The following is a 116,620-nucleotide window of genomic DNA, read 5'->3' as shown; positions in this document are numbered from 1 at the left end:
TTTAATAATTAACATAAAATTATTAACAAGACGGCGAAAGAAGCTGTAGATGTGCAGAGGGCGAGGCAGAACCAGCGAAGATGCCGAAAACGATGCCAAACGCATTAAGCACCCAGCTGAAAGAAAAAGGAAATAACCACAAAAGAATAAGCCAAGAAAGTGGTAAAATCCGCGGAGGGGAAAGGAGAGATCACCGAATTTCATAAAGTCTCGTAAAGAACAAGGGCTGCCAGCTGCCGCATGACTAACAACCCGAAAATATAAGCCAGAAGAATTTTAAGTGAAATGAGTTTGAGAAGCTTTTCCCGAAAGCGGCCAACGGCGACGGCGGCGGCGGCGACTGACCCAATTACCCATTTAGGCCCAAAGTCCAAATTGATGTGGTGGCGAAGAAATGGCCCAAAAGAACGAGAAGATGGAAATGGAAATGTGGGGAAACCGAGGCACAAGACGAGTAACAGTTATGTGACGGGCAGACAATCGAAAGTTTATGTCATGCTGACGGCAGAAAGGCGGCAGCAACAGCAGCAGCAGCAACAACAGCAACAACAGCAACACCAACAGCAGCAACATCTACAGCAGCAGCAGCAATGTGAAGTCGAAAAATCTTGGCTTGGCAGATGTTGCGTACCTTTAATTCTCAATCCAGATTGATTTTCCGTTACCTCTTTAATGAGTAAAAAATCTGAAAGTAATGTCTATCTGGGAAGTGAATTTTTCCCCCGCACGGCAACAGGCAGCAGTGAAGTAAAAAGCAATTTTTCGAAAGTCATGCCACGAAGTAAATGGTTCTTGTATCTACACACGTACGTACATATGTATCTTTCATAGGCCTACAAACGACCAGCAGCAGCAGCAGCAGCATGAACAATGAGAGCAGCAAGGCAGCAAAGCCGCAAAAGCAAGAAAAGAAAAAGTAACTCCAGCGCTGACCAGTAAATCGAAAAAGATACACGAAAGGAGAAACAGAAAATAAAATAATAAAATCGAAACATGAAACATTCTGATTGTATGGGGCCAAAAAGTGGGTCAAGCGGCGCGGCCGCTGCGCTGCCCGCAGCCTCAGTCGGCGTCATCGTCATCGCCAACGCGCTCGTGGCTCAGGTTTTGGTTTTAACTTTGCCTCCGGTGGTGATGGTGATGGTGGCGATGGCTATGATGGTTGGAGAGTGGAGTGGTGTGGAGTGGAGTGGCTGTGGGTCTGGGTCTCGGTCTCGGTCTTGGTCTGGGTATCCAGCGGAGCGCTCTGCCCGCGAAACCAACACAGGCGCGAAGAACAAAAAGTAAACTGCGAAGTAACAAAATAAAACCCGACTGCGCTGACGGAATACTTAAGCATCCGCTTCCACTTGCACTTTCTTTTTCCAGCTCGGCTTGGCTTTGGCTTTGGTTTTGCTTTTCTCATTCTGCTTCTACTTCTCCTTCTGCTTCTGCTGCTGCTTTTCACGTTCGGGTCTTAAGTCTTTCGTTTTGGCCGGGGAGCACGTTTCTGTCGCTGGCTTTCGCTTAGCGCTCTTTCACCAACGCGCGGCCGAGGTGCCAGCGGAAACGGGTTCTGTCGAGCTTTTAGGGGGCCTGTGCAGAAAGCCATTTAAAACATTAATAACATAAGAGTCCCCGGAAAATACTATTGCTTTTCATCTTTAAAATAAATTTGTAAGAAAATGCTTAAAATATATACAATTATAATAATTGATGGATGCTTAAGACGCCACCTTTAATTTGCCTTTGGACAGTTGCGGTAGTAGCTTTCACTTCAGCCGAAAAGTATGCTGTTATTTTTCTGAGCCCTTAGTGGTTGTTGTCTCGACTAGAAAATGTTAATACCCATTACTCGCGAAGTGAAAGGGTATGCCAGATGCATTGGGAAGTATATGAAACATATAGGACCTTATGAAGTACATACTTTAAATACATAAATATATATTCTTGTTCTGGATCAAATGTTGAGTCGTTTTAGCCATGCTCTTCTGTCCACATTTCTGTCTGTGTGTCTGTCTCTAACGCTAGTTACCATCTCCCCGCACTTTCCTAAGCTGAGTAATGGGTAGAGTAATAGTAGAGGCCGCCCTCTTTTGTTTATGACCAAAATATCAAGCTCTAAAATAAATATAACAATAAATAAATATAACATTTAAGTAATTGCATTTTTCTACAAAAGCCTTTCTCCAGTACATATAATATTTAAAAGCTAACCGAAATCCTTTCGGAATCATGAGAGCCAGCAAAAAATGAAGAAATTCAGCTACGGATTTCTTACTAAAAATTACCAAACCATTGAATATGCTTAAAATTTTGTTTAGAATATGGAAAATTTTACTTTTTTATATTTATTTTTTAATATTTTCTTTATGGTAAACTCAAAAATATTTTGTCAAATGAATGAGCTACATATAAAAATAGGCTTAAAAATGTAATGGCTATAATAGGAATTTCTACAACTCTGCCCATAGCCACTAACCTCTTGCTCAACACACGATGACACTCAGTGCAATTACCAAATAAAACACTCTGGGAATGCCACTAATTCACTTCCGAACAATCAGATCGTATTTTTAGCGACTATACATGTGGGCAAGCAATCAAAATGTAAATAGAAAGAGCCCAAAAAATAATGAAATCTGCATAAAAGGATAAATACATATCGATTGAGTAAGACAGAAATACCGCGATGCGAAAATGCATTTTCCCTCCGTCTGGCTGGCTTTGGTTAATTGCTCTGATAAATGATGGTCGGCACGGCGATTTCGCAACTTCGGGACGGCATCGGCGCCGCAATTGCAATTGCAATTGCAGATACAAATGCAGATGCAGATGTGAGTGTAAATGCAGCTTCCTCGAGCACCGCGCGCGGAGATCTCGATCAACCTTGATGTTGATTTATAGGTGTCGCTCTGCTTGGCGCGTCTATTTTGGTGTTGCCTCGCTGCGTGCCCGTTGAAATGTCCCATTCTCCCAGTCCCTCTGGTGGATGTGTGTGGACGCCAATTGTCTTGCGTCGGTCCTTCTAAGGTCCGTTGCTATTTTCTGAACTCTCGGCGCGGCAAGTGAGTCGTCGGCGCAGCAGCAGGATCGGGGAAGGGATCGGGCTAATTGCCCACTCGAGAGCACTGATTGCCGCCGAGGTGGCCCATGCTCCGACTGTCACGCACATCTGCTAATCAATCGTCCGATCAGCTCTCCTATCTTTCTCGAGCTTTCTCTCCTGGCGCTCCCTACAATGAATGATAAGTGTCCCAAGATTGACCACTAACTTCACCTTTGTGCTTTGGTTAACGAATTATCACAGGTCCTGGAGTTTGACCAATATGTTCAAAGGATTATTTATAGTGTCTGTTCTGAACATGGATGTATAATATTACATTATTATGGAAATATTAAATTTATTATAATGGTCTTAGGGTTATTTTGGATAGCTCAACTTTATACACATTCTGTGCTTACTTTAGGGTTAAGCATAAATTAATAAAATTACTTACGATTTCTACATTTAAAGACTACTCTGCCATATAGAAGATAAATTGGGATATATACTTACATGTTATTAGAACTTGCTTTAAAAGTTATAAAAGTTATGAGGATATAAAGTATCTTAAAGATATAATTACCAGAATCTGAAACGGCTAATCGATATTAAGGAAAATCATATTGTCATACAACCATGTATTTACATATTTATTTTCATGTCTCTATATTACAAACTGTTTACAATTTGTTGTTGTCTTTTTTAAGTTAATAAAATTGCTTTCTTTTTTAATCACATTGATGACTAATAAATGTACTATATTCCAACCTATTGGCGAAGCGCATTGATGTGTCGCATTCGTATAAATAAACACCCAAACTTCTATGCTCAATCGAAACAATGAAAACTGCTTATATGGATCGATTCGAGTTGTTTGCTTCGCAGCACTTTCGCTCAGATCTTTCTCTGAGCACCGCCCTGGCATCCAACTCAAATCCCCAGAAGTGAGAGCCCTGATATAAAGGCAGGACAGACCGCACGGCGTGCCATTTGTTGTTGAGTCTAGCCGTCAACAAGAATCGAACGTGCGACTTATCCATACTACCTCCTCTCGTTGACCTAAAAGGTGTGTGAGTGCGACCCCAATGTCGAAGGAACTAAGGATTATCACAGAGCAAAGCCATCAGGACTGAGGATATTAAATCAGCTTTCAAAACAATTCGAATTATTGTGCTAAAGGATTTTTCTGTAACCCAACCTCTTTCGAAAGTTCAGTTTCTATTTATAAAGTGAAGAGTAATCGAACCGAAAAGAATTTCCAATTAATTTGATCAGTTTAATTTGAGTTCTATGAACTGCTAAGATATTTTTAGAGTGCTGTTCCTAATTCAAGTGAATATTTAAGTAGCACAAGTCAATAGTAAATGTAACTAGGGATTAATAATGTCATGGTAGAAGAACAAACTAATAAAAAAAATATAATAAGAAGGCAGATTATATATAAAAACGATTTTTAAAAACACGATTTTCCGTAAAAATGTTTTTCTTGAATTCCTAATAAATTTTAACCTATTTCCAATACTTTATACATAAGATTTGTCAAGTACCGCAAAAAATTTAGCTTTAATAAAGGACTTCGCATATAACACAAAGGCTAGTCATTTTATTATAATTATACCTTCTTACTTGTTAGATACAATATATAAATTGATTCTCTAAGCATGTTAGGATGTTTAGGAAAGGTTTCAGAACAGGTCTTCACCAGAAGGATCTTTTTTCCAACAAAATGAACAGACCAAACTGACCGAGTGGTGTCCCATTCCCCTTCCAGATAATCAACTGCCAAGATGTGTGACGATGATGCGGGTGCATTAGTTATCGACAACGGATCGGGCATGTGCAAAGCCGGCTTTGCCGGTGATGACGCCCCCCGCGCTGTCTTCCCCTCGATTGTGGGCCGTCCCCGCCACCAGGGTGTGATGGTGGGCATGGGTCAGAAGGACTCCTACGTGGGTGACGAGGCCCAGAGCAAGCGTGGTATCCTCACCCTGAAGTACCCCATCGAGCACGGCATCATCACGAACTGGGACGACATGGAGAAGATCTGGCATCATACCTTCTACAACGAGCTGCGCGTGGCCCCCGAGGAGCATCCAGTATTATTGACCGAGGCCCCGCTGAACCCCAAGGCCAACCGTGAGAAGATGACCCAGATCATGTTCGAGACCTTCAACTCGCCGGCCATGTACGTGGCCATCCAGGCCGTGCTCTCCCTGTACGCCTCCGGTCGTACCACTGGTATTGTGCTGGACTCCGGAGATGGTGTCTCCCACACGGTGCCCATCTATGAGGGCTTCGCCCTGCCCCACGCCATCCTGCGTCTGGATCTGGCTGGTCGGGATCTGACCGACTACCTGATGAAGATCCTGACGGAGCGCGGCTACAGCTTCACCACCACCGCCGAGCGTGAGATTGTGCGCGACATCAAGGAGAAGCTGTGCTATGTGGCTCTGGACTTTGAGCAGGAAATGGCCACCGCCGCCGCCTCCACCTCGCTGGAGAAGTCGTACGAGCTGCCCGATGGCCAGGTGATCACCATTGGCAACGAGCGCTTCCGCTGCCCCGAGGCCCTGTTCCAGCCCTCGTTCCTGGGCATGGAGTCCTGCGGCATCCACGAGACGGTCTACAACTCGATCATGAAGTGCGACGTGGACATCCGCAAGGATCTGTACGCCAACTCTGTGCTGTCCGGCGGTACCACCATGTACCCAGGTGAGTTAGGGATAGATGCAAACTGGAAACCACGCTTAATCGTTGGGAAATCCCCTTTACCACAGGTATTGCTGATCGTATGCAGAAGGAGATCACTGCCCTGGCCCCATCGACCATCAAGATCAAGATCATTGCGCCACCCGAGAGGAAGTACTCCGTCTGGATCGGTGGCTCCATCCTGGCCTCGCTGTCCACCTTCCAGCAGATGTGGATCTCCAAGCAGGAGTACGACGAGTCCGGCCCCGGAATCGTCCACCGCAAGTGCTTTTAAGTCTTTCGCCCGTTGCGAAAGCTCTTCAAAGGCAACAACCAGCAGCGACCCACCAATGGACCAACCATCCATCCGGCCCATCGAGCTTTTCAACGACATCCGCCTCAGCTCGCACAGTGATAGACAAAAGCAGCGAACCACCCATCGCACAGTTATCATCCAACTCAGATTCAGACTCAGATTCACAAGCACACAGAGCTCATCCTTCATGGCCAACTCATCGGCAGCGGCACAGGGTAACCTTACCATCGAGAACTACTTTATGTAAGAGTCGTGGCTGTGCCCCATGTCGAATAGCAATAAAATGTATATGACGAGCTTTTAACCCCAGTCAGAGTGAATTGAAAGCCAAATATATCTTCCATTAAAACTATTAAATACTTTAAATAAATACACTTTTCTATTACCCCCTCCGTGTACTGAAAACCAAGGCCCTGGAGGTACGAACGAAGATTGCGTTGGTAACAGCATTAAATTCCTTTAATTGACATTAAATTAATTGTTAACATGGTGTTGGGCCTTAGCCTAGCTAGTTAAATGAAAATACAGCGAGGATACTTGGTACCGGGACTTAGGCGATTAGGTGTATGATGGATTAAACATTGAAAGACTGGCAGTGGTGGATAATGAACTCAAAATGTTTCTTCAGCAGTGTTAGATGAATAGTTTGGTTTTGGCTTGTGCGGTCGGGGTGTCCTAAATAATATGAGTATTCGTTTTAGCTACACATACAATTTCCCGCCTTTTCTCTCTCTTAACTAATTTATTGCGAAGCTAAGCTAATACAATTATTGTACAGACCGGCATTGCACTAGTTTAGTCGAGCACTTGATATTCGGGAATCTTCAGTGATGGAAAAGGCACTACACTATCCTAGATATAGGTCAAGGTGAAGGAGATTTGAGAGTAAGGTATGTTAACTTGGGAATTGTACATCTTTTTGGCGGCTTAAAAATCTGCCAATTTAGTAGATTTACTTTGCATGCAACGTTTATGACAAATGCATCACTTGAGTTCAGCTAGGTATAGTTAGCGAGCACCTTGGAACTTTCCATCACTGCATATCGTTGGCATAAATACGGGCTGGTTTGAGCCGCCTTACTTAGCTAACGGCTACCGCCCGACTTATGGATTGTATTTTGGTCAATCAAACTCAGGAGCTGTCCATACGTAAAGTGATCATTGATCGCCGTTCAATTCGACACCCCCGTATCCCAAAATGATTGGGTAATTCATGGACATGACCCCCTATTTGCTATGTTAAAGGCTCACGTCCTCTAGTATTTACAATACTTAATACATTACATGGCAATAATATCTAGTTTCTAATTTCGCAGGGAAATGTATGATTATATGTACAAACGTATTGCTTTTGTTCGGGCTACTTCGACGCGATTCCTAAGGTTGATATGTATATCCTAACTAATATTCGAGAATACTTGTAACCATCGACAGTGGTTATGGCGTTGCGCTCGGCTGTCGGACCCTTGGGGACTCTTGGTAATGGACTCGTGGTAATGCTTGGCTGGGGTAATCCTCGAATTTTCGGATTAACTTGACCCTTAGTCCTTCCCGGGACGTAGACCCGATTACCGTGGGAAGGTCAAAGAAACTTTCCCGCCGACTAGTCAGTGGCTTCAGTCATAACACGTCCAGGTAAAGGCCAGAATTGGGAGCAATGTAGCAGCCGCCGCAGTATCCTCCGCAGAATCCCCGCCGCATCACCGATGTGGTGTCGAACTGGAAGGGGTAACAAGTCAAGATCAAATGTTCACCAATTGGAAAAAGCCTTCTTAAGCAGGAAGGTTCTTGAAATCAAGAAGAAATTGCTCTCAAGATTTTTAAATATAGATGTAAGTATTCTTGATTTTCTTCGATAAGGTACTTTGTTAGACAGTTAACCCACCTCACTGATACGCTTCATGACAGAGTATTGACCATGGGTCTTCCACTGCGTTCCTGGGCGTATGGTGAAGTCCGTGTTCTTCATGTTGATGGAGAAGTCACCCTGCGGACACTGGCCAATGCGGTTGTAGCAATCACCCGCTGAGCCCAGCTTCTGGGGTAAACCCCTCGTTTCGGCGAACTGAAAGTCGTTGTCCACGATCCGCAGATCCGTGATGTTCAGTCGCAGCTTGCTGAAGTGCGTCCGTCCGGAGTTCTGGTCGTTGTAGTACTCGTGGGCACGTGACTCCGGCGGACAACTGGTGGTCTGCTTCGTTCGGTACTCGTAGAAGATGGAGTAGTTCTCCTGCGGATCCACGTTCAGGTACTCGACGGGTCTACTGGTGCCCATAGCGTGGCAGTAGACGTGCACCATACGCGATCTCACCTCCAGTTGGTAGTTGCCATCCTGGTTATAGCCGAAAAGATCCCTCAGCTCGGCACAGCTCCTTGCAGCTCTTCCCTGCTGCCTTTGATCGCCGAGGGCATTCAAGCTCCTGGTGCTGCTGTTAGACATGTCGCCACCACCGCTCCTGGGCCTGCTGCTGATGCTGCTGGTGGCGCTCCGCCTGCGGCAGTGGGCTGGCGGAGTGCACCGGTGCCTTTCCACCCTGGTGCGGGTGGGACAGGGAATGCGACCCTTGTGCGAGTTGTAGCAGATATCCCTTCTCCTCTCCACGCCCTCACAGTTGCACTACGAGATTGGAGTTTACAATAACAGTTTCTTTAGGTTTCCTTACCCATTTTAGCTTACCGGTGAGACAATCTTCGACTGCCTTCGCACGCAGTGGTGGCAGATGCGTCGCTTGGAGGGACGCTTCTTGGCATCGCAGTGCCTGTCCTCCACTCCATCGCCCTGCCACGTTTCACAACGCACATCCCTGGTTTGGTACTCCTCCGAGCAGTCCGCGGAGCACCTTCGCCAGTCCGAGGCATTCCACTTGCAGTTGATGCGGCAGGACTTGGTGGTGGTTCTCAGTTTGGGACGGTTCACCTTTCGGCTTATGCAAAAGGATTCGTCGATGTAAACTCTCCGCTTTCGAGTACCGGGAACCTCGGGCTTGTACACCCGCGTGCAGCTCTGCTTCTTCCGCTTGACGCCCTCGCCACATTGCACCGAGCACTGGAGGATAAACGGATATATTTTAAGATATATCTTTTGAATTAAATGGTAGCTCAGACTCCTCACCTCTGTCCAATCGCTGGTGTACTTGATGTGGCAGCACTTGCGGACGTCCTTGGGCCTGTTCCTTCCGCAGCCGATTCCATAGGGATGCGAGCAACTCACAGAGCGGGTCTTCTCACACCAGTCATTGCACTCGCCCCACTCGCCAATTACCCAGTTACTAACAGCCACGGCAGTCTGTTTGGGATAAAGGTTAGGCTTAGTATTACATAGAAATGGGTGTGTCCCAAAGAACTTACGTGTTCTTCGTAATATGAGGGGCAGGACTCAGGGTTGCAGACCCTGATGAGATTCGTAACCTGGGGCTTGGTTCGGGGATTACACAGATCGTCGCTGACGCGGGAGCCGTGCAGATAGCAGTGGGCCTCTCGTTTCTGAGAGCCCGTTCCACAGGACTTCGAGCACTTTTAAGGAAAAAAGATATATATAAGATCGTTGCAAAATAACAGTGCCTTCGAGACTCACCGTTGACCAGTCTGATAGGACCCAGCAACCCTCACGACACTCCTCGTGGTAGGCCACATCGAACTTCAGCTTGCAATAGGACATGTCCACAATATTCGAACGCTGCATATCTGTGAATGTCTGAACGCAGTGGAAGGTCTTCTCGCGGGTTCCCAACTCTCCACAGGCGGCGGAGCACTCCGAAATGCTCGTCACAGTGAGACTGAAATGGGATAAGGTATTATAGTTTCAGTTAAAAAATGCCTAAAACCCAAAATCAATTATTTTTAATTCAAGCCCTTTTCAAGCGATTCAAAAACTCTTGATTTTGTTTTTCAAGAAAGTATAGTTTTGAAGTATAGCCTATAGAAGACTTCTTTAGATTGAGATAACAGTTCCTTTTCTGAGCAAATTTGAACTCACTTAAGACGGCAGTCCGTGTTGCAGGGTCGATCTTCCACCTTGGGCATGGAGGACTTGTCACAGAACTGCGGGGCAACCTTCAGACCCTGGGTGATACTAATGCAGGCCGGCTGCCGATGGCTCCTGCCCTCGCAGAGCGAGTCGCAGGTACTGGGTGCCTGCATTTCCCAGCGATAGATCTCCACCTCCGCATCCATATCCGGGGTCTTGTCGATGGTGTAGGAGTACGACATCAGTACGGTATCAGGACGTTTGGCAGGACTCACGTCAAGGGAAATGATCTGTGCGTTAATATAATGGTTATTCTTTGCCATCGGTTAGGGATTTCCTCTAATAGTACCTGAACTATAAGATCACGAGACAATTTCCATGAGTAGGTCGTGTTCACCTGCTCCACCAAGCTGTTGGAGCCAGTGTACTGCATCGTAACACCAGCGTACACAAACTTCAGAGGATATGTTTTGATGCCTGCATGACCGTTGAGCAACTTGTTGTCCTTGTCATCACTCAGCACTATGTAGTTCTGGTCATGATAGTTTTCTTGAGTGATTAAGATGTTAGAGGCACCTGGAAATGAGTTCACACGTTTTTTCAATACTTTGTCATATCAAATGATATACAAATTGTTGCATAATTCAAATATTTGAAACATTTAATGTCGGTTTCTCGAGTGTCGGTTAACATATCCTTGTCTGCTGGCTTTAATCCTAACATTTTCTTAACCCTAACATAAACAGCTAACCAGTGTACAAAATTTATTTTTAGTCTGAGGAGCTTAATCTGTTCGTGTAAAGCGGTCTTAGATACATTTTAGTATTTTTCCGATAAAATCTATTCAGTATTTGTAGGTACTTTTTAGAGCGTTTTCGAAGTAGTGGCTATTTCCATCACTAAAAGTGAGTCATAAAACTTGTTCCTGCAAATAGTTCCCCTGTGAGAAATGTTTAATTGAAAAATTGCATTGAGATTTCTCAAGTACATTAAAAAGGCATTTAATTCAGCTGCAGATAAGGCATGGCAATGCCAAGTGATTAAGAAAAATGTTATTAATGCAAATTTAAATCAGTGATGATGCAGATGATTTCCAATGCCTTTACACAAGGCCTGGAATTTACAAGATTACCGGTGGCGCCAGAGGGAGATAAGAGACACCGATTCCGGGCAAAGTATAGTACAATTAATGGCAAATTTGGAACGGAGGCGACTACCGACGATAGCCCTAGAGTCGCAAAGAGTGCAATCTCGGCGAACGTGAGGCGGTGGGGTGCGTTCACCTGGCGCCGGCGTACCTGCTGATCCGGCGACAACTCTATCTATATTCCAATAATACTATTCGCAAGTCACGAGCTCAACGACCACACAACTAACACGTAGGTAAGCGATTTGCCCATTAAGCCGGCCCGAAAGGCACAAACAGATACCATTAGCATTCATTGAGGAAATTATTAGCCAAAAATTAATTGAAGGAATGTAGTTAGACAAGCACAAATAAGTACACACCTTTGGGTATTCTCGTCACATAGTAGAGTGTCTTGTTGGCTTCGTTCCCATCGTTCAGACCCAGGAGATTGGAGACGAGCAGGTTTCCGGTTACCTCGTGGCATGTGTCATTGCGACCCTCGCACACGCCGCACTTGTCTGCAAAGAAAAGAAGAACCGGAAATTGATTAAGTATGCAGATTCTATTTAGAAATTGTCAAGAGCCTCCTTACCCAACTTGGCAATGGAGTTCAGCTCGTTGTCGCAACCCGCTGGCCGGCAGATTCCATTGACGCACTTGTCGAAGCTGTCCACGGCGCAGGAGGTGCCATCGGTGACCATGCTCTTGAGCATGAAGTAGGTGACCCTCATGTCCATGCGGCAGAAGAGCTTGCAGGCATCCTCTGGAAGGGGAAGGATTAGCTCAGGCACTTAGAGAGCGTGCTCCACACACTTACTTTCGTATTTGGGCACCCACTTGGTGTCTGGGTTGACGCCCGGAATGTTGAGGTTCCGTCCGTTCATCGCATAGCACTGCTGCTCGCGGGGATCCATGCTGCCCGGCGGGCACTGGTGGGTGTTGCACGAGCGGTACTTCTTCCGGCTTCCCGTGCAGTACTTGCCACCATTCTCGGGCACCGGCACGTTGCACTCCCTTCGCGACTCCTGCACTCCGCCGCCGCAGGTGAGGCTGCAGGGTGTGAACTTGGTCCAGGGACCCCAACCCCCGTTCACCGGACGACCGTAACCATGCTTGTTGGACACACACTTGCCCCTCTGGCACCAGTGACCACCACTGCCGCAGGGCGTGCCATCGGCCCAGGGCAAGTTGCTGGACCGGCACTGGTCGCCCTTGGGCATGCGATTGCACCACAGCCGGCGGCACTCCTCCGTCTGGGGGCAGTGGGAGAAGTCGTTGCCGAAGCTTAGCTGGCACTGCTGGTCCAGCGAGTAGATCTCGCCGGGCAGCTTATTGTTGCCGTAGTCGATGTCCTCGCCCACAAAGGTCTCCAGGCAGGACTTGTCGGTTTTTCTAGGACGGAAAAAGCTGTTAAGTCCCTCCTTCCTAGGGGTAATTCGATTTCCACTTACTCGAGAAACTCGGAGACAAAGTGGCGGGAGCACTTCGACCATGACCACGGATGCATGTGGATGCCCATCACGGCGGACATGATGTGCAGCACCTTGTTGTTGTTGTTGTTCCTCGCCACATAGGGCATGCACTTGTCGTCGTCGTCGTGGTTCATGTTCAAGCTGAAGAATGTAGGGCGTTGGGAAAAGTATATATTAGAATTAATAAAATAAATATAGCCAAAAACGCGAGTTTTTCAGATACAGGAAGAAGGGGGTTACAACTAAGCACCGCAATGCACTACTTACATGTGTCCCAGTTCGTGGGCCATGGTGAAGGCGGTGGGCAGACCGGTGTCCTGGACAATGGAGCAGGAACTGGCACTGCAAACGGTGCCCAGCTCGGCCAGGCCCAGCATGTGGCAAATCTTGCCCGGCACGCTGCCGCAGATGGGTTCACTGGTTTACAAAAGTCAATGGTTAGGATGAGGAGTCACCTTAAAAATACCACCATCCTCATCCACTCACCGTGTGATCAGCATGGCTGTGTCCCTTCGGTAGCCATAGGTATTGATGAATTGGCAGAAGTGCTTCAGCATATCGTTACTGGAATTGGTATTGGTGTTGACAATGGGCAGGCGGATCAGCTTCACCAGGGATATGCGAATCGAGTTGCCGATGCTGGCATCTGCGAAGATACTCGAGACGATCGACATCAGGATGAAGATGTAGGGCTGAAGGTCCTGGCCATGGAACCGCTCCATGCTGGAGTCCACGGCTATCAGAACCTCCAGCGTATACACCTGGTTGTCCACGTCGGCGTAGTGTCGCTTTCGCCGCGTCAGCTTGGGGGATTTGGTGGTCTGCTCCTCCTGCAGCCTCTGCGCCTTCTCCATCTGGCTGATCATCGCGTCCAGGCCCAACTCGAACTGGGAGACAGCCTGTCTGGCGTTGCGGTGCGACTTCCTATAGACCCGGTGCAAAACCTCATCGCTGCTGGTCCGGTTCACCGGCTCGATGAGGAGCGCGCCGAAACTGGTTTTGATATAACCAGTCTGAGGGCGAGACGAGAACGGGGGCAAGGGGAATGGGAACGCTTATTAGTAGTCATATTCGGCGGCGTATTGATAAGCATAATTTGCAAAATGCGAAATGTAAATGAGATCCGAGCGAAGGTCAGGAGCTAGTTGTTGGCCTTACCATGCCGCCGCACAGCGAGACGGAGACCGCCGAGTGGGGATCGTCCTCCACGTAGCCGCTGTACATGCAACTCAGGTGCCTCTGGTCCGTCTCCTCCTCCGAGCCAGGGCTATCCTCCCCCTCGGCTAGTACCCGGATGCGGGGCATCGACTGGTTGTGGATGAAGGAGGCGTCCTGCCGCAACACCAAATGCAACTGGCGCCCAAACACATCGAGGTTGTACTGCGGATGTGGGTCCCAGATCTCATTGCTCATGTTGCGATAGGTTCCCGTCATGGTGAAGGCCGAGGCAGATTCTATGAATAGGAATATCCGGAAATTTAGTTAGTTAGTTAGTTTAGTTTAGGATGTCAAAATATCTTTATAACCTAAGTTATAAGGAAGTAAAGTTTTAACTTAAACCATGATATACCATCTATAAGCCATCAATCCCTCTCTAATCCTAAATTACTTCTTGAACAAATAGATATTATATTCCTAACTCTAGTTACTATACTATTAGTTACATAAGGTAATGGTAAATCAGTTTCATAACTTAAGGACCCGAACCCACCTTTAAGAAAACTGTTGATATCGCTATTTCGTTTCGACTCGTAGATCAGATCTCCTTCGCTTAGACTGTAGTTGTAGACTTTGGTGGGCGTCACGAAGGCGCTGTGGTCCTCCTCTTCCAGATCCTCGACTCTATCCGGCGGATTTGGGTACGGCAATGAATCATTATCGAATTTCGTGGGTGGAGCTGGAGGTATGCTAATCACATTGGGCAGGGCGAGCGAGTGGTTGCTGCCGGGCAGCTCTTCCAGGGTTGTGTAGGCACTTGGCATTCCGAAATAGAAGACTACCGACATGGCCAGCAGGAAGCCGAGGATGCAGGCATACAGACAGGCATGCTGCCTCCAGTGGGTGGACATCTTCTGGCTGCACTCGTACCTGTACAACCACCACTCACACCGCTTCTTCAGCACGAGCTGGAATAAAGAGAAAGGGGACGCGGTCAGTGGGCCGTATTCTATGGAAGATTATGGACTGCGGAGATATACTAGACTGTCCGGCATTCTCTCACACCTTGGGTGCGTAGAGTTCGATTAGTGGGCGGCTGGAAAGCTGCCGAGATAAGTGCTTGAGCACGTTCCACGTGCCCCCGATGTGAGCGATTGAGTTTTGAAAGAATTATTGATGGACTGCCGCCGGCGGGCAGATACCTTGACCACCTGTGAGCTGAGGAGGCGGCGGTTGGCCTTTGGCTGCATGCAGACCAAAGGCGAAGCCGTTGAAAACACTTCCTCGCACCGCGAATTTTTGCACATTTTGTTTAGAAATAAATGCTTAAACGCCGAGGTGTAAAGTGTGCCAACGGCAATTTGTGCTCGAGAGATAAAACAAAAGCCAAGCGATGCCGAAAAAATGCGAATAAAAAGTTTCAGTACCCCCCCAACAGACAGCCAAAAAATAAGAAAAAAAAGAATAAAGAGGTAAAATAAAATTTAAATTGCCTCTAATTTGTAAATTTATGTGAGAGCTCTTTGTTTGCACCTCATCCGCTGAAATTGTTTTAGCCAATTCATACATCAGCGCAGATAAATTAAAATTCCCCCGCGAAATTAGCAAGCTAATGCCGCTAAATGATGGGCTATTTTACATAATTTTATGGCAGCTCGGTGAACTCTGCAGCCGGCGACACATTCGTTATGCCCATTGTCGCCCGAGAGTGTCTGCATTTTTCTGATATTTCTGATATGGTTTTGGATCGAAAATCAGCATTTGGCGTGCCGTGTGATTCCGCGGGTGATCACATTTCCGGCGTATAATGAAGTGCTTTTGTGGTTTTCTCGCACTGATGGGAGACTTGGAAACCGCAGAATAGGGAAACTATTCTCGAATATATCGCATAACTGAGCAAAACTGAGCAAACGGGGCGTAAAACTTGTCCTTGAAACTCTTAATTGTTATTGACCTTTCACAGCGCCACCGAAAGTAACAAATTAATTGTGTTTTGCTGAGAACGTTGGGCCATAAAATTCTCATTAGGTTTAGTGTCGGCGCCCTGTGCCACATTTTTGGGCTTTTAAGGCCTTTTAACGATCAAAAAGATGATTATCACAAGTAGTGATGAAATGAGTTTTTGAAGACCACTCAGAGTTATTTACCTCCTAAAGGCGTTGCCTACTTTTAAGCGCAGTCCTTCCCTTATCCCTAAGATGTATGTTCATATAATGTGGGATCATATAACATAGGATCCTACAATATAGGTTAACCTGGTTCGTTAAACTCTTAATTTAAACACTTCTTGACGCTTCATTGAAATACAATCAACAACTTGATTAATGGCCCGGGTTATCGTCGAATTACCCGGCTTAACCATAATCACTTTTATCGGTCAATATGTTTTGCGGAAAGATCGACGACTCGGTCGACAAGAATCTGGATCTGTTGGTGTGAGGCTTATCGTAAATTTCATCCCATACTTAAGTGCGTGTGCGCAATTTGCAATGCAAATCGCGCATGCCGCGATGCCCCAAAGATACATCCATATCCACTGGCACTCCGGGTATTTATGCACTTAATTAAAGCCCCATTCCGGCGATCTCGGCCTTATCGCTCGCCTGGTTAGTTATGCATGCGCTGGGGAGTGCTGCTTATTAACTTGTTTCGAGAGCTGCCTTATGAATATTTAATCAGCGAAGCGTCGCCTGGCTAAGTAGCCCTGCAGATGTGCCGTTCTGTCTTTTAGGGCCTCCATTGTTCGGGGAATCTCTCGACTTCTTGGTATTTGCGGTTGGTTAATTTATTATTGCGCTCTGACTAATTGACCAATTCGCTGGCGCGGCCGAGGAATGGCCACAAGAAGCATCTTTGCTGCCGAAAAAACCTGTTTACACTTGACTGGAAACAAACAAGCGATTTGTGTGTCAGTCGATTGCTTTATATTTTGCCGATTGCCATAATTTATGCCAACGGCTCTGTGGCTATGTGGCCGACACTCAGTCTGCAGAGTCGTCTCGCCGCCGCTCAGTCTGTCCCCGTGAAGGCCGCAGCTTCGATCCCAAGCCCTCGTGTAAACCGCTGGCCAGCGGATCGCATGGCATTCGATGGTATCGGAGGTGCTAACCAACGAGTGCGTGGAACGTCTGACCAGACAACGCGGCGTATGCTTAATTACACGGCCAGGCGGCCACTGCTGGCCAGCAATTGTTGGCTGTTAATTGGTATTTAATGACTTAATTGCAGTGCTGGCCGACTAAACTGGCGCCCTGTGCCGCTTTCGGCCAACACGTCGTATACGCGATTTAAGTGGCATGCGCGCATGCGCAAATGGAAATGGTGGGGGAAATACAACTGAGAGTATAAATTATCACATTTGCAGCTTCAAATTCGGAATAAATCACATAGCCGGGCAGCCATCAATCGCTTTGAATTCCATTTTACCATTTAAGCAAGGCACAATTATTTCCATGCCGAGCATTCTGACCTTATATGCAATTTGCAACATGCATCTTGGGTTTTCTTACTTTGTATTGCCAAATACAAAACTTTTCCACTTTGTAGAATTTGGGGCGCGTGTGTTTACAGTGCCTCTGCTGGCGAATGATAAATAAACTTGTACACTTTATGGTCTTGCGATTTTTGGGGCCGTTCTGCATGCGCGATGCGTGACTGCCTCAAACAAAATCCAAATCGATATTGTGATCGAAATCGGAATAGCCGAAATCTATATAGGAGGAGTGGGCAACTTAAGCCCACGATGTTAGCTAATTACTTGCAAATTTCCTGGCAGATTAAAATATTCTGCAGAACAAATGAAGTCAGGCAATTAATGGAAAACCCAGGAATTACCATGAACTATTGTGCTCAGGACCGCCAAGAGTATTCGTAAATATTTTGAATGTGCAGCCGATCATTTTGAATTCCTGGAAATGTTTTTCCCATTTTCCTTTTCTGGATTGACAAGGGGGAAGCGCAATGCGCGTGGCCCTTGAAATTCGCCAAACAACAAATGGTAAAAGAAAAATACGAATAAAAACGCCGGTAAACAGCCGGCGAAAAACAGGGCCATTAAAATCATTTTCTGTGTGCTTCCCTGGAAAAAATCTGAGTCGTCTGTTTAACTCTGGTCATCCGGTGAATCCCCCACGCGCCAAGCTGAAACCATAGCCAAAATAGAAAAGAAAAACCACATCCAAAAGCGTCTATGACCGCATAGACGCAGTCTTTATAGTTCATGGAAATGCATTCGCGTATCTAAATTGAAATCAGCCTTTGGCTGAAGTGCATTTGCAACTTCAAATTCACAATTGAAAGCCATCATCGCAATTCGATCAATTAACCTTGGCCAGAGACGAAAAATGTGCAAAAATTTAATTGAAAATGGGCTACAAAATGCATTAGACAGAATCGACTTGGCCTGACGGGCAGCCGTCTGGCTGCTGGTCGCCTGACTGGCTGGCTGGACAACGCCTGTTATTTTGTTTTTTCCCAATTTTGTTGTTCACCACATGTTGGCCGTCTCAAGATCACTGGGGTATATGTATTCCTCGGGGAGATCTGTGGAGATCTGGAGGGCAGGAATGTTTGTTTACTGCCGCACCGGCCTCCTATGTTGCTTAAAAAGCACATTGCTGCCGGTCTAACCTTGAATTCGCCTGATATACACATATTCGATCGTTTCAAAACTATAAAATAATCAACTTTGTTTAGCTTTCGTTGCGTTATAAAAATTTCGCAAAAAAGCCAGGCGAAAAAAATGACCTGGGCAGGCGACCTCCCACCGTCTCTAAGACAATCGATTGATCGTACAGATTAGCTGAGATATATATCCACACTAAACTAATCCATATGCGGAATGGTGCACCTTCGATCTGTTTATCTTGGAACGTGGGAAGCATGGATGACTCAGATGCAGTGCAGCCTGCACTTGTCCCCAAAGCATCGTAAAGATTTTACTGCCCATTAAGTTGTAACCTGGCCATTGGGCTTGGGGTTTTCGTGTTCGAATTATTATTTTTAAATTTATTTTTGTTTTGTCATTCGATTAAAGCCCGTTTTGTTTGTTTACTCGGGTTTAATTTAATACGCGTTTTAATGGCTTTGCTTTTGATTTATTTGGCACACTTGCGCGAGTGGCGGGCCTTATGAAAAGCGCAGACAAGCCAATATATTTATCTACGGGCACACACTGCGTATGGGCAATGTGCGAACATTTGGCAATTTGTTATTATGCTCTGCTGCAGCACAAGCCCCTAATTAGTTGATACAGTGAGGCATTTTTTTAAATGTTGCCCATAAATTCCCCACTGTTTTGGGGTTCTCAGAAACCCGTTCGAGTGCATTTCCTGACTTGAACCTTGGTTCCATTCAGCCTTATGCCTTCGAAAATCACATTCTCACACCCGATTTATTTATTGTATCTGCTGTGTGTTGCCCACGCGGCCACAAAACATATAAATTACAAATATTTATTTGCTCTCCGACGCTTACAAAGTGTGTGCGTGTTTATTTGGACAGCTCGAGATGAAATCCCCGCGGCGAGGAGTGGGAAACAGGCTTCGGGCCTGCACCTGGCACACCTTCTTAAGTCCAAAAAATCGAAAAAAAATCATCGCGAAATCCGAGCCTCAATCACAAGACAATTAAAAGCCGTTTCGTTTTTGGAGCGAGCTGGCGAACGCACCCGTTTGAAATCGAAATGCTGGGCTGTAAATTAACCGAATTTACTCGCCTGGAGCCACTTCAAAGGCAGGCGGCTCTTCTGCGAAACCAGTGGGCGGTGGGTGGTGCACGGCACAGAACAGATGGCCAAGGTGTGGATGTGCCTAAATGGCCTGGCAACCGGCGGAATGCGAGTGGATTGGACAGACTGGATGTTTATTTTTTATGCGGTTCGCTCAGGTTGCAAATTAAAAAGCTCTTCTATTGGGTTAAATAATCGCCCCGGCGAGAGTGTGTAAACAAATGTTGGAATTCCGCACAAGTTCTTATTTCACTGGCGTTTACGATCTTTTCTCATCCGCCGAACCGCTGCAACTGAACCTCAAGCGGGGACGTCCTTGTCTTCGGAGGCGAGGCAGTGTCAATGACACCGTGACTATGTTGTTTATCCGTTTGCATTGTTGGGCATCTCATAAATATTTCAAAACTCAAAAATATCACAAAGGGAAGTGCGCACGCGGAATACCTGATGCAACGCCTGTGTGTATGCAGCACGGATAGGATGTATCTGATGGATACACATGGAGATACACTTGATATACTATCTTGGCCGGCCGGCTGACCATGTGTTATCCTCCGGCTCTCGCCGGCAGGCAAACAAACAAACAAGAAAACATTTAGGGGTAAATAAAACTTGGCCAGAAGGCAGAAGCCCAGCGTTTGTAATTGGTGTGTGCTTGCCAGGAAATGTGAATAAACTTGAAATGCCAACGATGCGCTGTTTGCTTTTGTTTGGCGGACGCTCCTCTGTTATTGTTCTTAAACCATCTTGTTGAGCTTGGCATTGGCCAATGCGGCTTTTAATTGTTTCTGATTATGCATTTGAGTAACGACAAGTCCCAGTCTGACATTTCAATTGAGCTGGCATTCCCAAAGCCATCCTTGTCGCCATCGCCATCGCCAATCGTCGGCATCATCATCGCCATGTAAACATTGTGTTGACGCGATCGTTAGTTTGATTGGATACATCGGAGGGGTCTTCCCCGCCTTGACATCGACAATGCGCTGGCAAATTACAGCCGAAGTCGTTGATTTTGAATGGCATCCCACAGCCAGTCGATCAGAAATACCAATTGAATGCCAAACGAGCAGTTTGATGAATTGCATTTGCAAGGCGCCAGTGGGGTGACCACCAAAAGGGGTGACAATTCAGGGGAATCGAGCTCCTACGCCCCTGAATGAGAGCTTCACGTGACGTGAATCCAGAACGGACCAGGGCGTAGTGCACATCCATTAATCGACTTGAGTCATTAGCACGGGGGGCTATTTTAATTCATCGAGTCAATAAATAGCCATAAAACTATTTTTACACGTTCGCGGTTATGATGAGTGAAATATTTGGGGTAATTAAACAAAAATAGTCAGACGTTTATGCGATTCTCCTTGGCCACACACGCAGACCCGGCCGAATACCTAGAGTTACTCACAGGTAAATGGCCAAGGTCTGACTCATTGACTCAGGAACACTCGGCCATTGAAGGTGGCCAAATTGGAAAATAGAAAATATGTATGCTAGAGTTATGAGTTCGGAAAATTCTCCTTGGCAATTAAGACTTGTGGCGGGCAAAAGAAAACATCGAATGCCCGCAGGTGAGATTCATTAATTTAATATGCTAGCCGAGAACTTTGGTTGCCTGGTGGGGATTCGTTCAAAGTGCGATCTCGAGAGCCAACTGGGAGCCAAGAAAAAAGGGGCAGGGAGAAGGAATGCTGATTGCCTTTTGAAAGCCAAACAAATCGAATGGGTTTCTGGAATTCCATATTGTTCTATAGGAATGCGGAGGATTGGGCAACTCGAAAGAAGATCACCATTCCGGGAACATAGGTCCGCCAATCTGTCTGTCACTCGAAGGCAAGTGGGGGCGCCTTCATCATTGTCACTGTCACAGTCACTTGTCATTTGGAACATATAAAAGGGAAGATCTGGCCCCCCGGTGCATTTCGCCGATGTGGAATGGCGCCACATCAATCACCGCATTATGAAAGATGGCAAGTAAGGAATTAAGAATATCAGTCCTGGGTAACCGTATCGATTTCCTCGATAAACTGGACCCAATGGCCGCAGTTCCCATTCCCTTCGAATTCCTCCTGACTAAGCATGTCTGTGGGAATCTCGCAAGACAAGCAGTCACGTCAAGAATTCACAGCCCGGGAAGTTCCAGGGAAATGGTGATCAGCAGTTCGGGCTTGTATTAAGTTCGGTTCCGGCGAAGCCCAGTAGCCAAGTGCTCAATGGGAGCCTTTTTGGGGAGCCAGACCCGGGCATCAGCAGATGTGAAATTTGAAGAACACGTGCTCCGGCGGTCCGTCTGGTCGGGCGACTTGCATTCCGCGAGCTATGCGGAAAAGCCTTGCGAAACCCTCCAGCGATCGCATTTATTCTAATTATTGTCATTTTTCGTTTCACTTTATGTGCAGTGTTAATTTGAGAGCACTGTAGTTGCCTCTTTGTATCTGTATCTGTGTATCTTTCTGTTTCTGTTTCTGTGTCTGGGCGGGTTTGTCTGGTTGTCTGTCAATTAACCTCAGCGCTTTGCGTTGATACAGTAAGTTATGGCTTTTTAATCGCTGAAAATTTGCATGAGCAACTGTGCTCGTGCTCGTATTTCACTCCCTCCGTCAGTCAGTCAGTTAGTCATTCTGTCAGTCTTTCCAGCAACTTCGCCTCATTAGCGGGCCCTGCAGTTCAGTCCCTGCCCATGACTCCAAGTGCATGCCAAAAGCAAGAGTTGGGTTCAGATTGGAGTCAGAACTTCACTGTGAGAAAATACTTCTAGGATTAGCTACCTATTCTTTAGTAACTTTTAAGTAATTTTCGATTTTAGACAAGAATATCAATAATATTTTAATATGATATTAGTATTGCCTATAATATCTAAAATGTTTTTGAATTATATTAAATTATTTAAACAATACTAAAATGTATTTCTTTATTTTGAAATATAATGTAAGTATATGTTTAAATAAATGAATATTAATGCTAAAAAATATTCATATTATTATTTGGTTAGCTATCATATAAAGTATTAATAGATGTACTAACTTGTTATCCTATAAAAAAGCTTGCTGTTTGTAAATAAAATATATATTTGAAATGTTAACTTAGTTAGAGTTTCTTTTAATGTATTTTTTTAAACTTAAAATCATGTTTGCCCGTTAATGTTTAAATGAACTGCAAGCCCGATTCTTTGTTTAGTGCATATGTAAACAATTGATATGGCTGCACGGCACTGACATCTTAACATTTGTTTTCCTGTGTGCCTTTGTGCATTCATTTCATTCAGATCTCGCAGGCAGTTCCTCTGCATTTCATAAATTATTCATTGCGAGTCCCTGCGAGCTGGACGTTTTGTATCTGGCAGATACGTCAGTGGACGGTGAACCGCGGACATTTGACGGCCGACGTTTGAGGCGCGTCACTGACCCCCGCGATTGCATTTATGAATTTGATTTTGGCGGCGATTCCCGTTTCACTTGTTCCCCGAATGCCGGGGGCCCACAAAAGCCAACAAAGCCAACGGGACATATGAATCAGCCACATATTACCCACATAAGCACTTCTACATGTGAGTACGTCTGCATGTCTGAGCATATCAAAATTTGGCCGGGGTCAGTGCACTTTTCAAAAGCGACATTATTTATTGTTCCGATCGAGATTGGGTGCCAGGCATTTGGGGCACTGGCGGAGGGGGAAAAACCCAGCTCATATATCAGTTATAATTAAACAGGCAATTATAGGCTTTCTAATCACATTTGCCACAGCTCATTTGGCTTGCCTTTTCGAACCCCTCGCTGATCTTGAATTTTGTTCGCTTTTTTTCGACCAACCCGCGATACACTCAAGTTCGGGTTCGAGTTCAGCCAAGTGCGCTACATATATTTGCATATTCGTTGGCATGGCCCACTATTGTTGCTGCCGTACACGAGATGTTGCTGCTGTGCCGGCGATATTGCTGCTGCGTGGTGTTGCTGTTGCCGTTGACCGGCATCATTAATCTTAATGATGCGAAAGTTGCGACTGATTAATTTGTTCGATAATTAAAATTGATGGCCCTGCCGCAGGGGGAGGATCTCCTTTTAATCGATCTTACAATAAACGGAAGCAAAGGAAGAGCTGCTTGATATATAAAAAACCATAACAAAAGGCCTTCCAAAGCTGGGAAACTGAGAAAAAATAAAACACGAACACGGGTCAAGTGAAGCAAGTAATCAGACAAATGTTATATTAATGTTCCACGAGAGTTATGAGAATTCAGCGTGTTTTGCTGTCGTGCAACTTCCGACACGTTTCTTTCTCCCACTGTGTTGACGGCTTTTGTTTTCCATATACATATGCGTAGTTGTCAGCAAAAACAACACTTCAGATGTGTCTATTAACGCTTTTCATTACGACTTTTCCGCGGGCAATCTATTGTGTCATACGGGCCGCCCCAAAAGTGCTTCCTAATCGCACACCAGTGCAGTATGCTAATGCAGATTTATATCATTTTAACACCCACCATTTAGCCCGAACATTTTTGTGTTATTTATTTACTGCTCAGCGAGGCTTGCAAAAAATTAACGCCTTTGGTTTTGGTTTATTGTCACATTTTTTGCCTCTCCAAAACATTTATTTATTTGTCGCCGGCTGTTCTACTAATTCCAAACGCTCAAAAAGAGTGTCAACCGAAGAGGAAGAGGAACATTCTTGAGAAATATCTTTAAGCAATTCTCGCATATATCCGAGATGTGTAAGTCAAACCGAAGATGTCTAGTCGCAGATAATAAATCCAAATGAAAATATTTCGCCAGACAGAGACACTCGGATGGGCCCACATGTGCCACAGTTATTATTTTAGTGTTGTCTGCTATTTATTTTTATTTTACATATTAATACATATTTTATTGTTCGCAGCTCTTTTTTTCTGTTGCCTTATTTATTGTCAAATTGCTGGTGTATTTTTATAATTTTCTGTTTATGCCTTGCATATATCACAATTTTTTATTGCAAGCTGCTGCTTTCATTCGGTTTCTTGTTACTTTTTTGGTAGGTTAATTAAGCAGTTTTACTGCTTCCTCGTCGCTGTATTCTTGCCATATTATATCATAGTTTTTACGATCGTTTTCGAGCCGACAAACGTTCAATTCGCTGCACACAAGAGTTCATTTCAAACAAATACATGCATCAAAATTCTGACACGCTTCTGTCTGTTTGGCGAAAAAAAATTAACAGAAAAGAAAGTACACAAAAAGTTAAAATAAACACTGGGAAAATAAATGGCAAATTTAAAAAAGAACTGACTATGCTATTTTTGGGGCCCGGCATCGGCGTCCTCGATCGCTCTCGTTTCCATGCCATGCATTTCTTTAGCTTTTTTTCCCCCAGCCAAGCATTTTCTATTGGAAATTTTATTTTCCCATAAATTTAACCTCAAAGCCTCTCGCACTCATCATTTGTCTAAATTTTTTTAGCACAGTTCTTGGGTTTTTTGTTTATTTTCCCAACATTTTCTTTACGCACATTTCTCTTCTGTTTTGTTTGCTTACGCCAATCGCTTGCAAAAAAAGTTAACAAATTAATTTTGCTCTTTTTCCTTTTGGCCAGCCCACATCCTACAGCGCCAGAAATTCGCTTGGTATCACTATTTTTAGTAAAGGGCATGTTTACTTAATTTTCGATTTTTATCGTATTTCGATTTCATTTTATTTCAGCAGTGGCGCTGAAACGTGTGAAAGTTTGGCATAAACATTGCTTCAATTTCAATTCGAATCTATTCACCGTGTAAAATATCTATTTAAAATAGATTTCTTCTGCCTGCCGGCATTTTGTAGAAAATATTTATAAAGTGTTTTACTCTCAGGAATCTGAACATTAATTTTAGTGGGCACTGTGTGTAAGCAAATGGCCTAAGTTGTTTCGTTCTCAGGTTGGAACTTATGGTATTCGAAATTGTAGTACTTTTTCCAGCCGATGAAAGATAGGTGGATAATAATAGCCGGTGCTAAAACTAATTTCCTGCTGGGTTATTAAATATTTGGTTAGCTCTTTTCGTAAGGGAATATCTTTAATTAACAGTGATAAGCTTTCAAAAATAATATTTGTAAATTGTTCTGATACTTGTACATACATTATGCTAACTAAATTTACCTATCAATTCCATATATTAAACACAACAAAGATTATATTCACCTCTGAGTCAAGAGCTCGGAAATGACAAATCTTCGAACTCTGATGATTATTCACTAAAACAATTCTAAATTTTATCAGTTTAATTTGGGAATTTTCGAAAAATTCGTCAGACTAAGTTAAGTAATAAACTATATTTTCCACATCAATCTTATGCAATTTTATCTGACTGTATACGTAAAATATATTTCTGCACTTCCGCTGCACAATTTCATTCATTCCACTGGAATTATGATATTTTTAATTTTCGCCTAGTTCTTGGCAAATATAAATTTCGGCGATTTTTCTGCAGCAGTTGTGCTGAGATCTTGGCGCGAAGTTCGAAATGAGACTGAGGGAACGTTTTCTGAAAACATACAAAGTGTATTCGCATTTTCCTGCTGATCGTTAGTTTCCCCGATTGGCCTGTGTAAACATTCTGGCGATAGAGCTATGCGTATCCACGAGTTCAGGAGAGCAGGTAACTCGTGGTGGGTGTGTATAGGAGCTCAGGTGGTATATGTAGGATCAGCAAGCCAGTAAATGCTATACTATGACTCAGGAACTCTTTCCTTAGAACAGAAGAGATCTATCTCGATCCGGTGAGCACGGTTCGAAGATGTTCTCTCTCTCGCAAATAATTTTAGAACACCACCTATACATACGCTTTCCAATATGCTTTCTATTTTTTCTACTAGTCTTAAGAAGACCGCACTGTGCCAACAAACTAATAATATCGCAGTTCTCGATTGCAACCATCTGCAACGGCTTTTGACAATCTGATAAATGCGATGCAAATTGCGAAAATACATATCTTTCGAGAGGAAGAATCCGAGCAATGCTGGCGCCCTGTGGCCACATCGCTCTGCACTTGACCTCAGTGCCGCCGGAAAGGCGGAAAAGTTTATTGTTTCAATTGGCAGTTGGCCGTTGGCCGTTGGCGGTGCTGCCAACCACAAACTAAATGAAAGACTGGGTTCCGAGAGGTATGAAATAGGGTTGGTAAAACCATCGACATTATCGATGGTTGAATATCAATCACCGATGGTTTTTTTCTTAGAATTTATGCTATTAGTTGATTATATCTAATGGAATACATTATATTAGTAGTATATAATTGTTTTTTACTTCATTGTTTAAAGGTGTATACAGTGTATACAGTGTATACAACACAAATTCTATACCATCGATAGTATCGATAGTGATTACCATCGATAGCCAAAAACTACGATAGTGTCCTATCGATGATTTCACAACTCTAGTATGTATATGATATACTTGGACATAATCCAGAGGCTCTGCATTCGGGGAGTGTCTTGGTTCGTTAGGCCAGCAGCAACACGCCCTATTCGTGCGAATTTATGACCAAATAAAATCGGAACGCCCCTGACAAATTCTGGGACTTTTCTGAAAATTGTCGTCGTCTGTTCCGCTTTTTGGCTCTAATTGCCAAATGTCTTTGACATACGCTCGTGCCTCGCCCCCAACGTCTGTGACATAAGGCAATAATTCTGAGATCCGCTGAAATCTGCTGAGATCCGACATGTGGGAGCGTTGATCTTTGCGGCTATTTTCGGAGCCCTGGTCTTCCAGGAAGTATGCAATTTATTATGCAAACCGCTTGGCTAGCTTCCACTGGGTTATTTGCACTCAAATTAACTCTAATTTATGGTATTGTCCCTGAATCGGTGACATTAATTCGATATAAGAAAAATAGATATAAACGAATAAACTTGCTGAACCAGCGTTGAATTTGCCAATTCGACTTTTTGAATTCTTATGTCTTGTTGCACCTTAAACAGAAATCTGTTTTTTGGTCGATGATCTGAGATCTAAGATCCTAGCCCACTAATTGGCAAACGCCCCAATAAAAAAGCTCTTAAATATGCCTTTGTTTGTTATGATTTCCTAATTAGCAGCATATCAAATCATAATTGGGCACTAAAAGTATATTTTATTGTTGCAACTACTTGTGCAGAATTTAGAAAACAAGGCAATAACTCTATGCTGGGCATAAATTCGGAGCATAAATTCCCTGGCAACTTTGCCAGCACACGCAGAGTATTAAAATTAAGACATTGTGTGGCGGAGAATTTTATGGCACACCAATTGAGGTCGCAACTTGGCCACCATAAAAAATAATTGAGAGTCGGCGGATAATAATAGGAAGCCAATTTACGACAACACTGGTTCACTGTGTAAGTAAATGGCCTTTGGCTGCCAGAGGATTTTCAATATTTGGGAGAAAAATAAGAACACCCAAGCAGTTTTGCCTACCATCAAGATATCCATGAAAGCTTTGGGCTGGCCAGCTTTCCGCTGCCTTCGTTGGTAAAAATCTCCACTTGAAGAGGTCTCCATCTTGTGGTACATCTTGTCTAATTGATGGCAACTATTTTTCACTGTTCATTATTTTTTCCCGTAGGAGTTATCCCAGGGCTTTCCCTGCTCAAGGTGCCCACTGATTTAGCACTGAAATGTCGCGCAGACGCAACGCCAACTTGCAATCACAATGCCACGATCTCCACGACAGAATTGCAGGCGACAACAGGCGCGATTTCGAGTTCACTAAACTGCGGCTGCGGCTGCGCCTGCGCAATTTGTAAGGCCTTTAAGCAGCCAAGCCCCGCGGCAAATTAGGAGGTCCTTGCTCTGCAGCCTGCAGCCTGTGCGCTGTGTGGTATTTTAATACGAGACTGCGAGTGGAACCGAATCCGCGTAGGAGGAGCAGGCAAATATGATCGGCTCTGCGTCACGCGAGCGACTGAAAGATCACTTGTGTTGGTGGCAGGCGGATGGCGCAGATGCTGGTTTCTGCCTCTGCGAGACAACAAGAGCAGCAGCAGCAGCAGCAAAAGCAGCAACATCAGCACCAGCAACAGCAGCAGCAGCAACACCACAGCAGCAACAGCAACACAGCAACAGCAGCAACACAGTGTAGCAGACAAGGAAGGGCGCCGTCTCTGTCATCTGCAATATCCCATCCTCGGATGGCGTACAACTTGTGTATTTAATACCCTAATGAATTATTACAGTTTAATGAAAAATGGGCTGAAATAATTACGGGGTCCGTGGCGTCTGATTGAAGAAGTTTTGTGCCTGAAAACAACACCATTTGCCGCTCTTAATTACAACAACTGAACAAACACTAATGGGAGGAGAACACTGGATGGATTTAACAACAATTTTCGCGGTCCCAGCATGGTCGGTTATAATAGGCCCTGGTGTTTGCATACCCCACATGGGTCGGCAACTTGGGACATGGTAAAAACGCACGTGGGACCCCAGGGAGTTGGCAACACACTTAGACACGCACAGCCTTTGTCGATCTGGTAGATGGGCATTTAAGACCCTTTTTCTGACTGGCCCGAAGGGCTCGTTTTGGGTACTTATTAACGCTTCATTAAATTTCCGTTTGCGCCCACAAAGCAAATGCGAACGGACAGCCACGAAGTTTTTTTCCTCTTCTTTTTTTTTGGCCAGCCCAAGAGGGCCATCGGAAGGTTAAGAACACTCGAGAGTAGAACTGGTTTTTCAGAACCCATCGATAAGGCGGATTCCTCAAGAGAGCTGCCAGCCGATAAGATCCAAGTTAATTGAGGCGCGCAAGTGCCCTGGTCAGAACTTTGAACCGGAACTGTTAGCTCAGAAAGAGCAAAACAAAAGCTAACGCTTAGGAATTTTTTAAATTTTGTATTTACCAGCGAAAGGATCAGATAAGACCAATTTATTTAGACCGCCCAAAATGCTAATTGTTGATAACCTGAAAAGCGAAACTGCGGCTGAGCTAATTAAGCCAAGACCTGAGAGAATTTCAGCAGATTAAACTGATAGATTCTGGTTTCTACAGGGTATCCGCAAGTGGGCGCTCACTTGTCTGGCGAAGTTTTGAGCAGCTGCGATGATTACCGCTGAGACACTTCTCGTACGCAACTGATTGCGGTCCCCGAAGAAATCAACAAAATATAAACCATAAAAATTAATAAATTTTTCGTATTACATTATTACGCACGAGAGAAACAAAAAGGCCACAACAAAGACAATGGGTTGAACCGAAAGCCAAACAGAGACCAAGTTCACGGTTGGCAGTTGTCAGTTGGCCATTGAAAGCCGCATTTGAGGCTCGGGGCTTTGGTTTTTTGGCTTTTTAGGTTTTTTTTTTCCAGCCTGCTTGGGCTGGGTTTTCGGGCGACTGTTCAATCCATCAAAAGAGATTATATTCATTAACTAGGCGAACGGCCGGCCACAAGAATTGGAACGTCGACGGTGCTGATGGCCACTGTACTGCTGGAATTTCTTAATTTTTTTGACAGTTCTCATCAAAATGTGTTGAAATTGCTATTATTATTTGTCTGGGTTACAAGAATCATCCAACAGGCGCGCATGACAAGCCAAAATTCTGCGTATTCAATAGCCGCCAGATCTGTGGACTCCATTAAAAGGCCGTTTTGATCTCTGACAATTAGACGCCATCAAAATTAATGCCCGTCCTCAGAAAATTCGCTCTAAGTGTGTTAGCAGCATCTGTTCGAGTAGTCAGCGCCTAACGCACTTGACACTCAAATCGGGAAAGTTTGGTCATCCCATCTTCGATGGACGGCTGGCCTTGGCGGGCCAATATAGATATTACATATATGTCTATTTGGCGGATCCGAACAGATTTAAATACAGATTCCCGCAGCTGTCGGATGTGCTCAGGCAATTAGTTTGTTTTCACTTTGACATGTTTACAAGAACCGAACGCTATTGGCCTAGTCTAGAGTCCGATAATTATGGGGAGCAGATGGTTTGCCTCAGCGACTTTTTGGGCGGGGAGGCGTAAAAAACGATTTGGAAAGGGCAGGGTGCTTGAAGGCTTCCGGGAGCAGACCCAAAGAGGCTACCCCGTGATCACGACCTCGGCGACAAATGAGGAAACGACTTCTCGAAACTCCACGAAAATGTATTATTAATGGCGATGCGACCAAAACTCACATTTAATTGCTTTAATTTTAATTGCACGCTGCTTAGCCCAGAAAAGGAGATGACCGCTTAAGATCTTCATGCAAATTTGGCAAATGGAACCACTTCGGCTTTATCCGACTCAATCGGAATCGGAATCTCCATCTGAATGTATCGATTCGTCTCGTCTGCGCTACCAATTTGGTAGCTTGCCCAGCAAGTGGGCTAACCAGTGCAGTCGAAGGCTTTGTTTCGCCGAGACTGTGACCCACAGCGAATAAGGCATTTCATAGAAGCGTATTAATATTTATGAATAATAATCATAATGGTAATAATTATTCAAGTGTATTCTATTTGGTAACCTAACCTAACCTAACGAGATCCACTCGAGGTTGATGTACTTGAAAAGCGGCGAATGTACACATGCTCTTGTTGAGCAAACAGACCCACATACTCGAACTTAGTCACATCCATGGCACAGACACAGTGTTTTCTTAGTGGGTAGTGCCAGTGCCGTAGTTTCACAAGTAACCAAGTAACCAAGTTGGCCACTCTTAATCGGAAGGTGTGCCGCACAGGCCGTACACATAGGCACTTTAGTATGTGCTTAGCTCTCGACAACGCACATCTGCTCGAAGACCGGATTATGGGACCCCAGCGATCCAGCGATCCAGCGATCCATCGATCGTATCGTTCGATCGATCGATCGATTTGCCAAGCCAGGGATTGCGACATCAGCGGGTCGCACTATCCATACAAATGCGGCTAACTGCCTGACATTTGTTTGCCGATTTGCATTGTCTCCGCCATTTAACGGCGTTCATTAACCGCAGGTATTTATGACCCCCAATTCCATTGACCAGCTACCAGCTAGCAGCCACCACGTTCTTATTCTAATTTAGCCCATTTGGCATAGGTCTGCCATCAATCTACTTAGCATGGCCATTGGCCGCCGATCGATTCGCTTGTCACGCTCGGCATGACAAATTGGACAAGAGTTCATTTGTGGGTGGATATTTTGGGCCAGACCAGGGTGAACCTTATATGCCTCAGATCCATTTAGCCGCCAGTCTTTTCACTCGGGCCCAAACGGGTTTGCGAGAAACAGAATTTCTGGTGCCCTGGGCCAGCAGACCGATCTGACCCAATTTCCTTGACACATGCCTGGCAGGTTTACAAACAAAAACTGTTACGGTTAACAATAATTAATTCTTTTTCTGCCCTCTCCGGCGGGGCGTTGGCAGTTCTCATTATTCCAACTGGGCCGCTGTCTCTTTTTCGCCAATTGCCGATTTCATTAGGCCATAATTGAGTTTAGTTGTCGGTTTGTCAGTTTGTCAGTGAGCCCATAAACACGGATAGGTGCCCTGGGGCCAAGAGCCGGGTAAACCACCTCGCCGCCACCGCTGGAGACCCGGGTTTTTGGCGCTAAAGAGCAACCCCAGCTTGCGGCCACGTTCATTGAGAATTGCGGATGGCGGATCGCGAATTGTTAATCGAGAACCCCGGCCACAAAGTTCCCACGCCTCGAATTGTTCACGCACGCTTTAGTATTATAAACAAGAAAAAGCTCTGTCTCCAAACTCGAATGTCTTATACCTTGTATTTAGGCTTATGGGCTTAGGATTTGCTTTATTGCATCTCGGTTGCAATATGTACATGAGCTTATGACTCCTTTTGCATATTTGTAGGGGCTGATTGGATGTAATTTAAAACACTCTGAATACTTCTAAATTGTATTGCAGAATTCTACCACAAACTCATGGAGGTTCAGTTTGGTTCCGCTACCGACCCCCCTAAAAATACCAAAAAATCGAACATGAAAATGGGCTAAAATTTCGACCATTGCTAAAATGAAATATTTCAATGTAGGTTATTAGAGAATTCTACCACAAACTTTTAGAGGTATCCCACGTCTAAATCGGGAAAAATTACCCAAGCTATCAAGATTAGAAGTGCAGTTTTGGGTTCCAGTACTAAAACCCACTGGAAATGCCAAAAAATATGACATGAAAATGGGCTAAAATTTCGACCATCGCTAAAATGAAATATTTGAATGCAGAATATTAGATAACTCCACCACAAATTCATAGAGGTATCCCACGTCTAAATCGGGATAAAATTACCCAAGTTATCAAGATTAGAAGTGCAGTTTTGGGTTCCAGTACTGAAACCCACTGGAAATGCCAAAAAATATGACATGAAAATGGGCTAAAATTTCGACCATCGCTAAAATGAAATATTTGAATGCAGAATATTAGATAACTCCACCACAAATTCATAGAGGTATCCCACGTCTAAATCGGGATAAAATTACCCAAGTTATCAAGATTAGAAGTGCAGTTTTGGGTTCCAGTACTAAAACCCACTGGAAATGCCAAAAAATATGTCATGAAAATGGGCTAAAATTTCGACCATCGCTAAAATGAAATATTTGAATGCAGAATATTAGATAACTCCACCACAAATTCATAGAGGTATCCCACGTCTAAATCGGGATAAAATTACCCAAGTTATCAAGATTAGAAGTGCAGTTTTGGGTTCCAGTACTGAAACCCACTGGAAATGCCAAAAAATCTGACTTGAGAATGGGCTACAATTTCGACCATCGCTAAAATGAAATATTTAAGTGCAGATTATTAGAGAATTCTACCACAAATTCGTAGAGGTATCCCACGTCTAAATCGGGATAAAATTACCCAAGTTATCAAGATTAGAAGTGCAGTTTTGGGTTCCAGTACTGAAACCCACTGGAAATGCCAAAAAATCTGACTTGAGAATGGCTACAATTTCGACCATCGCTAAAATGAAATATTTAAATGCAGATTATTAGAGAATTCTACCACAAATTCGTAGAGGTATCCCACGTCTAAATCGGGATAAAATTACCCAAGTTATCAAGATTAGAAGTGCAGTTTTGGGTTCCAGTACTGAAACCCACTGGAAATGCCAAAAAATCTGACTTGAGAATGGCTACAATTTCGACCATCGCTAAAATGAAATATTTAAATGCAGATTATTAGAGAATTCTACCACAAATTCGTAGAGGTATCCCACGTCTAAATCGGGATAAAATTACCCAAGTTATCAAGATTAGAAGTGCAGTTTTGGGTTCCAGTACTAAAACCCACTGGAAATGCCAAAAAATATGACATGAAAATGGGCTAAAATTTCGACCATCGCTAAAATGAAATATTTGAATGCAGAATATTAGATAACTCCACCACAAATTCATAGAGGTATCCCACGTCTAAATCGGGATAAAATTACCCAAGTTATCAAGATTAGAAGTGCAGTTTTGGGTTCCAGTACTGAAACCCACTGGAAATGCCAAAAAATCTGACATGAAAATGTGCTAAAATTTCGACCATCGCTAAAATGAAATATTTGAATGCAGATTATTAGAGAATTCCACCACAAATTCGTAGAGGTATCCCACGTCTAAATCGGGATAAAATTACCCAAGTTATCAAGATTAGAAGTGCAGTTTTGGGTTCCAGTACTGAAGAAGTGCAGTTTTGGGTTCCAGTACTAAAATCCACTGGAAATGCCAAAAAATATGTCATGAAAATGTGCTAAAATTTCGACCATCGCTAAAATGAAATATTTGAATGCAGAATATTAGATAACTCCACCACAAATTCATAGAGGTATCCCACGTCTAAATCGGGATAAAATTACCCAAGTTATCAAGATTAGAAGTGCAGTTTTGGGTTCCAGTACTGAAACCCACTGGAAATGCCAAAAAATCTGACTTGAGAATGGGCTACAATTTCGACCATCGCTAAAATGAAATATTTAAGTGCAGATTATTAGAGAATTCTACCACAAATTCGTAGAGGTATCCCACGTCTAAATCGGGATAAAATTACCCAAGTTATCAAGATTAGAAGTGCAGTTTTGGGTTCCAGTACTGAAACCCACTGGAAATGCCAAAAAATCTGACTTGAGAATGGCTACAATTTCGACCATCGCTAAAATGAAATATTTAAATGCAGATTATTAGAGAATTCTACCACAAATTCGTAGAGGTATCCCACGTCTAAATCGGGATAAAATTACCCAAGTTATCAAGATTAGAAGTGCAGTTTTGGGTTCCAGTACTAAAACCCACTGGAAATGCCAAAAAATATGACATGAAAATGGGCTAAAATTTCGACCATCGCTAAAATGAAATATTTGAATGCAGAATATTAGATAACTCCACCACAAATTCATAGAGGTATCCCACGTCTAAATCGGGATAAAATTACCCAAGTTATCAAGATTAGAAGTGCAGTTTTGGGTTCCAGTACTGAAACCCACTGGAAATGCCAAAAAATCTGACATGAAAATGTGCTAAAATTTCGACCATCGCTAAAATGAAATATTTGAATGCAGATTATTAGAGAATTCCACCACAAATTCGTAGAGGTATCCCACGTCTAAATCGGGATAAAATTACCCAAGTTATCAAGATTAGAAGTGCAGTTTTGGGTTCCAGTACTGAAGAAGTGCAGTTTTGGGTTCCAGTACTAAAATCCACTGGAAATGCCAAAAAATATGTCATGAAAATGTGCTAAAATTTCGACCATCGCTAAAATGAAATATTTGAATGCAGAATATTAGATAACTCCACCACAAATTCATAGAGGTATCCCACGTCTAAATCGGGATAAAATTACCCAAGTTATCAAGATTAGAAGTGCAGTTTTGGGTTCCAGTACTGAAACCCACTGGAAATGCCAAAAAATCTGACTTGAGAATGGGCTAAAATTTCGACCATCGCTAAAATGAAATATTTAAATGCAGATTATTAGAGAATTCTACCACAAATTCGTAGAGGTATCCCACGTCTAAATCGGGATAAAATTACCCAAGTTATCAAGATTAGAAGTGCAGTTTTGGGTTCCAGTACTGAAACCCACTGGAAATGCCAAAAAATCTGACTTGAGAATGGGCTAAAATTTCGACCATCGCTAAAATGAAATATTTAAATGCAGATTATTAGAGAATTCCACCGCAAATTCATAGAGGTATCCCACCTTTAAATCGGGATAAAATTACCCAAGTTATCAAGATTAGAAGTGCAGTTTTGGGTTCCAGTACTGAAACCCACTGGAAATGCCAAAAAATCTGACATGAAAATGGGCTAAAATATAATATTTAAATGTAAATTATTAGAGAATTCCACCGCAAATTCATAGAGGTATCCCACGTTTAAATCGGGATAAAATTACCCAAGTTATCAAGATTAGAAGTGCAGTTTTGGGTTCCAGTACTAAAACCCACTGGAAATGCCAAAAAATATGTCATGAAAATGGGCTAAAATTTCGACCATCGCTAAAATGAAATATTTGAATGCAGAATATTAGATAACTCCACCACAAATTCATAGAGGTATCCCACGTCTAAATCGGGATAAAATTACCCAAGTTATCAAGATTAGAAGTGCAGTTTTGGGTTCCAGTACTGAAACCCACTGGAAATGCCAAAAAATCTGACTTGAGAATGGGCTACAATTTCGACCATCGCTAAAATGAAATATTTAAGTGCAGATTATTAGAGAATTCTACCACAAATTCGTAGAGGTATCCCACGTCTAAATCGGGATAAAATTACCCAAGTTATCAAGATTAGAAGTGCAGTTTTGGGTTCCAGTACTGAAACCCACTGGAAATGCCAAAAAATCTGACTTGAGAATGGCTACAATTTCGACCATCGCTAAAATGAAATATTTAAATGCAGATTATTAGAGAATTCTACCACAAATTCGTAGAGGTATCCCACGTCTAAATCGGGATAAAATTACCCAAGTTATCAAGATTAGAAGTGCAGTTTTGGGTTCCAGTACTAAAACCCACTGGAAATGCCAAAAAATATGACATGAAAATGGGCTAAAATTTCGACCATCGCTAAAATGAAATATTTGAATGCAGAATATTAGATAACTCCACCACAAATTCATAGAGGTATCCCACGTCTAAATCGGGATAAAATTACCCAAGTTATCAAGATTAGAAGTGCAGTTTTGGGTTCCAGTACTGAAACCCACTGGAAATGCCAAAAAATCTGACATGAAAATGTGCTAAAATTTCGACCATCGCTAAAATGAAATATTTGAATGCAGATTATTAGAGAATTCCACCACAAATTCGTAGAGGTATCCCACGTCTAAATCGGGATAAAATTACCCAAGTTATCAAGATTAGAAGTGCAGTTTTGGGTTCCAGTACTGAAGAAGTGCAGTTTTGGGTTCCAGTACTAAAATCCACTGGAAATGCCAAAAAATATGTCATGAAAATGTGCTAAAATTTCGACCATCGCTAAAATGAAATATTTGAATGCAGAATATTAGATAACTCCACCACAAATTCATAGAGGTATCCCACGTCTAAATCGGGATAAAATTACCCAAGTTATCAAGATTAGAAGTGCAGTTTTGGGTTCCAGTACTGAAACCCACTGGAAATGCCAAAAAATCTGACTTGAGAATGGGCTAAAATTTCGACCATCGCTAAAATGAAATATTTAAATGCAGATTATTAGAGAATTCTACCACAAATTCGTAGAGGTATCCCACGTCTAAATCGGGATAAAATTACCCAAGTTATCAAGATTAGAAGTGCAGTTTTGGGTTCCAGTACTGAAACCCACTGGAAATGCCAAAAAATCTGACTTGAGAATGGGCTAAAATTTCGACCATCGCTAAAATGAAATATTTAAATGCAGATTATTAGAGAATTCCACCGCAAATTCATAGAGGTATCCCACCTTTAAATCGGGATAAAATTACCCAAGTTATCAAGATTAGAAGTGCAGTTTTGGGTTCCAGTACTGAAACCCACTGGAAATGCCAAAAAATCTGACATGAAAATGGGCTAAAATATAATATTTAAATGTAAATTATTAGAGAATTCCACCGCAAATTCATAGAGGTATCCCACGTTTAAATCGGGATAAAATTACCCAAGTTATCAAGATTAGAAGTGCAGTTTTGGGTTCCAGTACTAAAACCCACTGGAAATGCCAAAAAATATGTCATGAAAATGGGCTAAAATTTCGACCATCGCTAAAATGAAATATTTGAATGCAGAATATTAGATAACTCCACCACAAATTCATAGAGGTATCCCACGTCTAAATCGGGATAAAATTACCCAAGTTATCAAGATTAGAAGTGCAGTTTTGGGTTCCAGTACTGAAACCCACTGGAAATGCCAAAAAATCTGACTTGAGAATGGGCTACAATTTCGACCATCGCTAAAATGAAATATTTAAGTGCAGATTATTAGAGAATTCTACCACAAATTCGTAGAGGTATCCCACGTCTAAATCGGGATAAAATTACCCAAGTTATCAAGATTAGAAGTGCAGTTTTGGGTTCCAGTACTGAAACCCACTGGAAATGCCAAAAAATCTGACTTGAGAATGGCTACAATTTCGACCATCGCTAAAATGAAATATTTAAATGCAGATTATTAGAGAATTCTACCACAAATTCGTAGAGGTATCCCACGTCTAAATCGGGATAAAATTACCCAAGTTATCAAGATTAGAAGTGCAGTTTTGGGTTCCAGTACTAAAACCCACTGGAAATGCCAAAAAATATGACATGAAAATGGGCTAAAATTTCGACCATCGCTAAAATGAAATATTTGAATGCAGAATATTAGATAACTCCACCACAAATTCATAGAGGTATCCCACGTCTAAATCGGGATAAAATTACCCAAGTTATCAAGATTAGAAGTGCAGTTTTGGGTTCCAGTACTGAAACCCACTGGAAATGCCAAAAAATCTGACATGAAAATGTGCTAAAATTTCGACCATCGCTAAAATGAAATATTTGAATGCAGATTATTAGAGAATTCCACCACAAATTCGTAGAGGTATCCCACGTCTAAATCGGGATAAAATTACCCAAGTTATCAAGATTAGAAGTGCAGTTTTGGGTTCCAGTACTGAAGAAGTGCAGTTTTGGGTTCCAGTACTAAAATCCACTGGAAATGCCAAAAAATATGTCATGAAAATGTGCTAAAATTTCGACCATCGCTAAAATGAAATATTTGAATGCAGAATATTAGATAACTCCACCACAAATTCATAGAGGTATCCCACGTCTAAATCGGGATAAAATTACCCAAGTTATCAAGATTAGAAGTGCAGTTTTGGGTTCCAGTACTGAAACCCACTGGAAATGCCAAAAAATCTGACTTGAGAATGGGCTAAAATTTCGACCATCGCTAAAATGAAATATTTAAATGCAGATTATTAGAGAATTCTACCACAAATTCGTAGAGGTATCCCACGTCTAAATCGGGATAAAATTACCCAAGTTATCAAGATTAGAAGTGCAGTTTTGGGTTCCAGTACTGAAACCCACTGGAAATGCCAAAAAATCTGACTTGAGAATGGGCTAAAATTTCGACCATCGCTAAAATGAAATATTTAAATGCAGATTATTAGAGAATTCCACCGCAAATTCATAGAGGTATCCCACCTTTAAATCGGGATAAAATTACCCAAGTTATCAAGATTAGAAGTGCAGTTTTGGGTTCCAGTACTGAAACCCACTGGAAATGCCAAAAAATCTGACATGAAAATGGGCTAAAATATAATATTTAAATGTAAATTATTAGAGAATTCCACCGCAAATTCATAGAGGTATCCCACGTTTAAATCGGGATAAAATTACCCAAGTTATCAAGATTAGAAGTGCAGTTTTGGGTTCCAGTACTAAAACCCACTGGAAATGCCAAAAAATATGTCATGAAAATGGGCTAAAATTTCGACCATCGCTAAAATGAAATATTTGAATGCAGAATATTAGATAACTCCACCACAAATTCATAGAGGTATCCCACGTCTAAATCGGGATAAAATTACCCAAGTTATCAAGATTAGAAGTGCAGTTTTGGGTTCCAGTACTGAAACCCACTGGAAATGCCAAAAAATCTGACTTGAGAATGGGCTACAATTTCGACCATCGCTAAAATGAAATATTTAAGTGCAGATTATTAGAGAATTCTACCACAAATTCGTAGAGGTATCCCACGTCTAAATCGGGATAAAATTACCCAAGTTATCAAGATTAGAAGTGCAGTTTTGGGTTCCAGTACTGAAACCCACTGGAAATGCCAAAAAATCTGACTTGAGAATGGCTACAATTTCGACCATCGCTAAAATGAAATATTTAAATGCAGATTATTAGAGAATTCTACCACAAATTCGTAGAGGTATCCCACGTCTAAATCGGGATAAAATTACCCAAGTTATCAAGATTAGAAGTGCAGTTTTGGGTTCCAGTACTAAAACCCACTGGAAATGCCAAAAAATATGACATGAAAATGGGCTAAAATTTCGACCATCGCTAAAATGAAATATTTGAATGCAGAATATTAGATAACTCCACCACAAATTCATAGAGGTATCCCACGTCTAAATCGGGATAAAATTACCCAAGTTATCAAGATTAGAAGTGCAGTTTTGGGTTCCAGTACTGAAACCCACTGGAAATGCCAAAAAATCTGACATGAAAATGTGCTAAAATTTCGACCATCGCTAAAATGAAATATTTGAATGCAGATTATTAGAGAATTCCACCACAAATTCGTAGAGGTATCCCACGTCTAAATCGGGATAAAATTACCCAAGTTATCAAGATTAGAAGTGCAGTTTTGGGTTCCAGTACTGAAGAAGTGCAGTTTTGGGTTCCAGTACTAAAATCCACTGGAAATGCCAAAAAATATGTCATGAAAATGTGCTAAAATTTCGACCATCGCTAAAATGAAATATTTGAATGCAGAATATTAGATAACTCCACCACAAATTCATAGAGGTATCCCACGTCTAAATCGGGATAAAATTACCCAAGTTATCAAGATTAGAAGTGCAGTTTTGGGTTCCAGTACTGAAACCCACTGGAAATGCCAAAAAATCTGACTTGAGAATGGGCTAAAATTTCGACCATCGCTAAAATGAAATATTTAAATGCAGATTATTAGAGAATTCTACCACAAATTCGTAGAGGTATCCCACGTCTAAATCGGGATAAAATTACCCAAGTTATCAAGATTAGAAGTGCAGTTTTGGGTTCCAGTACTGAAACCCACTGGAAATGCCAAAAAATCTGACTTGAGAATGGGCTAAAATTTCGACCATCGCTAAAATGAAATATTTAAATGCAGATTATTAGAGAATTCCACCGCAAATTCATAGAGGTATCCCACCTTTAAATCGGGATAAAATTACCCAAGTTATCAAGATTAGAAGTGCAGTTTTGGGTTCCAGTACTGAAACCCACTGGAAATGCCAAAAAATCTGACATGAAAATGGGCTAAAATATAATATTTAAATGTAAATTATTAGAGAATTCCACCGCAAATTCATAGAGGTATCCCACGTTTAAATCGGGATAAAATTACCCAAGTTATCAAGATTAGAAGTGCAGTTTTGGGTTCCAGTACTAAAACCCACTGGAAATGCCAAAAAATATGTCATGAAAATGGGCTAAAATTTCGACCATCGCTAAAATGAAATATTTGAATGCAGAATATTAGATAACTCCACCACAAATTCATAGAGGTATCCCACGTCTAAATCGGGATAAAATTACCCAAGTTATCAAGATTAGAAGTGCAGTTTTGGGTTCCAGTACTGAAACCCACTGGAAATGCCAAAAAATCTGACTTGAGAATGGGCTACAATTTCGACCATCGCTAAAATGAAATATTTAAGTGCAGATTATTAGAGAATTCTACCACAAATTCGTAGAGGTATCCCACGTCTAAATCGGGATAAAATTACCCAAGTTATCAAGATTAGAAGTGCAGTTTTGGGTTCCAGTACTGAAACCCACTGGAAATGCCAAAAAATCTGACTTGAGAATGGCTACAATTTCGACCATCGCTAAAATGAAATATTTAAATGCAGATTATTAGAGAATTCTACCACAAATTCGTAGAGGTATCCCACGTCTAAATCGGGATAAAATTACCCAAGTTATCAAGATTAGAAGTGCAGTTTTGGGTTCCAGTACTAAAACCCACTGGAAATGCCAAAAAATATGACATGAAAATGGGCTAAAATTTCGACCATCGCTAAAATGAAATATTTGAATGCAGAATATTAGATAACTCCACCACAAATTCATAGAGGTATCCCACGTCTAAATCGGGATAAAATTACCCAAGTTATCAAGATTAGAAGTGCAGTTTTGGGTTCCAGTACTGAAACCCACTGGAAATGCCAAAAAATCTGACATGAAAATGTGCTAAAATTTCGACCATCGCTAAAATGAAATATTTGAATGCAGATTATTAGAGAATTCCACCACAAATTCGTAGAGGTATCCCACGTCTAAATCGGGATAAAATTACCCAAGTTATCAAGATTAGAAGTGCAGTTTTGGGTTCCAGTACTGAAGAAGTGCAGTTTTGGGTTCCAGTACTAAAATCCACTGGAAATGCCAAAAAATATGTCATGAAAATGTGCTAAAATTTCGACCATCGCTAAAATGAAATATTTGAATGCAGAATATTAGATAACTCCACCACAAATTCATAGAGGTATCCCACGTCTAAATCGGGATAAAATTACCCAAGTTATCAAGATTAGAAGTGCAGTTTTGGGTTCCAGTACTGAAACCCACTGGAAATGCCAAAAAATCTGACTTGAGAATGGGCTAAAATTTCGACCATCGCTAAAATGAAATATTTAAATGCAGATTATTAGAGAATTCTACCACAAATTCGTAGAGGTATCCCACGTCTAAATCGGGATAAAATTACCCAAGTTATCAAGATTAGAAGTGCAGTTTTGGGTTCCAGTACTGAAACCCACTGGAAATGCCAAAAAATCTGACTTGAGAATGGGCTAAAATTTCGACCATCGCTAAAATGAAATATTTAAATGCAGATTATTAGAGAATTCCACCGCAAATTCATAGAGGTATCCCACCTTTAAATCGGGATAAAATTACCCAAGTTATCAAGATTAGAAGTGCAGTTTTGGGTTCCAGTACTGAAACCCACTGGAAATGCCAAAAAATCTGACATGAAAATGGGCTAAAATATAATATTTAAATGTAAATTATTAGAGAATTCCACCGCAAATTCATAGAGGTATCCCACGTTTAAATCGGGATAAAATTACCCAAGTTATCAAGATTAGAAGTGCAGTTTTGGGTTCCAGTACTAAAACCCACTGGAAATGCCAAAAAATATGTCATGAAAATGGGCTAAAATTTCGACCATCGCTAAAATGAAATATTTGAATGCAGAATATTAGATAACTCCACCACAAATTCATAGAGGTATCCCACGTCTAAATCGGGATAAAATTACCCAAGTTATCAAGATTAGAAGTGCAGTTTTGGGTTCCAGTACTGAAACCCACTGGAAATGCCAAAAAATCTGACTTGAGAATGGGCTACAATTTCGACCATCGCTAAAATGAAATATTTAAGTGCAGATTATTAGAGAATTCTACCACAAATTCGTAGAGGTATCCCACGTCTAAATCGGGATAAAATTACCCAAGTTATCAAGATTAGAAGTGCAGTTTTGGGTTCCAGTACTGAAACCCACTGGAAATGCCAAAAAATCTGACTTGAGAATGGCTACAATTTCGACCATCGCTAAAATGAAATATTTAAATGCAGATTATTAGAGAATTCTACCACAAATTCGTAGAGGTATCCCACGTCTAAATCGGGATAAAATTACCCAAGTTATCAAGATTAGAAGTGCAGTTTTGGGTTCCAGTACTAAAACCCACTGGAAATGCCAAAAAATATGACATGAAAATGGGCTAAAATTTCGACCATCGCTAAAATGAAATATTTGAATGCAGAATATTAGATAACTCCACCACAAATTCATAGAGGTATCCCACGTCTAAATCGGGATAAAATTACCCAAGTTATCAAGATTAGAAGTGCAGTTTTGGGTTCCAGTACTGAAACCCACTGGAAATGCCAAAAAATCTGACATGAAAATGTGCTAAAATTTCGACCATCGCTAAAATGAAATATTTGAATGCAGATTATTAGAGAATTCCACCACAAATTCGTAGAGGTATCCCACGTCTAAATCGGGATAAAATTACCCAAGTTATCAAGATTAGAAGTGCAGTTTTGGGTTCCAGTACTGAAGAAGTGCAGTTTTGGGTTCCAGTACTAAAATCCACTGGAAATGCCAAAAAATATGTCATGAAAATGTGCTAAAATTTCGACCATCGCTAAAATGAAATATTTGAATGCAGAATATTAGATAACTCCACCACAAATTCATAGAGGTATCCCACGTCTAAATCGGGATAAAATTACCCAAGTTATCAAGATTAGAAGTGCAGTTTTGGGTTCCAGTACTGAAACCCACTGGAAATGCCAAAAAATCTGACTTGAGAATGGGCTAAAATTTCGACCATCGCTAAAATGAAATATTTAAATGCAGATTATTAGAGAATTCTACCACAAATTCGTAGAGGTATCCCACGTCTAAATCGGGATAAAATTACCCAAGTTATCAAGATTAGAAGTGCAGTTTTGGGTTCCAGTACTGAAACCCACTGGAAATGCCAAAAAATCTGACTTGAGAATGGGCTAAAATTTCGACCATCGCTAAAATGAAATATTTAAATGCAGATTATTAGAGAATTCCACCGCAAATTCATAGAGGTATCCCACCTTTAAATCGGGATAAAATTACCCAAGTTATCAAGATTAGAAGTGCAGTTTTGGGTTCCAGTACTGAAACCCACTGGAAATGCCAAAAAATCTGACATGAAAATGGGCTAAAATATAATATTTAAATGTAAATTATTAGAGAATTCCACCGCAAATTCATAGAGGTATCCCACGTTTAAATCGGGATAAAATTACCCAAGTTATCAAGATTAGAAGTGCAGTTTTGGGTTCCAGTACTAAAACCCACTGGAAATGCCAAAAAATATGTCATGAAAATGGGCTAAAATTTCGACCATCGCTAAAATGAAATATTTGAATGCAGAATATTAGATAACTCCACCACAAATTCATAGAGGTATCCCACGTCTAAATCGGGATAAAATTACCCAAGTTATCAAGATTAGAAGTGCAGTTTTGGGTTCCAGTACTGAAACCCACTGGAAATGCCAAAAAATCTGACTTGAGAATGGGCTACAATTTCGACCATCGCTAAAATGAAATATTTAAGTGCAGATTATTAGAGAATTCTACCACAAATTCGTAGAGGTATCCCACGTCTAAATCGGGATAAAATTACCCAAGTTATCAAGATTAGAAGTGCAGTTTTGGGTTCCAGTACTGAAACCCACTGGAAATGCCAAAAAATCTGACTTGAGAATGGCTACAATTTCGACCATCGCTAAAATGAAATATTTAAATGCAGATTATTAGAGAATTCTACCACAAATTCGTAGAGGTATCCCACGTCTAAATCGGGATAAAATTACCCAAGTTATCAAGATTAGAAGTGCAGTTTTGGGTTCCAGTACTAAAACCCACTGGAAATGCCAAAAAATATGACATGAAAATGGGCTAAAATTTCGACCATCGCTAAAATGAAATATTTGAATGCAGAATATTAGATAACTCCACCACAAATTCATAGAGGTATCCCACGTCTAAATCGGGATAAAATTACCCAAGTTATCAAGATTAGAAGTGCAGTTTTGGGTTCCAGTACTGAAACCCACTGGAAATGCCAAAAAATCTGACATGAAAATGTGCTAAAATTTCGACCATCGCTAAAATGAAATATTTGAATGCAGATTATTAGAGAATTCCACCACAAATTCGTAGAGGTATCCCACGTCTAAATCGGGATAAAATTACCCAAGTTATCAAGATTAGAAGTGCAGTTTTGGGTTCCAGTACTGAAGAAGTGCAGTTTTGGGTTCCAGTACTAAAATCCACTGGAAATGCCAAAAAATATGTCATGAAAATGTGCTAAAATTTCGACCATCGCTAAAATGAAATATTTGAATGCAGAATATTAGATAACTCCACCACAAATTCATAGAGGTATCCCACGTCTAAATCGGGATAAAATTACCCAAGTTATCAAGATTAGAAGTGCAGTTTTGGGTTCCAGTACTGAAACCCACTGGAAATGCCAAAAAATCTGACTTGAGAATGGGCTAAAATTTCGACCATCGCTAAAATGAAATATTTAAATGCAGATTATTAGAGAATTCTACCACAAATTCGTAGAGGTATCCCACGTCTAAATCGGGATAAAATTACCCAAGTTATCAAGATTAGAAGTGCAGTTTTGGGTTCCAGTACTGAAACCCACTGGAAATGCCAAAAAATCTGACTTGAGAATGGGCTAAAATTTCGACCATCGCTAAAATGAAATATTTAAATGCAGATTATTAGAGAATTCCACCGCAAATTCATAGAGGTATCCCACCTTTAAATCGGGATAAAATTACCCAAGTTATCAAGATTAGAAGTGCAGTTTTGGGTTCCAGTACTGAAACCCACTGGAAATGCCAAAAAATCTGACATGAAAATGGGCTAAAATATAATATTTAAATGTAAATTATTAGAGAATTCCACCGCAAATTCATAGAGGTATCCCACGTTTAAATCGGGATAAAATTACCCAAGTTATCAAGATTAGAAGTGCAGTTTTGGGTTCCAGTACTAAAACCCACTGGAAATGCCAAAAAATATGTCATGAAAATGGGCTAAAATTTCGACCATCGCTAAAATGAAATATTTGAATGCAGAATATTAGATAACTCCACCACAAATTCATAGAGGTATCCCACGTCTAAATCGGGATAAAATTACCCAAGTTATCAAGATTAGAAGTGCAGTTTTGGGTTCCAGTACTGAAACCCACTGGAAATGCCAAAAAATCTGACTTGAGAATGGGCTACAATTTCGACCATCGCTAAAATGAAATATTTAAGTGCAGATTATTAGAGAATTCTACCACAAATTCGTAGAGGTATCCCACGTCTAAATCGGGATAAAATTACCCAAGTTATCAAGATTAGAAGTGCAGTTTTGGGTTCCAGTACTGAAACCCACTGGAAATGCCAAAAAATCTGACTTGAGAATGGCTACAATTTCGACCATCGCTAAAATGAAATATTTAAATGCAGATTATTAGAGAATTCTACCACAAATTCGTAGAGGTATCCCACGTCTAAATCGGGATAAAATTACCCAAGTTATCAAGATTAGAAGTGCAGTTTTGGGTTCCAGTACTAAAACCCACTGGAAATGCCAAAAAATATGACATGAAAATGGGCTAAAATTTCGACCATCGCTAAAATGAAATATTTGAATGCAGAATATTAGATAACTCCACCACAAATTCATAGAGGTATCCCACGTCTAAATCGGGATAAAATTACCCAAGTTATCAAGATTAGAAGTGCAGTTTTGGGTTCCAGTACTGAAACCCACTGGAAATGCCAAAAAATCTGACATGAAAATGTGCTAAAATTTCGACCATCGCTAAAATGAAATATTTGAATGCAGATTATTAGAGAATTCCACCACAAATTCGTAGAGGTATCCCACGTCTAAATCGGGATAAAATTACCCAAGTTATCAAGATTAGAAGTGCAGTTTTGGGTTCCAGTACTGAAGAAGTGCAGTTTTGGGTTCCAGTACTAAAATCCACTGGAAATGCCAAAAAATATGTCATGAAAATGTGCTAAAATTTCGACCATCGCTAAAATGAAATATTTGAATGCAGAATATTAGATAACTCCACCACAAATTCATAGAGGTATCCCACGTCTAAATCGGGATAAAATTACCCAAGTTATCAAGATTAGAAGTGCAGTTTTGGGTTCCAGTACTGAAACCCACTGGAAATGCCAAAAAATCTGACTTGAGAATGGGCTAAAATTTCGACCATCGCTAAAATGAAATATTTAAATGCAGATTATTAGAGAATTCTACCACAAATTCGTAGAGGTATCCCACGTCTAAATCGGGATAAAATTACCCAAGTTATCAAGATTAGAAGTGCAGTTTTGGGTTCCAGTACTGAAACCCACTGGAAATGCCAAAAAATCTGACTTGAGAATGGGCTAAAATTTCGACCATCGCTAAAATGAAATATTTAAATGCAGATTATTAGAGAATTCCACCGCAAATTCATAGAGGTATCCCACCTTTAAATCGGGATAAAATTACCCAAGTTATCAAGATTAGAAGTGCAGTTTTGGGTTCCAGTACTGAAACCCACTGGAAATGCCAAAAAATCTGACATGAAAATGGGCTAAAATATAATATTTAAATGTAAATTATTAGAGAATTCCACCGCAAATTCATAGAGGTATCCCACGTTTAAATCGGGATAAAATTACCCAAGTTATCAAGATTAGAAGTGCAGTTTTGGGTTCCAGTACTAAAACCCACTGGAAATGCCAAAAAATATGTCATGAAAATGGGCTAAAATTTCGACCATCGCTAAAATGAAATATTTGAATGCAGAATATTAGATAACTCCACCACAAATTCATAGAGGTATCCCACGTCTAAATCGGGATAAAATTACCCAAGTTATCAAGATTAGAAGTGCAGTTTTGGGTTCCAGTACTGAAACCCACTGGAAATGCCAAAAAATCTGACTTGAGAATGGGCTACAATTTCGACCATCGCTAAAATGAAATATTTAAGTGCAGATTATTAGAGAATTCTACCACAAATTCGTAGAGGTATCCCACGTCTAAATCGGGATAAAATTACCCAAGTTATCAAGATTAGAAGTGCAGTTTTGGGTTCCAGTACTGAAACCCACTGGAAATGCCAAAAAATCTGACTTGAGAATGGCTACAATTTCGACCATCGCTAAAATGAAATATTTAAATGCAGATTATTAGAGAATTCTACCACAAATTCGTAGAGGTATCCCACGTCTAAATCGGGATAAAATTACCCAAGTTATCAAGATTAGAAGTGCAGTTTTGGGTTCCAGTACTAAAACCCACTGGAAATGCCAAAAAATATGACATGAAAATGGGCTAAAATTTCGACCATCGCTAAAATGAAATATTTGAATGCAGAATATTAGATAACTCCACCACAAATTCATAGAGGTATCCCACGTCTAAATCGGGATAAAATTACCCAAGTTATCAAGATTAGAAGTGCAGTTTTGGGTTCCAGTACTGAAACCCACTGGAAATGCCAAAAAATCTGACATGAAAATGTGCTAAAATTTCGACCATCGCTAAAATGAAATATTTGAATGCAGATTATTAGAGAATTCCACCACAAATTCGTAGAGGTATCCCACGTCTAAATCGGGATAAAATTACCCAAGTTATCAAGATTAGAAGTGCAGTTTTGGGTTCCAGTACTGAAGAAGTGCAGTTTTGGGTTCCAGTACTAAAATCCACTGGAAATGCCAAAAAATATGTCATGAAAATGTGCTAAAATTTCGACCATCGCTAAAATGAAATATTTGAATGCAGAATATTAGATAACTCCACCACAAATTCATAGAGGTATCCCACGTCTAAATCGGGATAAAATTACCCAAGTTATCAAGATTAGAAGTGCAGTTTTGGGTTCCAGTACTGAAACCCACTGGAAATGCCAAAAAATCTGACTTGAGAATGGGCTAAAATTTCGACCATCGCTAAAATGAAATATTTAAATGCAGATTATTAGAGAATTCTACCACAAATTCGTAGAGGTATCCCACGTCTAAATCGGGATAAAATTACCCAAGTTATCAAGATTAGAAGTGCAGTTTTGGGTTCCAGTACTGAAACCCACTGGAAATGCCAAAAAATCTGACTTGAGAATGGGCTAAAATTTCGACCATCGCTAAAATGAAATATTTAAATGCAGATTATTAGAGAATTCCACCGCAAATTCATAGAGGTATCCCACCTTTAAATCGGGATAAAATTACCCAAGTTATCAAGATTAGAAGTGCAGTTTTGGGTTCCAGTACTGAAACCCACTGGAAATGCCAAAAAATCTGACATGAAAATGGGCTAAAATATAATATTTAAATGTAAATTATTAGAGAATTCCACCGCAAATTCATAGAGGTATCCCACGTTTAAATCGGGATAAAATTACCCAAGTTATCAAGATTAGAAGTGCAGTTTTGGGTTCCAGTACTAAAACCCACTGGAAATGCCAAAAAATATGTCATGAAAATGGGCTAAAATTTCGACCATCGCTAAAATGAAATATTTGAATGCAGAATATTAGATAACTCCACCACAAATTCATAGAGGTATCCCACGTCTAAATCGGGATAAAATTACCCAAGTTATCAAGATTAGAAGTGCAGTTTTGGGTTCCAGTACTGAAACCCACTGGAAATGCCAAAAAATCTGACTTGAGAATGGGCTACAATTTCGACCATCGCTAAAATGAAATATTTAAGTGCAGATTATTAGAGAATTCTACCACAAATTCGTAGAGGTATCCCACGTCTAAATCGGGATAAAATTACCCAAGTTATCAAGATTAGAAGTGCAGTTTTGGGTTCCAGTACTGAAACCCACTGGAAATGCCAAAAAATCTGACATGAAAATGGGCTAAAATATAATATTTAAATGTAAATTATTAGAGAATTCCACCGCAAATTCATAGAGGTATCCCACGTTTAAATCGGGATAAAATTACCCAAGTTATCAAGATTAGAAGTGCAGTTTTGGGTTCCAGTACTAAAACCCACTGGAAATGCCAAAAAATATGTCATGAAAATGGGCTAAAATTTCGACCATCGCTAAAATGAAATATTTGAATGCAGAATATTAGATAACTCCACCACAAATTCATAGAGGTATCCCACGTCTAAATCGGGATAAAATTACCCAAGTTATCAAGATTAGAAGTGCAGTTTTGGGTTCCAGTACTGAAACCCACTGGAAATGCCAAAAAATCTGACTTGAGAATGGCTACAATTTCGACCATCGCTAAAATGAAATATTTAAATGCAGATTATTAGAGAATTCTACCACAAATTCGTAGAGGTATCCCACGTCTAAATCGGGATAAAATTACCCAAGTTATCAAGATTAGAAGTGCAGTTTTGGGTTCCAGTACTAAAACCCACTGGAAATGCCAAAAAATATGACATGAAAATGGGCTAAAATTTCGACCATCGCTAAAATGAAATATTTGAATGCAGAATATTAGATAACTCCACCACAAATTCATAGAGGTATCCCACGTCTAAATCGGGATAAAATTACCCAAGTTATCAAGATTAGAAGTGCAGTTTTGGGTTCCAGTACTGAAACCCACTGGAAATGCCAAAAAATCTGACTTGAGAATGGGCTAAAATTTCGACCATCGCTAAAATGAAATATTTAAAGGCAGATTATTAGAGAATTCCACCACAAATTCTTAGAGGTATCCCACGTCTAAATCGGGATAAAATTACCCAAGTTATCAAGATTAGAAGTGCAGTTTTGGGTTCCAGTACTGAAACGCACTGGAAATGCCAAAAAATCTGACATGAAAATGGGCTAAAATATAATATTTAAATGTAAATTATTAGAGAATTCCACCGCAAATTCATAGAGGTATCCCACGTTTAAATCGGGATAAAATTACCCAAGTTATCAATATTAGAAGTGCAGTTTTGGGTTCCAGTACTGAAACCCACTATAAATGCCAAAAAAATTGGCATGAAAATGGGCTAAAATTTCGACCATCGCTAAAAGGAAATATTTGAATGCAGAATATTAGAGAATTCTACCACAAACTCTTAGAGGTATCCCAGGTATAAATACAGTTTTGGCTACCCACTTTAAAAAATAATTGGAGAGACTTATAAATTGAACGTGAAAAGGAAAATTTTTGAATGTAGAATATTAGAAATCTTTACCACAAACTAAGTCGAAATCCAGTAACTCAACTTATAACACTTAGAAGTGCATTTTATTCTCCTTATCTGATTTTATTTTGTTTTATACATTTTTCTCCCGATTTATCTTGTTTTATTTTTTGCAGAGACGCGTTCCGAGGATAACCATCGATCGCTTTCGCCTTCAAACTCTATAATTATTATTGCTGCCAATTTTTGTTTGGCGGCCAGCAGGCGTTAAATTATGATTTCCATAATGTTTATGAAGACAAGATGCGTTTGGCCAGTGGGTGGCGGGCATGGTGGCCGGGAGCTGCAGGCGGATAGCCAAATCGGGCAGACAGGCCAGGCGTAATCACAATCATAATAATAATAAACACATCCGATCGACGGCCAGCACGTGTGTGGCTTTGCTCTGTCTTGGGCTGATTTCTTGCTTTGGTAATGACCCAAATTTCCGGAGCTGTGCGCTAAATACGCCTAATGGTCGTTTAATTATTGTATGACAGACAGCGACAGCCGTCGCCGCACATTGGGGAGCATAAATACAACTAATTGTACAACAGCAGGCGGGGGGAGCGGGCAATTGGCATTTGTAGTGCCCGAAATACAATCGTAATTATGTGGGCATTTACTAAATGCCTGTTCCCACACCATTGGCAGCGCCACCTAACGGCAGCCGGTGCGAACCAACAGCCACTGCTTTTTCGACCATCATCTTGGGTATTTTGTGACAAATTCACGCCTGCTGCCACTTCAAGTTGCTGCCGAACACAGTAATTTGTTTATATTGTACAGCAATTGACACGCCTGCTTGCCCAAATTTGTGGCAATTGTCTGGAGTGCTAAAACTAATAAGGGTGCTTAGGTTTCTCCGCTTTATTTTTACCTTTTTGGCACCTTTGCCGCGCTATCTTTATGGCTAAGGCTGAGTTTTGCCCCTGGCAAATAGAAGCGAGTGTTTGTGCCAGTGCATGATATTCATGATGCCATAGGGCGGTTGGGCAGGTTGTGGGATCGGGAGTGTGTATTTCAATCGAAATTCGATTTCCGCTTACACACGCCTCTGTATTAATTGCCGAGAGGCTGGTTGGCAGCAGGAATCCGAGCATCCCACTGCTCATGTTCCTATTTGCGTAAATAGAATTTGATGTTTCGTTAAAATATGCATTTTGTATAAAAACAAAATGGGCACACAGACGTGTTAAAAATATATTCTCTTCAACATGTGGCTAAGTGCACTTGCGTAAATAATAAACAGAACGGGCCAAGTTCGCCCAGTACATGCTAAGTGTATGGATGTTGAAAACGGAGGTCCAATCGAGCTATTAATCAAGCATTTTTCCCGGGAACCCAAATAATAGCCCCAATACGAGTCCCAAGGGGTTGGGAAACAATATTCAATTCCAGCACTATTCTTATCAGCCCGAGAGCATGGCCGAAAATAGAAAGCATGGGCTTCAGGGGTTTCATTAACTCATGTTTAATGTTATAAAAAGACACAAAAGGCGAGTGTTTGTCTAGCCGAACAGCTGAGCTCTAAAAGCTATATACTCTGTACAGCAAACGCTAACGTGCCGCAACTCAGGAACCGCAGCTCACCGGCAAAAAAACGAAAAAATAAATGAGATAAGGAGCTGAACTTGTTGCTACCAGCATTAATTAGCAGTGCCTCGCAGATCGTTTGCAGATCGCATCGATTCCAGTACACAGGGAAAAAAGATGAGATAATGCGTAGCAACTTATCACATCATTCTTCCAATATTAAAGTGTTCACATGGCGAAACTAATATCGCACGCTAGCCAACGGTCACAACATAATTTAGCAATAAACACGATTTTTTATTGTGATTCCTGTCATGCGGCACCAATAAAAGTTATAATAATAGGTATAAGGCGGAAGTGTATCAAAGAACAAGCTTGAGATTCAGTAGCTCAAAGTTTCAGTGATGAAATGGAAAGTAAAAGTTTTGTATTTTGGGGAGGATGATGTGTTCCACACACTTTAAGTGGAAGTGCCACTCCGCTGAGAAACACTCTGTGTAAATACTTTTTTCCCCAGTACTCATACGCCCTGTAAGCTGCCGCCCATGAAGCAGCAACATGGTTCTAGAGGTGGGCTGTTTATTGCTAAACATTTGGGTAAACACCAAATTTGCCGTGACGTGCACTTCTGTCACTGCAAATTAACACCTATCTATCACCTGCCAGCTGATCGAGCTGCCGTTGGGATCCATGCTCTCAGAGGGCTCTGGAAGTTTGGATAGCACGTGTGTGGTCCCCGGCCTATGTATGATAAATGGCGGGAGGCGTGTAAAATTTAACAAATTAAAAGTGGAAAACCCCGCATATTGCTTATATTAGCAGGGGCAGTAAACTGTTAAATCACGATTATTGTTTGGCATTCTAGATGACAAGGTAAAAAACAAACTCCAGCCCTGAACCAGCTGCAGTTCAGGTGATAAGATGATAAGACAATGCAAATGTTTCCCAAACAATAAGGCAAGCAAGGTGCTAGAGTCTGTGTTACAGTGGCATTTTACATCACTTAGCAGGTCGTATCATACAATGTTATAAGGCGGAAATATTTGATTGGGGCGACGAGCGAAACGTAAATAAATAATAAATAAAACAGGTCGATTTATTAATGACTGTGAATTGATTTTCTATGCAAATGACGCTCTGCTTTGTTTTAGGTTGCCGCTCGGCTGTCGAAACCGTTAGGCAAATGCCCCGCGGCGGCGATGGCGAATATTCGATTTCACCGAATGGCAGGGCGTGTGGCAATAATGCGATTAAAGGTTGTATTTATAAATGTCAGGTATGGCTCGGGGTTCCCAGAAGAACGGGGCTGGCAGAGGGTCTCATCTGAACTGCATGGTACCGCCGGGCGTATACGCGATGCGCCATCAAAACGACATCACTTGCCCCATAAATCATGCCACCCGAACGAAAAGGTAGGTATACATATGTATATCGAATATTTAGGAATAACACCCCGCATAGATCGAAGACCAAGAGCCGCAATGCCTCTTCTAATTCCGAGGAATCGAAACAAAGGCGCTCAGCACAGACACCACAAATATTCGAATTCCTCCTCCTTCAAATGTTAATAAAAACCCCGCCAGGAAGCAATAATAAAACAATAACGAAATGGGGGAAAAAAAGTCAATGCCATTAGGGAACCTTCTTTTTGTATTTAGATCGCGGACTGCGCTCGGCTTATGCTGCACCCATCCGCCTGCGATGATAAAGTGATGATGCCCCAAGGTTCCCAAATTGCTTTCAAATAAATGCCGAGCCCGTCGGCCCAGCTAAACCACTTCTGACTTCTGAATTCCGAGGAGAAGAGTTTAGCATATGAATAAAGACGCACCGCCCCAAAGAATCCGTCTGCGACTCAGTCGCGTCCGAGTCCCCAAATTTATATGCAAAGCGACAGTATGGACAGTATCGATAATGCCGCGATCATCCAGCATTTGCCTTGACCGTGAAGATGGGATCACAGTGGTGATGGTGATGATGATGATGCCACCAGCGGGGCGAAATAATTAAAAGAGTGTCGTTAAAAATAAAATATAATGGATTTATGTAAAGTGATGTTACACGCTCTGCCTCGAAATGGTCACAGACGCGATATGACGGCTCACAACAAATGGCAGCAAATAAATAAAAAATCATTAAGATAGGCATAGTCAGGTAAGTCGGGTTTTGTGGCCGACCCGTCCCACTGGGGATGGGGCTAAAACTAAATACCAAATAAAGCATTCAAATGGCCAAGAAGACAATCAAGCCGCGATGAAACCGAAACCAGCCTGTGCTCCATGGGCGGTTCTGGCTTTTGATGTAAGCCCACGAGTCGGCTTAAACAAATTTGTATTTAGCCAAATGGCCAAAAACTGAAACGAAAAATATCCAAATTATTTGTTGAAAAATTCATTCACGACCCGGGCAGAGACACAAGATACAAAATCGATGGAAAAATCACCCGAATGTGAAGAAAAATTGGACAGGTAATTATTAGAGGTGTTTTCGCCTTGAGTGGATTAGCTCGGCTGCCGGGGATGGACACTGGCCCCCAATTATGCTAATACCCCGCCGAAAAAGGCCGCTAAAATCCATATTTAAATTATTAACACAGAAACCCCGGCTGGGCCAGCGCCGAATTCGGTTTCCGAAACCAACTCCTAGCCAGATTGAACATGTTTAACATTAATCTTGACTGATAAATTAAAAAGGAATTAATTAAAATGAGCAATCACTTGTCAGGCCCGCAGTGCTTTGATGATGATTTCCTACACCCTATTTATAGCCTTTATGCTAACTAATTAGCAAGGCAAACAATGAATGAAAATACCACAGGCAAATGAATATTGATGTGCTCTAAGTATAATAAATATTACAAATTCCTTTTGAGGGTTCCTAAGATATTTAATATTTCATCTTTAAGTAAGGTTATAAAATGTATCTAGCAGAATAGAGTACACAAACTTCGACTTTCCGCCCCAGCATAATTCTTGAGACTTTTATAAACATTTTTTCATCATTTAGACAGTTTTCGTAAGCTAGAAAATGAGCACTTGGGACTTTGGTACTGCGGGGAACGTGGGTGGTTTCCCCAAGGGGCGGGCCGGGGGATGCGGACCTTCGCAGAAGTGTTTGCATGCAGATCACGTATGTATCTTTTGCCAAAAGAAATATAAATTTAAATCAAAATAACCCACCCAAAGCATAAGCACAGCACCCTAAAGTCACGCCCCGGCATCACACTTAAAAGTATTTGGTCGTTTTTTCTGCCTTTTTTACTTGAAATTATTTTGCGGCTTTTTGCTATTGTATCTGGTTTCTGTTCGGCTCTCTGACGGCATTAATATTCCGACAAATTATTTGTCACCCCGTCCGAGCGAAGGGCTGCAAGGCCACGCCCTCCCCATTTGCATAAGAATCGGTTATGGTTATGTATAGCATTAATCACCGGCAGACGGGCTGAGCTGAATACTTCACGATCATTACACGTAGATCTCCGGGGGGGTCGTCCATCCAACAATCCATTCAGTTTTTGCTGGATGGCCGGGCAATGTTCGGCCGCAACTCGTCAGCACCCACATCTCGAGTGGCATTTCTCTGGGGATCACTAAAACATGTTGCCGACTGACAAATGTTCAATTTCAGACTTCTTTCTCTGCATTATTTCTGCTCATTTTTAATGTCAATGAACGCCGCAAATTTTCTTCATTTTTATTTAAAGTAGACGAAATAAATTGAAGACAAAATGAATAACGAGAAGCCACGGGGACAGAGAAACACGCGCAAAGCTACGACGTACGGCTCACAAAATCAAAAAAAAAAAAAGGAAAACAAAAAGAAAAAAAAACAAGAAAATAAATATTCAAATTCTACACATTGTGCAAATTTCATAGTCGAAATACAAATTGACGTCGCACCCCAGTACCCGCACAGGCGAGCGTTACTTACAGCAAGTGTTCCGAAACTAGGCGCCACATAAAAAATTAGAAAATCTATTTTCGAAGCGGTCAGAGCACAGATATCTCCGAACCGAACTGAATGTGTCACAATATTTCATAGGCTTCCGCGCAAACCGAATGGATGTTTATAAGGCGGCATATGGACAGCCCCAAGCACGCCCAACTGGCCATTCCGCGCCACTCCATCCCATCCCGATCCCCAGGGGGTTACCTCACACCCGGCCCCTTATCACCTACGGCCGGTAATGGCTTACAGACTTCCTTACGCGCACCCAGCATTATGTATTACGCATTCAGGGGTCCCGGGTTCGTGTTGTTTCTCAAATTTTACACTGCCCGCATCGGCGGACGTTGATAACATTCTAATGGCCTGTAAGTCGCTTGGCCATGTTTCGGGCTTGTTGCCACATTTGTTGTTGTCACGTCCCGAACGGCTACTTTTCACACCTTGTTGAGCTCTGTAGATCTCAATTGCCTGCGCTTGCCTGAGGCTAACTTGCAAATGGCCTGCACTTGCATGTGAATACGGTGGGTGGAACTTGGGCTAATGGCTGAAGCCAAGTTGCTACTCCCACTATCTATCAGGTTTCCCAGCCCTCTGGTATATGGAGTGTCTTAAACTTATTTATTCTTCATCCAACAGCCACCTATTAGATAACTTTTACCTCTTATCTGGGTGAGACATGTGCTCTGGATGCAGATTCAGCCTTCCCGAAAAGTGTTGCTGCAGAGCTAATCGCGATAAGGAGTGACGGAAATGTCAGCAGTCCCCAGGTGACGCAAATGGATGGGCCCAGACCAGAGCAGGTGACTCAGTGGAGGAGCCGGCGGAGTAGAACATTAACCCATTAACAGCCGTTTGATGAATGCGTGAGTGCACTCTCGGGGGCCTGGAGCGAAAGGCCCCGAAGTGTGTGGGCCGGCGGATGCATTCTGCAGTCTCTGGCAAACCGCCGAACGGTGAGGTCGCCGAAAATCACATCGAAATCACATCGAGATACTTTTTCGCCTGCCGGCTGCCCAGTGAAGCGTGTGAATTCAAATGCGATGTCGCTTTCTTTGTGGCCCCGCCGCGGTATTTAATCAAACTCGAAACGGGGGAAGTGGAAAAAAATAAAACAATGCGGCACACAAAAACGAGACGAGCACACCAAAATATCGACAAATCAAGCGAAATTATAAAAGAAAGGCCAGAACTCGACACATCGATGTGGAATCAATGCAATAAATTAACTTGAATTTGCTTTTCGCTGGCCCAGTCGATTTCGATAAAGCGCGCAGAGAGGAATACAAACATAAATAAATGGAAAATCGTGAAGTGCCGGTCTGCAAATTCGCTGGCCCCTGGGATGGGAGGCGAACCTACCTGTTTGTCCAGCAGCGGTCCCTTTGAGATGAAGTCCTTCCTGGGCGAGTACAGCTCTGGCGGGGATCCCTTGAAGGAGTAGCGCAGGCCGGCATCCCCAAGGTCGCTTGTCGGCCCCCGCAGGTAGCAATCGAGGTCATCTTCCTCGGAGGAGGAGTTCGAGGACGCCGCCCCCGGCGACTCGCAGACGGTGGTGCTGTTCGTCCGGCTGCTGTGACCGGAAGTGGTGGACCTCAGCGTGGTGCTGGCATAGGGGGCATCCGGCCGCTCGCCGAGCAGGCAATGGCACTCGACCTCCTGGCCGGCGGGCTGCCCGTCGGGCTGACCGGCTTCCGGCATGGACATGCTGACCAGATTAGATGACCAGATAGCCAGATACAGCGATTCCAATCAGCGCGTGGCACGTGCAAAAATTCGCGGCGAAATCGCACCGCAATCCGCACTGTGCGTTTATAAGGGGTTTTTATATGTATCTATATCTCTGCGTATATGCGTACACTGGTGTTGGCTCTGTGGCTCTGTGGCTCTTTTGCTTATTTTGTTAATTGAAATGCGACAGTCTCGTTCCGTTGCCGTGGGCACCGCACCCGGCGAAAAAAAAGCGTAGCGTACTACGGCTCGTGGGCTTTAAAAACGACTCACGCTTATGACGGTGATTAGCTAAGATAAACTACTTTACCACTTTCATGATGGATCTTTTTGCCGAATCACACAATTTTCGTGGCTGGCCCAATGTTAAGCGAGAAGCTTAAAACCTAAACACCCATCGCGATTGCATTCACTTTCCAGCTGCACCATTAACTTGGTCACATCAGGTCACCTTTGGCATTCTGGCTTGGCTTTCTTTTCGGCAGCAGCGACGGCGGCGGCGGCGGCGAAGGTTGTCCCAGGGCAGCGCAACAGCAGCACCATGTCAGAGTTCACCAGTGCGAGATGGCACCGCATGCTAACGCGACATGGCTGCAGGATATCGAGGATTTGGCAGGATCTGGGGCTTAAGTTGGGTTCGGATTGGGGTTCGGGCTCGCGTTCGGGGATCGAGTGATTGAAATAGAAACCTAATTCGAGCAATTGCCAAAATTCCAAACTGCTGCGCGCGCAAAACAAACGAATCGAAAGAGAACGAGGCGGAGAACGAGCCGACTGACCAAGTGATATAAGACCGGACCAAGTGTATGTGTATCTGTATCTGCGATGTTTCGTTTCGGCTCGCTTGAGTTCACGCTGCGGACTGATCGGCGGTTGGTAGCGCGGCAACTCATGGCAACAGCGCACTGAAAAGCGATCTGCGACCGCACTCGCACACTCACCCAGCGCCTGCTCTCTTTTCGGTGCTCCCCAGGCATATGTGGGGCTCTGGGATGGCTAGCTGGGATTTCCGAGCTCCCCGAGGGAATCGTTTGCTGGCCGATAAAGCCCGGCTCAGGAGGAGGTATCTCCGTTCTCCTGGCCACCCATGCCCCCAAGCCATGCGATCTCAAAGAAGCCAGCCGGCGTGGAGCAAGAGCGGGAGAGGCGCTCGGCTCCGGCAGAGAGGAAAGCTCGCGGTGAGCTGAGCTTAACGCGCTCTCTTAGCTCCGTGCCGCTCGATGGCCCGGCGCATGTGGGGATTATGTGCTCGGCCAGGTTCTACAACCCTTGGAGTGTTATCTTCTGGATATCTTATCTATCAAGATGGTAGACATAGTAACAATTCGCATCCGGCCGCAAGGTCGACCGGTCCAGATCGCGACATCTGCGAGATCTTTGCTCATTGGGTTAGAAGAACGCACAAGACGAAAGTTTACTCTTCTTCCAAGGCCACTTGTTTGTCCTGCAAAACATATCATCGCCATGTATATTGTACAGTAAAGCTTCTAATTTGTGATTATTTGGTATATTTTATCTATTTGTATTTTTTATTCTTTGCATATATTATCTGTAGGTCTACAAAGATATCATTTATTGCTACTATACATTTCAAAAGCCATTAAAGTTTAATGTTTGTTATATAAATTTAGATTAGAACAGGTTTGACATTTTTTTAATAAAAATTGAAGAATAAGACTTATTTAGAAAAAGTATTTGTATTAAACGTATAAAGTAGTTATTTATTTTTTCCCTAATTAAAATAATTTAAAATTAACGCCACTTTTAATTGTCTCTTTAAATATTATATAATAAAAGTTGGAGAAAAAGTATTATTTTCAATTTGAATGCAGAATTAGATCTTTTTTTATAAAATTGAAATTGAAATTGCAGACGTAGACATTTTTTCAATTTGTATAATACAAATTAAAGATAAAGATTTTTTTATAGCAAGTTGATTTTCACTTGTTTGTTTCATAATTGATTTACTTAATTCCTTTTAATTTTAGAACCTAAAATATTTACAAGCAATGCTCTGTGTCATTTTATTTTGCCTCTACATATTAATAAGAATTTGTTTCAATAACTATAATGAATCAGTGAAATTTAGCAGAAAAATAACATTACCTATAAATGCTATCTCGTAGCATTACTCAATGCAACCATTGGATTTCCGAATGAGACGTCATTATGAAAAAGCTATGGAAGATGACACCAGTTCCGAATAATTATATACAATAAGAACGGAAGTTGGGTGGATGATCAATGAGTGGAAGATCACTTGTTCATAAGAAATACCTACCATGACTTTGACGCACTTTAAGCTACATGACAGTGTGTAAATTACAATGAGTCAATTTGGTTTTCCAAATAAAATGTTAAATTTCAGAAACTATTTAATAAATCTTACCTCAAGCTGGATGTTAAGTTCCTGGCCATCGTTGATAATTTGCCAGCCTGGAGTTGACTGTGAAGTAAATATGAGACATTATTTTGGGCCATTTGTTCCAAGATCGTGCGACATCTGCTGGATGCCAGCCAATGTGGGTCAAGATCAATCTAGTGATCGCGTCAGTGGGTAAAAATAGTGGCGATCCGCTCCATTATTCGAGCGCCGAGAACTCTTCCACATAGATGTCTTGTATGCCAAATTACCATATGTGGCAATTGACCCTATTGTATACTAAATATTTTCCTTAATCAAACGCAGCAATAAGAATTAATCAATTAGAAGACGAGAGCTCGTTTGCCAAATTAAAGTATAGTTGGAAATTAAAAATCCATTTCGCTGGCTTTCAGCGCTTCTCTGCCGCTGGAGCAGTCGGCGAATACTCGAAAAAATATTCTAAAATATGAAATATGTATGCGAGGATGTTGGGCTAATGAAAAACAGCTCAAAAGATTCCGGGAAGAGCGTGTGCATTGTTTTGCTTGTTTCGCCATCGACAGCAAACCGCAGGCATCGGCACCGGCACCGGCACCCGAAACGAAGCCAACATAAAACAGCAGCCAGAACAACAAATCTTACAAAACAGCCATAAAAGTCGGGGGGCAAGTGAGTTCCACAAGATGCTTTTTATTGCAGCCAACCGATGTTTACAGAGCCACCAAGTGAATACCTCCCTAGCTGGAGCCCCAATATCACAGCCAGTCTAGCAAATCCTCGGCTAATCCGGGGCAGCATGCTGTCCAAATTAGGAAATACTGCTCAAAGAGGCGCCGCTGGCTAATGATCGAGCCCCTGGAGCTCGAAAGGCGGAGCCCACCGACGCTGACCACAATGTATCTATCTGTCTATCCATCTGTATCCATGCTATCCGTATCTGTATCTGTATCTGTCCAGATCCACATCGCATTGTATCATCTTAATAATTAACGCATTCGGATCATTAGCCAGCCGGGCAGCACGCGCAGCCATAAAGTTTTTGTTTAGCAGTGAAAATAGCAGCGTTTCCACTGCCCCAGCGATGCTCCAGCGGATGGGAGCCCCGGTCTTTCAGGTGAAGCCTGCCCCCTGCATCGCCTCCCATATGCAGTTTCCATGGGCAGACGGCGGAGGCCGCCGAGTGGAGGCTGTGAAGGGCCCTAGACTACGGATCAGTATCCAAGTCTTCAGATGTTCGCTGTCAGACTCACTGTCTGTTTATCCGTCCGTGCGTCCAACACGCGCAGGCCTCTTAGTCAATTGCGTCGGTCCATGTCGGCATTTGGATATATGTGGGTATATGTTCCTGAGTATTATGTTTTCGTAAGCGAGTGTGTCGGGTGCGTGTGCTCGGCGCGTTGCTGTATCCATGGGATAGTTCCACTCAGTCTCACCCACACACCATTGATTGATTGATAAATATTGATCCTGATTGAATGATCGAAAGCTTGCGAAAGCCCCATACCCATTCCCATTCCCATCCCTCTGGAATTATTGAGAGCTCAGGTTTTCAAGTTCCCCTGACAGCTGCCCCATCAGACCGTACCGAAGCGGGGCGAATCGAATCGAATCAAATATTTGGGCTAACTAAACACAAACCTATCTTAAAGAGCCTCCAATTCGGTGCCCGCAACGATGATGTCTAAATTCTGGAAATTCGCAAAAATCAAACTCAATTACGTGCGCTGTCAATCAGCGGCAGGAATCGAAATGGGAATCGGTGTGGCCATCGGCCGTAGGAAGCGAAATCGCGAGGCATGCGTAAGAGGCGCATGTATCTCGAAGATACATTTCACTTAACTGTATGGCATATATCATCCATTCAACTACAGCGTCCACAGACCATAGAGCAGCATACAGCCACTATGACAGCAGCACACACAGATGGCGGTGGCGATCTAGATGGGAATTGGGGATGGTCGTGGTGGAGGCGCATGGGGATGTGGTGTGGATCGTGCGTTGACCCTGAGACTGGCCCACGCCCACGCAACGCGCAAAATATAAACCAATAGTGGTCTATATATAGCTGCACGGAGGGAAGCATGCCTCCCAAAGCTACACAACTTATAATTTTTAAACTACTTACTTTTTATCTAAAATTTTACAATGGCCTTGAAGCTTTTTTATTAGAAAAACTAAGTTGATAACATGAGTTTTTAGGGAGTTATGGGATAGCAGACTATATGAATGGAATTATAATAAGAAGTAAACTAGAAACATGTGTTTTAAATTTAAATATTTGTTAGAAAATAATAAAGTAATATTAAATTTCCAAATACATTTCCTCCGTTTAGATCAGTGTACTCATGTTCCTTGGGATGGAAACCGAATGGCGAGATTCGCGTGCAAATCATATCCACTAGGCTTGCGAATATTTATGGGCATCATGTGGAAAAGACTTGAAGTGAGTTGAAATTGAAAACATTTTAAAAGTAGCAGAAGTCCCCTGAGTAGCAGCGCTCTATGGCCGTAAAGGCTGAGTGGCCGCTGAAAGGCAAGATCATAAAAGCGGACTACAATTCAAGTACGTACGCATGCATAACTCAATTTTGCCGGATCTGTCCGGGGTCTCTTTGAACTGTCCGTCGGCGGGGGAGTGATATTAGACATCTGCATATGATTCCGGCCCCAAACGCTCCCTGAACCGCTCCAGAAGCGCAGAAGTTGCGCAAAAAGTTCAACACACGGCGCTCGGCTTTCAGTAATGCAACTCCTCGCGGGGTGGCCAATGCACTGGCCAAAGACTTCAATTGAAAATTTTCATTTACACCAGGCCCGGCCATTCAATGGATATGAATCGGTTTTATATAAGGCCCCAACTTTATGTTTCTTTCTGAATAATTCCCCCGTTCATTGATTCCGAAAACGTAATTGAATGCAGTTAGTGAGTGTGGGTATGAGTATGCCTCCAGGCGGTGTTCTGAAGTATTAGAAGCGAAAAATGCCAAAACCCAAGCCGAAATTATGTCGATTCTGCGTTGCGTCAGCATTATCTCCAATTGCAGCTTATGGCTTTCGGCAAATGCAAATGGAATATGGCATATGGCACAGGGCATATGGCGCGATGTCCGATTTCTGATAGCCCCATGGCTTCACTTCTGCTTTCCGACAGCCTGACTAAGCCTAAGGCTAAGCCTTTGGCTATCAAAGGAGCTTATTCCGGGAAAGTGCACATATCACAACACACAGCATAACACACCATAACACACCATGCTGTCAAAAATCGTACGACATGAGTAAGTTCTTGAAGTTGTGGAAAAAACGCTTTGAAAGTCAGCATATTCGGAAACATCATATCATTTGGGTATAGTGTGTTTTTAATGCTTAATCCGCGATGATTAATTTATGGTTCTAGCTGTGTTTGAAGTACAAAAAATTCGGATTAGAAACATATAAATAAAATGGAATTTTTAGAAAACATCTATAAATGTAACCCGAACAAATTAGCCAGAAGATAGGAATTTTTGGGAAAGTCATTGGAAACCAGTTAGTCATACTATATAGGGTACTATTTTTGATCAATAAAATATTTTAGAAATAAGCAGCACCATTTACTATTAGATGTACAATTTTTAACAAAAATTGAACTTATTATTAATTAATTTTAATTTTATTTATTTTAAGAGATTCAATTTGTGTCCTCCTTTTGAGCTGGCTGCAATTTCGCCCAGTGTGAGCACTTGATCCGGCTGGGCTTGCGGCACCACTTGGTTGGCCCAGCTGTTGCACCACTCGGAACCAGAACCACCGGCTGCACCACAGCTGCAGTGACAATCCAATCTGATCGGTGCGTCTGGCGAAGATGTGCGATGTTCGATGCTAGAAGGTGGTGTTGGAGCCGGGACCTCGCCTTGAACCATTGACATTATTGGAGGCGCGTTTTAATTGCGCCAAGAGCCGTGTGAAGTGGCTGATCGACTGACTGGCTGCTGGCCAGCTTTGCATTGCATAAGGCATCATGTTGCCAATGGGGAGCGGCACCGGCAGCGGAGATCGAAGATCGGAGGCGCGACTTCCCGTTTCGGTAGCGCCGGCAATTGTCGCAATGATTTACAGGCATTCCGCGTTGGCAGCCATAAATTGCTAAATGGCCATTACAGCATTAATTACACGGCTCTCGAAGAACCCCAGAGGCTGGACCCTGAGTCAGTGTCGATCGCAATTGACCCTTGGCCCCCCCCGACTGTCCAGACTGGCCGGACTGCCTGGACTGCCTGGGCCGGGGGCTGAAAATGAATTATTATCTTGTAATTGTCACGTATTAGCGGTGTGCAGATATGCTATTACAATAAAGCACTAGATCAAAGTATGCAAATGGGCGGCCGGGCGAGGAGTCAGAGCCACTCGAGGTCCATGTAACGAGCTTGTAACGCGGATGGTATTAAATTACCCTGGCGTCGACATGACCGGACCAATCGAGCTGTTGATAAAATAAGTTGTTTTCCCAACCGAATTGACGAGACAAAGGAAACCCACGTCTTAGGTACTTACGATTCCCAGCGAAAGAAATCATTAATGTGATTTATGAACACGTTGGCTCATTAAATCAGCAAGAAACTCGAATTAGCCACGGAGCTTTATCTAAACTATGATTAAATACGACAGGTCATATACTAGCCAGACTTGCAATCTGTAAGTGTTGCCCAGGAATTTTCTATATGATTCACAATCAGCTTTAAGAAACCAGAGGAAAAGGCTTATCTTTGGATTTTACACGAACCATATGAGTAACATAACAATTTGAATTCATTACACAAGTATAAATATCAACAACATTAATATGCTAAGTAGCACATGAAGTTGTTTAGAAATATGATGATTTCTTCTGTTATTTAATATGAAAAACATACTGGCGTGTGCAGAAAACTCTATAAAGAAGAGCATACAAAATATATTCTGCCAAGCTAGCTAGATATATCGATTGTAAAGTGGACAAGGGCCCTACGTGAAGTGGTCAAAACTTTCCACTCTTTCCAACACTCATGCGGTGTCAGTTGTCAGGTGAAAGTATTTGGTGCCCAAGCTGAAAAGACACCCCTTTGGAAGTCGGAAGCCACCACTATGAGCGCCAGCGAGGGACTCAGTCTCCCTGGCAACGAGGACACCACTCCGCCGCATGGCAAACATAAACAGAAGCCCAGGAAGAAGGGCAGGAAGAAGTCCCAGAGTGCCAAGGAAAGTGCTCCAGAAGCGATGGACGCGAAAGCCACTGCCACCTACTTCACCGTGAGCATCGTGGGCCAGATAGTGTCGGCCACCTTCCCCATGGGTCCCGACAAGCAGTTCATCTTCCTGCGCTACGAACTGGTCGCCGGGCCCGACTGGCAGTTGGCCTCGGGACCCCAGCACGGACTCACCCAGATGGCCACCAACAAGAGGGGCCACTTCAACGACCCCATTGTGTTCAACATGCCCATCGAGGTGACCTACAAGAGCACCAGTCCCTTTGGCTGTGAGTGAAACTAATTATTAATTAATTATTATTATTTTATAGTTCACTTTTTATAGTTAATATTTTATAAAAAATAGTGCTATTATTAACAATTATAAATGCTATCTTATCCTGTTTACTTACCGAATACCCTTCCCTTCCAGGGCCCCAGATCCTGGTGAGCGTCTTCGGACGCAATGGCACGGGGCGCGAGACGCTCCTGGGCTACGCCCACATCCACCTGCCCGTCTTCGGTGGTGGTCGTCCTGCGGGTCAGGCGGAGCTGCAGGAGGCGGCCATCCTGATGCCCAAGTGCCCCAGCATGATGGCGGACATTATCAGCTGGCTGCTGGGCCGCGAGCCGGAGCTCAAGGATCCCAAGGTGCTGCTGGACAACCTGAAGTGCAAGGGCCTCTCCATGGAGTCCTACGGCAGCCTGCAGTTCCAGCTGTCCTCCGTGACGCGGGGAGCCCGCAAGCTGGGCTACCAGTGGCATGCCTGAGGAGTCTAGTGATGCGTGTCAGTAAAACGTGAACTTGGCGAGCAGGAAAGCGTTTGTGTCTTAATCTAATTGCCGGGTGGGTGGCTGGTTTCTGGGGGAGCTGCCTCGAACTTGACCCTGTCCACGCTGGCTTTCCGGCGGATAAGAAGGTACCGAAATGACGCGACCAGTGGTAATCCGACGCAGCAAATTTGCGGCAATCGAAAGCCCAATCGTTAGCTGCGGATTGGCCAAGTGCCGGCTAATTGGATTAGGGCAATTAGTCCAAGACGGCGGATGGACGCCCAAGTGGCCACTGGGCCTATAAAGACCCGGACGGGGTGCCGCCGCAGGCATTGCCGTCGAGTCCGCCTCCCGAGAGCCAGTCGTCCTGCTATGGGCAGCGAGTAGTCTCCGCAGCAGAGTAGCCAGCCAAGTTCAGACGAAGCCACCACCGAAGACCCATCTACTACAGCTCCACAATGGTCAGCCTGAATCCCCCGCACTATGGGTACATGCGCGACGGCCGCAATCTCAGCCTGGCCGAGAGTGTGCCCGCCGAGATCATGCACATGGTGGACCCCTACTGGTACCAGTGGCCTCCCCTGGAGCCCATGTGGTTCGGCATCATCGGCTTTGTGATCGCCATCCTGGGCACCATGTCGCTGACGGGCAACTTCATCGTGATGTACATCTTCACCTCCTCGAAGGGACTGCGCACTCCGTCGAACATGTTCGTGGTCAACCTGGCCTTCTCCGACTTCATGATGATGTTCACCATGTTCCCGCCCGTGGTGCTGAATGGCTTCTACGGCACCTGGATCATGGGTCCCTTCCTCTGCGAGTTGTACGGCATGTTTGGCTCGCTCTTCGGGTGCGTCTCCATCTGGTCCATGACGCTGATTGCCTACGATCGGTACTGCGTGATCGTGAAGGGCATGGCCAGGAAGCCCCTGACCGCCACGGCGGCGGTGCTCCGGCTCTTGGTCGTCTGGATCATCTGTGGGGCCTGGGCCCTATTCCCGCTCTTCGGGTGGAACCGGTATGTGCCCGAGGGCAACATGACGGCCTGCGGCACTGATTACTTCGCCAAGGACTGGTGGAACAGGTCCTACATCATCGTCTACTCGCTGTGGGTCTACCTGACGCCTCTGCTGACCATCATCTTCTCCTACTGGCACATCATGAAGGTGGGTTTGGGGGCGGGTCACCGAGTAGCCGAGGTTCCAGCTAAGGATGATCGTTTTTTTTTTAGGCTGTGGCTGCCCACGAGAAGGCCATGCGGGAGCAGGCCAAGAAGATGAACGTGGCCTCCCTGCGGAACAGCGAGGCCGACAAGAGCAAGGCCATCGAGATCAAGCTGGCCAAGGTGGCGCTGACCACCATCTCGCTGTGGTTCTTCGCCTGGACCCCCTACACCATCATCAACTACGCGGGCATCTTCGAGTCCATGCACCTGAGCCCGCTGAGCACCATCTGCGGCTCGGTGTTCGCCAAGGCCAATGCGGTGTGCAATCCCATTGTGTACGGCTTGAGGTGGGTTCTCTAATCTTGGCAATAACTGGTATTATAAAAATTGCTTCCCCTAGCCACCCCAAGTACAAGCAGGTGCTGCGCGAGAAGATGCCCTGCCTGGCCTGCGGCAAGGACGACCTCACCTCGGACTCGAGGACACAGGCCACCGCGGAGATCAGCGAGTCGCAGGCCTAGACGCATTCAGAGACGACGCCGACGACGACGACTGCAGACGTGGGGAACTGACAGCTCTAGATCTACTCAAAGACTCAACTATTTTGCAAAGACACCTCAAGGAAAACCCAAAAAAAAAGATGGCAATGAAAAATGTAAAAAAAATACTGTAAAATATAACTGCAATTGATACAAAATCAAGAACAGGCCGAGTAACTCACTGTCCAAGCTGCTTCATCAAGCACAGTGCCCCAAAGAAGTTTGTGCCTTTATTGGAAGATTAACATTTCAAGCATTTCAACGGCTGCCAAAGCCAAAGGATCATTGGAGTCGTTGGTGGGAATCAAAGTCAGTTTCGTGGTCAGGATGAAATGGTGTCATATGGAGCAGTTCCTAGCGGTAGTACGAGTTCAGGCCGAGGTCTATCAGGGTGCCATTGTTGCGCCTCTCGCGCAGCTCCTGGGTGAACAGGGCGCGTCCCTGCAGCAGGATGAAGTCGATGAGTCTTCGGTCCGAACTCTGACGCAGTGCATCCGGGCCGGAACGCTTGCGAAGGTAGTTAAAACAGCAGGTTCTGGAGGGAAACACTCTGAATTATCCCTAAGAACTGATGGAAAATCCTTTTTCTCACCGAAAATGCTTGGTGCCACAGGCGCTGGCACACTCCTTGCCGCAAGTGTCGCACTTGATGGCCCTGCAGCTGGGGCACATCAACCAGGTGCCTGAAAAGCATAGAATTACAGGTATTTTTGTAAGCCACCAACCACTCCACACCCACATAGCAAGATGATCTGGAGGTGGGCCAGCCAATGCATCGTTGTCTTGGTCATTGGTCGGCAGTCTGCTCAGAATGCTGTGCCACTCATACGATCTCCTCCTGGCGTCCTGTTCCGAGTCCCAGAGAAAGCGCAACTGAAAGGAGCGACTTGCCGGCTGCCGGGCTTATATACTCGACATGACAGTCGCCCACTCTTCCCGGAATCCCGGCATTCAAAGTGGTCAATGAAGCGTGTGGCAGATGGATAACCAGGAGGAATCGAGCCAGTGTGTGGACACGCAGTGCATAATAAGTACCAGCACACGGACAATTGCAGCTTGCGCAACAAGTTTATGGGGATATTTTGGGGTTGTCTTCGGGGTGGTTTGGGGGCGGAGGTCAATGGGCAGCCGCAAATCAAAGCAGCTGGACGCAGGCTGTAAAAGTTCCCAATCCGGCTGGCGAGCGACAAGTTGGGCATCTTAAAATATTGTGGAAATATAAGTTAAGTTTAAAGAAAGGTATAATGTATGCATACAACACTTACTATATTGGCTTGGATGAAATTTTAAACTTTCTAGTCCTGTCATTTATTTGCTTTACTTTGCAATTTAACCTCCGTTCATTTTCTTTCCCTTTTTTCCTCTATTATAAAGCATAACAAATTTATAAATTTTGAAACTTTTGAATAATGGCGCCAAGCGTTCTTCCTCTTCCTCTGCGTGTGAGATGTAACTCTCCCGATCTGGTAGCACCAAGTTAACTTTGAGTACTTTTAATAACAGTGAGCCAGTTCTGTTTTCTATGGCGCTTAACAGCGAGCAATAACATGAGTGCAACTTAACAGTGCTTGAAGATATGAGAGGAAATAGCACTGAAAGTTAACAGCAGCAATTTTGGATCTCCGGCAACTCTATTCACAGGTGGCGAAACATCGATAGCATCGATATTAACGATTATCGCTCTTTCCCCACCCCTAACTCTTATTAAAACGTAAACATATGTGGAATTGGCTGCAGCTCTAGTCGAAAATAAGGACTAATTATGTGGGAGCCGCCGCGACTGAGTGCATCCTTGCGGACCAAGACAGAGCTGGAGGCCCGGAGCCGGCGCTTCAGCATCCTGCGGCAGGCGCGGACCGCCAACTCCGCGTCCACGACGACAAGCAGTCAGGAGTAAGTTGCGATTTCACCACCTGTGAAATTCCACATTGACCCCCTTCCCTCCCAGCAAGGAGGAGCAGACCATCGCCCGGCTGCTGGCCCAGATTCCAGCCGGCAAACAGCCCGCCGCCAAGGTGCAGCTGCAGAAGCTGCGCAACCTGGTGCAGGAGTGCATGGGCTACGAGGAGCAGCCACAGGTGGTGGAGCATGCCACGCTGTACCTCTTCTGGCTGCTGCTCGAGCAGCGGGTGCTCCTGGTGGCCACCACGCAGCGGCTGCACGGCATGTTCGGCCACACCTTCGACCGCAAGAAGACCCAGATCCACGACTGCGTCCTGGCCATCGGCGATCTGCTGGAGGAGCACGAGCGGACCGGGCTCAAGCGGTGGCAGCAGGCGCAGCGCAAGGCGCCCGGAGTGGGTCCGCTATGGGGCGCCCACATCCACGTCAAGTGCACACCCGCCGAGTGGATGGACATCAGCCTGCTGACGGATCTGGCGCCGGACGCCCTCCTCAAGAACCGCACCGTCAACAAGTTCTCCATGAAGTACAAATCCAAGTCCGCCCCGGAGGCAACCAAGCACCCGGATGCCGAGAAGCTGAGTCCGGAGCTGCAGAGCCTGTTGGGAATCTCCGAGAAGCTGGACGACGAGCACCTGCTGAGCCGCGTGGGCGACATCCTGGGCTCCAAGCGCAGCAGTGAGGAGATCCAGAACGAGCTCATGGAACTTCTGGGCTTCGATTACTTTGAGCTGGTGGGAAAGCTGCTCCAGGAGCGGGACAAAATCGCCCGGCAACTGGATCAGTTTGCCACCCGATCCCGGCGCGTCAAGGAGGTGAAGCAGAAGCGCAGTCAGGCGGCAGCTAGTGGAGGTGCAACGGAACGGCGTCCCACTGTGGCCAGCGCGGTGGTGGTGCAGTCGGCCCAGGAGAAGCAGCTGGGCAAGATGCAGCGTCGGGAGGAGAAAAAGCTGCAGCGCATCATGCGCAGCATCAAAGACGAGGAGCCCGAGGACGACCCGAACTGTGCGGTAGCCGTTTCTGTCCAACAACTGCGCATGCAGCACCAGCGAAAGCTTCTGGAGGCCGCCCAGCGTGAGCCTCTGCTGCTGAGCACAAAAGCGGCCAAGTCGGATTACAAACAGGCCGCGTACAACCAGCCCATCCACTACCCCTATGTGTTCGACAGCCAGCTGCTGGCCAAACAGCACGCCGGCTTCATCGGAGGCAGTAGAATTACCCTGCCTGACAACGCCCAGCGAGTAGATAACAAGCAGTGGGAGGAAGTCAAGATCCCTGCCAGCGAGCCACCGCCACTGACAGTTGGCAACAAGCGCATCAAAATCGAAGAACTGGACGACGTGGGGAGATTGGCTTTTGCCAACTGCAAGGAACTGAATCGCATCCAGTCCGTCGTCTATCCAGTGGCCTACCACAGCAATGAAAACATGCTGGTGTGTGCGCCCACGGGAGCAGGAAAGACCAATGTGGCCATGTTATCCATCGTGCACACTATCCGTTGCCACCTGGAGCAGGGAGTCATCAACCGGGACGAGTTCAAGATCGTCTACATAGCTCCAATGAAGGCGTTGGCCTCAGAAATGGTCGATAACTTCTCCAAACGACTGAAATCTTTGCAAATTGTTGTGCGAGAATTGACAGGGGACATGCAGCTAACCAAGGCGGAGATGGCGGCCACGCAGATACTGGTCACCACGCCGGAGAAGTGGGATGTGGTCACCAGGAAGGGTAAGCTAAATGTTATGTGTTCCTAAATTTATGTTAATCCAATTCCCTTGCAGGCAGCGGCGATGTGGCGTTGATAAGCCTGGTCAAGTTGCTTATCATTGATGAGGTGCATCTGTTGCATGGCGAACGAGGTCCAGTGGTCGAGGCACTGGTGGCGCGCACCCTTCGTCTCGTTGAGTCCTCGCAGTCCATGATCCGCATTGTGGGCCTGTCCGCCACCCTGCCAAACTACATCGATGTGGCTCACTTCCTGCGAGTGAATCCCATGAAGGGCCTCTTCTATTTCGACTCCCGTTTCCGTCCTGTTCCACTGGACACCAACTTCGTGGGCATCAAGTCGGTTAAACCGCTGCAGCAGATCGCCGACATGGACCAGTGCTGCTACCAGAAGTGCGTTGAGATGGTGCAGCAGGGCCACCAGATTATGGTCTTTGTCCATGCCCGAAATGCCACCGTGCGGACGGCGAACGTGATTCGTGAACTGGCCCAGCAGAACAATACCAGTGCCCTGTTCTTGCCCAATGACTCCACTGCCCACGGACTGGCCATGCGTTCGATTCAGAAGAGCCGGAACAAGCAGCTGGTGGACCTGTTCTCTTGCGGACTGGCCATGCACCATGCCGGTATGCTACGTGCCGACCGTCAGATGGTTGAGAAGTACTTCGTCGAGGGCCACATCTCCGTGCTGGTCTGCACGGCCACCCTCGCCTGGGGTGTCAATCTGCCGGCGCATGCTGTCATTATCCGAGGTACGGATATATACGATGCCAAGCATGGTAGCTTTGTGGACTTGGGAATCCTCGATGTGCTGCAGATCTTCGGACGCGCCGGTCGCCCCCAGTTCGATAAGAGTGGAGTGGGCACCATCATCACCAGCTATGACAAGCTGAATCACTACCTCTCGCTCTTGACCAACCAGTTCCCCATCGAGTCCAACTTTGTGAATTGCCTGGCTGACAATCTTAATGCGGAAATTGGTCTGGGCACGATTACCAATGTGGAAGAAGCTATCGAGTGGCTTAGCTACACGTAAGTAATAACAGGGTTTTCATATGGTGATGATAATACTTCGATTTAATTTTTTTAGGTACCTTTTTGTACGAATGCGAATAAATCCTCATGTGTATGGAATCGAATATTCAGAGCTGCAAAAGGATCCCACGCTGGAGGCACGTCGCCGAGCTCTCATCATGAACGCATCGATGAGTCTGGACAAGGCTCGAATGATGCGCTTTAACCAGCGCACCATGGACATGAACATCACCGACTTGGGTCGCACTGCCTCGCATTTCTACATTAAGTACGACACGGTGGAGACCTTCAACGAATTGATGAAGCCATTCATGAACGAGGCTGAGATTTTGGCCATGATTTCCCAGGCGCAGGAGTTCCAGCAGCTCAAAGTGCGAGATGATGAGATGGAGGAGCTGGACGAGCTGAGAAGCTACTATTGTAAAATAAAGCCTTACGGAGGCAGTGAGAATATCCACGGCAAAGTAAATATCCATGCTCTTAATTTATATACCTACCATGCTAAAGATTATTTATTCCTCCAGGTAAACATCCTCATTCAGACATATCTTTCCAATGGTTATGTGAAGTCCTTCTCACTGAGCTCCGACATGTCCTACATCACCACAAATATAGGGAGAATTACCCGAGCTCTGTTCTCCATTGTCCTGCGGCAGAACAACGCGGTCCTGGCAGGCCGCATGCTGCAGCTCTGCAAGATGTTTGAGCGCCGGCAATGGGATCTCGATAGCCACCTGAGACAGTTTCCCGCCATTAACGCCGAGACCATTGACAAACTGGAACGACGGGGTCTGAGTGTCTATCGGCTGAGGGACATGGAGCAGCGGGAGCTGAAGGAGTGGCTGCGCAGCGATCGCTATGCTGAACTGGTGATCCGCTGCGCGCAGGAGCTGCCCATGCTGGAGGTGGAAGCCAGTCTGCAGCCCATCACACGAACTGTGCTGCGTATCAAGGTGGACATCTGGCCCAGCTTCACGTGGAACGACCGCGTTCACGGAAAGACCAGCCAAAGCTTCTGGTTGTGGATTGAAGATCCGGAGTCCAACTACATTTACCACTCGGAACTGTTCCAGGTGACCCGAAAGCTGGTAATGAGCGGCCAGTCGCAGCAGCTGGTAATGACCATTCCACTGAAGGAGCCACTGCCGCCACAATACTACATAAGAGTGAGCAGCGACAGCTGGCTGGGCAGCACTACATGCATTCCATTATCCTTCCAACACCTGGTGCTGCCGGAGCACCACCCGCCATTGACGGAGCTGCTGCCCCTCCGTCCACTGCCAGTCAGCTGCCTCAAGAACGTACTCTACGAATCCCTCTACAAATTCACGCACTTTAACCCCATCCAAACGCAAATCTTCCACTGCCTGTACCACACCGACAACAATGTACTGCTGGGCGCTCCCACTGGTAGTGGCAAGACCATTGTGGCGGAGATAGCAATCTTTAGGGCTCTGAACCAAAACCCAAAATGTAAGGTAGTGTACATAGCTCCGCTTAAGGCGTTGGTGAAGGAGCGCATATCAGATTGGGAACAACGGTTTCAGCGCTCCTCGTTGGGACTGAAGGTGGTGGAGCTGACGGGCGACGTCACGCCCGACATCCAGGCCATCCGAGAGTCACAGCTGATCGTGACCACGCCGGAGAAGTGGGACGGCATAAGTCGATCCTGGCAGACGCGAGAATATGTGCAGCATGTGTCCCTGATCGTCATCGATGAGATCCACCTGCTGGGCGAGGATCGAGGACCGGTCATCGAAGTGATTGTCTCGCGCACAAACTTCATCAGCTCCCATACAGGTCGAGCCATTCGAATCGTAGGATTGTCCACCGCTTTGGCCAACGCCCAGGATCTGGCCAACTGGCTGGGCATCACCAAGATGGGTTTGTACAACTTCAAGCCATCGGTGCGTCCAGTGCCGCTGCAAGTGCACATAAACGGTTTCCCGGGAAAACACTACTGTCCCCGCATGGCCACTATGAACCGGCCCACGTTCCAGGCTATTCGCACCTACTCTCCATGCGAGCCCACCATTGTGTTCGTTTCCTCGCGTCGGCAGACTCGTCTCACGGCCTTGGATCTTATAACCTTCGTGGCTGGCGACGCCAATCCCAAGCAGTTCCTGCACATCGCCGAAAATGAAATGGAGCTGATCCTGCAGAACATTCGTGATCAGAACCTAAAATTCTGCCTGGCCTTCGGCATTGGCCTTCATCATGCTGGTCTGCAGGAGCAAGATCGCAAGTGTGTGGAAGAGCTGTTCCTGAACCGCAAGATCCAGGTGCTGGTGGCCACTGCCACGCTAGCTTGGGGCGTTAACTTGCCCGCCCATCTGGTGGTGATCAAGGGAACCGAGTACTTCGACGGCAAGGTGAAGAAATATGTGGACATGCCCATCACGGATGTGCTGCAAATGATGGGACGAGCTGGACGGCCGCAGTTTGACAACGAAGGAGTGGCCGTCGTCCTGGTGCACGACGAAAAGAAGAACTTCTACAAGAAGTTCCTGTACGATCCATTCCCCGTGGAGTCCAGTCTGCTGGGTGTGCTGGCAGAGCACATTAACGCCGAGATCGTTGCCGGCACTGTTCAGTCGAAACAGGCGGCCCTCGATTACCTAACGTGGACTTACTTCTTCAGACGGCTACTCCGGAATCCCTCGTACTACCAGCTGGAGGGCGTGGAACCGGAGAATGTGAACGCCTTCATGTCCAACTTGGTGGAGCGCGTCGTGTATGATCTTTCCGCTGCCGCCTGTCTGGTGGAACGTGATGGATGTCTAGTGCCAACCTTCTTGGGGCGAATCAGTTCCTACTACTACCTGTCTTACCGCACAATGAAGCACTTCCTGGAGGATCTGCAGCCGGGCATGAGCACGAAGGAAGTCCTTCTCGCCATCGCAGATTCCTACGAGTTCGATCAGCAACCTGTCCGGCACAACGAGGATAAGTACAATGAGCAGATGGCTGAGATGAGTCGCTTTAGGCCACCATCCGCCTCCTGGGACTCGCCGTACACAAAGACGTTCCTGCTACTCCAGGCTCACTTCAGCCGCCATTCGCTGCCTAATTCGGATTACCTAACGGACACCAAGTCTGCGCTGGACAACGCCACTCGAGTGATGCAAGCCATGGTGGACTACACCGCGGAACGGGGATGGCTCTCCACCACTTTGGTGGTGCAGCAGCTGATGCAGTGCGTCATTCAGGCCCGCTGGTTCGACGGCAGCGAGTTCCTAACACTGCCAGGAGTTAGCGAGGACAACCTGGATGCGTTTTTGAATGTACCCCACGACGACCACGACTATTTGACTTTGCCCGTGCTGAAGGAGCTGTGCAGAAAAGAGTACGAAGTGCTGGCCAAGCCTCTGCGAGATGACTTCGAGGAGCACGAGATCGAGCAGATGTATAAGGTAGGCACTGCACTTACTGTTCCTCAAGATGATACGTAAATGATTTGTAAATATCCATAGGTAATCCAAGATTTGCCCGAGATAGCGTTGCAAATATCGGTGGAGGGTCGCTATATGGAGGACGAGTATGCCAAACGGCCGTTGTCCCTGCTTGGAGACACAAAGGGCGAATGGATGCCCCTGCATGCCAATGAGGACTACGTCCTTACAGTAAATCTTCAGCGTCTCAATGCCAGCGGACAGCGAAGACAGGGCTACACGGTACACTGCCCCAAATATCCCAAGCCGAAGAACGAAGCCTGGTTTCTGACCCTGGGATCCCAGTCCAATGACGAGCTCCTGGCCATGAAGCGATTAACCATTCGCGGCCAGCGCTGCTCCAATCGCATTTCCTTCCAGGCAACTCCGCGACGTGGCCGCCTGCAGCTCACGCTGTATTTAATGTCCGACTGCCTAATGGGTTTCGACCAGCAGTATGACCTCCGCTTTGAGATTATCGATGCAAAAGAGGTTTGAGGAAGGCCTTTAGAAGTAAAACTAAGACGAATATTGTATCATTCTGTAGATTGAGGCTTAACTTGTAGCAAATGGAACATTTTTCACAATCACTGTTAGCATACCTAAGTTTGTAGTCGAACTGAACTTGCGTATTTATTGTGTGATCCTCCAAGACATGTTTAACATTTTATCATTAGTCACTTGCTTCGACACGAAGCTCCTTTGTTAACCGACCCATGTAGAACTAGCAGGCCTGAAACACTTTCTGTGAATTTATAAAGTGAAGATTTTTTATTACGTGAAGTTAATAAAGTTTGTATTTAAAGCGCAGAGATTTTTGTTTTTAAAATCTGATTATTAAGTTCTTATTTTAGGTAAAACTTTATCGACATTTTTACATACCACAGGGGTGACATCTAGCGTTTACCTTTGAAAACCGGTTATATTTGAAGAATTAAAATAGACATCCCTGGAATAAGGGAATCATTAATCCCCCGCTCCTCCAGTATGCTGTAAAGAGCGTTTCATTATTTGCCTACTCCTAAGTTATTCGCTGCGAAAATATGTAAACGACCCGGCTCATCCAGATGTATTGTTTACGTGAGGCGTCCTTTAATGGCCAGTTTTATCTGGGTCCTGCCCATTTGGGGCCGCTGCCCCTGCCCCACACATGGCGCTGAGAAATGTAAGCATATTCAAGTGATTAATGCAGATGCCCACCACACCGGGCGAATGCGAATCCGCCGGTCCCCGGGGAGTCCCCGCCGGAGGAGCTGCCTCCGCCCGCAACGTTTGAGTAATTAAACTTGATTAATTGTCTAGTCAGCATGAAGGTAAAAATCGGCGTGGCCAAGATAAGCAAAACGGAAATGGAAATTAATTAATACGAGGACAAGTGAAACAAAAAGAAATAATGAGTAAGTTTACTTTGGCCATACCCCAGGGAATTCTCGATGGCCGATCACTCCACAGACCACTCGATGAGTTCAATGAGTTTCGTGTTGTTTTCCCCGAAATATCCCACATCCAATTTAATTTTCACCTGCGCGATTTTCGCATTCCCCAGTGCAGAGCTCCCACCTGCGAATCGGCAACGTTGGAATTCCATAATCAGCAAACAAATAAATAAACAGCTGGAAAAGTTTTCAGAAACTTTTGCACCTTGTGCACATAAAGGGTTTCATTTTGTCTGGCACGCCAACTTCTCAGCCCAATCAGCGATGGCAGCCAGTGGAATTCAATTCATTTGCATCCAGAAGTAGATAAAGGCCACGCCGACAGCATTGGGGATTAAGTAGTGCTGTTTTAATGGTGTAACTTAAGTGAAATGGGAATCTTTTTTAACTTAAAATAAATGTCCGCGCATTTAATCTTGCCCAACATTGATTCGTGCGCAAACAACCTTTTGCAACACTGCTTTCGCTTAAAGTGTTGTAAATATACAAATATTTATTTTACTTAAATATATCGTATTTGTTTATGTAATTGAGATTTATTATTTATTTTAAAGTGATTTCAGGTCGAAATAATAGTATCTGCCAAGTATGTTTATAGAAAGGTTTTCCAAAAATTATAAGTACAGAGTTGGCTGTGAAGTTTGTTTTTGACACATTTAAGGGTGCCTCATATTAGGAGTCATTTGTCAGGAGATTTTAATCTTTAGAATTTTCTAAAAAGCTAAGTAAGTAAATAAGGACCATTTTCGCGTGACCTTTTCAATTATTTTATGGCTTGAAAGCATGAACGGCACCAGAATCAAGTCTGAAGTCAGCACCTCTGCTTCTCCGGAAAATAGCGCCCACGCGATGTTGTCGCCCTCCAACCAGACGCTGACTTGGAGTTACGCCGGCTGCGGAACGTTTCAAACCGGGAGCCAAGTGCAGCCGCCCGGCGAGCCGTTCGCCCGGCGCGGAGGAGGAGGTGGCCATTCGAACCTCATTGTCAACTACCTGCCGGCGGACATGATGGAGACGGAGCTGCGTCACATGTTCTCCAAGTACGGGGAGATCCGTAAGCACAAGATCATCCGCGATCCCCGAACGGGCAAGAGCAGTTGCTACGGATTCGTGGACTTCGTGTCCGCCCGCCAGGCGGCGGCTGCCCAGATCTGCCTGGACGGCCACGAGCTGCGCGGCAAGCGGATGAAGGTGTCCTATGCCCGCTCCTCCGAGGAACAGGTCAGGATCACCAACCTGTATGTGTCGTTCCTGCCGCCGAACATGGACGAGCAGAAGGTGCACGAGCTCTTCTCCAGGTACGGCCCCATCGTGGACGTGAATGTGCTGCGCTACAAGTTCACCAGGAAGCCCCGTGGCGTGGCCTTCGTGCGATTCGAGAACTATCGTGATGCAGAGACGGCCAAGCACTGCTTGGACGGGTATCTCTTTAAGGACGCTCGCCGGCCCATCACGGTCAAGTTCGTGGACCGTCCGAAAAAGAGGGAGAACCAAGAGAATCGTGGTCCGAACCACACCCAGGCGCCGAACTTCAAGCGTCGCGAGGCAGGGGAGAATCCGCCGGATGCAAAGCGTCCTCGTGGTTGGGGCTTACCCGATTCCAACTCAACGTAAGGCCAAAAATCATTGTAATCGGGTTTTATTCGAGTTTCCCATGATATTAAAACTTTAAACTTGAAGCATCAAATTCAAAGTTGATTTTATTTGCCAATAATAGTGTTTTTTACTGATCCTTAGCTAAAATATGATGCTAAGCCACAATATATTTTATCTTTGGACTTACCCGCCCTCCTTCGGAAGTCCCTTCCAATTAATTTCGGTCTCTAGCTATGCACTTGCCTGCCCTCGCCTTACATAAATAATTCATTATTTTGCCGCAGGAGCCTGGCTTATCGTCTGCAAACAAGCCACTCCTTCGGACACGAGATCCTCCGTTCCTGAAAAACATTAACAGCTTCATCAGTCGCCTGGTTAGCTGCCCGCCACTTACCCAGGGGCTGCCAGTTGGCCCCAAAAGGTGCGTCCGATTCGGATGCGGTCTCTGATTTCGATGGCGGGATGCAAGCGCAAGTTTGGCGAGTCAAATAAATAATGAAAACAAAGGGCGCATAAATATTTGAAGATCGCCAGCCGAATGAGCTGGTGGGACCAACGAAAGTAGGTGGGGAACAAGTGAATTGAAAATTATTTCCAATTCGTTTGCATTTCTCATTATAATTGAGGCGCACGTTGCCCCTGCACCTTGAAGTTTGTATCTTTCTCGGTTTCCCAGTTCGCTTCCCCTTCGACTGCTGCTCTTGTTTCAGCCTTTGGGTCCACTCAGATTTAACTTACAGATTTGGCTCACTTCCCTTGGCCTTGCAAGGGCCCTTCCCGCAGCACTGCAGTGTGCACTTTTTGGGAACCAGGATCTTGCATAATCGAAAAAGTGTATTACGCTGATATTTAAATACAAAGCCTTGGATCTCTTCTCATTTGATTTCTTTGTTTTAATTTTTTTTAATATGAATATTTTATTATTTTTAATATTTTTGTTTAGCTTTGTAGTGTATCAAAAATATAGGTGTCATAAAATAACACTTTTTTCATAATCTTAGCTTGTGGACGTACTTTTCTGCAGATATGTGGCATAATAAAGTCATTGCTTTTAATGAGAAGAGGCAGATGATGTGACTGGTAATGCACAGGTGAATTTCTGAAAACCTTTCAATAGTTTTAAAATATAAGAATGAAAAAATCTACAAATTATTAATGAGTTTAGCCAACCTAAACTTAAATGGATGATGAATCTCCTCCTTATAGAACATGTTCCTTGCCACACAATAAAAACAAAAGAAAAGGCCATAATGAAACCTAAAAATGAGCGCAATTGAGTTTCCACTTCATCTTGTGTTAGAAATGCAAATCAAATTTTCACTTCTCCTTTGTTTACAGTTCTCATTTCATTTTTCTTGGAACAGTTGGTCCCTAGCAAAAGAAAGGATTTCTCGGTGAAAAAAGGGCTGCAGCCCCTTGATAAGCAGATTATACGCTTTCAACCATTTTCATCCTTTTTCGCCCCTTGGCTGTGAATGTTTCGGGGATTTTCATCTTGGCGCCGTGCATTGTTGTATTGACATTTGTGGCATATTGTTTTCAACTGGGATTATTATCGAAGAAACGATTTGCTTTCAATCAAAATTTATAAGTTTACATTTTTTTCGAGAGCCGAGAAACGAAGGGAAATCCAAGTTTGCGGTTTGCGGATTTTCTGCGTATTTTTCTCCAGCTTAAAGTACTTCATTTGAACATTTTCCCGTACTGATTCCGACCCATTTGTCTTGCTTTGTCCACGAACATTAGGAGAACAGACTGGCCACAAATTGGCAGGGTAGTGGGCAAAGCGGCGGAGGCTAAAAAGCTTGTCAACCAAGCCGCCCACAGGCGTCACGTCAGGATAATTAAGAAATTTTTCAGTTCCCGCCCCGGGACCCCTCTTTTCTGGCTTGTTCGGTGGTGCGACTTTCGCTATCGAAATAAATGGAAATTGATTGAATTCCATTAGGCCAGAGCCAGAGCCAGAGCCAGAGCCAGGGCACCGAGCCGAACGCTTGCCTTTCAAATTAGGCAGAAACTAATGAGCTATGCACATGGCCATCGACAGCAGGCATTAAAAGTTGTCCAGCTTCCGACTATCATGTCCAGGGGGGCAAGAACTTCGCTTCCCTGAGGAGTACATTGAGTCATCGACGTAATTCCGAGGGAGTTTCTTGACTTTGGGCAAGGAGTTTGACCAGGTCTGCCGGTCTGGTAATGGGTGGCCATTACGGGGTTCAGGGTTCGAATGCAATGGGTAATTTATGGAGTTCCCATAATTGAACTTGGGAATATTGGTTTTCAATTCCTTTGAGTAGTGTATTGATGTTAAAGGTTTCGGAAGGATGTGAAAGCTATATCTATTTGGATAGATATGAAAGTTTAGGTGTTCATACCCTATGAATCACAATGTCTTGTATAATAAGGGCTAGCTGAAGATGCTTGCCAACGGGTACATCATGAGCTCCAGCTCCAAGCTCCATCCAACTCCTTCCCCTCGAAATGAGAGAGTGGCTACAAGGTCCTTTGAAGGGTCATATAATTCGCCAGGATGCGTGACGGGATTGTCAGCCAGTCCGTCAGTGGAATCAGTGCAACGCATGCGTGCCCCATTCATCATCGTCAGCGGCACTCGACTCTAACTCAACATATTGTTGCAACATATTTTACGTGCGGGGTTACCGTATACCTTATACACCGAACACCGTGCCCCCGCCCAACATCCCGCCTGGCTGCGTGGAGATTTTTTCAATTTTTAGCGAAAATTACATCATCACTTATGCTGAATGAGATTTCCGCCCGCTCCCGGCTCTCGGTGAATTATTAAAAAATTTCTTTGTCAACAAATCACTTGGCTCTGGTGCACGGGGCGCTTCACTAAATAAGGCGTAGGTCATACACACACATGCGATTTACATTAGCCGCTCCCCTCAGCCGCCAAAAACGAAAGCAAACCAAAATTTAAAAACGTCGCAAAGAAATTTGTTAACGTTGGAGGGTTGTTTTGCCAGCTTTTTTTTTGTGTCGTCGGGGTCTGGGCCCCCCTGATGATGTATGACGGCCAAGGTGGAAAATCGTTTCGAAACATAATTCTGTTTGCCTGACACCTACATCAGTCGCATAAATCCCCGAGCTCTTTAATTTCGCTCTGCTTAAAGCCCTGCCTTCTTCATCCTAATTTCTGGGACTCGTCGCCTGCGGCAGTCGTTGACAAATTCAATAATTTTTCCCATTACAAAGGGAGACTGAAGGTGGTTGGGTTGCGGGGTTTTTCTTGTTGGCCGACTGAGGCTTGTTTTTGTCTGACGAAAGCGACCAAAATTGATTGACGCTGATTTGAGTGTGCGGGGGCCGCCGGGCGAGAGTCCCTGGCTAAATTTAATTTCGCCCAAAAGAAAAATCACACGAAATCGACACCTGCCGAGGCGCCGGAAAATAATCAAAATAAAATATGGATTTTCCTTTGTTCCACGCACCCGAAGGCGAGTCGGGGTGGGGCGATGAGGAGGTCCTGTGAGAAGGTCCTGGGGAGTCTACCAATCTGCAATTTGTCTTGGCGGATGTGGGATTGCCATGGGATGGCAGTGTGTGCTGCGCGTGAGTCTTCTAAGCCGCTCGGCAAACAAGCGGAAGTTCCCCCACGATGCGTTAATACTCGAAAATTTGCGATAAGACTGGGCCCTTCCACTGGGAGATAATTCAGGAAAGCTGATTTGGGGGCTTTCCTTGGGAAGGGGTTAAGAGCTGGCTAGGATTGCTGCCTATTATAACAATAAGTTCGTTCGCAAGTTCATGCTTCGGTTGGTCCAGAGCCGAGGGACTTAAACTTCGAGTGTCTTTATTAAGATATACTTAGAATTTCCAGCTCAGCTCAATGATTTCAGCTTGAACTGACTCTTGGACCTAAGCTGAGGCTTTTAATAGGCCATACGATTTAATACATTATTATAATATTTTTTTTGCCAATTTCCTATTTAAAAATAATCTGAGAGCTGAGATTTTGACTATATATGAGGCTTTTAGGAAATTTTTCAATTTACTAGATTATATATAATATATTACTATAACCAGTTGGTCATTTTCTGAGGATCTTGAATTAAGGATTAAAGAGAAGATAATCATTTTCTTGTTTCTTGTATATCCTAAAATCTAAAAAATTATTATGCTTTTATAATCACAAATTAATGCCCAATTTCCCTTGCAAAAACAATACCTAGCCCGCACTTTTTCGAATGGGTTCCTTTCCTTGTTCCTCCTCCCATCCATTATTTGCACTTCTTATCGATATGAAGAAATTGCACTTGCCGGAACGGAACACAAAAGTTCGGGCCACAAATAACCCCCAAAAGTTGCCCAGATAAGCGCGGAACACTGGCAGCCGAAAATAATTTGCCAAACGCGGAATGCCAAAAGTTGGTAGGAAGGCGGAAGCACAGGGATTGGGGATGGGGGGCAAGGCCAGACCAAAAATTGCAGACACATTACCGCGCTTCAATTTCAATAATGTGGAACACTCGAGTGTGAACACAAACGTGCTCCGAAAACTATTCCGGGCGAAATAGTTTGCCAACACATCTGTTGGCATCTCTGGGCAAAGAAAGGCCAAAAATTGGTATTATTGAACAGCAATAAATTTGACTAGAACACAGGAAGCGAATGTGGATGGAACAAGGCTCGAGGAATGGGTAATGGGGAATCGAATTGGTATTGGATTGGGCAAAACAAAAACCAACTTTCAGGCAGAAATGGGGAAAAGTTTTAATTACCCATAAAGATGTTGGTACACGAAACAAAAACTACTACTACAAGGGAGCTCAGGCAGGGGAAGGATGTGGAAGGAAGCCAGTCAAAGTGTTATGGCAAATGATTCGGTCTCGCCTCGGTGGACGGGCTCAAATGTAATCGACAGGAGCAGGCTGCCAAGGCCAGGAAAGCCAAGAGGAGGCTGCCCCCTCTCGTAAAGATCATAACGCATTAAATTGGCCCACAAATTGGCCTCCTCTTGGCCTGGCCCATTTTTCAGAAATCAATGGCCAATAAGTAGGCAACGGGCAAATCGTTTTCTGGTCAGTCAGCCGCCGCCTCTTCTGTTGTTGAGTAATCGCAATTTGGCAACCAACTGGCCGACAGCCCGGCTGACCGGCTGACCGGCTCCTTTGCACTGTCATCCGTGGCCAGGACACGCCCTCGAGATATCCTTGGCTGTTGTGTGTCGGGCTTTGAGAAGTTAAGAATTCAATTGACCACGAAATCAAGATTATTCTACGGGTTCCCCGTCTGAAGTGGGTGGAAGAGTGCCCTTCTCGCTGGCCACAGCCCACCCCGGGTGGGGTTTTGAAGTTTATCCCTGGAAAGTCGGAAGTGCCGGCGGCTATCCACTGACCACCGACCACTGACTGACTGTCTTAACGGCTCCGAGAAGTGGCTATTGAAGCCATCGAAGCCCTCGAAGTGCGGTGGCGGGGCGATGAGCTGGAAAGTGTCGGATAAATCCAATTTCGTTTGCAGCACTGGACTTATTAAACTGTCAGTGGGGATTCATTAGGTGTCCGAACAATTAGAGTCCAGAAAAGAGTTGACTTGGCCGGGAGAAAGTCTATAAGGTGAGGTATTCACTTTTCAATGGGTTCTTTCAACTTTTTTATATTTATTAATGTCTTTTTAACCAAAAAATGTGCACTATGCAATCTAAGGTCAAAAATTAATATTTTGAAATTGTTTTCTCCAAAGTATTTTGGGAGAAGCAAAAAAAGGATTGGACCAAAAATGGAATGTCATACCTTGTTGAACTCGTAACAAAATTTCCAATCTATTGGCATTCAAATTAAAAAAAATTAATTTTTGACCCAGTTTCGCAAAAAAAACGATGTTACCCCTTTTAAAAAATTCAAAAATTGCAACATTTTTAAGTTTAAAGAATCAACCAGAAAATTAATGCGTTTAACTATTTAGCTTTTAAGCTGTCCAAAACAGTTTATCTTTCAGGTTTTGTACTATTTTTGACCAAGTTACACCAAAAATAGTCCAAGAAAAATTTAGGGTTTTCGTCAAAAAACAAAAATTGTCATTTCTCATCCAAAATTAGTCAATACTTTGCGCAAAACAAGAAAAGTAGTGATCCAAGAATGGAATGCCGTGCCTTGTTGAACTCGTAAGAAAATTTCCAATAAGTTGGCATACACACCTAAAAAAATAATTTTTGACCAATTTTCCCAAAAATTGACGATGCTACCCCTTGTAAAAAATTCAAAAATTGTAAAATTTTTAAGTTATATAAATCAGCCACAAAATGACTGCGTTCAATTATCTAGCTTGTTAGCTGTACAAAACAGTTCGTATTTTACGTGTTGCATCATTTTTGACTAAGTTACACAAAAAATAGTCAAGGAAAAATATCGTTTTTTCGCCAAAAAACTAAAATTGCAATTTTTCTCCAAAAAAAGTCAGTATTTTGGGCGAAACAAGAAAAGTTATTGTCCAAAAATGAAATGTCATACCTTCTTGAACTCGTAACAAAATTTCCAACCAATTTGCATTGACACCTAAAAATATTATTTTTTGACCAATTTTCGCAAAAATTAACGATGCTTCCCCTTGTAAAAAATTCAAAAATTGCAAAATTTTAAAGTTTTAAGGAACAGCCAGGAAATTACTGCCTTTTATTGTCTAGCTTGTTACCTGTCCAAAACAGTTTATATTTCAGGTTTTGGACAATTTTTCACCAAGTTACGCCAATAAAGCTGAAAGAAAAGTATAGGTTTTTAACCAAAAATGTGAAATTTCAATTTTCCATTCAAAATAATCGGTTTTTCAGCCGATACAAGAAAAGTAATGGCGCAAAAATGGAATGTCATACCTTGATGAACTCGTAACAAAATTTCCAATCAATTGGCATTAGCAACTAAAAAAATTAGATTTTGACCAATTTTCGTAAAATAATAATTTTAAGATTGTCTTAAAGTTGTATTTAATCCCAGAGAAATAGATATCTATCTTCCATTTAAAGTGAATTATAAACTGAACACACTGATGTGTACAATTCTATATGTCTAATTCGAATCCCAATGAAATACAAATCCAGGCTGCAATTAAGTGGAATGAAGACTTAATTTTAATAGCTCGGTTGCTTCCCAGGCCTATAAAATATCTATTTACACTTTCAATCATATTTCATTGGGCAGTTTGCTCAGTTTCCGAAAACATTATGTCTGGCAGCACTCAATTAGCAGGCAGCTCGCGACCATCAAGCGAAAACCAGGACGGAGTACGGCCAGAACGAGGTCCAATTGGGCGATGTCCATGTCCAGTTTTGGTTAATTGAAAGCAAACAAAACAAAACGCAGCGGAAATGCTGCTCAAACACGCTAGACGACGGCGAAAGTGGAAGGTGGGGCAGTTGGGGTAGCCAACCCCTAAATATTATTTATGAAGCCCCCGCCACTGCCCACAATATTGACCGTTCATTTCGGGGCTTTTAACGCCTGGAATGGCTCTGTTTGCCTGGGCGCGTCCACTGACAATATTTATTAACTCCTGACCGGTTGCTAGTGGCTAGTGGCTAGTGGGCCGAGCATTTAGCATTCGCCGGTCGCCGATTGCTGGTGTCGCCTTGCACGGAAATTAGTGAAATTGTATCGTCCTCGACGAGGCTGTCGCCCCGAGGTTGTAACTTAATTAAGCCAAGTCGATCTGGGCGGGGCAGCAGCTGCCTTTTTGGCAGGAGCCGAGCAATTGACACAGTGACACCAAAGACCACTGTCCACTGCGGTTCGTATCCCTGCATGCCCAGGATGTTTACATAACTCATGGTTTTTTTTAGCATATCAGTGGGTTATGAATATTTTATGGTGAGGTTTGTAAGGTAGACGAAAATGGGTAATATTTTTAAGTGAAGAGGATCCCAAAAAATTGTATTTTTTATATAATCTATCACATTTCTGTCTATTATAGTAACTGGTATTGCTAAATAAAATGCTCTTTATTAAATAATAAAACATTTAACATACCAACTGCTTTCAAAGAGAAGAAAAGCAAGTGACGATCCTATTTTTAAAAATTTTTCGATATCATAGTTTGTACTATTTTGTGATACTGACTGCTTTGAAATAATATGTTGCTATTTAGTAATAATAAATATAATACATTTTATACTTATGCTGTTCCTAGATACTTTTAAGTTTATATGAGGTACCATCGAAGAGTATTTAAAGAGCGACCCTAGCCGCCGAAACTCTCCCCTCCCTTGTCGTTAATTTTTTGTGTACCACGATTTTCGCCCTTTCATGTCAAGGCAGCATAATTTTCAGGCATTTAGCCTGGCCAACCCGGAAGCATTTGGCTTAAATGTCTGGTCATTTGTAAATAGTTCGTGTCCCGCAGCCGCAGCGGCGACACTTGACGGAAATGGCCAAGAAATGAGCCTCCGTTTGCCAGACCGCACGGAAATGTCACGACTTTCACCTGGCGGGGGATGGGACTCCCCCTTCTCATTAACCGAGGTGTGTTTTCGGCCCTGTTGACTTGGCCAGAAATTAGCACAACATTAAATAACACGATTTTGTCGCCGTGATAAGCGAGCCTCGCATATTTGTTTGCGTTGACCTGCCCTGACATGAGTTATGATCTTGTAATAATTGGGAGGGGGCGCACCCCATGCATATTTTATGGAATACGCTTTAATGGGCTCAGCGGATGAGTTATGTCTTAGTCGGACCTGGCTTGGACTAATTAGGTTAACGCCATGTGGATGGGGTACCGAGGAGGAGATGGTTTTTAGGCATAGCCATTTATCATTATTAAAAACTACGCTTGTAAAGTTAAAGATCTATAAAAATTACACTTTAATTTGGTAACCTATAAGAGGTTTAGGTATATCACAAATAACACAAGAGCTCTGTGCATAAGAGTATTCCTCAATTAGCCGGACTCCCACTCATTTGTAGCTGGGGACCTGGGGAACTTAACTTCTTCTCTGCCAAATGGCAGGCATTTGTTCCCACATCCAGGACAGTGGGACAGTTGGGAGGCCGAGGAGCTGCGGTCGTTCATTTCACGGGCCGGATCATCAATAACTCATGCCGGGCCAATTTGTATACTTTGGACAGTTTTGTGTTCGGCGTTCCCTTCTTGACTTTTGGCCAGCAGTGGAGCAATGAGCGCAGAACTGTCGGAGCTGGAGAATAGGCGCGCTCGCCGAGACTGAAGCCACATTTCAAAAACAGTTTCCAGGGCATAAATCACTGGAGTAGTGCTGGGATCCAGCTCCAGGAGTCCAAGGAGTCGGAGGAGTGGCTGCGGGAACAGTTCGATTTGCCAGCTTCGAAAGTTTTCCCTTTGCCTGCGAAGCTGTCTTCATTTCGATGGCCATGTTTTTTTTTGGCTGCCTCTCCCCGGGTTCTTTATCATAGGGTAAATTGATTTTTTGTTTTGGGCCAGGCCAAAAAAAACAGATAAATTGAGCAGATGTCACCGGGCGAAGAGAGCAGAGCAGCCGAAACTACGGGGCTGAGTTGAGTTATAGTTGGTTGTGATGTGTGGCTTTCAGTTACCTGAAGTTCGGAAGTTGGCCAGGTTCCCTTCGATTTCGGCCAGCTTGGCAGATCGTCGCCTAATTTGTGGAAAATTGAGATTTATGGCCGGCAATGCGATTCGTCTAGCCCTTAAAGTTGCCTACCAAATTAAAGAAATCGGCTTGAGCAGCCAGCTCTCCCAGTTAATTATGATTAATGACCGGCTAATGACTGCTTTCGCCCTTCATTGGCGTATCAATGTCACCCATCATGGGCGAATTTCGCATCTCGTCGAAGTTGCAAATTTATTGAAATTTTATGTAAGGCAAAAAGCAATCAATACTCGATACTTTTCTCTGTAAATACATTTAAATCCTAACATATTGCTGCTTAAAAAAGGAGGACAAACATAACGACAATTTCACGCTACAAATGTTTCGATTAAAAATTTCCTTTTTTTTGCCAATGTCGTTATGGGGTTGCCAATAAAGCAACCACACCCCCGTCCTCGTCAATCCACCCCGCCCCGGTCATATGTGGAAATGTAAGTACGGGGAAAACAAAATACTACGGCGGATAGGGGATACGGAAGGGCATAAGGAGAAGGGAATCCCCGGCAGCCATCGCCGGACTCCATTTGATATTTGCTGAAGCACGACAATGAATAATAACTACACGAAATGCATATGCTGGCAAAAAAGGACGAGACCGGCGAAATTCTAGAAAGGTTGGGAAGGGGTTTTCTCTATTTCTTGTGTTTGATATTTTTTAAAAATCGCTTTCAGATGATGCTGATTTGGAGGGTGGAAAAGGGAGAGCTATTGGCTTGGGATGGTATATATTTTTTATTATTTGAAGACCATATTATTATTAATAAATATTTAAAAAATACTTTTTTATATCCTGATCTATATCTTAACCTATAAACATTTATTTAAAATCAAGCAAGTTCACCTCCAACGTTCAGCAATTACTTAAAACGACCTGCGCAAAAATTGCAATAAAACTTTGCCGAATAATTCATATCAGAGACAAAGTCCCCTTACCTTTCCACGTTGCAGTTTCTGTATTTATTTGCCATTTGCCAGAGACTTGTTTCATATTTATCAACGTCTGTGGCAAATAATTTTATTAACTTTTGCGCAAAACTTCAGCAATGCAATAGAAGGGAGCTGGGGGGCAGACAGACTGTGAACTGTTCGCGAAAAGTTGCAGTAGGTACAGTTTCGTCGGGTCTTCGAGGGCCAAGGACCAAGGGACAGCAAGGACACGGACGGACACTGCAGCAGGGACAACTTTGCAACACTGGCGCAACACTATCTGAAGCGCATATTTTATTATTATCCTTTCGCACAAATAAATATACTTTTGCGCAAATTACAAAAGAGCGCAACTAACTGGTGACTTTAAGTTGGAAAGGCAACTATATCTGTGACCGTTACCCCCGCCCAACCCGCCGTGCGACAAAAAAGTTTCGTCCAGATCTAATCAAAAATTCACTTAAAAAGTTTGCACCGCCAGCACGAGAGGCTGAATGACTTCAAGTGCAACCTTGCTGTTGGCTCTGTTGGCATTGTTGCAGGCTCCTTTGTTGCACTTTACAGGGCTGCAGGATGGCGGACGCAGGACTTCCACGGCCGGCACTTAATGAAATCTTCCTGGGCCAGGTCTTTTTGTAGTAAATAAAGGTGGAGTGAAGAGTATGGGAACATCTCGGGGGTGAAGGAACTTCGAGACACATTTATTAAATATATGGGTGAACTAAATGGTGATTGCTCATAATTCATAGATAAAATATCTTTTATCCATTAACTGTATATGTTTAGTTATATCTTTGTTTGGTATCCGTATTTTGTTTATTGATTTTGGAAGAACTGCTTTCCTGAATACGATTCCCCATTAAATACCAGTTCCACTAAGTGGACATTCGGCAACATCCTTCCCCCGGCCGATGCATTCCATTAAAACCCACTTTGATTGCCCGATTAAACACTCCTCGCTGGGTGAATGGAGCACTCAGCAGAGCTTAAGTCAAATCCTCAACCACAACAACGACTCCACTTTGAATACAGTGAATCCAGCATCCGGATGCCTTCAATGCAAATTGCTCTGCACAATCAACGACAATCGGGAGCAGCAACAATGCAACAGCAGCTTGGAAATCATTTAAAATCCTTTAAACTCCGCTGAGTGACACAAATGAAGTGTCAATTTTAATATCCCGAACCCGAGTGGGGAAATAAACCAGCAAATTGAGCAGCCGGAGCAGGGAGTCTGCCAATCTCCAGGGCACAACAATGGAACAACCGCTTCTTTTCTTCTCTCGGATGAGGGTGGGTCACCCAGTACTCCCGTTTTCCCGGATTTTCCCGCTTTTCCGGCACAAATTGCATAAAAAATTTGGCGCACACTTAAAAAATTTTCAAGTGCAGTGCCAAAGTCACCGGGCTGAAGGTGGTGGGGGCCTGTCTGGCTGGGTTTTGCTTCATTTTAGTCCCTTTTCTGCTTTTAAATTTGCACAAAATTGCAAATAACTTGCAATCAAGGTGCAAGGAGTGCGGCACAGCGAGGAGGAGCAGGAGGAGGAGGTGGCTGAGGATCCCAGTAACTCTGGAGTCACAACAAAATGGCGGAGCCCGAGCTGAGTTTCATTTCGCCGGGAACGTCTGGGAATCAATTTAAGTTAACTCGAGTCTATTGTTTCAGCGCTGTTTGGCTCGCTTTAAGCTCCACCACTCCACTCCCCGCCAACACTCGGCAATCTCCTCCAGAGTCCTGAGCTTTTGTCCTCAACTAAGGAATTTTTATGAGCTGCCTTCTGCCGTCCTCCTTCTGTCCCTCGCCCCGCCGTCGCGCCAACTTTTAGACCCGACTCCCGCTTGTTAATATTTCACCTAGATTGATACTGCAAAAAACAGGGAACAGGGGTTTATATATACCCATAAGATATACATATAGAGGGGGGAGTGGATCTGGGATCGGGACATCCCGCCAAGTGGCTTCGTCGTGGGCACAAAGCAGCTTGGAATTTCATTATATGCACCCCGGGCCAAAGGACAAAGACATGTTTTTAATAGTTTCGCATGTTTGTGCAGCAGGCTTTGTTTTTTTTCGGGCTGCCTCCTTGTCGGAGGTCCTTGGCCCCCCTTTCGGTTCCGATTGTGTGCAGAATGCGCAAAGTTTGGCCAGATTTTTGCCCCTGCATTTTGAATAGTTGCATTTCTGAGTAGTTCGTGGTGCAGAGCATAAATCGTGAGCCAGTCGAGGGTTAATCGTAATGAGTGAGGGTTGTGGGGGTCGGAAAACTATCCTCGGGAAGCTCAACAAGATAGGCTTTCAGAAGGCAGCAAAAAAAATATACATAAACCTCTTTGTTTAAGAAAAATAAAGGAAAAGTAAGGAAGACTTCCCTAAAAATTAACAGAACCCAAAAAAGGTTTTATAAACAAATAAATCAAGAAGTTTTGAAACTCTGATATTATGATATACCATGTTAAAAATTCCACTCATTTCTATCCCAAAAGTAGGCAACTAAATGGATAACCCTTTTCATTAAGAATTCCAACCAGCTTCGCCTCGAAAATCCAGCCATCCATCGAATTGCGAGGGGCAAACCTTCTTTATGAACACAATTTCTGGGCGTAACTCAATCGAAATCGAAACCTTGTTGCACATCTATTAAGAGCAAATGTCAAAATTAATTGGAACACGTACGCTGGGGTTCACTTGTTCGCTCCGTCTCCGGCTGCGGCTCCGGCTCCGTTTAACCCTTCCACCGCTGTGCCACATTAACTTTCGTTTTCGGCTGGCTTTCCCCCGACTTATTTTCCGTTGCTGCCACTATGTTTTTGGGGGCGTGGAAGGTTGGGCTGGTCAAGACTGCGGATACTTTTGCAGCGTCATCGCATGATTACGTCGATTTTGGGGCAGAGTAATCATCTGGTGCACGAACACACTCCCCGATCCCGGTCGCAGCAGCCCAGGATCCCATTACCCGGGCCAGAGCGCTTGGAGCCGGAGCAGGGGGCAGGACCGGACACAATTATCGGGGCCAAAAGGGCTTTCGATTTCACTTGGCTAGCTGCAAGTAAACAGCTTTGCAGCTCTCCCTCGCCGGCTGGCTTTGGCTGGCGCTCAAGTCAAGCATGCGACCACCGCAAACGGCACGCAAACGCATCAAATCAACGAAAGTGCCGGCTATCGATGCCTCTCCAGGACGCCCAGCTCCGGCTCATTTGACCACGGTTTGCACTTCATTGATGCGCCCAAGAACGGAGGCAATCGAGAGCCAAACGGCACAGAGAAAGAAACTCTTGCTAAGCTATAAAACATATATAAATCCAAATATATATGTTGAATCCTTTGATCTTATAACAATTTAAATTCATATTTATTTTACTTACCAGAAAAAATTGTTAACATAGTTATAATAACATAGTTTTTTCCCCAGTGAGCCAACAATGTTTCGATCTCGACTTAAAGCATTTTCCATTCGCTTTATTTTCCATCCACTCGTCTGGATTGGGTTTATGAAAATGAAAATTGCCCAGAAAATCGAGCAGCCAACAAAATTCTTTTGCTCCGGCTTGGCTCATATTTTCAGTATTTTCCTTTGGAATTTCGGGCTTCGTAATTGCACTTGTATGAGCTTACTGGGGCAAATGGTCCCATGCACTCTTTCCATCGGAGTAGTCCATAGAAATACAGACTCTCCTGGCCGAAATCCGTTTGCATGATTTAATCGGCATACAAATCGCTTATCAGCCCGAAGAGAAGAGTCAAAAGCAGCCAAGAGAATGAAAAACAAAACTGAAAAGCCAGAGGAAAATGATAAGAGGAAAGTAGCTCAGAGCTGGGCCAAAGTTGAAGCAGTAAAAATTTTAACTACAATTAAATTTGTAATTACACCAATTATAATTTTGTACGCCGAAAAGATAGCAAACGCCGACAATCACGTTTCAATGACCCCAAATAAAACAAATTGCGTTTGAAATAACAAAAAACAGACAACATTGATAAGAATTTGTACTGATAGTTACATATAGCGAAAATCTCAAAAGTCACTGAGTAAATAACAAGTTTTAGGTGCGAACTTGAGTTCCCGGGCTGAGGAACCAGAGCAAAGCGATGAAGCCCATGAGCACTGCCAAGGGAGCGCGATCCCTGGATCCATTGCACTGATCCGGCGACTGTTTCTCCCACGCGATTTGCGAAGCAACGCCATATTGCTCGGCAAACGACTGGACCAAGGCCATGGTGTTGGGGTCGATCTGCCGCGCACGAGTGAAGAGCTTAAACAGCGGCACCGGCGAGATACTTCCGTATCCGCAGACAAAGGCGACGTTGTCGTAATCCGTTAGTACCAGCTTGTAGGTCACTGTGACCGTGTCGAAATGCAGATTGAAGACACCAGCCTGCGTCTCGTTGTTCCAGGGAAAATCCACCGCTTCCTGGGTGAAGCTCCAGTCGTTGTTGACCGTGTTGATGAAGTTCAAGTCCAGCGACAGGATGTTGTTATCGATCTCGGCCGGAACCGAGACATTCAGGCACTCCAGAACCTGGACGTTGGGCACTCGACCAGCCTCGTACCAGTAGCCAGAGAGCTAAACAGGTTGGGAAAAAGCCAGAGGACAGCGTTGTAATACATGGTTCAATTAAAATCAGTACCCCTAGCGTTGATTGTTAGTCCCACAGAAAATAAAATAAATATGTTTTTGCCGAAGTACTACCCACTTATGCTACCCAAGGGGTATTTCATTATATCCAATGACATATTTTCGCTGTTTCTTACTCACTCGTGACAGGTCCAAGTGCACTCCTAAGCTCTCATTCCGGCAGTTGAACTTCTCCATTTCCTTCGGAAAACTGGGCATCCGCAGGCGAGCGGCGGCGACCTCCAGTGGATTTCCACAGCAGGAGAGGACTACCAAAATAGTTGAAATATATAGCTGAGCCTGCATTTCGATCCGCTTGCGGTGCCAACCTCCAGGCAACTGAGCAGCGCGTCAATCCCTCAGAGGCTTTTGGTGCTCCAGTGACGTGCTTATCAGTGGCTGACTTATTAATGAATACACATGTGGTAAATAAGCATTCGAATTGCTATGGCGGTGACTCACCATCGCTGATACGGATAGTATCTTATCGATACTTGCACGTGCAATTTTTTATTGAGATATGTATCCTTTTTTCTGAGAATTCCTAACGGGCAGTTTAAGATTTAAAGATTATTTTTGTAAGTATAATTTTTTTATTTTAATGTTAATGTTTTGCTCTTAAATAATATATCAATAAAATCCAGCCCAGAGTGACACGCCACAGAGAAAACTGACGAAACCCATTAGGGCTGCCAAAGGTGCTTGTCCACTGGAACCACCGCACTCTTCAAGGGATTGCTTCTCCCAGTTGATCAGGGATCCGTATCCATACTGCTCGGCTTGTGTGTTGATCAATTCGTAGATCTCCTGGCTGACTTCGCGATCCCGAGTGAAGAGCTTAAAGATCGGGATAACTGACGAGCTTCCATAGCCGCAGACCACGGCGATGGAAACGTAGTCCGTGGTCACCAGTTTGTACGAAACCACACCTGTGTCGAGATTGAAGATGCCGTACTGGGTGGAATTGCTCCAGGGTAAGGTCACGACTTCCTTGGTCAGGTTCCAACTGTTGTCTAGGGTGCTGACATAGCTCAAATCCAGTATAAGAGTGTTGTTTGCGATTTCAGCGGGAACCGAGACATTCAGGCACTCCGTCACCTGGATATTGGGAACTCGAAGAGCCTCGTACCAGTAGCCAGAGAGCTGAAAGATACGAATTCGGAGGACTTTTAGTTTCCAATCAAGGCACTGTTCCAGCATTTTCTCCTCACCGCTGTCAGATTAAAGGCGAATCCAATATCATCGGCCTCGCACTTAAAATCCTGTAAGTTTTCCGGTAGCCTGGGCGAAATACTCGCTTCAACAGGTGTACTTCCCCAAAAATATAAACTGAATAAAATGGTTCCGATAAACGTTTGAGCCTGCATTTCGAACCGTTTGCAGCGTTTACCTTCAGAGAACTAAACTTCGCTTTTAATCCATCCATGCTTTTTATTCTCTAATGGTGTACCATGATTTATCATTGAATAAATAAAAAACACTTACTTATAAGTCTATAAATATATAAACACCTCAGGCGATAAATATATTAAGACGTACCTACAATAGTTATGAGCTAAATATCTTTGTCTTATCTTAACGATATTTGAACTATTGAAATTCTTTGAAGTCGTTTTTTTATAGACTACAAGCGTAGAACACGCCTTTCTAGCTTGTAAAATATGATTATTTTGTAAATAAGTTCTTGAAACAACAATTAGTAGGCCAGTTCGATAAGGAAATAAGGAAAGCGGAATCTTGCATTGATGAAAAAACAGTGCTACAAATAATGTTAGTTCACAAATTCAGATTGCAGAAAATATAAAGCAAAATCGCTTTGCGGCGACTGAAGCGAAGTCAAAAGTTTGGCGAACTGCTTGTAAAAATCACATGAAATTCGATTGTCGCTTAAAGTGAAATTGCACAATGTTTGCGATGAAATGTTGTCGCAGTAAAATATCGCTGCAGCCCCTTGCCTGGCAGAGTGCAGATGCAGTTCGTCCTGTTTTCCAGATCCTGGCACTGCTGAACTGACGAAGATAAAAACGCAATCAAACAACAACAAAAAGACAAAAATGGCAAACGGCATGTGTTTGTATAGGTGCCAGTGTGCAAGTGTGGGTAAATGCACTCGAGCACGCGCATCCAAGGAGTCCAGAGTTACTCGGCGATGCGGAAGACTTCAGTACCCTGGGATACTTAGAAATATCTATTTTCTAATAATTTCGCAAAACAAATTTATTTATTTAATGATTAATCTCGCTTTTTTATTTAATCAAGCTTCCATTTCCATATGTTCCCAGATACACCAATCCATTAGATCAGGTTTTAAATATGTTATTTGTTTAGCGCCCAATTCCATATAAGATAAGATATAGATTATAGAACCCAATGCACTCGATCAAACACCTGTTCTCGGAATCCTTTGGCTTAATCAGTTATGAAAAACGTTCTATACATACTACGGCTGATAAAGCCCTAAGTCATAAAACAGGTGTGAATCATTTGTAGTATGCTGAATGCTCCCATCGTCAAAATATTCCACTTGCTAAAATAGTTTTATTACTCCGATAAGGTGGCTTCATTATAATGTTATTATGGCTGTTATCAGGTTTTCTTATGAATGAGAGAAGGGAAAGGATACAATAACTTAGCATTTTAAAAACTGGAAACTACTTGTACTTCAAGATATAAAATATATACTTCAAGATATATATATTACAAACCTTCGTATATCTCTTCAGATAACGTTATCATGAAGAAATGTCACGTTCTACTGATAATCGTACACTATCTCTAGATTCGTCCTATGAGATACTCCCCGCACTCTGTAGGGCAGTTGCAAATGGATAACTCTGCATCGACTTCGCATCGATTGCCGCTGCAGCGCTGCCAAGTTAACTGTGTTAAAGAGTTGTCATTGTGTTGTTTGCACAGTTGTCGTCCGTGCGTATCTGTGTGTGCCTGGCTGCCTGTGTGTGGGCTGCCTTTTGTAGCTGCAAAGATATTGCAGCTGCAACGTGTTGAAGTGGCGCCTCGGTAAAATTGTGTCAAACTGTGATTGCATTTTTGTGACTGACATTCAATTGCTGTGGTGTTTGGTTTGGGAAACTCTCACAGTGTCCTGGTATCCACACCCCGCCCCCTAACTCCCACCACCGCCCTCTTGTCCGAGTGGGCGTGGTCCGACTTAGGCCCAAACACTTGTCAGTTTCAGTCACTGGCCAACATTTCCCCCGAGTGCTATGAGTATGTTTTTGTTCGAGATCACTTACTTTGCTGTTTCCAGGGAGATGCAGCTCATAACCTCCGGTTAATTATCGGATATCAGGGGGGAGCTCCCTGCTAATCCCAGTGACAGTCCTGGAGCAACCACCCCAGATTGGCCAGAAATCCCAATAAAGACCCAAGAGTCGCGCAATTAACTGAGCGACCCGCTAAAAAACTCCCCAATGATGGAAACCCCTTACGTGGAGGGGGAAAAACAAAACACCCAACCCAATCCTGCCCATCCCATGCACCTTGCCCTGCTCGGCTACTTGGGCTATGATTATTACTTATGATAATTCAACTTGACGGCGCAAAAAGAACTTGACACCACCACCGCGTGGAGAGCAGGGCAAAATGCTGCCAGGACAACACCGAAGTGCTGGGAGGTTGGGAAAACAACCCCTGAGGGGTGAAAATGTGGGCAAGTGGGTTTTATGTTCAGACGACTGCAATCGAGACTTCCGCTCCTTTGTGGCGACGATTCCCTGGGCGAACACGAAAAACTCCAACTAAAATGAAACTGTTGCGTATTTGCATTCGGCCTGGGCTGGTGCCTTCTCCGCCTCAGCCTTTATTGTTTTCTGACTTTTTTCTGGGTTTCGGGGGTGCGAGTGCGTCGCATTTGCACCTTCAATTAATATACTCGCAGTCTGGCCCCGAGACCTCGAACTCGACTTCGGATTCAACCCTCGTCCCCCTGACTTTTGCTCTTTTTGTGATTTATGAGGGTGCGCTGGCAAATCAAAATTAAGCCGGCGGACGAACGACATTTGGCGTCAGCATCTTAGCCGGGCTCTCCCCTCCCAGCAGCGCACCATCTCTACCACAGAGGTTTGAACTTTTAATTAAAAGTCACTTTTGATTTATAATTTGCCAGCGTTTTCAAGCTTTGCATAAACAAAGGGCCAGAGCTTGTTGTCCAGAGTTAACAGCCATCAATGCGAAGGTGTGACCAAACAGAGTTGTCGGCCATTTGATGGGGAAGAAGATACTATCATTACACTTTACAACACTAGATCGGGATCTTTAAATAATGGGGCTACCTGTTTATTACTTTGTTGCTTTGATATCATTAGCTGGATGGGTTTATCATGAAAATAGAATAGATCACTATTATCAAAAAAAACGACAAAAATTATTATTTATAAAAATGTTTTAGAAATCAGAATACCCTTTCAAAGAACCCTGGAAATTGACAAGCAAAATACAAAGTCTTTGCAATACGAACTTTAAACTCTTACAAAAGAGTACAAATACAAAATAAACCTATTTTACAACCACAAGCCAAGTTATGAAACTGGAGTTCTTTTGCTGGTGGTCTGAGCATTGTAAGTTTGATTGTATCTTCAAAATCGGATTTGCATCTAATAGCAACCGTCAGTGTGCAAGTGCTTTCTATAGCGGTAACATATAAGGAGCTCTGCCGAGACGGCATTCCCCGCCAATAAATTCCGGGGATGCGTAAAAAAGGAAATCCACCACGCATATTGGTAACCCTGACAATCAAACGTTTGTTGCCATATTGTCGCAGACGCACGTGACGCCCAGAAGGATGTATACACAGGATACATGACTGGAGGGGTGACAGGGAAAGCATTGCCCAGTGACGCGTGTCCTGTGCATAATCGGGATTTGCATGCATCAACTGGAACTGTAACGGCATTATGGCCCAAGGAAATACATCATCAAAAGAAGTCGGACCAGACTGGTCTGGACCGTCTTTTGGGAGATACACTGGAAATAATAACTCCCAACCCTCATAATAATGAACAAAATATTTATTGGAGTTATCGAAAGCCACATAAAATTGAATTGGAACTTAAGTAATGGAAGACGTACTTAATTTCCCTGGTGTAACCCAACGAATCGGAAGTCCCGGTAGCAACCACCTTTCTGAAGGATGCGTTGCAGGTCCTTTGATGCGTGAACTGTTTGCGGCAAGTAAGGCGAGTCCTGGGGTGGGAATCCTGGACGCCTCGTCCTCATCCTCCGGTGACAGCCGGCAACCAACCTTGACAACCGAAAGTTGCATGCGCTGCACATTGCCCCTTAGCCGAACCCCAGCGCGTGTCCTTCTAATAAGCCTAATGCATGGGAAACGGGAAGTATGGGGGAAGGGCCAGGAGGTCACACCAGAGAGCTGACAATATTGGTAATATTTTAAAGTGGACCCGAGCACACGACCCAGCCGCCGCTTGTTGTCATAAAGAGACCTTTAATTAAATTCATATTTGGACACACAACATTGCTGATTTATGACCGAGGGGGTAAGCCAGGGGACAGACGCGTGTCGTCAGACATTGAAAAACAATCATGGGAGTCATTCTTGTTTATACTGCCCTGCATTAATCTAATTGGATTGCCAGGGGAGCACCAAAAGCGGGTATTAAAAAGCCATCTAATCAAATTAAATTTGAAATAAAAATTGTCGAACAAATTCCTAATATTCTGGGGAATAAAGATTGATAAAACCCGTTGAAGAAAATACGATTTCACCATGTTTTCTCAATAATAAATTGAATTTGGTTCAATGTAGTCCAATGATCCAGAAGAAATATGTTATTTACTTGGAAATAAAGCTTATTGATATCCCATACCCCTTTTTATAGAGTTGAAGTCTTGCTTTTTGGATGAGCTACTCACCTTGAATTTCGCATAATAATATAATTTGCAGTCAGCACTCGGCTTGCCTGGTGAGATGCATCAGGTAATCTGCGCCTGACCCGCTGCCAGGACATGATTTCCAGCGGAGCCATTTGAATGGGCCACCCCGTCCTGTTCCGAACTGAAAGCATCTTCGGCATGTGTTGTTCATATTTGCATAAGCGTCAGCCCCGAGCATATTGCGTCCTCCGTTTGATGTCCGCCCCCTGATCCGGTGACCCTGCAATCCTGCTGCCCCTCCTCCCCCGCCGCCTGCTGCATCATGGTCATCATTACTCAACTCTTGGGCCCTGAGTAAATACTCGTAGCGGGCACTTTACGACCTGGCCCGGCTGATGGGCGTGGCCGGGCATAAGGTAATGCAGGGCGTTTGTCCGGAGATGGAGATGGCCGTAAACAGCAACTGCTCATGCTGCTGCTCCTGCTGAAGGAGAACGTGCCGAGCATATTGAAATGGCTCACCGAAAACCAAAGAGGATGCCCTCCACTGCAGCACTGGTGAAATTTGAAAAATGGTCAAAAGTTGTTGCCTGTTTTTACCTGGCTGACGGGCCCTGCGGCCCACTTACCCAGAGCCCTGCCATAGATACATCGCTGGATGCCGACATATGCCAAAGATCACGCAGCTGGCTTTAACCCAGTTCCAGATCCGGTGCTCCGCCCGTGGGTCCCGGCTAATCATTTGTCTTCCTCGACTGCATTTCCCAGGGCCAGAGTCGCGTTTCGGAGTCGGAAAACTGCAGTTGGGCGCCCCACTTCCATTACGCACTGACAGCTGATTGCTAAGTTTATTATTGCTTTCGCTTGCGCTTCCGCTTCCGTTTCCGCTTGCGTTCGCTTATGAATCGCCAAGGATTGGCGCAGCTCAACTATTTATCAAGTGTTGACCTTTGATGGCATTATGGGAGCTCGCAGCTTTTCTGCCAACTACTTTCTTAGTTTTCGTCTGCCATCATTTGTTTTTCACTGACACATTCCGAGAACTTTGGCGAAATGAAACTTTAGCCGGGATGCGCAAATCAATTTGAAATTGGAACTGTTGTGGCACTGCAGTTACGCCAAGTTTAATGATATATTTTCTCAGCTATTACCATATTAAATGCACTTTATCTGGGCTAGAATAATTTCAGTTTCGTAATCACATTATGCCCCATCGGCAGGGACAAATTGACACATCCTTTGGCCAAAGTACTCGACAACACAACAAGGCTGCCAGACACAAAGGACCCAACTTGGAGTGGAACTGCGACTGTGACTGCAAGTTGCATGAAATTATGCTTTAATCTAATTAGCATAATTTGGCTGCCCTGACGGCAATGACGATGGCGATGGCGATGACTGCGATGATGATGGGTATGATGGCTCTGTTTTTGCGGGGCTCCTAGGAGCCATGTGGCCGCAGTCCTCGTTGGCGACAACAATTGAAATTGAAACTGCATTATGCACAACAATGGCACAGCAACAGCAGGGGCAACCACTATTTGCGAGCTTTTTCGCATTTCATTATGGCATTTTTGGTTACACTTTGTTCCGGCGCGTCTGTTGTCGTTTTTATGCTCGTATTTGCATTGCCTTTTGTTGCTGTTGTTAATGCCATTTTGATTATGATTATGAAATTTTGTTGGCTTCCCAGCCAGCTTCCTTCCGCCTCTGGAGCCCCAGAGCCCGAGAGCCCTGCCCTGCCCTGCCCTGCCCTGCTAACTCCTTCGCCATTGGCAGTCGCACTTCGGTTTACATGGCTCGTTGTCGGCGCACGCGGCGTATACGCAATGCTGCAATCCAGCTCGTCACGGCCCCACAGCCGCCACTTAAATTCATATTTAAATTACATTTGTTTTTATATAAATCCCCCGCCGTTTTGCGTGCACTTTCCCTCGCATTCGCCTGCTCTGTCTGCCCAACAAATTTATATTTCATAATACCCCTTGCCAGGACTTGTGTGCTTTCACTTCTTCGCCGCGTCTGCTTACATTTGTGTTTTCTATTTCCATTTCGCTTTCCGAATTAATTTACTCAACTTTCTTTGAGTAGCGCAGGATGAACAGCATTTGCATGTAATTTTGGCAAATTTATTGTTGGTAGAAATAATTTTGTTAATTATGAAGTAAAGGGACTCGTGACTTGTCAAAGGGGGAATGAGGATTATTTTTGATTTATTAGATTTAGGATTTTCAATGGAAATGTCATTCTTTGAGTACAATAATGTTTTAATTTTCCGTAAATAGTTTAAAATGAGACGTAAATAAGATAATAAGTCTATAGTTTATAAATCATGAAAAAATTTAATTATCCTGGCAATCGGATTTATTAGCTTTTGGTTTTTTAATAGATATATTTTTCTGTTACGTCTATATAATAAAAATTTTAAAATTAGAATGAGCATGTTATTTAAAAATCTGTACGTTATTATTCATAAGTAAACTTGATTACCAGGCCTTACCTCTCTTAACTACCTTTTTTATAAAAAAGAACGTGCAAAGTATCAAATTCGAGACCTTTGATTATTTTCCTTTGTCAATTTGCACACAGGAAGATCGTATAAATTTGCTGTAGTCTGCATTTGGGTTCATAAAAGTAAGCTCCTCGCGGAGCCACCCATATAATTACACTTGCAGAAATTAACTGCAAAAGGGCAAGGACAACGGATCTCTCGGCGGGGGGGTTGAAGTGGGTGATGGCTGATGGCGTCTGGTGACATTGACAGTTGGCGGAGTCGCTGATGTCCTTGCCGAGCCTCAGCCATATGCGCTCACGTATTGCACGTATCATAAAAAGGATAACAATATAATCAGCTTAATGAGTGGCTCTGGATGCCGCGACTCCGGCTCCAGGACCTCCTGCTCCTCCGGCTCCTGCTGCCCCGCATCCTGCTCATGTTCCTGCGGATGCGACAGAGCTTTATTTTTACTTTTTTATGCACTGCTTTGTTTTTTCCTTCGCCACGGGTGGTGTTTTCCAGGGGGGTTTGGGGGGCTGGGGCTGAAAGGGGTCCTTGCCGCCGGCTGTGCGTTGTCGTTCGCCGCTGTTAAGCTTTGTGTAAGCAATGTACTTTGTCTGCCACCCCCTTTCCCATCCCTACCCCCCTACCCACCCCTCCATTTGGCATTGATTTACACACAGGGGCGGCGAGAAGGGGGTGGGAGCCGGCGGGGGATCGGTGAAGTTTAAAACAAGCAAACGGAAACGGAAGTGGGCTGCACGTGATGTTCGTTGAGGTGCCCAAGAGGAAGTCGAGGACTCGTCCTGCTCCTTGTTGCTCTATCACAAACTTGAGACCCCCTGCCCCCCCTCGTGTACGTGTGTGTGTGAGCGACGCACAGCTGCTTTTTATTACACTTTCAATATGGGGTAACAGGATATGCGGCATCTTGGCCTTGCAGCTTGTTTGTTTCCACTGTAAATTGGTTAAAAGTTAATCCGCAAATTTATGACATGCCAACAGCCATTTTGGCTGTCTAGGCCGTGCGAGTGCGTGAGCTGGCTTTTCCTCCTGCCCGGTTTTCCCCTCCATAATGGGCTTCCCTCGCCTTTCCGCGCGAAACGTGTCTGACTAGCTGGCGGCTAAATGGATAATGGCAATTGCACTTTGAACTTGTAATTAATTGTGGCGCTCATTCGGGAAGGAACATTTACATTTTATTAAAAGAAAACGTTTAGGCGGATGTAATTGGAAGCCATCAGTCAAGGAAATGAGAATGGGAAATGCTAAGTGGAAATTGGTATAGCAATTCTAAAGGAAAAGTTAAATGGCATATTAATAACCTTTTCATGAAATACCAAATGGTATTTTTATAACCATATCTTGATATATATAGAATTTATAAGCCTTCGAATATATCGAATAAATATCTTCCTACAATTTCTGTTGCATGACTTAAAATTTAAAGGTAATCTCCTAAGACCTAATGCGATTTCAGTTCTTTTGCTCCTTCAATTTTTCACAGTTCTATGAAATTTAAAGCTCTTTCCGTATGTAATCCTGGTTACCAGCTTATAGCCACTTTGTGCTCCCAGGTCCAGTGAAACCCTCCCCACCTGCCAATCCCCCAGAAACACACTCCCTTTCCCTCTGCCAATCCCCACCGGTGGTCTCAGTAATAATGTTGATTTTCTTGGCCTGATTGGCAAACGTTTAATGAGCATTGAGCTCGTTTCGGAATATGCAAAATATGATTTAATTACGCTGCTAGCCCGAAGGGGGCCGGCGTTCTGCGGGGCGTGGCAATGCACAGGGGAAATGCCTCAAAAGGCCAAATTAGGCAACCATTGTTGGGCAATTCTCGAGCAGTGGCAGGATGCTTGAATGGGAACCCTTTAAAAAAACAAGCTAGTAGAGAAGGGGCCTTAAAACTGCGCCGCCATTTGGTGGTGGCGAAGCAGCCACCACCAAGCCCAGGGAAGCCCGGGCATCCCAGGAACCACCGAATCCACCCTCGGTGTCAGTCAGTCAGTCACTTGTTCGCGCTGTCACGGTGAATCCTCCAAGGATTTAACCCAATTTATGAAAATTCGTTTTCGCTCTTTTTTGTGTGTTGTGCTGTGTGTGCTGCCGCCGTGGCAAAGCAAAATATTTGATTTTGTTTTGCACTTCATTTTTCAGCTGGCAGGAGTGGTGAAAAAAAGCCACCAGCCACCAGCCGCCAGGACGTGGAGTGTCAAGGATAACGTTGGCAATCTGATGGGCAGCCCGTCACCTCCTCCTCCTGCTCCGCCTTTGTGACAGGTTCACGTTGGCGTTACATTATTTTTGTCGCATCCTCGCCAGCAACAGGCTCGACGCTCCGCCCATCCCCGCCAGCCTGTCACCTTAACCAGCTTAATGAACAACTCATTAATCATGCACATTTCGCATTCATAAACTTGCCGCGACAAATCAATCCATCAATCAATCAATCGGGCCCACTTGGCCGCCCGACTTTCACCTCAGACAGCGGAATGCTTTTGTCACAACACTCTCCCTCCTGCGGAGAAAGAGGCTTTAAAATGTTATATGCCGCATGATTGATGCGGTCGGCGGGGTTAGGACTCGGTACTCGGGTTCAAGCTGGTTCTAATTCCGCACAGAATCGGGCTAAATTCGGAGTGGATCCGGGGATTTACGTCTAATGAGTGGAAGGCTGCCAAGATTGATGGACCGGTTCGCCGGGTATTACGGAATCGAAAGCTGATTGGGAAAGTGCCATGCTGAATTGGGTTTTCCTGCTCTTAAAGCCATACCCCCGGCCAACCTCCAACTAAATCCCTGCAAACCGCACTTCAGCAACTCCCTCTTCCGGTAATATCAGCTATATCAGCAGAAAAAGCGGAATGCAAAATGCAGAAAACCCCTGGAATAGATACAGATATACCGACGCTCTGGCAGATACTTTATTGCAGTTTCAGCAGCAGCTCCTGCTTTGTCCTCCTGCTGTTATCGCAGCTTTTCAAATGACATTTAAATATTTCCCACAAAGCCACAAGCTGTCGGGGAATATGGAATAGTGGGAATATAGCCAGGGCTGCTCCTGCCACAAGGAGCTGCAAAAGATGCTGTCTGTCTATGTGTCCTTCTGCCCGTCTGACAGCGCACAAAGCTCAAATTAGTGGCGGCCTCGCCCTCGGCTCTTCTCTTCTTCTCGACGTCATCAAAAAATCCATTCTGGTGTTATCAAAAGATAGCTGAAAAAGAATATTATATCTATGGCTTTTTTAGTGCGACAGTGTGACATCAAAGTGCCTCATTTTTTGTGCTTAATGGATGGAAATTGCTTAATTACTTGTAAACATGAATTGCCAACACCTCCCAGTGCAAGAACGGGCCACTCCCAGTCGACCAGCCGACCCACCGACCTAATTCAATGCTATTAACGCCTTGACGCCCGCCAAAATTGAATATCAACCGCCTGCGCCCAGGACACTCTTAATTTAATTAAAAGCCCGACGCACTCCCAGCCCTATGTAAATTTTGTCAACTTTTAAAGTGAGAACTTCAAACGAATTTCCCCAGGATCGGTCGGGGCATACATCATTTGCATTCTCCCTGGCATTTTGGGGCGGGGATCCAAGGAAGATGTTATTTTTACACGCCAGATAGGTATCTATGAGCTCTGACTGGAGACAGGGGTTGCAAGTTACGGCAGCATAAGATTTGGGTCGAGAGAAAGCTGATAGAAGGTAATCGAATTAAGATTTGATAGGGCTTCCTTGGAAATGGAAACTTTTGGTTTTTGGAATCAAGGCAAGTTTATTTTATCAACAGTTTACAATACAGGTGTTGGAAGAACATAAAAAATGTAAATTAAATTAATTATAGTATGGGTGCCCGAGTCATATTACATTTAAAAGTGAATATCCCAATGGTAAAACTCCACCGAATTCAAAGTCTGCAATAAAAACTCACTCGAAACCCATTCTCCACGGGTCATTGCCTGCACTGCGTTATTTATACTTTAGATAATCACTTTTTTATTTAATTTGAAGTCGTCTGTTTTCGTTTTTTAATGACACTGACGTGTCCATGCGACAAATAAAAAACACAGCGCCGAGGGATGTCCTTTGGCATTGAGTCAACTCCTGGCCGGGCTGTCCACTTCAGGGCCAAGCTGTCTAGCCATTGGATGAATGTCACCGTATTGATTTCGGACTCGGTTTTCTTTTTCGCTTTTCAGCATTCATTTGAGGGCTTTAAATTACTTTTCCAACTGTCAGAGGAAAGTAGGAGAAAATGCAGAGCAATAAAATAGTTATGATATTGTTTTAAAAATATACAACTACTCTATTCTGTTAGATTAAATTACTTTATTAAATAAAGATTGGCTTTCTTGATATGATATTTAATTTAAATAAAATTGAAAATTGTTCCTAAATACCTCTTTTTTTCTGTGTATTCAGAGGATGCCCCTGGCCAAGCCTGTAATGACTGCACTCGGAATCTGTTTATGATTGACGTTTCGTGGCAGTTGTGTCTGGAGTCTAGACTACAGATAGAAACTTAACTTGGCAATTAAAATTGCCTGGCGAGTGGATACTGCTCCCGCGAGGCGATAATAATGCTGTAAGTCGGCATTCCGTTCAAGGGAAGGATAGTTGCAGGACATTTGTAGGGGCTGTTATCTTTATCGCACTGTTAAGTGTTGGCACGCTTTAAAGTGACAGCCGCCCAGCTGGGGCCCAAGATACCACCCACCACCCACTGGGGGCGGCCATAAAGCTCCCGGCGATATGTTGGCAGCCCGGCTCGAAGGCACTTTTGCTTTATGCCCGGCCGAATAAAACTTTAGTGCACGACTGACTGAAACGCCAAGGACTCGACCGGCTCACTCGCACTTGACTCGAAACTAAAATCTAATAACACTTTTAGCACAAAATACATGTTAATGTGACCCCAAGGACCAGCCGCAGAGCCACATAAAACCGAATGCAAAGTCACGCGTCCAACTTCTAGGAGCCCAAATGCTGGAGGATGTGGCTGTTGGATGGGCTGCTGGTCCTACCAGGTCCAGGTCAGAGAGGCTTTCATATTTTGTGCCGTGCAGAGGGGCCCATAAAACCGGGCTTGGGCTGCCAACCTGTGCCAAGTTTATGCGGCCATATTAGCCGTAGTAAAAGTTGAGTTTTTAGCCAAAGTCCAGAAATGCCTCGTCCCGCCCTGGTTTATTAGATGGCCGAGCTATCGTAAACTTTTCCCACCACTACCGAGGGGTATTAAAGTGAAAATGCCGTAAGAGAAACATGTAGCCAAGGCAAAAAACTTTTAGATCCCGAAAAATGCAGAACTTTCCTTTTTTTTTGGGGGGGGCAAAGGCGTGGTATAAATATATTCCTTATACTTTGTTTAATATGCGGCCGCATTGAAAACTTTGCTGGCCGGCTGCAAAAGTTTCCGTGCTTGAAGTGAATCCCGGAAAACAAGGTACAAGTTGTAATTGTTGTTGAGGCAAGGTATTTGTAAGAGGAATTTCTGTTTATAGAGAGGGAATCGAGGAACGAAAGAAACACATTGTTGATGGACTTGTCTTGGGCTTTATTATTGGGGCACCTTACTAGGGCGAGTCGCTATTGACTTTAATGGGGAAATTTAAACCGCCAATGGATTGCAAATTGGCGGTATGCAAATGTGGACAGAGCTTCATTATCGCAAGTGCCGAACCGCAACACTTCAGAGTTGCAGTACACACGCAGCTGCGGATGTTCCGGCCATATTCATATCCTTTTGGAGCCCCTGATATGAGGCCGTTTGACGGTCAGATGCGGCACTTCCGCCATCGGCCATCCACCATCCACATTTTTATGTTAATTAATTCGGCCATTAAGGGTTGTCATATTTCAGGAGTCGCCCAGTTCAATTAGCAAACCGAAAGGATCTTAATGGTGGGTAATTCGAAACCAGCTCGCTGATTATAGTCATCCCCCCCGCCAGGTGGCCAAGACAAACAAGCCAAGCATCAGTTTGGCAGCTGGGCAAAGAAAGCCCAAATCAGGTGAAACAGATACGTATCCGCAATCCAGCATCCAGATACACTTGCAGCCGGCAAGGACGCCCCAGAACGTGTAAGTATGCCCCGATGGCCCACTGACATGCCTTACCAGCCTCGGTTATGGTTGGGGTTTCGTACTCGGAATCGGAATCGGTATCATCAGTATCATCGCCGTCGTTTTCGTCATCACCTGGCAACCGACCATCTAATGAGACATCAAAGCAAGGGCAACCTTCGATTTGATTTGTTTCTGGTTTTGGCTGCCGGGTTTCTGGTTGGGAATGGGGAGAGTATCTGGCAGATACGTGTTCGCCTCAGATGTACGTGTTGCGGATTAAATGAGCCGCAAAATTCGGTTACATTCGCCTCGAATCAATAACACGGAGAAAGTTTCCACCTTTAAGAGCGCCATTGGGGTGAAATGGTTTAAAAGGCAGGGGGGGCTGTTGAGCGTTTTCTTGGAAATGTATCTCAAGAGCTTTAATTAGTGGGTTCCCATAGAGTACACAAAATAATGGGGTAGTTTTTATAGCTAATGGTTAGAAGGTACACATTTTATAGGTATTTTTGGCCTTTAAATTATAATTTTCGCCACAGATTTTATCCTTTGTGTGGACCATTAAAGGCTGTCAGCCCGTGGCCGTAACTTATGGCCTTGTTTAATGTGCAACAAATGAAGCAACAAGCCAGAATCAGGGCCGGGATGCAGCCGTCCTGGCTCAGGACATTCGCAGTTGGCAGTGGGAAATGCGAATGCATTTATTTATTTTAATTCCGCCACAACACTTCCGCTGTGCAATCAATGCAGGCGCAGGCACAATGAGACATATAACCATATGCATACATGTAAACACATATCCATTTGCTGAGGCAGCTTCTCATATGTGTGTATTTATGCATGTCCTGCGTCCTGTGCCCAGTTTCCAGTTTCCAGAGTCCTGTGTCCCGTGTCCTGGGCCAAGGCAATCGCTGATCACTTTTCGCACATAAAGGCACAAAAACAATAAATGCAAATGACGCTGACGTCGAGGAAGTGGGCATGGTGATAATGATGAAGCCGCGACAATGCGGATGATAATCGCTATAAGGATGGTCCCAATGATGACGATGATGATGGCCAGAACCAGACATGGACTCGCCCACCAGACGCCATTATTGCCCCAGGGGCCACGCCCCGCTTTCGGCCATGAAACAAAAAGGGGGCGGACACGGCAGACACGAAATGCATTAAAAATTCACAATTTTCAGATTATTTTTAACGATTTTAAATACACATAAAAGTGGCCCTGATGCTCGTGTCGCGGTCTGCCAAATGGATCACAAACGTAGCCTCTGGTTTGGGTTTGGGGTTTTCGGATTTCAGATGCTGGGCCCTGGTTTCTGCATTCTGCATTCTGTATTCTGGCCACCAAGCGGAAGTTGCAACGGCAGCGGCGGGCGGAAGTCGAACTGCACAAGTGGAGGTTGCAGATACTAAGCCGGCGGTTTGAGGTTATTCAACCGTTGAAATCAGAAATCAGCGATAAATGCAAGCAATCGCAATTAAATATGCCTACTTTTGGGCATTTCGAATTGATTCAGAACTGTGTTACCCGCATGTGATGAATAAATGGTAAATTGAGGGTTCATTTGTGAAAGTTACCCAATCCTAGATAAGCATGAAGCATCAATGTTATACTTTAACTACTGAATAGCTGGATGAATAAAAAGTTTTAATTGAAATAATTACTTTAGTATAAAATCGCTTTACCCAAATTAAGGAAATACCTTTCAAATCCCCAGTTTACAGAGCATTTTCAATTGTAATCCCCAAACAATGCAAGCATTCAGCATTTATCCATTGGATTTAATTAATTTCAATTTTAAATCAGCGAAAATTCCCAATGAAAGCCAGTTGAGAAGCGACTGGAAGTCCCAATTTGGGGAATATCCTACCAAAAGTTCAACTCCTTGAGGAGCTGCGCGATTCGCATTCAGCAGGGCCAGAGCGAATTTTCCTCGGGCTAAGAAAAGCTGATTGCCTCGGTTTTCATTTGTAATTGTTTTCGGGTTTTCTCCTTCTATTATAATAGTGGTTGTTGCGGTTGTTATTATGCGCTGCACTTTAATTACACACTTGTGGTCATTTAAAATTATTTCACTGTAGTTGCTCAGCGGCAGCTGGCCCAGAATCCACGTCCCCCCTATTTCACAGCCAAGAAAATGCCACCCCCCATTCTTTTGCTCATTTTGCCAGCTTATCTGCGGAATGAATACAAAATAAAACCCAAGAAAATGAAAATGAGAATGGCAAAGTTAACACTTGTTAAACTTTCAACGAGATCTTACTTCGCTGCTGTTGCTATTGTTGTTCCGATTTTTTTTGCTTGTAAATTATACGAGGGAGTGAAAGCTGCAACAAAGTGGCCAAGTGCCCGGGCGAATAATTAGCCAAATAACCGTGGGGCAGAAGTTCAAGTGCAACAAAGTTCTGCGCTCCTAAAGCAGCGCTAACAAAGTTGCCACCAAGTGATGGCCAAATCTGGAGGAACTACCTCACTGTCTGGTATTCAAAACCAACTGGAAACTAGTTCACAATGTTGTCGCAGTGAAATGCAATAGCCTGCAATAGCATGTTGCCAAAGTCGCATCTTGGCCCGTTCTGACCCGTTTTGGCCAACATGTTGCCAGGCCAATTGACAGCAATTGCAAAGGCGCTTGGCATGCATCGCATGTCGTCGGCGCGAGACTTCCCAAACCCATAAATTGTTTATAGCTCCGACGGATCGGGTGGGCTGCGGGGATCGGATCGGGCACATATATATCCAGTATTTCTGCCACTTAACACTCGACTCCTCAGGCAGCTGAAGTTTTTGCCCCGTTTTGTTGCGTTGGCGTTGATGTTTTGCCGACTTCGCGCCGGTTGACAAATGTGCCAGCCACATGCGCCGCTTAACTAAACTAAAAGTGTCTGCCCAACCGGCTGGGATTAATTCTGTATAATGGTGGAGGGGAGGAAATGGGCTCTAACTATCAAGTTTCTACCTACCTCAATGCCGACCAATCAATGCGGAATACGTGAGAAGCAAATTCACTACAACTGCGGTGTTTAGGCAGCAGATAGGACGGAACGAATAGTAAAGGATCATACAAGAAAGCTAAGATAAAGGGTTATATCTTAGCTTGCTTCTTATATATCAAACTTCCATTAATTCGACAAATAAAATAAATTAGTGTAAAAGATACACTTGTTTCCCGCATTCTTAATCGTTCTTATAAAGAAGCCGAAAACTAAACTTCTTAATTCCATAACTTGGGTAATAGGATCACGATTCAGACGTGGGATACCTTTATGAATTTGTGGTCGAATTTTCTAATAATCTACAATCAAATATTTATCATTAGGGATGGTCGAAATTTTAGTATTTTCATGTCCGATTTTTTGATATTTCCAGGGGTTTCAGTACTGGAACCCAAAACTGCACTTCAAATTCTCATAACTCGAGTAATTTCATCCCGATTTAGACGTGGGATACCTTTTTGAATTTGTGGTCGAATTTTCTAATAATCTACATTCAAATATTTCTCTTTAGCGATGGTCGAAATTTTAGCCCATTTTCATGTTTTTTTTACTATATCCAGGGGATTCAGTAATGAAACCCAAAACTGCACTTCAAATATGGATAACTTCGGTAATTTTATCCCGATTCGGACTTGGGATACCTCAATGAGTATTTTAAGATTTCCATTAACATTTAAATATTTCTTTTCAGCGATCGTCAAAATTTTACGCCATTTTTATTTTTTCACGGGACATAGACTAAATCGTAGTTGAATTTTTTAAATTCCAGATTACAATTTGTAATAGTACTGGGTACATAAAACTTCGATTCAATAAATGAACCTATCTCTTTGTCTCTCATTTGTTCCGATCAACTGATTTATTGCGTGGTTCTGTTGAATGCGCTTGCAAGGGACTTCAAAATCAATGACAGTCGATTATTAAATAGCAGTTAGGGACTGATTAGCGAGTGGATGGATTGAAATGGTTAACGGATATTGAATAAACCACTCATGCCAGCCATCCGCCACAACTGCCTGGAGTCCCTCTGCTGCCTCAACTGATACTAATGCAGATACCGCAGTATTCGCCACAAAACGAAGCTATTCCCCCAACGATTTCCCCCCGAAATCCCCTTTTCAGAACCTTTTCAGAAAACCACAAGCGTCCACAGCTGCTGCGGAATGGCCCAAGGCGAAGTGGCAACGTGCGAGGGACTCGCGACTGTCAAATTAAATTAATAAACACAACAATTGGCAGAGGCGAAACGGAGTCCTGCGTGTCCTGTGAATCGTGCGAGTCCTGGCCAACTGTCCACTCCCGCATTTTCGAGGGGAGCAACGGCAATTGTAAATGAAATTTTTATCAAATTGAGTTTCGGGCAACGGCACTGCGGCAAAGACTCAACTTTTGGCATGCCCCCGGCTATAACGATCCCCGCCCCGTCACCCTTTCGAGCCCCGCCCCTCGCCTGTCTCAGGCCAGAGCATTTTGTATTAATTACAACATAGCCAGCGGTATTGGCCGCAGCTCAAAAAAGTTCCAACATAATTGATTTCATTTCATTTTTATTCGCGCTTTCTCCGGCGGCCAGCGAAGGCTTTACGGTCATGGCGTGTGCAGTAACGAACATACACCCCCCGGAAGCACCCAAAACCCCGACATTTCTACCGATTCCTGCATTAAAGTGCAAATAAATTGATTGAATTATTGGCTGGACGAGAAGATGCGTCCCCGGTGCAGAAATTTACTTTTTAATTTACTCAGAAAGCCGAGCAAAAAGGAAAAACAATTGGTGCGGCTTAGTAGGGTTTACCTATCTGTGGACTTTTGGGTTCCCATTGACTCAAAGAAGAAAATTGCATTGCCATGAAGTCGACCAATTTTTATACTTTAATATTAAATGATTAAATAAACATTAAAGTTTGATTAAATAGTTCTATTGTTTTATCTAATCCAAAAAATATTTATTTCCTAAAAGTACTTTTAATCAGTTTTATAAGCAATAATAGCTTGATAAAAAATTATAAAAATAACGAATCTCCAAATTTAAGCCAAATCTTTCAATTTACTTTTCTGACTTTATCTAGAAATGCATACCTAAATGGCGCAATTTCATACAGGGTATATAAGCAAATGGCCACCAGATTGGTTTTATTTTGTGTGAGAGTTTTTACAGCGTTTTTTCCTGCTGGAACTGGGCGCATTCTGCTATCATTGTCCTGCGGCAGTGCGTTTGGTTGGATATTCCTTTTTGCACATCCACAGATTGAGTTACGCCCGCTTGTCCTTTGCAACTGGCAGTCGGTGTCCTTGTCGTCGCCCATCAGTCGCACTCGTCCGAATCGCATTTTCGCCCTGGCCAAAGGATCCTGCGATGGCCGTGGCCGTGAACAGGACGCCAGCCACCTCCTTTGGATGGCTGGCCATCGCCGACTGGGTTATTGAAAAATCGGATATTGCGTATTTTTTAATTATGAACGAAAAGACTGGATATTAAGTCCCATTTGGATTTAAATTTAATTAAACTTCACTTTGGCCATGTTGACTTTTTCTTGGTCTTTGAGGGATTGCCGCATGCAAAGCCACACACATTTCGACATTTTAAGCATTAAATAAACCTTAAAGTGGAGGCAAGAAAAGGCAAGCTTTGGACAGAGGTGGTCCAATCTGAATTCCTCCTAATTCCCAGAACTTGTGCATACATGCAGAAATATTTTAACCCGCTCGAGCAGTGCAAAGTCCGTTGAACAAATAAACTTGAAAATACATATCATAAATGCATAGTTTTCGTTCTTTTTCGGGGCGACGGCCAGACTTTGCTATTCATGTTTGGCCAGACGCTGGCGGGATAGGCGGTTCCGAAGGGCAGGGGACCAAGGGACAATGGGAAGGACCAATGGCAAGGACAAGCTGCTCCTGATTCTGCTTCCTTGGCTGCCACTGCAGTGGCAAGCTCAAAATTTTAATGATATCAAATACATGGAAAGGCGCACATGTGTGTATCCTGGGCACAATGCAGTCGGCATTAAGTGGAAAAGGATGCGGCAAAGGATACACTCACTCACACATTGCCAAGGCCAGACATGCATGCGTAGATTTTATGTATTTGGCTCACGATTTAAGCTGCCGAGGAGAAAAGCAGAAGGAGACCGGGAAGACATCGCTGCGGCATGAAATCCGACAATGCGAGTGTGTCCTTCCTACCCACAGGATATGCGCCAAAATCAGCCCGAAATGATGTACTTAATTTCTAGCGGCAGCAGAGGCAGCCTCTTTTTTCACCACCGTTTTCTATTTAATAAACTGCAGCATGCAGTTTGGCGCTTTCCCTCTCTCTCGCTCTCTGGGGAAAATGCAAATGAAACTGCAAGGATGAAGGAGCCACAGCTGCACCGCAGGAGTCTAGAGTCTAGACCTTGACGGCCGCATCGCCGTCCTCGTCGGCGGTGTCGACTCCGATAAGCATACGCCCTGTGGGCGCGCCAGATATTATAATACGTGGCCATTATCCCGGCTCTGCCGGCGATAAATCACACCGGGACATCTTTGTGTGCCAGCAGCAGACGCAACACCATCGCAGACCACCAGCAGTCCAGCGGCACAGGGAGAAAAAATCGTAGATTTATTAAATGTGTTAAAAATCTTCTCTAAAATTATAAAATATCATGTTTCATTAAGGGAATTCGAGTAATCTGTAGTAATAATAATATTATGTTCCTTAAAAATATTATTTAAGATGTAGTAACATTTTTTGAGTTTTCCTCTCAGTGCCTGAGCACAACCCATTGAAAAGGTTGCCCTGGAAACTGGAGCAGTTGGAGTCCGCCGAGCAGACGTTCGCCTGGCCATATCTGAGTCGCTGCATCGCGGGCACGCTCATAAAATGTTGCGCCTGCTCGCACCCCGGCATCAGATCCTACCGTCTCCACCAAGACCACCGCCCCCTCCCCAGGGTCGACAAATTTGCTTAGAATTTGAAATGCAAGCCAGACAATGGTCGCAGACAGGCTGGGACAGACGCAATGAGGATGTGCTGGCTATGAAAAAGAAATAAAAGCTGCCCAGCTCCGCCAGAAAGTGGAGAGGAGCAGGGAATGTTAGTCGGGATCTGCATTATTATTATTATTACAGTCGCAAGTTCAAGTTCATGGTTGACTCTGGGCTGCACTCGAAATGGAGACCGTCATAATGGGGGATTGAGAGACTGCCGGATAAGAAGGGGGGCAACCAAAGAGCCATTATTTGATAAGACAGTTGTGGTTAAAAGGCTTCTGCGGTTTCAAAATAGTTTTCATTTTGATAAGTCCCTAAGTCTTTAAGTCACACAAGCTCCA

The 116,620-nt window shown here is 43.9% G+C and overlaps 9 protein-coding genes, 1 long non-coding RNA gene and 1 other non-coding gene across 14 annotated transcripts; 7 read left to right on the top strand and 4 right to left on the bottom strand.

Moving 5' to 3' along the window:
• Positions 1-3,951: 3,951 nt before the first annotated feature.
• Positions 3,952-6,414, top strand: LOC108026160 (actin, indirect flight muscle). Its single transcript, XM_017096894.3, has 3 exons — positions 3,952-4,091; positions 4,797-5,737; positions 5,803-6,414. Exons 2-3 carry the CDS (start codon positions 4,813-4,815, stop codon positions 6,006-6,008), a joined length of 1,131 nt encoding a protein of 376 aa, XP_016952383.1. The 5' UTR covers positions 3,952-4,091; positions 4,797-4,812; the 3' UTR covers positions 6,009-6,414.
• A 39-nt stretch (positions 6,415-6,453) lies between these two features.
• On the bottom strand, positions 6,454-59,064 carry LOC108026162 (A disintegrin and metalloproteinase with thrombospondin motifs 20). 3 transcript variants are annotated; one of them, XM_017096895.3, is made up of 17 exons: positions 58,195-59,064; positions 14,309-14,723; positions 13,756-14,051; positions 13,084-13,610; positions 12,865-13,014; positions 12,577-12,738; positions 11,943-12,517; positions 11,718-11,888; positions 11,506-11,643; positions 10,346-10,572; positions 10,006-10,286; positions 9,604-9,805; positions 9,378-9,542; positions 9,142-9,315; positions 8,707-9,075; positions 7,915-8,646; positions 6,454-7,748 (listed from the first exon to the last, which is right to left on the bottom strand). In XM_017096895.3, exons 1-17 carry the CDS (start codon positions 58,537-58,539, stop codon positions 7,650-7,652), a joined length of 5,028 nt encoding a protein of 1,675 aa, XP_016952384.1. In that variant the 5' UTR covers positions 58,540-59,064; the 3' UTR covers positions 6,454-7,649. The 3 variants fall into 3 exon arrangements, with proteins under 3 accessions (XP_016952384.1, XP_016952385.1, XP_043947033.1); XM_017096896.3 differs by lacking the exon at positions 58,195-59,064 and adding an exon at positions 27,884-28,257; XM_044091098.2 differs by lacking the exon at positions 58,195-59,064 and adding an exon at positions 25,631-25,965.
• On the top strand, positions 10,902-51,829 carry LOC108026185 (uncharacterized). Its single transcript, XR_007764511.1, has 3 exons — positions 10,902-10,938; positions 11,072-11,379; positions 51,489-51,829. It is a non-coding gene; the product is annotated as an uncharacterized LOC108026185 (transcript).
• A 6,637-nt stretch (positions 59,065-65,701) lies between the features above and the next one.
• LOC127010475 (B9 domain-containing protein 1) lies at positions 65,702-67,127 on the top strand. Its single transcript, XM_050888494.1, has 2 exons — positions 65,702-66,419; positions 66,563-67,127. Exons 1-2 carry the CDS (start codon positions 66,029-66,031, stop codon positions 66,898-66,900), a joined length of 729 nt encoding a protein of 242 aa, XP_050744451.1. The 5' UTR covers positions 65,702-66,028; the 3' UTR covers positions 66,901-67,127.
• Positions 67,128-67,231: 104 nt separating this feature from the next.
• On the top strand, positions 67,232-68,772 carry LOC108026184 (opsin Rh6). Its single transcript, XM_017096973.2, has 3 exons — positions 67,232-68,069; positions 68,135-68,415; positions 68,469-68,772. The coding sequence occupies exons 1-3, from the start codon at positions 67,362-67,364 to the stop codon at positions 68,587-68,589; spliced, it is 1,110 nt and encodes a 369-aa protein (XP_016952462.1). The 5' UTR covers positions 67,232-67,361; the 3' UTR covers positions 68,590-68,772.
• A 13-nt stretch (positions 68,773-68,785) lies between these two features.
• Positions 68,786-69,992, bottom strand: LOC108026186 (trissin). Its single transcript, XM_017096975.3, has 4 exons — positions 69,873-69,992; positions 69,347-69,806; positions 69,200-69,290; positions 68,786-69,142 (listed from the first exon to the last, which is right to left on the bottom strand). The coding sequence occupies exons 2-4, from the start codon at positions 69,396-69,398 to the stop codon at positions 68,962-68,964; spliced, it is 324 nt and encodes a 107-aa protein (XP_016952464.1). The 5' UTR covers positions 69,399-69,806; positions 69,873-69,992; the 3' UTR covers positions 68,786-68,961.
• A 314-nt stretch (positions 69,993-70,306) lies between these two features.
• LOC108026183 (activating signal cointegrator 1 complex subunit 3) lies at positions 70,307-77,510 on the top strand. Its single transcript, XM_017096972.2, has 6 exons — positions 70,307-70,500; positions 70,556-72,237; positions 72,291-73,266; positions 73,325-73,733; positions 73,794-76,682; positions 76,743-77,510. Exons 1-6 carry the CDS (start codon positions 70,370-70,372, stop codon positions 77,196-77,198), a joined length of 6,543 nt encoding a protein of 2,180 aa, XP_016952461.1. The 5' UTR covers positions 70,307-70,369; the 3' UTR covers positions 77,199-77,510.
• A 1,207-nt stretch (positions 77,511-78,717) lies between these two features.
• Positions 78,718-79,817, top strand: LOC108026091 (ELAV-like protein 1). Of its 2 annotated transcripts, none has more exons than XM_017096791.3 (2): positions 78,718-78,861; positions 78,919-79,817. In XM_017096791.3, exon 2 carries the CDS (start codon positions 78,920-78,922, stop codon positions 79,748-79,750), a length of 831 nt encoding a protein of 276 aa, XP_016952280.1. In that variant the 5' UTR covers positions 78,718-78,861; position 78,919; the 3' UTR covers positions 79,751-79,817. The 2 variants fall into 2 exon arrangements, with proteins under 2 accessions (XP_016952280.1, XP_050744605.1); XM_050888648.1 differs by having other exon boundaries at positions 78,743-78,865.
• A 14,389-nt stretch (positions 79,818-94,206) lies between these two features.
• Positions 94,207-95,222, bottom strand: LOC108026059 (uncharacterized). The gene is made up of 2 exons (XM_017096753.3): positions 95,016-95,222; positions 94,207-94,823 (listed from the first exon to the last, which is right to left on the bottom strand). Exons 1-2 carry the CDS (start codon positions 95,178-95,180, stop codon positions 94,302-94,304), a joined length of 687 nt encoding a protein of 228 aa, XP_016952242.1. The 5' UTR covers positions 95,181-95,222; the 3' UTR covers positions 94,207-94,301.
• A 273-nt stretch (positions 95,223-95,495) lies between these two features.
• LOC108025975 (uncharacterized) lies at positions 95,496-96,258 on the bottom strand. The gene is made up of 2 exons (XM_017096667.2): positions 96,086-96,258; positions 95,496-96,017 (listed from the first exon to the last, which is right to left on the bottom strand). The coding sequence occupies exons 1-2, from the start codon at positions 96,239-96,241 to the stop codon at positions 95,505-95,507; spliced, it is 669 nt and encodes a 222-aa protein (XP_016952156.1). The 5' UTR covers positions 96,242-96,258; the 3' UTR covers positions 95,496-95,504.
• A 3,044-nt stretch (positions 96,259-99,302) lies between these two features.
• On the top strand, positions 99,303-100,366 carry LOC127011531 (uncharacterized). The gene is made up of 2 exons (XR_007764548.1): positions 99,303-99,451; positions 99,505-100,366. It is a non-coding gene; the product is annotated as an uncharacterized LOC127011531 (long non-coding RNA).
• Positions 100,367-116,620: the final 16,254 nt, after the last annotated feature.

The sequence above is a fragment of the Drosophila biarmipes genome, chromosome 3R, assembly GCF_025231255.1.
Source record: "Drosophila biarmipes strain raj3 chromosome 3R, RU_DBia_V1.1, whole genome shotgun sequence".
NCBI lineage: Eukaryota > Metazoa > Arthropoda > Insecta > Diptera > Drosophilidae > Drosophila > Drosophila biarmipes.
The sequence above is the reverse complement of the archived record's forward strand: the minus strand, read 5'-3'. Positions and strand labels throughout refer to the sequence as shown.

Excerpts from the sequence above, each read along its gene's own strand:
- LOC108026160 (XM_017096894.3), top strand. The coding sequence starts at position 4,813 with ATGTGTGACGATGATGCGGGTGCATTAGTTATCGACAACGGATCGGGC. Across the intron at positions 5,738-5,802 it reads CGGTACCACCATGTACCCAG|GTATTGCTGATCGTATGCAG; the intron begins GTGAGTTAGGGA and ends CCTTTACCACAG.
- LOC108026162 (XM_017096895.3), bottom strand. The coding sequence starts at position 58,539 with ATGTCCATGCCGGAAGCCGGTCAGCCCGACGGGCAGCCCGCCGGCCAG. Across the intron at positions 9,316-9,377 it reads CCTCATATTACGAAGAACAC|ACTGCCGTGGCTGTTAGTAA; the intron begins GTAAGTTCTTTG and ends TATCCCAAACAG. Across the intron at positions 8,647-8,706 it reads AGTCGAAGATTGTCTCACCG|TGCAACTGTGAGGGCGTGGA; the intron begins GTAAGCTAAAAT and ends CCAATCTCGTAG.
- LOC127010475 (XM_050888494.1), top strand. The coding sequence starts at position 66,029 with ATGAGCGCCAGCGAGGGACTCAGTCTCCCTGGCAACGAGGACACCACT. Across the intron at positions 66,420-66,562 it reads GAGCACCAGTCCCTTTGGCT|GGCCCCAGATCCTGGTGAGC; the intron begins GTGAGTGAAACT and ends CTTCCCTTCCAG.
- LOC108026184 (XM_017096973.2), top strand. The coding sequence starts at position 67,362 with ATGGTCAGCCTGAATCCCCCGCACTATGGGTACATGCGCGACGGCCGC. Across the intron at positions 68,070-68,134 it reads CCTACTGGCACATCATGAAG|GCTGTGGCTGCCCACGAGAA; the intron begins GTGGGTTTGGGG and ends TTTTTTTTTTAG. Across the intron at positions 68,416-68,468 it reads CCCATTGTGTACGGCTTGAG|CCACCCCAAGTACAAGCAGG; the intron begins GTGGGTTCTCTA and ends TGCTTCCCCTAG.
- LOC108026186 (XM_017096975.3), bottom strand. The coding sequence starts at position 69,398 with ATGACCAAGACAACGATGCATTGGCTGGCCCACCTCCAGATCATCTTG. Across the intron at positions 69,291-69,346 it reads CCTCCAGATCATCTTGCTAT|GCACCTGGTTGATGTGCCCC; the intron begins GTGGGTGTGGAG and ends TATGCTTTTCAG. Across the intron at positions 69,143-69,199 it reads TGTGGCACCAAGCATTTTCG|AACCTGCTGTTTTAACTACC; the intron begins GTGAGAAAAAGG and ends GTTTCCCTCCAG.
- LOC108026183 (XM_017096972.2), top strand. The coding sequence starts at position 70,370 with ATGTGGGAGCCGCCGCGACTGAGTGCATCCTTGCGGACCAAGACAGAG. Across the intron at positions 72,238-72,290 it reads GGATGTGGTCACCAGGAAGG|GCAGCGGCGATGTGGCGTTG; the intron begins GTAAGCTAAATG and ends ATTCCCTTGCAG. Across the intron at positions 73,734-73,793 it reads GTGAGAATATCCACGGCAAA|GTAAACATCCTCATTCAGAC; the intron begins GTAAATATCCAT and ends TTATTCCTCCAG.
- LOC108026091 (XM_017096791.3), top strand. The coding sequence starts at position 78,920 with ATGAACGGCACCAGAATCAAGTCTGAAGTCAGCACCTCTGCTTCTCCG.
- LOC108026059 (XM_017096753.3), bottom strand. The coding sequence starts at position 95,180 with ATGCAGGCTCAGCTATATATTTCAACTATTTTGGTAGTCCTCTCCTGC. Across the intron at positions 94,824-95,015 it reads TGCACTTGGACCTGTCACGA|CTCTCTGGCTACTGGTACGA; the intron begins GTGAGTAAGAAA and ends CAACCTGTTTAG.
- LOC108025975 (XM_017096667.2), bottom strand. The coding sequence starts at position 96,241 with ATGCAGGCTCAAACGTTTATCGGAACCATTTTATTCAGTTTATATTTT. Across the intron at positions 96,018-96,085 it reads TCGCCTTTAATCTGACAGCG|CTCTCTGGCTACTGGTACGA; the intron begins GTGAGGAGAAAA and ends CGTATCTTTCAG.